Here is a 132,920-nt window from a genome sequence, read left to right on the forward strand (position 1 = left end):
TTTTCAGTAGTGACAGAAACATCTAGATTCTTGTCCTAAGAGCAGTTTAATGTGATCAATATGAATTGAGGAGATTTTTTTTAGGTCTAGCTAAACTGATATTAAAAATTTAGCAACTAGCCAACTACTAAACAAAACAGTGGAGATGTCAGAACATACTTAAAATATTTACAAGATACTAGCACCATCATAACGTAAAATAAATAAATTAACAAAGGTAAGCATTGTTAGAGTGGGAATGTATTTAAGATATCTTTGTGTCCTAAGGACTTGCCTAACACAACTCCAATAAAATACTCTTTTAAGTGTGTACGTTGCCAAACCATAGGTGGTAACCTGAAACTTGCACACTACAGAGAAAAAAATGTATCACAAAGACCATATTAACAAACCAAATGCAAAATCACTTCATTATAAACTATTATTGCTATATTCATTTCAAATAATACAAAATTGTTAATTATATACAATAAAGCCTCCCCAGAATTTTTGTAATTAGCAGAACATTTCAGTTTCTTTAATTGCTTCCATTAGAGTAATTTGTTCATTTTATTAACACCAGATGCAATAACACAATGCTAAAAATAAACATGCATTATACAACAAATTTATATTTTTCAAAAAATGTTCATTACAATTAGTGAATGCACATGTAACTCTTCCTCCCCCCCTTGAGTGAATTACTGTTTGAAACCAAAAAAGGGAAGGAAGGAGAAACCAAACTTAATGCTATTCAGCACCAGTAGAAAGTCAATAGACCTTTAACATTCCTGTATATCAAAAACATTTTATCTGTATCACTAAACAGGTAAAGTTTACAATATTGTCCCATTTGAAGATGTATTGATTTATATTTACAATACTTTGTAGTCAATAAAACATTTTAACAATATTTAAAAATTGCTTAAATTCATAAAAGTATTGCAGAAATTTATAACATTTACTTATTTTACGTACATACAAGGAAGAAGTCCATGTAAAACTGTCCATGTTCATCTGAAGAACCGACAGAGCAAGGAGCCATTTTAATGCAGTTTGCAAAACCCCAATTATTTGAAGGCAGCTATCATGAAACATTCAAAAATCCTTAGTTGCCATTTGCTTCTGAAAACAGGTTCCAGTAATAAAACTCAGTATGTAAACTAACGTGTTTTTGAGATCAGCAGAAAACATATTCCCGGAGGCATCACATATTTAACAACAATGCTGATGGTTTTGTAGACAACTGTTCAGCTGTAGGGATCTGAACAGACAACTCGGTAACAGTCTTTGTGAGACCCCCACAGATATAGTCATTTTTCAAATACCCAATATTTTAGCAGCTCGCTGTGTTTCCAGTTCAACTTTCTACAGTGCTAAAATACGACAACTGAATGTGTAAGACCTTATTAGAATTTTTAAATCCAATTTATTTTGGCATCTAAAGCCTCTTGTAAAACATAACCAAGGAACATTGACTTTTGTAGTCTAAGAGCCAATAATAAACCAACCACAAAAATGCACTGTGCTTTAATCTCCAAATGATTAGGTACCCAAAATTAAGAAAAAGTGATAGAAAAGTAAAAAGAACAAAATAAAAAATATTGCACAGCCACATTACCTAGAAAGTAAAGTTGATGTTAAAAAGCCGTAAGTGTGGATGATATAAATTATCTTCCATATAAAAAGTATAAATATCTCTTAAAATACAGCTGCAGCTATACTTATACCACACATTATTTGATTCATCTGTTAATGAGGTAATAAAGAAGTCTCTTACAATGCTTTTCTCTACTGAAAATATTTTAGGGCAGCAACAAGAAAGAATTTTTCTAAAAATATTTCTGAATCAAGAACAGCAATGTGTGCAGCTCTCCCTATGAGAGAATCTGCTGTATTGGGTAATGCATTAATTACATTATAACGAACCAAATTACATTCCTTATTTTGAAGAACTGGCAGAAGCAGGTTCTGGATCATTTCAGCATAAATTGGTCCTATAAAGGGGAAAGAAAAGTACTGTGTGAATCACCAGAAACAAATACAGTTCTTTGACCTTGAACTCAAAATTAATACATTCCAGATTAAGAGAGGTAATGATATGTGTTATGCTGCTGTTCTGTTGAGATATAATGTACTGGAAGTTTAATTTCCCCTTAAGTCTTGGAAAAAGAATTTTAAGCAATTCATTTTAGTATTTTTTACATTTATAGTAAGAATGTGCTCATTAGTATTAATTTATCACTCTATGTATTTGTCAATATATAAGGCTAGAATGCAATTGTGCTAGGATGCCTCAACATTGAATATAACAACCAACCATCACTGAAATGGGAAACCACTGTGTCTTTCAGCGCTCGTGTTAAGGCTCAGCTACACACAGCCTACATGCTTGATGCTACAACATGATGCCCTCAAAAAATTAAAGCTATTTGTTCTCCCTGTTCATGGAGCAGCACAGCAGGGGCTGTCTTCATCCCACCTAGTTTTCTGCTAAAGTCTGTAAGCCAGAAATTGATGCAGTCTCATCTCCTTCTGCATGTAATAGAACAGGACAGATCCAGAAAGCAATTCAGCTCCCATATGGATTCTCTCTCTCCATTACTACAGAGTAAGGGGAGAGTGTCTAAACATGTAATAAGAGGTGCCTCAGTTAAGCACCCAAAAATGAAATGGCATGAATTTGAGACCTATGAGTTTTAACCTGAGTGGTCTGTTTGTTTTGCAGGATATTCATTACCTGATTGTTTATCCTTTAAAGCTGTTTTACACATCTCAATGCGAGCTGAGTGATAAGGAACATAACGATCCTGCAGAGAGCCTACTAACACAATGTTTTTGAAGTAATGAAGACCTACAGGGAAAGAGAAAAAGGTATCTATCATAACAAATCCCTTGACAATTAATACAGAGTAATGAAACACTTTACAACTTAAATTTGGCACAATTTTATTACAAGATCTTGAAAAAAGGCAGAAAAATAAATTACAGCAGGTAGAGCTACAGAATAACAAAACGTTGGATACTGACCTTTTAATACATACAGGTTTGACATCCAATTGTGAAGTTTCCCATTTAAACAGAGTATAGTTCAAAACTTTGTTGTGCTTCTTAGGAATGAAGTAATTTTCTGGCTGACGGAACGGAGTAAAGCCTCTGCATTGCTTAAAGAAACATGAAGATGGATGGTGCCTTCTCTGATGTTTTGGTGGGCAGCCTGGCTGCAGCAGGATTAATGCCTAGCACCAACAAGTACACAGTAGAGCCCACCTAGTGTATGTAGATGCCTCTATTAGGCACTGCCTCACTCAAGGCTTGGTCAGCTTCAGCACAGGTGCAGGGTCCATCCAACACAACACTCCAAATATAATTAAACCTTTATAATTAAACCCAGCTTGCTACTTCTTGGACAAGCACTCTAGCACTAAGATGATGGAAAGGTAGAAACCCCCAGTAATGATGGAGAATACAGTCTGTAAGACTTGTTATGTTTTCCCTAGAAAGCTTCAGCAGGTTTCTGGTGCAGCTCATCTACCTTAGACCAAATTCAACAAAGCATTTTAGGAAAATGGGTTGACTTTGCCTTAGACAGCCACTTCTGAGTATCATACCCATCTACAGTTAAATATCAAGGCAAATGTCAGGCAAACCCAGAAAACACTCAAACAGTTTAAGCATGTGAAGGTAAGCTATACTGAAAAGCTACCAACTCAGGCTGTCTGAGAATCCCCTAGGTATTAGTTGCTTACATCTTATCCATGGTAGTTTTAATCCAAACCTATTTGCACTAGTGCTTAGCAGTTTTGCCCTGCTTTTGCTTTCTGGAGAATAATAGTCAGATTCTGTAACGGTTAGTTTTTAATTTACAAAAATTGACATAGTCCATTCTGAGAATTATAGAAATACTACAAATAAAGTCGCTCTTCAAGGGTACTTCTTGGAATCTGCAGCAAACATTTTCTGTGTTTATGTCCAAAAATCAAACTCTTCTTTCATTAAAAGAAGATATTTGATTGTGTAGGAAAAGAAATTGTTATCTGCTTTTCAAAAGCTATACTGCTGGGACAAAGTTCTGGATTCTCATTTCCCTGTTGTGTTCAGACTGAATATATACTAAGTATTAACACACATATTGAAGCTGTCAAAGCCCAAAATCAAAAACCTTTCCTTTTTTCAGAGGTTATTTCTTAATTTTCAGTATTTTGTACACTCCATGGGATGAAGACTACATCTCCAAACCAAATTAGTTACAGAAATTATGCTGAACAACTCTAGCAGGTGAAAAAGTAAATGGATCCTCCCAGACTTCACAGAAAAATGAAAAATATAATGAACTCTGTAAGTCTATGAAAAGACACAGAAAAAGCATTTGGTTCCTGTCCTCTTCAAATAGGAAATATGTTTGGGATTTTTTTGCCTGTGCCCACTGAAAAACAAGTCTCAAAAGATCAGCTAAATCACTGGAGTCTTTTATTTGACATCTGATGAAAAATGACCGCAGCAAATCTTGCATGAAGATGCAGATGCCAGTTCCAAAAGTTTGTACTGAGTTGAAAGGAATGCATATGGATTAAATCAAGGACAGGAATTCTCTGGAGGCTCATCTGTAATAGTTTTGTAAATTCCTTGGGAATTTATCTATCTTGTGTTAAGTTTTTTTGATACCCAACTTTCTCTAGCATTCATGTAAAAGGTACAAAGAACAGGACTGCCTAGATCTTTTGATTGACCTGAAGAAGGAAGAGATGTCCTGCGGAATCTTTAGAGGAACACCAGTCTACATCAATCAATGTCTAAATAGGCTCTCTTCATCCTCACATGCGATTAAGTCTGGTTCATAAAAATAATGTCTTTGGCTTAATTTTAGGCATGATAAATGTCAGGAAACTTTCATTACAAAAAAGTGAGGAAAGTCTTCAGTGGGAGCGAATAAGGCATCTGCGGTATTTTATAAGCATTAGTTTTATTGACAATTCTTGGGTGTTTTTACTTTGGATGGCTCTTTGTGCCTATTTTGAAGAAAAAAGTCCAAGTCTTACATCTTTCTTTGTTCTGACATGGTTCATGTGATACATATAGACCACATATGACTATAAGGATGGGAAAAAGAGGAGTCAAAATGGTGTATATAAATGTGCAGAGCCTGGCAACCCCTTGGATTTCTACAGTGGGAGGTAACTCAAACCATTTGTCAATGAGCAGGAACTCCATGGTGTTCAACAGCACCCTGTCTGCTCTTCAGACAGCCTATGGGCTGGTCTATTAGTCAGGACACAGGCACAGAATCCTCTCTAATATGGAAGTGTGCAGTGTTAAACTGTGCCTAAATTAAATGTACTTGTGGACAAAGAAGCAACTTATCACTGTCTTTCATTTATGTAGCAGTAAAAATTGTCCCACTGGTCATCTTTACATTTTTTTCTTTCATCTACTTCTCAGACTTTACATACATTCTGCCTTTAATTAAATTACAAAATCAGGCATAAACTGTCAACAAGTATATAGCTGAGTTAATCCATGACCCACATCTTTATGATCCACACCACACTGTAATAAAACATCTGTCATGCATACTCTAAGTATTCAAAAAAATACCAAACTGAACATTATTCTAAATAATTAATGAACCGTTTTTTCTTGTGCAGCAAAATTTTCAGCTGCTGAATCAAGAAACCCCCAAATCTAATTAGCTCAACATCTCCAGATTGTTGTAGTTAGGCAAAAATGCTGAAAGATTAAAACTTATCTCTATCGGACCAAAATAGATTTGAACTGATCACATCATTTACTGAATAGATCGTGCATTTTTGCAGAGTACTCTAAAAAAAAAAAAATAGGCTGTCACTAACTAGAAAGTATTGTCTAAATTTTTCAACAGGATTTGAGAAGAGAACAATTCAAGTCAAAGATCACTGCTGAAATATCAAGCTTTGTCCCACATAACAGAATGTTCTTTTCTGTAGTAACAAACCTTTAATGGGCTTTCCAAATTTTTATCATGATTGTTACCAACTAATGGAACTTCAATCTCTAAGTGAATTTAAGCACACAGAGAGCACGATTTCTACCATTTAACCATTTTGCCATTCATGTCCACCAGTGAATAACAGCACTAATCATTACTGAATTAATTATGTCTATAAATTCATTGACGATTTTTCCAAATAATATGTCAAGTGGAAAAATCTGTCTGAAACAGTCGGTATAGACACTAACAGCAGGCACAGAGGAATAGTTTTTCACATACATTCAGACAACAGAATCAGAGGATAAGTCTGCCCTCTAGCTACCACCAACATCCAAGTAAGGAATGGGAGATGGAGCCCCAGGTACAACAGGCTGCTGATATTCTGGACTTGTATAATAAGAAGGATGATGCAAAATTTCATACCCCTGCCCTTTAACTAAATCTAAACAAGACTTCAATTATTTGCAATGGACAATATTCACTGCCACAAGATGCCACAAGAGTTCTTGAGCACGATCAAATAAAAATAACTTACAATAAGCTGTAGAAAAAAGTACAACAATCTGTTGCCATTAGTAAGCTGCCATTTTCCTTAGTAACATAGCAAACACAGAGTCCTAGAAGACAAAAATTTGGAAGGGATCTTTGGAGATCCTAACCACTAGCTCTAAGCAGGGCCAACTTTGATGTTAGATCACATAGCTCAGGGTCATACCTGGCTGCTTTGACTTTAAGGAAATGTCTCAGTTTTGTCAAGGTAAAATACTCCCAACATTTTCTACAAATCTGTCCAATTACATGCTTGTTTGGAAACAGCGATCAGAAAGCTCTGACAAAAATGCAGTCTGGAAACAGTGACTTCATAAATTACGCCCTGGAATGCAGCCATCTCCTGCAGCTGGCCTTCCACACTGCTTTGTGAAGTTAACACATCAGACACAGAACTCAAATCTTGCCCCAAAAATTCAAGCATTGACATTTTGAATCAGCTGAGGTCTCAGATTAAGATGCCACAGTACAGATGCGAGAAAGCTCAGACTTTCAGCTGCAGTCTGAGCAGTATGAGCTGCAGCTGCAGACTGATTAGGGAGCTAGATTTACATGAACTCAAGAGTTCCATGTCAGCTCAAACTCTGCCTTGAAGATTTTAATTTTAGGGAACTTGGCTCCAGATGCTAAAAAACCCCACCAGATTCTTCCAACATTGTTGGAACACAGCTACTGAGGGCTGGGAAGTTCTTCCTCTTAGCAGAACTGATTTGGTTAGTCTCCATGACATGCTTCCAATAGGGATGTTGTTTCAATTCTAGACTCATCCTCAATCATGAGTTATAAACAGGCACTCCTTCACGTGAACAGTTGACATGTTTTTTCCCCCTCCACAAAGTCAAAAAGCACAAGTAAGCTAGGCATACATCCTGTATATACAGACATCTCAAAGAAGAAAACATGCCAACCATGCTTATTCACCATCCGTGTTAACAGGGACATAAATGAAAACCAAAACAGATGTCATTTCCTCCTTTCAGAGATTAGGAAAATGCACACTTTTAAAGGGGGGAGATAAGGCAATAAGCAAGCATATCAGAATTCCACTGATCAAGACCTGTGGAAGTGCTAAGACACAGGAATGTGGAAGAGCCTAGGGCTGTACACTACCATTTGTGAACTCTGGGGCATAAGAGGAACGGAACTGCAGAGCAAACTCATTGGTATTAAGAATCCCTCATCCATTGTAATGCCCATTTCCAGTAGAGTTTACTTTGGACTAGCTCTTGTCTGGTCCTGTGGATGCAGTGTGCACTGGATGCCGAAGCTCATTCATTGTGTTCCGAAGTAAACAGGGATCATGAAGAGATTTGCTTCTGAATGCATTCCTGAGTGCTAATGTGGGCATATTCTAGGCTGATAAATGGGACTTAAACAGAAGTTCAGAAGTAGAAAAACTTGCAGGTCCAAAGTTTGTTACAGGAACCACTCCTGTCAGTGAGCGAACAATTAATAACTGGGATCAAAAAAACGCATTTTGAGGTTTGCTTTATGAAAGTCAGTCTCAGCAGGCCATGCTTCTGACACATTATTCATTGTAGAGAATGAATTATTTCTGAAGTTTTGGAGTCAGTCTACTCACCAAGTCCTTAATTGCAAATGATCAATCACAATTTATAACAAATTGCAATCTACCTCCAGGGTCTTCAGTTAATGTTGTTTCAGATGAATGACAAGCTCAAGTTTCTGCAGGCAAAGACCAACTGATGGAACTGGACTCAGTTTTTAATATTAGTACTGACCAGGGTACTGACATTCTGAACAAAGTACTTGCACATGAAAGTCCTGTCTGGAACCAAACTAAAGCCAAATGTTAATGTCACTGACATTTTTCTTAGATGATCAGAACATCAAAACCAGCCTTCGTATAAATGAAACTGTTATCTCACTGTTAATTTCTTAATATATAAGGCAGGGTCTCTGAACCCATAAAAAACCCATCTTAAGTACCATGAACAAGGAACTGCAGATTTGTTGGTTGGTAATGGCTACAAAACAAGAATTTACAGTTTATTTTCCTGGACTCCCTGGAATCTGTTAATTTTAATGAAAAATATAACTAGCCAAGTATAAAATGTAGGCAAGGTAAGAAACAAAATATTCTAATTGAAGAGGTGAAAAAAAGGAGAAAAAAAACAACTAAGAGCTTCTATTGTTTACCTTGCACAAAACAAGGTGAGTTAGAGAAGCTGGGAGAAGTGCTTGGGACAGTCCTCATGTTACACCTGAAAGCACCTTCAGTTTCACTGGAGCTACAGCCTTTTGCTTCCACAAAAATTACGTGTTCCAATTGGAATCAATTATGTATTTTAATATGTTGATTAAATACATATTCTTCCTTAATCCCTTAAAAGAAAAACCTTCTGATTATCATTAATTTGATGATGTGCCAAAAATCAGTTGGCATTTCATAATTTAGCTGATTTTTACATTTGATGCCAGAAAGGTGCAGTTATCACTTGTAGAAAATATTTCAGTGGAAAGAGAAGTCAAGAGATGTGCAAATTCCAGAACGTGTGTCACTAAATCCCTACACATAGATGTGAGGGATTTATTAATGATATATTTATAATTTTTAATTTTCAGTTGTGAAGGTTCTTTAAAAGGTCTGAACCTACTATTGTTAGGTGAGAAATTTGCATATGCTCAAAATACAATTCTTCTTGCAATGTCACTTACAAAACCTGCTTCTCCTGATGGAATTCTGCAAGCTGTCCCCATTAAAGCATTAAAACTCCACCCAGAACACATTCTTTTGAGAGAGATCTCTGGAAAGAAAAAGATACCAGAAATTTTGGCAGCAGCAGAGAAACTGACTGATGCTGCTTCTGACTATGAGATCCAAAGGACCGAGGTGATAGCCAGCCATAAAGCCCATCAGGGCCCCAAACACGGAGGAATAAGCAAGATTGGTAAAAATGTTTGTCATAGGTCCTTCTAGATGTATTGTTGTGATAGAAACAGCACTGAGAAGGAGTTGCCAGAAATGTGTTCATGATTGCAGAATTTCTGGAATTAACTGGTACCACTCCAGAATTTAAAAAGCCTGTCATATAGAGAGGTCTGTCATAAGAAAATATGACATTTCTAGAATTTACAACAATACTCAAATAACAGTGTCTTTAGTCATGCTGAGATAGATATACACAAAACGAAGCAATATAAAATTCTTTATAGCAAACACATTAATGTGATTGTGACATTTACAAGTCCTACAGTCTTACCCAGCATCACCTGTGTTACTTTTCAGAAGCTCATAACTTCTGCTTAGGATTAAACATTTATTTACAAAAGACTAAAAAGCTACACTAACAACACTTCAGTTTATGGTAGTCCAGTTGTTTCAATGATTTTTAACTTCACAGTTCACCTTTAGATACCAGTTCAGCCTTAAATATCACCTTATCAGCAATAAAATTGCTTTTTGATAGATTTTTAACAGAAGAGGAAAACCCCAAATTTTTCTAAAATCAATTTTTGATCAAGATTCTATCTTATCCATGATTTTTCTTCTTGCTCCTTATTCTTTTCTGCTTCTAAGTCCTGTAAGTTTTGTATTCAAACATCTCAAGAGCTAGATGTCAGTCTTTTCCTGCCCATATCTTTGGGCCAGTTTGGTCTCAACAAAATCTCAGCTGTGGCACCCCAGAAATATTTTTATAGAGAAATGTGCTCTGATTTTTCACAAAACAGCATGAGCCTCTCTGGCTCCACAAATGCCTGCCTGACACACATTTAAAAGTAGCTCTCAGATGAATCTTCAATAACAGTATAACGCCTAATAGAAACTACCCCCCAAATGGAACATTTGCTGCCAAAACTGGCTCTCAACTGACAGCTGAAATAAGAATATTCAAACCACAGAAACATGTATGAATGTCACAGTATGAACAATTAAAATTGTAATTCAGCTATTATGCTAAGTACAACTTCTCTTTATCAAAATGAATTTTTGTTTTCCCTGACCATCTTACTGAGGAAGTAGAGGTCAGCTTAGCTAAAACTTTAATGCAGAATTTTTACAGAAACAGGTAATCCTAAATGAGTGTATACATACCTGACTTACCACACTGAAATTACTTAGCTGCAGTGGCTGAAAAAGGAAGCTGAGATAGATAGATAGATAGATAGATAGATAGATAGATAGATAGATAGATAGATAGATAGATAGATAGATAGATAGATAACTCTTACATAAACTGAAACAGGAGCTTGTTGGAAATTTTTTCCCTAGCTTTCCTATTCACATTTATGTACAGTGGCTTTTAAAAGACAGTAAGTATTAACAAAGCTTACCTGCTTTTTTACTAAGTTTGTATAAGAATGTTTGTCGTGGATCTGAATGGTCTCGACATGTCAACTGCAGTAAAGAACCAGACTTCTTCCACTTCTGCATAAACCACAGACCTGTGTGATGAGGTACAATTTAAGTATAGATCCACAATAAAATATGAAAAGTAATTAAACATAAGTAAACGTACATAAAGTGCATATATTTAGCTCCTCAGGTGTTAGTTTCATTTTTCATATCTGCACTGTCAAGCTTAGAAACATTTAAAATCTTTTTTCATTATTATTTCCCTTCTATATATAATAAAGCATGAAGACCATTATTTCCACTAATGTACACACCTTTCTAGAGAAAATAACTATACTTACAAAAAAGTGAAAACACATTAGTAAGTTAGCCATAAGGCAACAGACAAACTCTTATTTCAATAATCTACAGAATATTAGAGCATTTTGACATTGAAATATATAACACAAAACAAGTATTACTTCTCAGATTTCTAAAAATAACTTTACAGAACCACTGAATTAATTAAATATGACTTGAACAAAGGAAAACATTTTCTGGGAGGCAATTCACAGTAGTGTATTTTCTATGATGATGTACACTCAGTGAGTCAGTCAATGAGCAAAGCCAGCTGGCTAACTTAGCCTTTCAGAAAATACTTTCTCTACCTTGCCAAGCAAAAGAAAAGCAAGCAAAAAAGCCCTGACAGCCTCAAGAACGTGTTGATTCAACACTGAAGGCAATAGTTACCTTTTACTGAAGGAATTTATTGTAGGTCATTAAAGTATACGTACAACATAGTAATTTATTTAGACTTCACTAACCATTACTTACTATTGTTTTGGTATTTTCCAAAATCTTACAGAGTTTGAAATGTGCAGACGAAGACTATTATATGAAAAGGACATCTATACATTCTTCAACTATACAAGAGATTATTTTTTTTTTTCAGTGAATATATTCTGGACTAAACTTTGATCAGTTTAACCCTAGTTAACTGAAAGCCATTTGTATATAAACAAGCCAACAGCCCTGCTTCTTTGTATCCTGGAAAACTTCAATTTCTAAAAGGAAAGTAAAGTAATGTAAACACTTCTGGGTGATTTGGATGAGATTCAGTTACAGATTAAAATGCATGAAAGAAACTGTCCACAGATATACATGCAGTAGGTCCCATACTGAATTATACTGTAGATGACTTAATCCTGAGGTGAACCTCACTGGTAGTGTATTAAAGGCTATATATGGTATAATTTCAACCAAATTCAAAGAGCTCTCATGTTCTCCTGGCTTCTGTAAGCTCCAACATTAACTCCAGCTAGCCAGTAATTCCTTTCCACTTTTCTTAAGTTTAACACATGTGAGTTAAAACTTTTTCTTCATTTTTGTATGACACCAAATAATAAAACAATCAATAAATAGATTGGCACTAAATAAAGTCAATAATGATTTTTAGCGTGTTTCTTTAAGGGTTTAATGAGCATGTTTGTATTTAGTAAAAGTAAATGTTAGTTATTTTTGGTTTGGGCTCTCTGAGATAGGTGGCAATCTTAGAAACAAGTTTTAATTTAAAATTTTTATACTACCTGAAAATATTTTCTAACATTTATTTCAAAACTCAGCAGATTCTACAAGTTCTCCTAGAGCTACATGTAATCTTTAGGAAAAGACATTTCCAAGGTACAAACATGTTTGCAGAAAAACACTGCAGGTTGTAAGGTTTACTGCAGGACATTTTTGAGAAAAAAGAGACTATTAGCAATGCAGAATTATTTTAATGCATCTTACCTACTTGTTTTGCAGATTAAAACTCAGTTTATAATAAATTGAGCTCAATGCATTAAAACTGGAGCTTCTTTATAGTGTAATAGAAAACCTGAATCAAAGCTACAGGAAACCTTCTTATGCCAATCATATCTTTCTATGGACACTTTGCTTTTATAACGCTGCTCTCTCCTTATGACAGGGAAACGTGTGCTTTTTCATAATCAAAGTAATGCAGAAATGTGCACCCACATGAAACTGCTAAGTGCACTTCAAAGACAAAAATATTCCCTGAACTTATACTACTGAAAAGAATACTCTACCTGTATTAACAAGAGCACTGCTGTTGTAGAGGGTACCAAGGTGTGGTCCAGACAGGGACAGGAAGGTATGAAGTTTGTTGAGGTAATACTTAAATCGAGGTCTTGTGAGCACTGAACGGATTATTAGATTACCCAGTGAGTGTCCAATAAAGCTGTTTAGAAAGAAAAACAGTATAATATAGAATTTTATGGCCATCTTTTTTTCTTTTAAACAGCAAGAAATAAAACTGGTGTAATAAAAAGCTGAAGTAAAAAGCACAGGAAAAAAAAATAATGAAAAGTTTACATTCAGAAGCCTGTACTTTAGGTCACACAGAAAATATAGCTTGTCTGTATCTCCCAAGGTGTACAAACTTGGTACAAACATGTCCTGAGCTCCTCCATAATTATTTTATATATAGTTTTTTAAAAGCTAGAGAAAACAAACTATCTTCCCACCAGCACCTCCCACCCAAAAGCAAGATTATTTCTGATTGTATTTTCCTTAGTACCAAGTATTCAGAAAATACTTTATGAGCTGTGCATCACTGAATAAATCACTCCTTTGGCATATTTTGGCATTCAGTATGACAAATGTGTGACAGTTACTGAAACAAACTAGTGGAGAAGAATTCCAAAAGTAGTCCTGTAAGAGGAAAAACCATTACCTAACTGAATCTGATTATTTTAAAATAAATGCAACATCTCAAATCTGCTTTGCAGATGGACCAAAATAAGTGATCATCAGCTTGAGGGAGGCAATTGAAGAATATCTGTCTGCCAGAAGAATATTACATTTAGCTGTTTCCCTGGTTAAGCAAGTACGGGAAAAGATGGATGGGACTCTCTAGCTTCAGGTATTTAAGAATAATTCTTACTTAATCTGAAGCGCCTGTTGTCGTAGGCGCTTAAAGAGGATACGGTAGAGCCAGGGTTCACAAAACTACATTTTACAAATGTAATCTCAGGACATGGAGAGAACAGGCTGCCATCCAAAAATATATGGTGGAACTACTATGCTTGGATCATATACATGCCACAACATTACACCCATAAGATCATCCTTCCCATTTGCTCTGTAACACTAGATTCAGCAACGAAAATAAATAAAACAAAGCTACCGGCAGTATCTGGGTAACATATAGTGCTAAAAAAGTACTTGACTGTTTAATTGCTTTGCAAGCAAGAAGTATTTACCCCAACAATTCCAATTTTAAAGCTAAATCAAAAAAAAAAAATCAGATTAATGAATGGCAGGGCCACCCCTGTGCTCCTAAACTCTTGACATTTTATACATTTCTATGACAGAACAGGCTATTTGTTCCTTACCAATACACTGTGTAAGCATATATATATATATATATATCCTTCCTGTTCACTTTTACTACCAGATTTTCAAAATGGCTGCAATCTCAGGAATTCTTTGCAGCAGCTTGCTGTTTGCCCAACTAATTTAGAAATTAAAGATATTCATCCTCTGTGCTGTCAGCACAACAGCAGTGCATTTGCAAAAACAAAATACTGAGCTGCTGCCTCTCTTGAATACTAAAATGTAAAACCATTCCCTCGGAGTACATCCGAAAGTTCACACAAGAAAAACAGAATTGTAGATTTCTTTAGGAACAAGTAGATGTCTACAGAAATTGATCGAGTTTTTCCTGAAGATGATCTGCATCACAGAATTGCCCTTGGGTAAAGAGATTATTTTCTAAAGAAGAGCTGAACGTTAGCAGAGATGTTCTCTTGACAGTTCATCCACTATTTACTAAATGTCATAAACGGATAAGAAACTCTTCTATTTTACCATAACAAAGGACAATTTTGTCACTGGAAAACAATAGTGATCCATCAATCAATCTTACAATCCTCAAGACTACGGTGATACCTGAACCAAAACTTCCAAACCATGAAAAAGTCATTTGAGGAAAAAATTGTGCTCACAGTTAAGTATGTGAATGTATCTCAAAGATTATACACTTGTTCTTAATTTGTAAAGACTTAGAAAAATAGCAAGGGTTACACTAATATATTGTATTCAAATTCAGATGTTTAGGTGAACACATAAGAAGCATTTAATATTATTTTATAATAGAGAAAGGTTTAAGCATTTGCTTAAATCAAAAAAAGGAAAAGCCTTCAAAGAGGGTTTTGAAAGTGTAAGACAAAACCAAACCATTGTACTCATTGTTTCAGACACCTGCAATGGTGGGATGCTCTGCAAAACCAATGCATTTCTGAACAGTAGGTGGCAATATTACCATCCTTTGCATACAAGAAATCATTAAAACACATAATAGAATTCTACTGCAGTTTTTATATGTGTTTTATGGCACAAGTCTACCAATTCAGATCATTCTGGAAAATTAGACACAGTAAAACCTCTCTATTCTGTGCTAACAAATGAAAAATCCTGTCAAACAGTAACTATGTAGGGAAGGAAAAAAAAAAATCTATCAGAACCCAAAATCAAAAAGGTGATGAAACAATAAACAGGTGTTTTTATACATGCATTGCATTAAATATTGCTTCCTTTTTTTGTGAAAATGTTACTTAGAGAAGAGGATGCCAAGCTGAATAATGTAACTGAGGTGAGCATGTGGTTTATTTCCTAGCTATGTGATGACCTGGAAAGGCTTCTATCCTCACAGATACTCAAAACTGGAACTTTGAATGCTAAGCAAGTTGCATTAACTTTGAAGGTGGCACCAGTACGAGTGGGTAAGTGATCCATATGATCTCCAGAGGTCCCCTCAACCTAAAGTATCAGCAGTTCTTTACCAAACAGTTGTTTCATAAGACAAATTGCTGTTGGTTTGAAACAAGATTCCAGTTCCTGCTTGCTACACACCTGTACGGAGCACAAAGACTTTATTCAAAGGACAGTAATGCATGTTGGGTGGTGCACTGGTGCAATAACTAACATCAGCTTTGGCAGTAACAAAAATGTTGATTCATAGAATCATAGAATCATTAAGGTTGGAAGGGACCTTAAAGATCAAGTTCCAACCCCCCTGCCATGAGCAGGGATCCCTACCACTAGACCAAGTTGCACAAAACCTCGTCCAACCTGGCCTTAAAAACCTCCAGGGATGGGGCATCAACAGCCTCACTTGGGCAACCCATTCCAGTTCCTCACCACCCTTACAGTGAAGAATTTCTTCCTAATATCTAACCTCAATCTCCCCTCTCTCAGTTTAAAACCATTACCCCTTGTCCTATCACTATCTTCTCTGATGAAAAGCCCCTCCCCAGCTTTCCTGTAGGCACCTTTCAAGTACTGGGAGGTGCCATAAGGTCTCCCCAGAGCCTTCTCTTCTCTAGGCTGAGCAGCCCCAACTCTCTCAGCCTGTCTTCATAGCAGAGGTGCTCCAGGCCTTTTATCATCTTGGTGGCCCTTCTCTGGACCCTCTCCAACAGGACTATATCTTTCTTGTGCTGAGGGCACCAGAACTGCACACAGTATCCCAGGTGGGGTCTCACCAGAGCAGAGTAGAGGGGCAGAATCACCTCCCTGGCCCTGCTGGCCACACTTCTTTTGATGCAGCCCAGGATGCAGTTGCTCTCTGGGCTCCAGCACACACTGGTGGCTCATGTCAAGCTTCTCATCTACTGCCACCCCCAAGTCCTTCTCCTCAGGACTGCTCTCCAGCCATTCTTCCCCCAGCCTGTATTTGTGCCTGGGGTTGTGCCAACCCGGGTGCAGGACCCTGCACTTGGGGTTGTTGAACTTCATGAATTTGGCACTGGCCCACTTCTCCAGCCTGTCAAGGTCCCTCTGGATGGCATCCCTTCCCTCTTCGGTGTCAGCCACACCACACAGCTTGGTATCATCAGCAAACTTGCTGAGGATACACTCACTCTCACTGTCCATGTCTCCAACAATGATGTTAAACAGCACTGGTCGTAATACTGACCCCTGAGGGACACCACTCATCACCTGCCTCCATTTGGACATTGATCCACAACTTTCTGTGTGTGGCCATCCAGCCAATCTTTTACCCACCAAGTGGTTCATCTCACCTCGTTGGTGAGGAAAAGATCCAGCACAGCACCTCTCCTTGTTGGTTCCTTGATTACTTGGAAAAGGAAGTTATCATCCTTGCACTCTAGGAACCTCCTGGATTGTTTGCATTTAGCAGAGTAGTTGATTCACTGAAGCTGACAATACAGTAGGGCTCTGGGTTGTGATGGTTCAGGGAATGCCTTTTCTCATCTCAGTAAAAGAATACACCACAATAAATACAGTTTTGCTATTAGTTGCAGGCACAAGGAACAGCATCTCATAACTTCTCTTGACTTCCATTGGCCTGAGCTGATTTTCATTTGTTTTGAATGTGACAATTTCCTGGCAGTGAAACAACAATCCAGGCCTAAAGTTGCTTTAGTTTCACTATAATTTCTATTAATAACAAGTAGTTATTCTGTGTGGCTTGAAATGTGTATCACTAGACTAAAGTGTGGTGTAGAAGAGTGCAGAAACAGGTATCTCATGCCAGAGGTTCAGCAATCATCTATTAATGATCACTGCAGAAGTGCAATCTTGCAAGTCAGTAGAGAAAGCCAGTACTAGGGGTGCCTTCCCTCTTGCCCATAACAAGACTTTGAGTGCAAAAGAGGGGCATAGGTATTTCTGACACACAATGGTGTCAGCTTTTTTGCCATACAAAATCATTGTAGGTCTGGAGACTGATTTCTAATAGCTCAGCTATTAAGCAGCATTTGTACAGAACACATTTCCTCTGGTAGACCAGAAGATTTTACAAGGAGAAATCAGCATAATTCAGGAAAGTAACAAAGCACAAAGTCTGCTTTCTTTACAGTGGGACAGCCAAAATGAGGTAGGAATGCACTGGCTACTTGAACAAACGATTCCTCAAAAGTATTTTCCTGGGCTTTCCGGGTCACTCCTTCAAGGACTTGCATGTAAACACATCTCTTACTGAAAGCTCTCTCATGTAGCTACCAGAAAACAGCTGCAGGATTTGCTGATAGGCTTAAGTGTCTCATGACAAAAGCTAAAATTGAGAGATGCAGACTTCTGCTTCAGCAGGGTGAAAGATAAGCATACACCTTGGAAAGGAAACTGAAGTAGAAACCGGTAATTTTTTTTTTCTTTCAAGTGTTAAGTAATAAATAAAACTGAAAAAAAATACACAGATGAAAAATCTTATGAGAGAGGCAAAAGAGAATTCAGTTCTCAGGTATGAACAACAAGAAGGTAACTGGGTGGGTTTGCTCATTACAGCCTTCAGACCACAGCATGGCAGAGAAGATACCAGTGTGTGCTGGTGGGCTACAGAACTCCCCTCTCCTGCACCAAGTGTGCTAACATGCTGTCTGTGTAGTATAAATATGATCCAACAGTGTGTTTTTTTTAAAAAAAAAGATCATAAATTTAGACAACATTAGCCATGTCAAATCTTACTTCTTTCAAAATAAAAACATTCGTTTAAAAAGTGAGATTGTATTCAAACATGTTAGATGTTTTCTCTAGGTGAGTAAGGCCTACCAAACACATGAGTATGCAGAAACTTGTAGGAAATGCATGTGACCAGAAAGTCATAAAACCTTCCAGATGTGTAATTTGAGGATACCTAAATAAATTAAGCCAGGCTTGAATTTGCTCCTTTACTCTATTGACCACCTAACTCCAGCAGCACAGCTGAGTAAGATAGTCTGCTCAAATGGTGTACCCTCCATTCAGAAAATAAATGGAACAGGTATTCCCTGGAAGCAACTGAAAAAGGAAACAGGAATGCATAGACTGGGGTGAACATTCTATTAAGATGTAAAACATGCTTTTTAACAGAAGAAACAATCAGAAAATGTCAAAATGATGAAATATTTTTTCCACGTTGCTGCCCTTCAACCTCACAGATAAGATGAAATTTCCCTGTAGGAATGACAAGATGGCCTGCTATGTCTTACTTGGCAAAAAGACTATAAAATCAGAAGAAAGCCAACTTTATCTTGACACAGCACTATTACAGTTTCCTTCTACTTTCTCAAAACATCTGTTCTTCTGCAGAAATCTACCATGCAGATTCTGAGGAAGCCCAGGACAGAAGTTCCTTAAATGCTTAACTCTGCCCTAAAACCAGCAACAGGACTAGGTGAGCTTAAAACACTGTTCAGTCCATCAACTGGGAATTCCCTCTCTCTCCTTTGTCTTCCTTTCCCCTACTCCTCCCCCTCCCTGCATTTCTCTTTCCCATCTCTCTTTTGGTCTGCTCCTGAGCATCACAGTTCAGAACAATACAGGACTCTACTTTTACATTTATTTCTTTAAATAGTATAGAACAGATATTACCTGATTTTTGAAAGGTTTAGATTATAAATTTGTATATACTGTATAATTTCATCTAAAAGGCGATCTGTCATGGAATCAAAATCAGCAAAGGTATCATTCTGTAAAATAAAAGAAATAAAAAATAATAACTCTATGTTCTAATGCAGTAATATATATATTCTACATTCAGTCTGAATTCTTATTCCCCAGTGTTTTCATCAACAGCACACAAATAAAATAATCCATATTAACTTTGAATACAAACACTACAGCTAGTTAATATAATTTTTCCAAGGTTTTTTTTCTTGTAACGTGGAATAAAGTGATATACATTTTACTGTAAGACTATTTTTTTTAATACACCAAAACAAAACTTAACATTACATAGCCAGCCTCACTTCTAAGCCTTCCCCATCACATAACTTATCTGTACTGAAAGAGAAGACCAAACTACACATTCAGAACTATATCACACTGCCCATGACACAGAAATGAGACAATTACTGCAACAGCAGAGTCTACATTAGCACTGCTTATTCAAAACAAAACAACTCTTTGAAGCCTTATTCTCAATTCATAGCTGATTCTCTACAATGATTAGCAATAAGAAATTAAAAAAGGAGTAGGCTGCCTAAAACTTTCAATACAAGTTCCAAAGGATCTGTGCTAAAATCTTCAGTGTTCAACAAACTGGTAAATTATATGGGAAAGTGAAGAAGGAGATGAGATGTCAGAGCTGGAAGATAAAACCAAATATCCAGGCTAGACAAATCTCGAACCAGCCAAAATTTCAGAAGAATCTTTTAGTACTGCTTGCCTGGGTAGTAAAATGGCAACAAATGCAAAAAATAGAGAAAACTAGCCCTAAACATATATGCAAACAATAATATATATGTGTGCATTCTATATAATCAGCTACATCGGCAAAGAAAGGAGAGAAAATATCAATATAGCATTTTGTAAGTCCATAGTGCACAAACATCTCCAATGGCCTGTCGAGTTCTGATCATCCCCTTTCAAGTGACAAAAGTTTGAAAGTGGGCAAGGCGGGATATCATGGATGACCAGAAACTATTAAAGTTAAAATATTCAAAAAGAATCAGCCATCATTAAGGAAAAAAGTACAGTAGCTATCTGGTGCAGTGGTCTCAATGGACTCCCCAAATCAGAAAGTTTCAGAACAGCTTTCTGCCAAAAACTACAGGGCTAGAGAAGAGAAAGCATGGCTTGGTGCCTGTCCAGCCTGTTTCACAAAGCATCCAAGCAGCTGCTGCCAGAAAAACACACTGCATTTGAGACACTGAAGAGTCTTTGTTCTAATTCACCTCTGAAGTATGTCTAATACAGAATGTTAGACAACACATAAAAATTGGTCTTCTGTGCTTTTTCAAGTTTACTTCATCTGAAAATAATGAAATTCTCAAAAGTTTAACACAAGAGGGAATTTTGTATTTGACCAATGTCGTTATGTGGATCTTACAGTATGCTGACAAAAGAACAAGAGACAGGTATCTTGTACTTCTCAGATCCTGTGAAATAAAACATCTCCCTTCTTGCCACACCAGTTTCCACTATCACCATTTTTGCCACTAATATCAAGGGTATTTTATCTAAAATCTTAAATGACTATGCTGAGAACTTCAGAGATATCAGTACATACAAAAAATGGCAACAAATGATACTTCTTATATATTTATCTTCAATATCATACTAGGTTTTGTAATTACTTTAACACAAGCCACATGTCAAATAATAGATTCCATAAGAATACAGTAATAATATACAGAATGTGGTAAACTGTAACTGGATAGTGCCATTTCATAAATACGTCTAAAGATCTATGCTGTTTATTGCTTTACAAAATAATTTTTTTTCTTGGCAAATACCTGATTCCTTTCAGACATGAGAAAATCTATTCTCCCTCCAGGCAGCCCTAGCTCAATGTAAGTCTTCACTAATCTTAGATCTGCGCTGTTACCTTAAAAGGAAAGACAATCAAGAGTTAGATACTGTGAAGTGAACTTGCAATAAAAGCACTCAGAATACTGAAATGAACCTACAGCACAACTTTCTATTTAAACACAGCTAATCATATTCTCAGCCCTAAATGAAATGCAGCAAGACTCGGGAAGATAAACTGCAATGCCAAATGTAGTGACAAAATGGTCTATAAAAATGACATTCAGTGCAGACACCGTTTTAAAAAAGCAAGGATTTAGGAAGTTATACTTGATTTTGTCTTAGCATCCCACAAATACACAGCATTATGAGCATCACATTCCTGAAAACCTAATTAACTTTTGATAAAAGTCAATTAAAATAATTCAGCATTAGTTTGAAGAATTCAGTGAAGGAGCAAGGAATAAGGGCAGGTCATAAACATTTTTACAGAGTAAGAAGGCAGTGTGGACTGTCAACAGATAAAGATATATTTAGACTGGTACCTAAAACAACAAATGCCAGTTTAACTAGCATCTTGAAGATTTGTCTACGTCAATGATCATGTATGCTTTTGAAGAAAGAGTACCCTTTCTGACTTCATTAGAGAACAGGATTTTTATTTAAATCTGCTATTAATAGAAAAGAACTTGAAGGAACTTGCCATTTCATAAGAAAAATTCTAACTATACAGATTTTTTTCTAAGGCTTCAAAGATTTTTTTTTAAACAACAGGTTTTTTTGGGCAAGTTAACTACTGTGTCAGTTCTAGGCACACAATAACACTTGAACATTTACACTAGTAAGGAATACTTCTGAGTTCCATTTTAAAAGTGCTTAACAAAGGCTTCTCTATGCCCACAGAAAGAAAAGCTACGTTATTTGAATTATTTTTAACTTAGGAATTTAAAAAATTAACAGGAAGGTTGTGCAATGTCAGTGACCAATATTCTATCCAGTGATGGTTTTTATTTCCTTACATTGCTAATTTAAGAAGCTTCTCAAAAAAAGAAAAATGTTGACAGCAGAAAGTTATGAGTATCTTAACTAGAAGCGATCTTATTTCTTAACATGCACATAGGCTTTGAACTAAAAGGTAGGTGGCTATATTCAAGCTATTTAAGCTTTCCAATCCTTCTTTCAGTTAGCAAGAGATTTTCTAATTTCTACTACAGTAGAGTCTCCATCCTTGGAAATATTTAAAAACCCAACCAAGTTGAGTCCCGGGCAACCTGCTGTAGGTGACTGCTTTGAGTAGGGGAGCTGGACTACACAATCTCCAGCCTGAACCATTCTGTGATTCAGTAATCTAGCCTTTTAAAACCTTATAAACATTTGACTGCATTTTACATATACTAATTTTTCTGAACAAGTTAAATATATTAGTTTTTCCTTGACAATGTAACATTACAAATTCTAAACAAAACTGTTTTATTACTAATTCAATTATATTACCACAATAGAGACAAATATCTGTAAGACATAAAAACCTGGAAGATGTACATAATCTGAACTATGGCATAATATGGGTTTATATGCAGGGAAGTTTTACTAAAGACAAATATTACATAAAATTCTTAATTGAAATGACTCTAAGGGAACACACTGCCAAATGTAGCAGTACAATGTCAGATTCCCTGTTCCATTCAGTGAACCTATTTCAGAAGTGTTCAGTTCAGAGTTCAAATCACAAAAGCTAAACCTGACCAGTAATCTGAACTGCTATCTCATTCAGTATGACATTTCCCAGCGTACCATCTAGGCCATGGACACAGACTATAAGATGTATTCCTTCTTCTGAGCAGTCTTCCTCTTCCATACTGAAGTAAGGTATTGAAGAAGCCAGTTTGAAAACATCACTATACATAAATCCAGGAAGTTTAAGTTGCTTCAGTTCTTCTTTAGCCTGTAGGAAACTGGAACAAAACCATATTTATGATAAAACAACATTTACAGTTGCCAGACAAATGTAGGGTCTCCTAATAATTACAGTTCTTTACTCTCTTTTTATTTGTCTTTTATGTTACTGATAGGAAGGTAAATACATGTATCAACTTACTGTTGTCACAAAACAAGCCAGTTTCTCAAAATACTCTTTACTGCAGCTTCCTACAGCCCCTTTTCCTCTGTAACAAAATCCATACCCCAAGTTCTACTCTCTTTTCTTGTTTTAACATCTGCAAACTGAAGTATTTCTGAAACCACTGAAGATTCTGGGTTGGTTCTGGTTTTGAGCAAGCAACAGCTTTGTTAAAATGCAGTAACAAAGTTACAGGAATTACAACCAATCAGAAGTCAAGGTAAAGATTTCCACGGACTTTTGATAATTCTTGCCAACCATAAAACCTGTTTACTAGGTCAGCAGAGAGCTGGAGCCAGTGCTGTAACTGCTCACCAGAAAACTCCTCTGGTAGGCTAAATAACCTGCACTCGCTTCAGAAGAAGCTAGATCCAGACCTCTGCTCTTCCAGATATTTTATGAAGGCATGGCTTCTAATAGTTGAGTATCCTACATGCTAGGAATTCCTTGCATTCTTCCCTTTCTTCCCCTTCCCTTAGTTTTTTTGTGTATGACCTTCCAACCTAATTAACTGTGTATCAGTTTCCCTGCAGCTCTTCAAGCTTTATGCTTCCTCATGCTTCTTTCCCTCCTTAATCTGGTGTTCTGGTTTGGTGTTTTTTTTGGTAGTGGGGGAAGGGCCCCAGGAGCAGCTCCGGTAAGAAGCTCAGAAGCTCCCCCTGTTCCAAAATCAGCCAAGGAGCCATTAGAGGGACAATAGATGCGCCTCAGCAATTAAAATATGGAAGAACTGAGATAACACCTGAGCAGAGTGAGCACTGGGGGAGAAGAGCTGTGCTGGGGAAGGAGAGCGGTGCTGGTGGTCGGTGAGGAAGAAGGGGAAGAAGCAGAAGTTTCCCTGCAACCCATGGCGAGATGGCAGCTGTCCCCCTGCACTCGTAGAGGAATGTGGTGGAACATTCCCTGGGGGCGCCAGGAGGGGTGAACTTGGCCAGTGGAAATTGGATTTTGTGGCCAGTGGATTTGCTGCCAGTGGACTCTGACTGCACAGCTTTGGAAGACCCCGGCACCAGGGGAGTTTGTTCCCAAAGCAGCCTGTGACTCTGCGGGAAGCCCAGGCTGGAGCAGCTCCGGACCTTGTGGGAAGGACTCGTGAAGGAGAGGTTCGCGAAGGACTCTGCCATGGGAGGGACCGCGTGGGGAAGCAGGGAAGGACTGTAAGGAATCCTTCTTCCTGAGGAGGAAGGAGCAGCAGGAACCACCAGCCTGAGAACTGACTCTAAACCCCATCCCCTGTCCCTCTGTGCCGCTGGGGGAAGGAGGCAGAGAAACCAGGAACAAAGTGATTTGGGCCCGGGAAGAAGGGAGGGGTGGGGTAACATATGCAAGCCCTGCTCTGTGTGTTGTCTGTGTCCTGTGTGTGTTTGATTAGTGTGAAATTAAATTATTATTTTTTCCCCCAAGTTGAGTCTTTTGCCTGGGACCTTAATTGGTGAAGAACCCTCCTTGTCCTTTGTCTCGACCCAGGAGCTTTGTCTTCCTCATCCCAGAGTGTGTGTGGGGGACCTGAGTGAGCAGCCAGGTGGCTGTTCCTTTTGTTGTCGTGTTGGGCCCAAACCACGACATCTGTGTTCCACATAATCCCTCACAAAACCAAGCTGTACCTTCTTCCCCCTGCTCACTGTTTTCCTCCCATTCTACTTTCTGTTCTCTGTTTTCCCAGCTTTATCTTAAGCTCACACCTCTTTAACTGACAGGAGCACTCCTCAGTGAAGCCACCCTGATTAGAAACCACTGCAGCCAGCTAGTCTTATCACTCCAAAGCAGAAGTTAGTTTTTACTCAAGGCGTGTTTTCTGACTTCACAAAGCTGGTTCTTTATGGAGCAGACCATGCCCTCTGGAATGCCAGATATCCCACGCTCCAGGAGCCTCTGCTTTCCCCAAGGCCAAGTCCTTGATTTTACTCTTGAGTTCCCTCTTTTGTTACTGTTACAGAGCACTCTTAACAGTCCCTGTTTTTCATCCCTCCCATTCCATTCCATTCCAGTACCCACTCTCCAGTATTTCAGATGCTACTTTTCTATCCACTTCTAACCTGTTTTCCCTCCTCCTGTTCTCAGCTGCTTACCATAAACTATATGGCCTTTTACCTCTTGTGCCTGCTTAGCCCTCTCATTGTTTCTACCACTCTTCTAAGCCCTATCACTCTCTACAACTCCCTGAAAGGAGGTGGGTGTTTCTTCTCCCACATTACAAGTGACAGAACAGGAGGAAATGGCATCAAGTTGTGCCAGGGGAGGTTTAGATCGGATATTAAGAAAAATTCCTTACTGAAAGGGTTGTCAAGCATTTTGACAAGCTGCCCAGGGAAGCAGTTGAGTCATCATCCCTGCAGGTATTTAAAAGACATGTAGATGTGGTCCTTAGGGACATGGTTTAGTGGTAGAAATGGCAGTGTGCCAGGTTAACAGTTGGACTTGATGAACTCAAGGGTCTTTTCCAACCAAAATTATTCTATTATTATTTCTTCTTTCTGATAGCAATGTTTTACTTCCAATACAACACATTAAGCTGCTTCTTCCCGTGTTCAGGTAGCAGCAAAGGGCTATCAGGGAAACACCTATGTTTACAGGAAGAGGAGGTACAATGTGGGATTCCTCAAGTTCCTCTACATTTGGAATTCCTGGTATCCAAAATGGAGTGCAATTTAGAGCGTGACATTCTGAGGTGTTACATTTTGGGTATTTCAAGTTAAGATTGAAAATTAAGGCCATCACCTTGACTAGCATTCACTTAATTAATTAGATGGACAACCAGTTACAGAATGTTTTTGTTTTATGTTTTTAAACTCAAAGTATATTTTCCTATGCTTGCTCTTTTAATACCTTCTATTTCATAAAACAGTATTTTTATGCTCAGTAGCCATTACATCATCATTTCCAGCAGAATTATTATTTTTTTTAAAATAAGGAAACTATTACAGAAACAAAAAAAAATCTTGCTTGAAGTTTGTCAAACCACATAAAGTTAAAAGATAACTGATAGAAGGAATTAATTGCTAACAAACTTTCTATATGAACATCTAACAGGTGATGTTACTTGAGCATGCAGAATACACTTGCCACAGTCCTAGGAGCACTGTGAAACCTAATCATGCTTCTTTTTCCCCTCTATACTATATTAACATAATTTATAAAAGTAAAATCTTTGTTTTAAAACAATCACTTACGCTAACATTTGAGGTTTTGGGGAGCTTTCATACCAGGAAACGGATGAGGCTGAGCTATAGGATGTGCTGCCTGGCTGTTGTGTAATTGCATCAGATTTACGCCTTGAAGAACAGATAACATTGCAAGGAGAGTCTCTCAGAGAAGAAGGAAAAGACAGACAGCCAGGAGTGCAGACAGGAGGCACCGTCATTACATCTCGCAGATGCCCACTATCAATCCTTTCAGATCTCAGGGTCTCTTCTGCTGAGCCACGATCCTGGTCAGCACTGGCAGCTCCATCTAATATACTATAGTCCGTTTCTTCATAATACCCGTTTTCAATCATTTCTTGATCCTCTTCTTCCTCCTCATCTTGTTGGGAAGAACAAAATATTTGTTTTTCATACGTTTCCTTTTGCGGACTAACAGGATTGCTGTTGTCCATAGGCCAAATATCTGAAATATCTGTGCTGCTTCGAGAGCCAAAATAGTTTTCGACAAGCCCTTGCTTTACCATGTCAGTACTACTGGTTGGAGAAGGATTATCTGTACCAGTTTCAGTTTTAGCTACTGACAGTTCTTCCATTGTCTCCTTTAGTCCTAAATGCTCATCATGTTTTCCTTCATATTTTTTTTCAACCTCATCCTCTGCATTTACAGATGAAGAACTTGAAACAATGGATGGCTCACCCGTACAAATTATTTCCAAATGCAACTTAACTGTTTCTTCTGTAGTGTTAAGATGCCTTTCGAGGTCCTGAGAGTCCTTGCAGGTTGTGCCAAAGTCTGCCTGTGGGCTGTGACTTTTCATATCAGTAGACATATCCGCATCTGAAACAACTAAGTGTAAAAGATCTTTTGTTCCTGAGAGCGAGGAATGTAAAGACGGAGCTTTGTTATCCAAGTGCCCTGAAAATGCAACACACTGTTGTTGCAAATTCGTGTTTGATTTTTTACTGTCATCACATTTTGGCAAGTCAATTGCTCCAAGATCCAATACTGTTTTACTGTCACTTAGCTGGCATTCAGGTACAATAGATATCTTCGAATTCTCATCAGGTGACAGCTCATCATCATCTGATGGCAGCGAATTTATGGATGTCAGAGATGACTGTATTTCACTTACAGCACTGGTACTCTCAGTGCAATGACTTTCTATTGCATTTTTTATAGCACAGTCTGGTTTTAGTAAAAGCTGAGGAAGTGCTTTCTCACCGTTGTATGTGCTTTGCCCTTGAACATTTTCAAAAACCTGATCAGGATTGGGGTGAGTTGCAAAAGAACTTGGTTCACTTTCTACACCTGAATCTGAAAACCTAGAAGAGGCATATGTCACGCTAACATCTGGTACTTTAGCCACATCTCCACTTGCAGAAAGCTGACTTTCTTTTGTAGAAAGAGTAGGCTGATTATTTTTAATTTTTGTCAAGCTGTCAATGGTATGTTGGAAGTTTCTCTGATTTTCCTTTTCAAGTGCTGGTTCCTGTTCTTCTGGATTCAATTTATTTCCAGATTCTGAAGACTGAATATTGGGGGTCTGGAAATTCTCTCCTTGCATTCCACCTTGCGGAAACTCAGCCCATGATCCAATGTGAACAGTTACTTTCTCCCCTTCATAGAGATTCTTATTACTTGGTTTGACCTCAATTGTCCTAACTCCTGAGGAAGCTGGTTGACCTGCATGGCAACCTTCAAGTGTACCTCTGGATTGTAGAGCACTATCTGCTTGTATAGTTCCAGCACCTGTCTGGGAGATACTAAGTCTACCAAAAATAGCCACATTTTCACAGTGCATGGTGTTACCTGGACCTGACTGGCCACCTTCAATCTTGGCAGTCTTTTCCTCAGTTTCAGATGGCAAAAATGGAAGTTCTCTTTGACTTGCTTGCCTGCTGCAGGTCTTTGTATCACAAGGAAACCCTCCTAATTTAGGGTCCAGCCCTTCGTCAGCATTGTATGAAGGCCTGCCTTCTGAGCTTCTAGAGGCATCTTCCAGTGCTGCACTTTTCAAACACTTGTAGCCTACTAAGACCACAGAGTCCTTAGAGTTCTGTTTCACAACTTTTTTTGTGTTTTCAGGTTTCATTGTTTTCATGAGCTTAGTAACTTTAACTTTGGATTTATTTGCATCTTCACTTTTCCCTTTCAAAGTTTTTGTTAGCATCTTTTCACTTTCTGGATGCCAAAGGCTGGAGGCACCTGCAGGTCTTATTTTCAGTTCTGGGCTGGTAACACCAGCTACAAAACCTTCTTCAGCTTCAAATTTATCCATTTTATTGGACTCTGACCTTGGAAGACTCTGAACTACCAACCAGGGTACATCCAGATCTTTCACCAAAAAAAAAATAAAAGGGAAAAAAATAAGGATTGTTTACAACAATATTATGCAGGTTAACTGAAGCTATAAAACACTAGTAATTATAGAACTTTACAAATCCTCAAAATTCAAGCTGAAGAAACATTTCCTAGCAAATCAACGTACTGTAAAGCTAGCAAGAAATGTTAAGACAAAAACTCAGGTTTACGTATTCTTTGTTAATTTCTTCAAAAAAAAACCCTGCACTGTGAGGTGTGTTTACCTTCAGTAATTGAATCTAAATATCGATCTTCAAAGATGATAGGCAAGGAGTTCATATCTCCATCTAGTTCACTGCATTCAATAGGGAGAGGTGGAAGAGAACTGCAGAAGGAAGTATTTTTGATAGCTGCACACATCTGTAGATGACTTTGAGCACTGAAAAAAAGGAAGTAGTCCTACATTAAAAAAATAGAACCATTTATTTTTACATTAACAGAAATTATCAGTAGTCTAATTCACTTTAGTAGAAGCTTTTCTGCTAATTAGTCATTTAATAGCTTTAATAGTTATTTAGTAACTTCTTACATAACTTTCATTAAAAAACTTCAAATCTATATTTAAAACATTATTTTCTTCAACTTGTTATCTAAGTATTTTTGCAAGACAGTACTTCTACATAACATTAGCTATAGAATAACAGTACTACATGCTACATACTGTGCACTCCAAAAGGCTACTCACTGCAGTTCTTGATAGGCAAGGGCAGCTTGCCTAGGATGCTCAAGACAAAAAAATGCTTCTGCAAACCTGCGCACCTGCAAGATCCAATAAAGGTAGAGCTTATTTTCTATTACATACCATTTTTGAAAATCCATGAGCATTCCTAGACAACATTATTAATTTTATGTATTATATAGACAGCCAATAAAAACAAAACCGGAATTGTTCTATGGTGCTTAAGAAAAAAATCACAATTCCAAACCACAAACATTAAATCCCTAATCTCTAACCTGCACTAGAAGCTTAAAGTCCTGTTCCATTTTCCCAGAACTAAATTTGCGACATTAAATGAAATTAATCTCAGTGACAACATCATCTGTGAACAGTCATGGAAAATGTTTTGAAGTAAAATGAAAATACTACATTTGGTGCTTCCTTGGAAATGCAACTCCCATTCTCAGCAATAACCAGACACACACACAAGATAATTTTTTAAGAAAAGCAGATGTATGTTAGGCGTTTATGCATACACACGTGGGATTATAAAGTACTCCTCTGGTGTTTTCCCAGGTGGCTTTTATAAACAGACACCACCTTCCGATAACATGCTTTTGTCAGAGCTAATCCCAAACCTTTCCCCCAGAAAGGGAGAAGATTGTTATACAACAGACTTAGAGATAATTTTACAGCTTAAAAACTAGATTTTATAACTGATCACGAAGACTGGACTGGTTATCATTCTAAACTAAGCAATTAAAAATTAAAGATTTTAATCAATCAGATAATAGGAAATAAAACAGTAACAGCAATATTGCCCAACTAGTAGATGTCTGTGGTTTAAGCCAAGAAAAGAGCTGTTTCCCAGGAGGCAAGCATGCTGGTTTTGACTTTAGATGTGAGCAATCACTTTACCACATAAAGTGGAGATATACAGAGACCAGATCTTTAGAATTCTGCCATGTTCTTGAACAGAAAAGGAAGTGTTTTTTTGTTTGCAATAAATCCCATTTGCAATTGTTAAAGTACCTCCTGTGCTTTTGAAGAAAATCTGACCACCAGCTCTTAGCATAACAGTTAATAGTATAAAACTAACTGAAAACTCCAAAAGTCCACATGAATCAGTATTAAGAAAAAAATGCAAACCAACAATAGTTTACTATGTTTAATCAGTGCTTAATAGGCTCTGCAGAACCAGAACTACCACCAGCTGGTGCTAGTGACTCAGGAGCTACTGACCTGGGCAGACTTCACAATGACTTTGCAGGAGGAAGTTCTATTAGCTACTTCCAGTCCCTACAGACTTCCCAAAATTACGGGTTTTACAGTCCTCCAAGTGTAAACAGACAAGGGGGGGAAATCAGATAGAAAAACTGCCATGGAAGCTAAACAATCACTGAACATTTATGAGTAGCAGTCCGAGATCTCAGTTCTCAGTTCTTATATTTAGGAGTAATCAAACTAAACAAAATAATTCTGGAAGAGCATGTTCAGACCTACCAGAAGATGTCACTATGGAACACAAAAGGTGAACTAGTTTAGTGTGCAAACTTTCTGTAATATCAAGTAACATACTCCAAGCAGTTTTTTCAGTAAGACATTGTTTTCAACCTTATCGGTGTGATAATGTAGTTGATGGATGCTCTAGCACACCTAAAGTGTTCCTGATCCCTTTATGTAGTGATTAATATTTAAAATATTTGAAAATATTTAAACAGTTAAGTAAAACAAGTACAATAATAATTTTAAATACTTAAAATATATTATTTCATTAGAACCTTATTTTCTAGCAACAATCAGAATTACTTGTTTTATAGACATCTATGCAAAGAGGGTGAAAGTCATTTGACCAAATACAGATGACATGCCTTTCTAAGGGGTATTTTAACAAAAGTATCTAAATCAGTCAGATAAGTGACTCCCTAAAAGGGTACATTGATCTTCGATCAATACTGAACTTTCCCAGGGAAAAATTTCCTGTGGAGGGTGTAATCTATAAATATTGAAAAATGAAAAGGTAAAATTAAAAGAGATTTAGCATCAAGTAGAGTATCAATTTCCAAAATAAAACGCTAACTTAGATAGACAGAATTTTGTATCATACAAAACCTTTATTCCAGAAAGGACATTCTCTCAAGAGGAAAATTAGCAGGTCATCTCACAAATCTCTAGTACATTCACTAACTAGATAGTCTGCATCATTTGGTATGTGCCAGTAACACCTGATTGCACGATTGTTGCAGGTTTTCCAGAATAAGTTTGTATGAAACTTCACAATATAAATTACATACAAATTACATATCATTCTACTAAGTACTGCAAAACAGGATCCCAAATCAACAGCCAAATGTGCTCTTAAAAACATCTGGGCTCAAATAATTTAAAGTTTTACGGAATTTACAGATGCTGGTTCCTGCTCTACTGCCATGTGGGAAGCCCAGTGTAGCTGTATCTTTTTACATCTACTTTAATTACATGTATTTGTAAAGTATTTGTACAAGCTCTTCACATCTTGGAGTTAAGAAAACAAGTGTCACATTTGCAAATTAGTGCCTATAAAACTAAGTAAAACACATTGCTGTTCTTTCTAAGTTGGCTCAGGTAGTATTTCCTTCTTGATACCATATTATTTTAGAGTCAGCCTGCTTGCTCTTTGCTATCAGGCTCTAAATAAAAAGGTTAAGTTTATGATTACTCACATCTTGCAACTTTTTCAGACTTTGATGTTTGGGCAGGTAATGTAGTATCCAGTAATTGTAGAACTCAGTAAGAAACAGCAATTAGCCACTTATTTAAAAAATAAATAAGCTCAACTTATTTAGATTCATACCTCCAGAAAGTAGTATTTCTACAGCTTTTATTGAATAATACATATTAAATATTTTAAAAAGCAAAAATTATATATAATGTGGTGCTTGAAACAAGATTGTTTACACATAGTAACAAAAAACAGAAGGACTGAGCTTGACAACAACTGGAAAGGGAAAAAATGCAGGCATGAAAGAAAAGAAGGGAGGAACGGAACTCCTATTTTAATTTTGTGAAAACTGGAAATCAATACTTTTAATGTGCACAAAATCTCAATTCATGCAGTGTAATTCACTACTTTGATTTATATTTCCTAGAATAGCCACAGTTGAGAATTAGAGAGAATCAGAGACTTTTAAAAGAATGACATTTAAGAAGCCAAGTACCTCTAATTACCAGTACTTTAACACTGCAACAGTAAAAATATTAATACTTGTTTTCTTTTTATTAAATGTATACTTGTACAAATACTAACATACCAGCAGCTGAATGCAAGTGCAGATTAAGTAAAAGAGTATTCTTGTTTCATACCTTCCACCAGTTAACCTGAAGGATTTCAGAATTTACACAAAAAGCACAGAAAGGTAAGATTCTTAGATAGCCAGTAAAATGATCACACTTTCTTACATCTGCCTTATCTAACAAATAAGCCTTGAGCTCCTCCTGAAAGGTTTCATTTAGTCTCCAGAATAGGCCACTTCCACAGCCATGATTCCTTCACTAAACAATGTGCTTTATCGACTCTGTACATAAGACCACAGTCTGTATCCTTCATAACCAGTTTCCCCTCCAGGACCAAAACAGAAAGGGTTTTGATGCAAGTGACAGAAATGCTGCTGAGACAAATGAAATATCTGAGAATTGAAACCTTTAAACAGACTTTGCTTTGGATTGTGACTATTACAAAGCACTTTTAACTTGTATTATCATTAACCAGACCTTCTGACAAGCTCTCTGCAAATGGTTTTACAAGAAGTACACCCAAATAATCTCTTAAAATTATCTATTTTATCACATGTGTGAGAGATAAATGCTTAGATGTCAGACAGTAGAGATGCCAGGCCAGCTGAAAATCAATCTGTGTGTTTGCTGAGTAAGGGTGGTGGGCATCATTGTTGATTTGGTTTTGCATTAATGAATCTTACTCAGGTACTCACTATATGTATTTTTATACATATGAACACACATCCCAAATAATTTCCAATACATCTCTATTTTTAAAAAATCCCACTTAAGAGCCTTTACAAAGCTTATGAATGTTATAAATTCTTTATTCAGAGGAAAGCACATTTTGGTTTATGACGCAAACAGGCAGCCTCAATGCAGTAGGGAAGTAAATGCAGGGTGGGCACTAGGCATGGCTCCTGCAGAAAATACATCATTGCACACAAATACATCTTATTCCATAGACTTTAATTTGCCTTCTCAACTGCATTTCTTATTAAAAAAATCAATTAATTAGTTGGTTTCTAAACATAAAGAGAATATTTTATGTATCATATTCAAAGAGTAAGTTCTAACACGATACACAAGCTAACAATTGCAATACAACAGGTGCCTTCATGATTCCAACTAGTTTTCCCAAATAACACTAGAAAAATAGAACTGGAGAATCATTTTGTTACACATTTCCATAGCAATGGGTCCTGGTAGAACACGCTAGAACATGAACATTGTAGACTTCCTACCACCAGAGTCAATACTTACCCTTAATGTGTGATGCTCTTGTGCAAGCAGTGCTGTGACCTCCTCTTGTAAGGTAATGACCTCCAGAAATTGCCCCCAGAGTGCCATCAGAAGTGAGCAAAGCTGAGCAAGATTCATATTTATAAGTTCTGCCAGTTCATCAGGATTTTCCATTTTCTGAAGTTAGGAAAAAATATTTACACAATTAACAAATGAGACAATAAAAGTATAGGAAAAAAAAAATATTAGTATTTTAATTTAAAAAGTAACTTGCAAATTAGAACTTTTTTGCCTAAGTATAAGAATTAATCAATGTTACAACAATAAGAGATTATTTCATGTGGTGTTAAAGTTGTCTTTTAGCATTAGGACTTCTCATCTCAAATTAAAGCAACAATTTTCTTTATGGCAATCACAACTATGAATCATAACTGCTGTATTTTCTAATATTCAAAAATATAGTGTGCCTGAAAGGAACAGGAATTGGGAATTAGAAAACAGAAAATCAGTATTTGGCATGTTAGTCCAAACTAGACACAATGGTAAAAACTTACTAAAGACATCTCCATTTTAGGACAGTCACAGCACACAGTAACATTTATATGATGCTATGTATCTAGATACACCTTAAACATAAGTGTTACAGTATAGGCTTCCTAGAACCAGGTCACACAAAGAGAAATTGAATGTAAAATAAGTTTTTCTTTCTTAACAACGTACTATAATCCTGTGATACAGTTCCTTGCAAGTCAACTGTAGACTGCTAGGCTTACATTCCCTGCCATCTTACAAAAATTTAATTTTTCAGAAACAAACTGCAGGCCCGCAAGGTACTGAAGCAAAGGGCTTAAGTAGCAAAGATAGTAAAGACCCAACTCCAGCAATATTAGAGAGCAAGTAGGAAAGAGGATGGCAAATACTTGAAACACCAACTTAGCAGATCAAAGTGCATATAAGATGAGAAGATTTTTAAGAGAACAGCACAAAAGATCAAAACCAAGGAAACTGAAAAAATAAAAACATACTTTAGTAAGTAAAGGGAGAAGCTAAAGAATTCACAGAAGTAAATGTAAAAAACATAATTTTTTATATATATATATATAAAGATTATTAGTTGCCCCTGGAGAGGTAACTGTGCTAGCTGTCTCCAGTTAACACAAACGACATCCTTTTGTAGCTACTACTGTATTGCCTTGCAGTAACACTACTACTACAGTAATGAAAGGAAAGCCTCCTGTACTGCAAATGCTGAGCAGATGACTCAACTCTGCAGCAAAGCATGGACAATCTTTCAAAAAAGTTTTAAAACCTGTGCTTGAAACTTCGCTGTGACAACGAAACTAGCTATTGAGCTGGGGCTAGTTCTGACTATGGAGGGAGACAAATCTAAGTAATCTGAAGTAGACAGCATTTCCTTGAGAATGCACAGAAAACAGGAGGACACAGCAACAGGAAAAGTCCTTCCAGACGAGGGAATGACTTGGAGTACCTGCTTTTGTACAACTTACTACTGCTGCTTGCTCTCCTGTTACTTGATATTATAATAAAGGAAGAATTCAAATTATAAATGCAGAAAATTAAAAATGTGCTCCACCTTTCTATAATCTTCAGTTTCATGATGTACAAAAGTTACCATGGCCAATACTGGCGTGCTGAGCCACGAGATCAACAGTTAGGTTTTGGAATAATTTGGAGTCTCTTTGAATGAGGAAGAGGAGAAATAAGTGTTGGCAAAAACCACAAAGGCTGTTATCACTGAAACAAAACATTTATTCCCAAGTCACATACAAAATCAGAATACTCTACTTTTATAGTTTTTTTCACTTACTTAATACATGAAAAAAAAGTACCTTTACTTCTTCACACAATTCTTTAAGACGAATGTCTACATCTACGTTTTCTGGAAAAATGAGAGAACATATCCATGAAAAACGTACTTTACACGTTGCAGAATAAAACCAATTATCTCATAAAACATTTTTAAAACATTGAATGGAAAGAACCCATCAAACCCATTAAAAGTGCCACAATCAACTTTAAATCAAGTACATGATAAATTCCCATTAAAATACTTTCCTAGTAATTTCTGAAATTGTGGACAGAACATGATCAATAATAAAAAAATTACCAGTGGAGTATCATGATCACTTATCATGATATCTTGTCAAGGATACCAATTTTCCATTCAAAATTATACTTAAAAATACTGAACTTAGTTGATACAGTTTGAAGATTATCCATTGAAGGCTGCTGAGCCATTCAGGAGCAATTTCATTGTTCACAACCAAGGTAATATGATTCATTTTCTACCTGACCTTTCTAGAGATATCTTATTTCAATACCATTTTTCTACAGGTGTGATTTGCAAGCTACATGGATATAAATGCAGTTCTTTCAATGTCTGAGGAATATATAATTCAAACAAAACTCTTCTTTAATTGGTATTTCAATAGATCAATATTAAGAACAAATCAATCTTCCATGGTTTTGCAGCTTAAAGTGAATCTGAACCTTCAATGACTTTCTTATAAAGAAAACAGATTTATTCCTTCTGACAAAGATGTTCTTCCAAATTAATAATTCCTATTCTACTCAAGAAAATCTGATTAATTAAATAATAATTAATTATGATGTCTTGATTTCCTTCTACATCTGTAATAGAAGAAACAGCAGGCCAATGTGTAAACCCAAGGATTGTCTGTAACAAATATTTATATTTAAATTCATTTTTTAAACACAAGAATTAGGAAAAAGCCGACAATGTTTCTTGAAAGGATACAACAACAACACAGGCCTTGAAACCCACAATAATAAATTTAGGATACGGATAATTAATGTAGGTTTACAGAATGGCAACAGTGTGTTTACTGAACTTGTCTTTGAATGATACCACCTAGCTTTGTTAAGGGTATATAGATTCTCAACTAATTGCACGCATTATACTTAGGTTTAAACTTAATGCCAAAAAAATTAGCTCAAACATCTCAAAGTTCTGAGAAAATATTCAAGTGGCAGACACCCATTAGGTTCTCAGAAACAAGTCTAGAAAATGCTTTTGAAAGCAACAACATAATCCTGTATTAGCTAAACAGTACTTGATGATAATTATTCAGAAAGTATATGAAAACAGTTTAAGACATGATACTACTTTTGGGACACATGATTATTCATCTTGTTTGTTACACTGCAACTAAGAATAGGCTTTGAACAAGATCTAAACTCTGAAGTCTAAAATCATTATGGGAAATACACTACAGCTACAAGGTTTTAGATAAAAAGCTGCAATCAAAACCAGAGTAGAAACAAAACAAGACAAAAGGAACTTATATATTAACATTCTTCAGCAGTAACATTCATTCAGTAAATATTGATAGAATTTTTCTGGCTAAAAATAGTTTTTTGTTTATCTCTTTAAAACAAAACCAAAATGCAGTTAGAGGTCATTAAAATGGTGATCTACTATGAGACTGAACTACCATTTTATTATTTTCCCTTCACAAACTTCCTTGTGCTGAAACACTGTTGTCTTTTGTCCAGCATCAGACCAACACTGACACTCTCCAAAGGGAGAATTGGCCATTTAGATATGGACAAATGCACCTCAAGCTTTGAGAATGTCTTGTGCAGAGTTTGGAAGAATCAAGCCTTGAGATACCAGAAGCAATCTGAAAGATTTCTCATTAAGAAAATATACTTGTCTTCAATTAGCTAAAAATGGAGTCTGTGACGAATTAAAAGAAAGCATCATTTTTAGCTATTTTATTTAGATAGTGACAAGTGACTGAACTCTTCAGTCATTTTTATTTAGTAAAATAGAACAACAGTAAATAAAAGCCACTAATAATTTCTTATTATTTTCAACCTAGAAATAAGTAGCTCAATTCTGTAGACTTCATCTGTTCAACATACGTTCACTAAGGCTGAATGGTGAAATAATGTTCCTGTTTACAAAAATAATATAATCCTTTATATTATTAATAATAATGAGTATAAAATGGTGTATTATTAATACAATTGTGAGGGATTGTATCACCTGCTTTGGAAACATACCTAGGTAGGCGTCTCTCTGGGTGCGTGGATATTTTCTTCTGAGAAGGCGTTCATAAAGGACCTGCATGCTGGCCTTGGCTAGTTACAGGGATTGCACACATATGACTAGTTACTACACTCCTTTTTTCATCTGTGATTTATTATTTGCCTTAAAGTTAGTAAAAAAAGCTTACTGCTAGCCTAGCAATTAGTGCAGTTAGATCAGTACATGAAAGCATATAATTTTAGTGTAGTTCCTAGATATCACCCATAATGTACATTAAGCTAGGATTACTCTCCTGAAACCAGTAATACTTAAATGCTCAATTACAGCTACTGAGACTGACAGTTGCCTGCACATGCTTCAGCAAAATCACTGTCTTGTGTTAAAATTATATGACAGAGCAATAGCAAAGCAAATAAAAGAAACACAATTAAAGAGATAATAATTAAACATGAAACAAAAAAGTGATGATTCTGGGATTTAAACAGGACTTGAGATTCTCTTCTGCAAGGCCCATTTAAATTTCACACGTAAAATCTTCACTATAAAACAGTTCACTTAATTTAAAAATTAAAAAAAAAAACACAAATGACAATTGTGCACTTTGTGAAGTCTAGAGAGCTTTCATTGTTTTATAGACATCACAAAACCAGCATTTTGCAGTGTTGATGGATTTTAGAGAAGTCAGTGTTACCGGCAGGCATTAGTTATTTTTCATGAGCAAAAGGTAACAGTAGCATAATTAATATTTACACTGTTAGACCTTTCTGTTACATGAATTGTCTCAATCAATGTATATACAAAGCAACTAAAATAAATAAATAAATAAAAATATTTCCAAATAAGAAAACAAAGTAATTCTAGCAGAGACTTAAAAAAGAATTTTAAAAAGCCCCACAGGAAACAAGCAGTCAGCAGAATATGCACAATGAACGTAAAGTTAAATGTAAGCAGTAATTTTTTCTTCATATATTTATTCTGAGCATTTCTGTTCGAGCTTGCATTCCTAAAGGTAAGCTAAATTACCCTCAGAAATGACAAAAGGTCTGACTCAAGTTCCACTGAAGCTTATGAAAATGTTCACTGAGGTCTAAAAGATAGAAGCCAACTATGCAACTCAATGGCTGGCTTTTTTCTACTACATATATGTTTTGTAGGAATGTTTCAGGGGAATAAAAGGTCCTAACTGAAACATTTAAGTATCAGGTTTAGTCTAAGCCTATCCTTACAACAACAGTAGTGCCAACAGATTGTATTTGGGAAGAAGCCCATTTTGGCCTTAAAAGGAAGAGTAAGGCTTGAGTTCTTCCTTTCATAGGGTGTTTCCTTTCATATCAAGATTAAGATAACTGGCAAAGAAATATTACTTGCACCATAACTGTAGCAGCATCTTTGCTTCTATGAAGAAAAAGCTTCAGTTTCTGGTATTTTCCTATGCACAGATTGGTAATGCACTCCCTCCCTTCCTCAAAAATAAAATAAAAAACCCAAAAGCTTTGTATTTTAGAATCATAGACTCATAGAATGGTTTGGGTTGAATGGCACCCTGAAAGGTCATCTAGTCCAACCCCCTGCAGGGAGCAGGGACATCTTCAGCTACATCATGTTGCTCAGCCCCATCCAACCTGACGTTGAACGTTTCCAGGGATGGGGTATCTACTACCTCTCTGGGCAAACAGTTCCACTCCACTGTCTCACCGCTCTCATCCTAAATAAGTTTTTCCTTATATCTAGTCTATGATATAGAAGTGAAACATTCTTCGTCTGAATCACTAATTGACCATATCACATTTTAAAAATAGTATTCATAACTCAAATTACAAACTTATTGTTTCATAATGTTTAGTTTTGACATTGATAAAATTAAACAATACACAAATCATAAATGCTGTCTACAATAAATGTAAATTGCAAAATACCTAGTTTTCAGATTTAAATAGAACTTTACATGACTAAAAAGGTATACGCTTGATGAAGAAAAAGTCTGAATCATATTTTACAATCCCAATGTATTCTCCTTTTTTACTTTCGCCACTCTCCCAGTTCACAGGCTGAGGCTGGGCTCTCTAAGGACCTCATGCTGAAATCTAAAGTACATTTCCATAAATTACATTTCATGTAGTATTTCTGCAGCTACTTTTATCAAATGTAGTTACTAGAAGTCTTCTTTGCCACAGAACTTAAATTTCTTTCTATGAAACTGTCCTGTAAGAGTTTAACTTTTCTAAATAAATAGCTTCTCTGAAAGCATAATTTGTCTACTCAGCTTTACACAGAGTTCTTGTCTATTCAGATCTTTTCCTAATTTCTTGTCTAGTCAGATTTTTTTCTCAATTCTCAAGTGACGACGACTATTTATAAAGTTGCACTACAAACTGAGTCAGTAGCAATTTCTTCTTGTAGGTCTTTTTTCAGGTAAGTTTCCATTCTAATAGTCTTCTCAAATCAAAATATACAGAGTTCTAATTTATAAAATACATAATATCTCCTTACAACAAACAAACAAGAGCAGCATGCTACTTGGATTAAGAGCTTCTGGAACTTTCACACTACTAGACACAGTGATTTGAAATAGCAGGGCAAATCAAGACCAACAAGAAAAAATATATTTGCATAAATGCAGGCTGTTATCTCCTCACTTTATTAGTAATGTGACAGTACTTGTTTCCTTTTTTCCCTTGAGTTATTAAATTCCAGCAAGAAGATTTTAGATATACAAGACGTAGGAAATTAATGCCAGTTTAGTCTAGCAGAGGGGTATTCTTAATAAAGAGCGACAGGAAAGTGATGCATTTTACTCAAATCAACATACCCAGTTCAATTCGGTGAGAAGAGGGGAGTTCCTTTGTTATCATAATGAAATAGCTATGTAACCCTTTGAAAGCAAGCAGCAAACTGGCACAAAGCGTATAGTGAAAATTATAGGCATGGCTGAGGAAAGACTCTGAAACAACAAAACTGCAACCCTAAAAAAAAATAAAAAAAAGATGCGGCACATTAATCCTGTACAGTAAATGAAGTGTTAACAGAATAACAAAAAAGACAGACGGACAAATTTTCTCTTCACAAACCGCATCCATGTTTCTGTGATTTTCAATGGATTGCAGTATCTTAAAAACATGACTAAACACTAAATATTGTCAGCTTTCTATCTGTTTGTTCCTTAGGCATGTAACATAGCCTTTTGGAACAATTTTTCCTCATTTTTAATATCATGTGGTACAGCACAGTAAGTCGCAAAAGTTCATAATTTATCAAGTAGTATTTCTGCAGAAAATATAACACTCACACCATCCGACAAAATAAAAACATAATGTTATACTGATATAATCTTACATCTGCTGATAACTGTTTTGTGTAGTTATTGCCAAAGACCACACTTTCAAGAGAAGGAACCACAGAGTCCTTGTTTTGTGCTGGTGCATTCCTGTTCAACCATGTATTCTTCACCGGGCGAGGAAAACTGCAAAAAGCACAAATGAACTGATAGTTTTAACATACTCTGTGTCACAAATCTATCATAGTTAAAGTCTTGATTTTTCTTGAAAAGTATAGAAGCAACGATTCTCAGTAGTATCATGGGAGTTCCTAGCATGGTGGGCTGCCCTTTTAAACCCTCAGGATTGCCCAGATACCTCAGTTAGTCTCTGGTGCTGCTTTAGGGGAGCAGTGCTAGTAAGCATTTCTCTTTAAAGCATATCTCCAGCTAGTTGGAGGAATTTAAAGAATTATTACACTCCACTCTTCTGCTGCCATCTTTCACCATGAAGGTCAGCAGACTGTGCCATTAGACTGTGGAGGCTCTTCCTCTTTATTTCCAATGCAAACCTCAACAAATTAAAGAATATTCCTGAAAGTTTAAGCCATACAGAGAAATTTTGAACTGTAACAGGTAAGAGCCATTCACTGTCCACCAACTTTGCTGTGGGGACTTTACCTCCCAGAAGTGAAGCAGTAGCAAGCAGTTGGAAAGTAGTTTGTGGAAAACAAACTACTGTGCTGTTTTCCTAGGCAATACCTGACCTCTGCCTACTGAGGAGGAAAGCCCATCCTGAAGCTCTGGGAGAACAGAGCAGCCTACAACAGCAGCCATGTGAAGATACAGAGCTAGGAAAAATCAATGAAAGATGAATGAACACAGAAAATAGGGCCTTTGAGATAATGGGTAGAAATAAGCAATGCAGGTTAATAAAAACAGTAGATTGAACAGGACTTCAGGGCTGTAACCAACTATCTACTCTCTTTTAAGGGAAGTGTTAATACTGGTTGCTCCTGAGAGAAGGAGAACCTGGATGCTACTCTGAAAATGAAAACACTCTGCAAGTGACCCTCCTAGAAAGGAAGGGATGCCAATAATGTGAGAGTGACCCAAACAGAAGAGCAAACTGTCACCCAGGAAAGCCCAAAGGATGAAGGGGAGTGAAGTCTGCAATGTTCAGGTTTTCCAAGAAAGCAAGTGGAATGTGGATATGGCAACAATAAAGTATTTGTCAAGTATTACAATATGGGACAGCCCAGCTGAGAGAAAACACTGTAAATTTGAAAGCTGCTTCCTCTCCCCACCCCAAACAGATTTAAAGGACAATTTGGATCCTTAAAGTAATTTTACAGACACTAGTAACATCCTACTCTAAAGCTAACAGAAGCAGTATGGAAGCTGCTGGTTTGTTTCAGTTTCTCCTTACATAAGCTATATTAAGTTGAGGTTTAAAATTAAATAGCATTATTATATCATCACTTGAAAGCCAAAAAATGAGAAAAAATTGTGAGAGAAACCCCAGATCTTCTGCAACCTTTTAAAAAGTCAGCAGGGGCAAACACATTCTGGCTGAAAATCAGTAGCAAAACCTGTTGGTTTGGGTTTTTTCTTCTCACAATGAAGTGAAATTCGACCCTACAGGTAAGGGATGAATACAGGGGAAAAGCCTGAATTTTAGTTGTGGTATGGTGTGACAACTTATACTTTACATATATGCTGCTATTTTATCAGATAAAGTTTTCAGCAACATTTCCAGCTTAAGGTAACTCCCACCTCCTCACTATTTGCTTCTCTCCCAAATAAGGCTGCTCCATACCTTCAGATGTGATAGTTCAGTTACTATATAACCACACTTAAAACACATCACTAAGAGAATCCAACTTGGAAGGGGAAAAAAGACAAAAAAGAAAAAAAGCCAGCTGAATCCTTCAAATCAGCACAGTCCTACAGCACAGAACAGCCACCTAACATACATAGAGACATAGCATTCCATGATGTGAAGACGAGGACAAGCAGTGGGAATACCTTAGGCTACAGGTTTGGACATCTGAATACGAAGAAACTTGAGGGAAGTAGCATGAAATATTTGAAGACCATGAAGGAAGGCAAAGATAGATGTGCTGAAGAAAAAGATGTGTAATGAACACTTCAGGTGTGTGACTGACCGTATGGCCCTTTTTCACAGTATTGCGACAGATGAGCGAGGTAAACTGGGATTGCAAACAGTGACACAAGTCAACGAGATAAAATGGCTACAGAAAAAATTAGGAAAAGCTTTTTAAAAGAGGAAAATTAAATTCTCCAATTCCATTTACTTTAGAAAGTGGTAAATGCATAATCTGCAGACATAATTGCTGACACAGTAGGAACAGAACACTCTGGAGGTAGCTAACAGAAGATGCCCTATTTGTATTAATGGCACCTATTTCAGTCACTAACTAGAGTGAGCAGCAGATCTTACTGATTAAGAAAATGTATAAATAGTTATGCATCTAAAGATACATTTCTAGATACAGTTATTTATACATTCCTCCACTTCTCTGCTCTTGGGCATTATCCCTCTTCTACACTACACACTCTTATTTCTAACAAAAACAAAGTCATAATTTGCCCCAGGGAACTTAAAAAACTAGAAGTTTTTAATTCCTCTGGACCCTGAATTCCAAAATTATCCTAAAGAAAACTGTTTTAGCCATAGATTTAGCTCCTTCCTAAGTGTTGTACTTTTATAACATTTCCAATTTGACACTCAATAATTTAATTGCATTTTATTAACAAGAGATCACCTTATCAGTGGCTGATGCAGAGCAACCAAAGAAGCATGGACTACAACCGATATGACAGAAAGGTGGAAGTAATCAAACATGACATTGACGTAATGGTGAAGGCCCCGGTGTAAGTTAAAGTGCAGCTTTAAAGTTCGGCTACTAATTGGCTGTAGTGTGCTCAGGTCATCTGGTCTAAAAAGAAACAAAGATAAACAATATACAATTAGAACAACAATACTGAAAGTGCAAGTTATTAACGACTGATGTGGATAGAAAATTATCATACGATTATACCTTGGAATGCAATGACACTTCCCCAGGAAAAAAAATACAAAAGAAATTATCAGAATGAGACAAACCAGTTATGAAACCTCAGCAGACTTCAGCATTGGGTTTCTTTTTTACCCTCATACATGTCTAATATGAACATACTACATCTATAAATAATACAGATTTAATCAGATTAAAAACTTAACATATACTGTTGCTTTAATAAAATCATCTATATTTAAACTTACGAATAGTCTGTATCCGTGAAGTGTAGATCTAACGTTAGCAGAAAATTCATTTCATTAAGAGATTCCTCAATCTAAAAAGAAATTGTAGAAGCATGAATTCTTTTCATGTCCCTTATTTATACTAATCCAAATTGTACGTAATGAAGACTTAGCTATCTGAACATAGTAAAGCTGAATGGCAGATTACCTTCCTCTCATCTAAAAGCATTTTTATTTTGAAAATCATCACATCGTTCACAGAAACTTCCTCATTTTTGTAAAGAATCTGAAATGTTTTACTGCACACTATATTGTCTTGGATTGAAGCAGGAAAGGCAAGATCTGCACCTGAAAAGACAAATAAGAGTTAATATAATCGCCCTAGAATCTGAAAACCCTGAGGCAGCAAATAAGCAGAACTATGTGTCCTATCAGTTTCACGAGCACCATTAAAACTGTAACACCAACAAAATCAGCAGTTACCATTTCAAGTCAGCAACTGCTGGGCTTTGAAGGAGTGCATTTTGTTTCAAAGAAACATTGTACCAATATTTTTATGTAATTTCTTTGTTTCAAATTGGACCAAGACATTCTAGTCATCAAAAATTGTAATAAAAATCCTGAAATCTGTCTCATTTCATCCAGCATTCATGCTGATTTGCAAGTTTAAGCACACTGAGAACTCTTAATTACCTACAGATGAGACAGAGGTTAAATGACATTTACTGTGTCACTGCATTAATCAGGAACTGAGGTGGTTCTTTTTTTCATTCCATATCTTTGCATATTACTCTGGCCAGACCAGTTCCAAGTGTATTACCTGAACCTTGCATTTTTCATTCAATATGACACTTCTGCTTTTAGTCCAGAGGCTGCTCACCAAAAAGAGTTCAGAAAAGTGTCATAAATGGTTGGGGAATCCTTTGCCAAAAAAAGTTTGAAAGATGTATAGAATAAATGAAAAAAGGAATGGTTTAAAACAGCTGTTGAGGAAGTACTTAATATAACAGCAAGCAAATATCATGAAGGGGCATTATCCTGTGAAACAACACATAAAAGAAGATGAAACCTGGAAGAACAAACATAATAAATACAGACACCTTCTTATCACTCCTCTACAAGCAGGCTCAGCAACATTAACCTCTTCCAGAACACAAAGTCTTAGAAATGGTGTAAATGGGGTGGCAAAACATGATTTTAAATTGTTTTTATTCTTCTTAATAAATCACTTCAAAAAAATCCACTAAAGAAAAAAAATATCTGCAATGTTTGTGCTTTACAGATTTGGGGTATACAGGCCTCTCATAGAAAATCACTACACCTGGCAAATACTCCCACTCTATAATACTCACATATCTTAGTTCAGCTTCCCTTTAAAAACTAGAAACAAGTAAAAATACCAGGTTTTGTTGAAGTGCTTCCCTCCACATCATTAATTTAGGTGTCCTGGACAAAATGCCTACAAAGGCTGAATCATTAAAGAATAATTCCCCTATATATAATGCCACTTTCAGCTTATATCCATCTGTGTCATCTGTTACAGGTGAAGGGCACAGCAGGTATGGTTTCACATGACAGGTAATCTGATATAACCACAGAGTATCAGCACAAAGGATCTCCCACTCCAGTCTGTTACAAAAGAAGTAATGGAGACACGTGGCTGAGGTCCCACTTCTTATGCAAGCGTCCAGCTCCGAGTTACAGCCCTCAGTCCTGCTGACTTCAGTGTAACATTAAATGGCACTCTCAGCAGTGAGAGAGAGGCATCAAAGAGGAAGATCTGACACCAGAAATAGGCTGAGCCACATCTGCAAGGATGTGGGAGGAAGGTCTCACAAATGTAAAGTCAATAGCCAGAACTACTAGTTTTTAAGTCAACTATGCACTGACTGGCCAAGACTATTTCTAGGCTTCTATCCTCACCTAAAGGCCATCTCAGCGATGGAGGGGAAAAAACAGAGGGGGATTAATTTATTCTTGCATCCTAAAAACTGACAACTCATTCCAAACCTGCTGTTTAGGGCTGTTTTTTTAATTTTTTTTTAATTATTATTTTTTTCCAGAAAACCAGCCTAAGTTTCTGATAGAAAGAGGAACAGCCTCAAATCTGAAACAACCTCACATAAGCTAGAATTACAAAAGTTATTCTTTTAAGTTTCTAGACCATGACTACATCTCTCTTTAAATTACAAAAATGCTACAAGACTACAGCTAAAGCAAATGGCTTTCCCTATCTCATATGTAATGACACTCGCTCTGTCTGGGTCCTGAGCAATTCTACTGAACTACTAAAGGATGTGGGAAACAGAAAAAGAAGAAAACTGGATTTAAATTACCACACAACCTCATTAAAAGCTGGCAAGGACTAGGCAAGAGGTGGAAGGAGATACAAAAGAACAGGAAGAAGGGAAAAACGAAGAGTGTACATTTGACTTCCTGTATATTGAGTTCCTCAGTTGAGTTCCCAGACCAAATCAAACACTTGTGTCAAGAGAGCACAGAGCAATATGAAGCTAAGAAGGGAGTGGCCAGGAGGAATCACAGCTGATTATTTTTTTTGACAGCATTGCTGATCTAAATTCACATCAAACTGCAGCCTTAATGTTTAAATCTTTTATGCCTAGTAAAGAGAAATAAAGGAGCTAACACATGCCACAACTTACTAACAAGATTGCAGCTTTCTGAAAAAATAACTGAAGACCATTCTAAAATACACCATGAAATGGAAACACTTTTTTTTTCAGCAATAATAAACATATAATTAAAGAATTACTGTTTACTAAAGTATAAGTTTAGCTGAGCTCAATTCTCTAAATTACACTAAGCTTTGTCTTTGAAGTGGAATAATCTCAGCTTATAAGAACTATTTATTTCTTTCACACAAATGCAAGAAATATTCATGAAGCGTGACTAAAATTCAGTACCTACACTGCTGCTCTATTCAGAGTTACTTTAAAATTCCCTCAAAAATTCAGGTTTCAATAATCTCATATCACAGTATTCTCTGACTGTAGGAGACTTTTCCTCCTTGTAATGCCAGGAACTCCACCTGGTATTTGAAAACTTCATCATTTTTTGCTTTTCATATTTTTACAGCATGCTGAGGTGTGGGCTTCACAGAATTAGAAGTGTGCTAACAGGTTTCTACAGGTTCAGTTTGCCTGGACAAAGAAACCAAAAGTGAGTGCCAGGCTCAAAAAAAAAACCACCAAAAAACAAAACAGGCTGAAAGAGTGGGCAATTCTGTTCATGAGGATAAACCAATTTTCAACTTTGCCAAGTTTGAAAACAGCAAGACTGGATCCTTTCAGAATCTTCTTTTAACAAAAAAATGGGGGTAACAATCCAAGAGTCTGTATCTGAAGTTGTTCACTACCTTGAGGATACCTACTTAAACGAGATCTGTCCTTAGTCTGAAACATGCAGAAGACTGAGTAGATCAGCAGTAAAAACAGAAGACACTAAACTAAAGGAGTCACCATGTTTTGCTACCATCAAAGGGAATTAACAGAGGAAAAATAGTAACAAGATTATGTAATCAACTTTTCAGTCTCATTGCTAAGAACAAGCTAGTTTTTCAGCAGGTCATCATGAAACAACTTATGTTTTTATTGTGTTAATAAGAGAATTTTAAACACTTTTGTATTAGTTATAACATGAGACAAAAAGCATGATCCCTTAATTAGCAAGGCAAAATATGACCTCATTTACTACACGTTTTTGCACTTACCAGTTGCTTGTAACAAGCTAGCTTCTAATTTGTGTGGAATTCTTGGAGGAATTTTCATAGATGCACGAATCTGGTAAAAGCTAAAGCAGAAGACGGTGATTTGCAACACATGCACAGTACATCTCATTTACCATATACAGATTTATAGAATCACAAAGGTAGGAATGAAAAGTGGAAAGAACAGGGCAGGGAAGTCTATGAAGCTGAAAACTGTCTTTCTTTGACTCTTTTTCCTTTTGGGTTTTTTTCTTAATCATCAACCATAGCAGCAGCCAAACATGCTAATAAAAGAAGAAAGCCTCAACACAGACCTAATCTTTTCATGCCCCACAGTGTTGAGGCAAATATTTATGGAGATACATGGTAAACTACACATGGAGAACTGTTACGAATGAAAAATCAGGATTGTCAGCAATACTACAACCATCTCAGAAGAATCTACCATGTAGCACATCTGCAGGACTGCTATGGACAGTTCTGCTGCTGAAGGAAGTATTTGTGAAACTGTATCTCCCCCCCTACATCCTCCCCCACGATCCCCAGAAAACACACCAGACACCCTCTACATTACTTGTGGCCACCAGATTTTAAGAAGTGCAAATAAAGGGTCACACTATGCAAAATATGACAGTACTTGCAGGGCTAAAACATAGTACTATTGCCTTTATGCTATTAAAGGCAGGAACTGCCTTTGGGCTTAAAGCCTAAAATGAAAAAAACCCTGAACAACACAGAAGTCTTTGTTTTCTTTGTCTCTGTCCCCAACTTTAAACAGTTTTAAATTCTAGCCAGATCCATACTGTTTCCTGCTTTGATTTTCATCCATTAAATCCCTGTCACCCATACTGATTTTATGGAACACCTTTCATGACACAAGTACCCATAAATACACTTAGATGACATGTTCTCTTCTTCTCATCCCATCTCAGATTTATTATTTTTTTTGCTAGAAGGGGTTAGCTCCAGCTCCTCAGTGAGCTGATGTGACCTACCACACAGCCCCACAAACACACCAACAAAAGGAAGGGAGCAAGAACATTTCACAAGTCGAGAGCAGGAAGCTAAAACTGCCTTTTTAGACATAAGCATGGTCTTAAATGCCCTTAGGAGTATGCATTTCACCCTTTGTGTTCCACTCACAGTATATACCTGCACACAGTCTTCCGGCTCATCTTCTTCATCCCCACCATCCAAATCAAAACTGCACTGATCTAGTGTGTTCTGATTTTAGCTCCTAACACTTCAACTAAAGCTGACCAGCCAGGACTTTGCTAGCAACTGATGCAACTTTTAGTAGACTAACAATAAATCAATCAATCAAGATATAAATTTTTAAAAAAAATCTTAATTTAATCCTTGAACAAAATGAAAAAGCTTTAGTCTGGTCTAAATTATATATCAAAGAATGCTTTATGAGAGAAAATACTCAATGAACAGGCAATACAGCTAATGGTAAGAGATGACAGCAAAATGATTCCTACCTTTAAAAATTTGAATAAAACCTAACTATTTAGAAATGATAATTATATGGGTTTTTTTATAAACCCACAGGTCTAACATGATTACACTTCTTAATGATTCATAAACAGTAAATTAATTAATTTTGTATTGGATTAAAAAAATAAATTAATGTAGCACTCAGCTTTAACTTCCAAGAACATAGGGAATTGAAGAGATTAAGAGAGACGTCTCAACATTAATCCAGGAGGATGCCATCTAGTACAGTGATGCACTAATTTTCTCTGGGTCAGATGTGACTTCCACCATACCATCAGTTACTTATTTCATCTATATTGAGGACACATGATACATTACAATGTATAACAGCCTCAGCAAAGAGTTACTTTCCACCAGTTTTTATGGATCCACAGGAAACATTTATCAAGAGCATGACCTCCTGGCACTACAAGGCTGCATTTTCCCATGACCCAAATAACTCACCTGTGATTGCAGAGCATAGTGATCGTTTCAGGTATTAACACAAGAATGCAAAATTGTTGGTATGGTTTATATTAAATATTATGCCTCAGTAGTTCAGAGACATGCCAGATATTTTGCTTCATCTCACCCTAACCTTGCCTTAAACTGAGTCCCTTTTTTAGAATATAAAAGGTCCAAAATCTGCATAATTCTCAGTTCATGTTTAGAAACATGTCACAGCTCTACAGAGCGTAAGTTTAACTAAGGCTTAACAACTTTACTAAATGTAGGTAGGTTAATGAATTAGGACCATAATAAGGCAAAATGAAAGACAAAGGCAAAATAAAAACTCTGCACTGAAGAGAAAAAGTTGCCATCTGATACTATTTAATGCACTAAGACTCATTTGCCCTAAAGATGCTATTAAGTGATTGTTTACAATCTGAGCCTCAAAGAAAGCAATCAGTATAACTCTTTGTGCTTAGGAATGCAATTTGAGAAACAAAAAGGCTGTTAGCACATCCTTCCTTTTCTTCTTATTATTTGCTAGCAATTAATCAAAAGCAGAATATTCTACCCTTTGTCCCATAAACACTTCACCTGTCTGATGTATTTTAATTCGGGTTAATGTGAAGATAAAGGCATACCGTTTGAGCTAGGTAGCTTTGATTCTCAGCATATTTATACTTGAAGTACCTTATAACATAAAATGTTCACCAGTTAATCTGAATAATAAAATTATGTAGGAGTTCAGCTCAGGGCAAATATCTAAACATTAGTTTAAAATCCTGTGCCCAGATCTCTGAAACCATTATTTAACTGCATCAAGATATTTAAATTAAAAAACCTAACCTCCTACACAGGATTTACCCAAATTACTCATTGCCACTAATCTTAAATGCCATATATATTAAGGATCTATCTACAAATGAAGTGCTATGATACTGAAACAGAGCACCTTATTTACAAAAGAATTACATTTGTAATACATAAAATAAAGAAGTGCTTTCTAAAGTTAAGATACAAATTTCTCATTTGACAGTAAATTTTAAAAGAAATTTAAAAAAATAAATACATCAAGCTTCACTATTCTCTTCCCATCAAGCCCCGCCCTCCTCCTCTGGTTCAACTCACTGATTAGTTTGTGTTGCGATGCTTTGTTTCTATTAAAAAACCCCTCAAAACACAAAAAACCTCAAAGTAAAAAACTAAAGCAAACAAAACCAAGTCACTTTCAACTATTTCCCAGGTGCACCACAGAAGTTCAGCTCTGGTATATACAACAACTGATCCATAAACCTGATCTACTCTGTTGTATCTGCTGGGGCCTATACATTACAATTCAGTATCAAGGGCCTGTTACTCACCTATCACATTCAATTAGCCTAAATATCCTTAAAATATTCTGTAAGTAAGATCTGAATACAATCAATTTTCCATTATCTTATGTAATGAGACAGTGAAGGTATCCTGGGTAGTGAAAAATCCCAGACAATAACAATGCTGCAGAACGTGCCACTGATGGTACAGCAAATATGCCCAAGGAGATGAAGTAGCTTTGGTAGACCAAACTCCAGTCCAGCATCTTCCAAGGGGGCATGAGAAGACAATTGCAAGCTTAGTACGACAACTTTTCAGAGGGCATAATAGTTCCCATTTCATCAGTGTGTCTATACCAAAGTGACTTCCTGGAGTCCAGATGAATGGAGAGCACGGTACAAACACTTCAGTGGCATAGCTGGTGCTCACGCAGTAAGATTCATATATCCAACCTTGGTATAGCACATTTTCTCTGACACACACCTGTAGTCCCAGAAACACGACAGAGGAATACTCGAACTGACCCTGCACCAGTTTAGCTCCTTCTCAAGACCTGACTCTGATGGCAACCTGGAAAAATGCATTTACTGATAACAGAAGCAGAGGCTCTACACTATATGCCATGCCACACTGAATCAGTCTCTGAGGTCCCAGAGGTTAAAGGAAACCTGCAAAACAGGGTTCAGCAATTTACAACATGGTGACTGAAAGGCAACAAAGAAGCGCAACTGGTTGGGAGCTGGTACAAAACAAGTTGGAGAGACATCTGTGAATAAAGCACATTCCAGCTCGTGGCTCTTCCAAGTCTAAACTCAGGAAGACATTCCTGTAGGCACCTCAGACAAGATATTTCTCAACAGCCAATTTGCTTTTTTTCTCTGAAAGGCAGCTCCTATTACATTTCCAATGTCATAGATTTCAGGGTCTCTGAAAATCTGCCAACCTCGCCATCTCTAACTGCTTGCAGCATTTCTCTTTACTTATTTCGGCCACAGATAGGAGGCTGAAGATGAAAACCAGATCTCTTGCTCTGGTTCCACTGCTTAGAAGCTTTGTCCTGAAACAGTTCCATATCCATTCCCCAAGAGATACCTTTGAATTTGCTTCACAATGTGTGAGTGAGCCTAAATATTTGAGTTGTTTATTAAGACAGCGTACATAAAGTCATCAATAGTGATCTTATAAAAACATCCATGAGATTTCTGCTAATTGCAGATTATACAGTCTTTCTTCATTAAATAAATGTGTGTACTTCCTGATGTTCATTCATCTCATTTGATCTCAACACAATCACATGCAAATCCATAACCACGCTATTAAAAGGTCCAAGGATATCTGGAGCTTAGTGTCCATCACAGAATGGTTTGGGATGGAACAGACCTTAAAGATAATCTAATTCCAGCCCCCCTGCCTGGGCAGGGACACCTCTGTGGAGAAGTGGCCTTCAAAAAAAAAAATACATCTCTCACTGAAATTGATTGTAATAGAGAGACCTAACAGAAAAAATAATAATAAAAAAAAAAAAAAAAAAAGGAGAAACAGTGGCAATGCTGCAGGGTAGGGGCCCTGGCTGGGACTTCATTAGGAGCTGCATGTAGGCACTGGGAGTGGTGGCCAAAGACTGTCAGCAATGAATGCAAGACTGATAGAGATGATCGTGGATCGGTACCGTGCTTATTGCCCGCTGCTGCTGGTACAAAGGAGAGAGCAGAAAAGAAGACAGAAGAAAGAGGGGAAAGGAAACCAAACAAAAGGAGCCGAGTTGAAAACAGTGCTCCCTGAGACCACCACAGGCCTTTGCCACCAGACCCAGGTCCAGTGAGGAAAACAGCTCATCAGACTCCTCGTCTCTCCAGCGCTCCTGAGATCCTCGGCAGAAAGCTCTTCAGGGAGATAGTGGTGAGTGGCCCAGCCACCCGTGCCGTGCCCAGACTCCAGAAAGAGCCGTTTCCTGTGCCCAGGCACACAGAAGCACCAGAAGAACGAAGGCAGCAGCTGCTGCAGCCACCCCTGCTGTCCCTGCCACTGGTGCCACCTACACTGGATCTGCCACCGCTGCCACAACTCGCCTCACCCCCCGGCTCCAGGAGGATGTGAGCACAACAGCACCATCCAACCTTTCAGCTCTAACGCCTTCTCCCCTCGGGTGTGTAACTGGCCTCTCACTTGCACTCACTTTTGTCAACCCACAAGGGAAAGGCTTGGGCTCGTAACCACCCTCTATTACTGCTTTCTTTCATAAACACATATTCCCTGGTGCATCTATGACATTTCTTTCCACTCTCCACTGTTCTATTGGATATTTTAGTAGAAGTTAAAACTTGCCTATGTGTGTGTGTGCTTCCAAGAGGAGCTTATCAATTGGTTACATATGCAGTGGAAGCAAGCCGGTCCCAAGCCAGGGACAGACCCACTGAAATAATTAAAAGGCTATCTTGAACATATAATTGGTGTCAGAAAATCCTGACAAACAGGGCAATTGTGCCCTGAGATACAGCAGCTTTGACCCAAACCAGGTTCGGACCGTGACAACCTCCCACTAGACCAGGTTGCTCAAAGCCCCATCCAACCTGGCCTTGAACACTTCTAAGGAGGGGTCCTTACTACAGACCTTGTAGGAAAAGGTATTCTGAAAATGTTTGTTAGCACTACTGCTCTCCTGTATGCAGAGGAGACCTCTACTATATATCCTTTATGAAGGATTAAATCTTTTTGATTGAGGTTCATTAAAATCCTCAAGTTTCAAAATCTAACATGTGTCAGAAAATGTGCTTTTACATGCAGAAAAATTGACAGGTTTCTTTTTTCACTGGGAACATCACTTAGATGGGCATAAGAAAGTTCTTTTTAATTACATTTGTTGAAAAATGTAATTTATAATCTGAGCAAGAAGTAGGTTTAGCAATAGCCAAAATGTATCTTACAACCAATAAAAAGCAAATATTGCAAGTAATGGTTATTTGACTTTTTAATGCTCTTACATGGCACCACATTCAGTAATGTGTGCAAATGCAGGCATAAGGACAACCATTATGAAAAAAAAAATCCCATGCATAAAAAAGTGAATGTGCTCTCACAGAGATTGCTACATGAGCTTTTACTTGAAAAACCACTTACTTTGCCAGCTAAAGTACCTTCCAAGGGAAACACATGTCCTTAAAAAGCTTCATAATACAATTCATCGAGATGAAATTTTCTGCACTTCCTCTCACAAGGCAGAGGAAAGACAGACGTGCACACACAGAACCCTATCTTTCCTCTTCTGTGAATCCCAGTGCACTCACTGCATTTAAATGCATTCAGTCACATTAACAAGAGCAAGCACTGAATATCCTGGACTGCAAAATGGTTGGGTTACCTGCAAGGCAGCTTCTTCACTTATCAGTTGATCAATCAAAGGAACAGCTGTGACCCTACACATGCAAACCTCAGGAGGTTTGGGATCTACTAAATGCAAGGCCCTGTTGAAAACACACTGTCCACTGCAGTGGCCTAGAGCAGTGGCTCAGGCAAGCTGCCTTCATTTGGTGCACAGGGAAAGGAAGCTGTGGACGTAGCACCACTTTGTAAACAAAGAATGTGGCACTGAAATGAAGAACTGCGAGAAAAATGCAGAGAGTCTCCTGAGGAACAGGCAGCTCTGGAGGCAGCGGTGCCATTGTAGTGGCTATGTCAGGCTGACTCTGGAAGAGCCATCTTCTACAGATCTCCTACAGCTCACACATCTCACAGAAGCAAACCTGCCCCAGCAGAAACTCTTGCTGTGGTGAGGTTGAGTCAGCAAAATATTGACAGAATCCAACAACAAGAGAAACCGTTCTTTTCCTTCTGGTCACCATCCCTCAGTCCTAAAAGCTAAGCCCCTTGCTACTACAGAGACCTTGCATTACTAATTTTTTCATGGATTTATGAAAATTCATCTTAAAGGCATAGAACACACAAAAGGATAATTATCTTGCAATCACTTTGTAGCAAGTACTTATAATATGGACTAATATGAGATTACACTCTGCTATAAATGTAGGGTTTATCTCATTTAACAAATTCTATTTCAGATACTTGAGCAGCAGAAAAATCTCTGCACCCAAAAGACAGTTTAAAATCTTTTATCAATCCCTTCTATGAGAAATCCAGAGATTTCACAGCTGGCGAACATATTTTTATTAAGAGAAAGGACAAGCTTACAGAAAATAAATAAAAGACTACCACTTATTTGAAAGCAAGTTTCCTTGAAAGTGAATTAATTTTTGAGAGTACCTTAGATGTCTACAGCACACATTATATCTGCCAATTAAAAAAATATATAAACAAAATAGTTATTAGACCAAAACTTTGATGAGAATTATTAGGGAGACTAAATACCTCAAGTCAGTCACAGCAGCTTGTTATGAAACAGGATTTAAGTACATAAAACAGGAGAGAGAGGGAAGTAAATGCAGTTAGGGATTTTGCCTTATTATTACAAATGCCTTATCTCCATGTTATTGCCACAGGCACACTCAGGCAGAATTCCTGCAGTGGTTAAGAACATTTATGTAAAAACCTGAAAGGGGAATACTCTTAAATAAGTACTGCTTTTTTAAAGAACGATATAAAACCACTAGATTACCTCTTATTTAATCTCATATATTTGTATTAGTTTATGTTTATAATTTTATTTCCTGTTGTTACTGAAGGGAATAAGGAATAAATCATACTAAATTACCTTGCATCTTTAAATTGTAATATCTCTGTGAAGCTCATCTTCCAGGCTAATGGTTTCCTGTATTCCATCACAAGACAACTTTCTAAATCTATTTATTCAGCTTGAATGCATTTTTTCATTTGACTTTTTGATTCAGCGTACTAGCCTCACAAATGTTAAACCACTTGAAGGTTTTGGTTTTCTAAGGACAAATGGCATGAGATGTTGGGTTTTCCTCTATGGTAAATCAAATAAACATGCTTGTCACCTCGAGAGGGAAAAAAATAATCCAGTAGGAGCTATGACAGAAGGCAGGACCACACAGCCAGGGGAGAAAGTGGGACCATTCCCTCCAGTGATGTAACACAGGCTTAGGTCAGGTTAAGCTACTTGTGAGACTGCACACTCCAAAATAATGTGAAATGGTACTGCCACTTCCTGTAAGTGACTTTTTTTCCTCAACTTCAAGAGTTTCAACTCTATAAAGATTGAGAGAAGCAGATCTGCTCACTGTGTACTGCATTTATGCATTCATTATTAACATAATTCTTAAAGGAATTCTCTCCAAGGATATTACCAGAAAATTATTAGAAGCATGCCATGAAAAGTTAGCAGCAGAAGTCAAGATCTGTTTCTCTAACTTCCAAAATTCACATTCTTTTTAAGGTGATCCTAAAAGCTCATGAATGCCAGAGTAAGGGGAGCATTCAAGACTTGAAAGCAAGAGATACCCAAACATACCATTTCTTACCCTTTCATGAAAATGAAAAAGTTTCTGTTCTTCAACAGACTTAACTTTTCCCATGGTAGAGACACTTCCTACAGTAACAATATCTTTGTTCTCCTAACACCTACGCCCATCTAGTATACAGCAGCAAATACACCCTTAGAAAAACAAAGTTAAAAATCCAAACTCACATGAGTGAGTCTCACCTTGAGGATAACCTTCTGATATCGGTTTAAATAAACTAAACAAATTATACAGGCACAGCCTAAGTAGCCAAAACCCTTCTTCTTCTGCCAGGTTCCACAAGATGCATACCCCTAAGACATGCAATGCCCACTGAACCTGTTCAAAAGTATTAAACAAGCAAAACAAAAATTTAAAATTTGTTTTTTTTTAAAGTCTAGATTTTGTCAAAGGGTTTTATTTTTGAACACTGTAATGTGTGCATTGCAGAAAATTTCAGACAGTATCCAAAATAATTTGTAATAAATTCTATGTAGGAACATATCCAGGAAAGGCAGGAAACCAAGACTACTGAAGGGAATGCACGAAAAAAGACTACAAAAAAATTGAGAAGGGCAGAACCATATGATGAGGAAAAGGGAAAAAGTGCATAGAAGAAGCACTAATCACACTAACAGGATTGAAGTGCAGAGATTATCAAGATGATACTATGATCTACTGCACACGTCCACTGAGGAGTCTCAGTCTCTCCATGGGCATAATAGGTATATGAATCCTTGTGTTCCCCTTATGAGACTGATCTCTTGCCACTGCTCTCTGTAAGCAGGAACTGAAGAACTCAAGTCCTCCTTGGGGAGCTGGAAACTGGGGGGTCTCTGCTGCTTCGGGTGTCTACAATCTTGCCTTTTTATCACCTCCTCCCTCCTCCTTTCAGAGAGGACCTTTGGAAAGGGACCCGGCATTCTGGGAATGGTTCATGCCCTTTCCCCAGCCAACATCAGCAGTAGGTCCCTCCCTCTGTTCTCTGCAGTTTCTCCAAGTCCTTCTCTTTGTTGCTGATACAAGCTGGCACCAGGGAAATCCTGCCCCTTCTCATAATAAGGAAATACCAAGAATAATGTCTTGAAAATGAGACTATACTTTCACAATATAAGGATTTTTGCAAGAAATCAAGGTTAAGAAGTTCTTTTTTCTACTTTTTCTCTGCCATGTCTTTCCAGTCACTCACACTGCTGCAATACATTGTCCCCCCAATTACACTGACACACTGCTTGCAGAGCAATGCTGCAAATTTGACCAATTCAGCAGCTCAACTTAGCACAGCAGCTCAGCCAGCACAACCAAGAGGGCAGTGCACTGTGGTGGCACAAAGCAGCCAGCAGCAAGGGAGGCGGAAACGCTGCAAACTGGCATTGCCAGACACGCTCTGTATCTACCTGAGAGCTTAGGGAAATTAGAACTGACATACCTGATGTCTGTCTTAACTCTGTATCCTACAGGCAGGCTTGCCAATTGAGATGAATGCAGAAGTTCAAACATAGGTTTTGTTTCAAAACATTCTAATCCCTGGGCTGCTCACACTCAGCAGATCATACTGACATAATAGACTCTCCTGTTCAAGAGATGTCTTCCTTCCTAACACAGAGGCTGGAACTTTTACAGACAATTATCTCAGGATGCAGTCCAGCACCACAGTTAAATCAACCCAAATGCTAATTGATGACAGAAGTAGGAAACCCATTCCTCCTGTGTATTTTATACTCCTGCAACAGTACTAACAGAGTATCTGATTCTGGTGTGGGCCAAGGAGATAAACTGGCAAAACCAGAATCATATTCTGTGCTTTTTTATTTTGTCTGCTGGCTTACCATTTTGAGCTGACTAGTCTTGAGGTAAAAGAGCACTACTGCAGGCACACAGGAAGCACCAAAGGCAGGACCACCATGTTCAAGCATCTGGCATACGACTGATCTCCCTACATAAAACATACCCACCCTTAGCCCAGTGTTCTTGCCAGCCTAACCCACTCTCCAACTACACTGTTGCCAAAAGCAAGTCCATCCAATTGACCACAGAACTGCATGACTGCACAAGCAAACAAAACAGATGTCCATCAATATAACACCTTTTGGCAGACACATGCAGTTGTACTGGCTCAAGCCAACTACAAATCCATAGATGATATCACTGCTTCCCAACAGATGCAAATTCATGGTGCTGCCAGGGGGCCATGCTGGGTGCATCTTCTCACCCTCTCCCTCCAACAAAACTGATGCTCAGGCAGTTAGTTATACAACCATCCATATCAAAGAAACTGCCACAGGTCAAATGACACCTTTTCCCCAACCAATCTGATCACCTCCAACAGCCTGAAAGTTACTTCTGGCACTAAAAAAACACAAAAATACACAGTAAGTATCAGCAAAGGTCTTGCTCATTTAGTGTATGGTATTCACCATCTTTTAGGAGAAACAATAAATATTAAAAAAAATATTTTAAAACTTTGTGGAGAAACAACAAAGTAATTTATAGACAAGAATGAACACGAAGCTCCACTCCTGAGTGCCTCTAACAACCTTTAGAGGCATCTTTAGCTTCTTTCTCAACTGCCAACATGAGTCAGAATCTGGGAAAGGGAGAACAAGCAGAAGGTGATGAAACAACATAAAAAATAATAGAAAAATCAGAGAAGCTATTTTATATGGAGTACAGTAATTGGCAGGAGGTTTAAGGAGTGAAAGAGGAAGATATTTTGGAGAGAGCACCAAACTGAAATGGAGGCAGCAAGTCTGAGTTTGTTGGTGAGAATGAGCCTGGTTCCATACTCAGATGAAACTCTCTGAAATATGTGAAGATCCAGCAAACTGCTATTTGTGATTACAGTGACAGGTATAGGTACAAGAGGTATGCATTGCAGAAGAGAGAAAAAGATACCATGCCTGGACCTTCTGCTGTATCAAGAGGCAGTCAAGACTGGAACACAGAACTAACACCTTTCTCCCTTCCTTCAGGTAGCTCCAGATGGTAAACTAACTTAAAGAACGAACATAATCACCTTTCTGTATGGTGACTACTATGTGTAACTACTATGTGTATTCACCAAGCACATACAAATAGGGCACATCACTTGGGAACCACAGATTTTCTCTAGTTTTTGCTACCATCACACAGAGACAGGTCGGAACTGTACACCTATGTAGAAGCTATATGCTTCTGCACGAATGCTAACCCATGAAAAAGTCTTAAAGTTAGCAATTTTCATGACTAAAGATGGATTGAGTGCAAAGTTAAAACTGCTACTGCTGTCATGTGCCATTAAAGAACACTCAACTCACTAAAACTCAGATTTAGAAAGGTGCATACTCAATAAACCATTATTCTGATGTCTTTAGCTAACACCTACTCCCATTCTACTTCTGTACTACACAGAGAAGCCAGCTATATTGTCCTACAGATTAAAACAATGGACCTGCTCCAGAGAAAAACTTTTTGTAACCAATACTGTCTTACACTGTCATTTACTCCGTCACTAAAGTTACTGATCGTGTTTCTGCTGACAGTCTTCATGGTAAGGCATGCTGATGTACAATCTTTACTTTGCAACGTGAAATTGTACCTGATCTTACAAATACATTTTTCTTTGACTGCATAAATAAAGAAGAAATTACATAGATCCCCCCCAAATACAGTCCTCAAAGGAGGACAAATGACATTAACTCATATCAAAATTACATACAACTTTGCTGTTACACAAAACACCTGCATGTACCACAGTGCTGTCAGGCTCCAGCAAGACATTAAGATGGTATAAGTACATTGCTGAGCTCTTTAATTTTTTGTTCTTAAAAACCAGAATTTTGCCAAATTCAATGCCTGGAGGGTATGGGATGCCATTTGACAGCTTTATTTCCAAGTTGACAAAATACTTTCAATTGCAAAATAGTAATTTCAATTGCAAAAGTTAAGATGCTTAAAATTTCCAAAAGCACTACATGGTTCTAAGAGCTAAAACTTGACAAAAAATCAGGTGATTTGAAATCTGTACCCACTATGTGAGAAGTCTAGACTATGCAATGAAAACCCATTCAGAGATGACAACATTTAAGGTACGTTTTTGAACCAATATGATTGAAGAAATAAACACCTGTACTGTCATTTTTACACCCAAAACAGGTAGCTTCAGGCATGTAATTTAGTTTATGAAGTTGGAGGGAGGCTAGTTGTCTAGGAATTAAGATGTGGAGGATTCTCTAGGCTTCAGAGTAGAAGCCAAATTTACAGTGGCTCTAGGTAACCCCTAGATAAGCTTCCCTGGGTAGCTAGAAGTCTCATAACATAGGCATTGTACACAGAATCACGGAATGTTAGGGGCTGGAAGGGACCTCCAAAGATCATTGAGTCCAACCCCCCTGCTGGAGCAGAACCAAAAAACTAGGCCATATCACTCAAAGGCATCCAGAAAGGTACTGAAAGTCTCCAGAGAAGGTGACTCCACAACCTCTCTAGGGAGCCTGTTCCAGTGCTCTGTAACCCTCACAGTAAAGTTCTTCCTCATGTTGAGGTGAAACTTCCTCTGCTCTGAAGACAAGCAATAAAACCTCTCCATGTCTTCAGTTTCACTCATGTAGCTAAGGCAGAGTATATTTCAAAAGCCTTAAATTCTCAGCTAACTCAAAGGAAGCCGTGCACAATTTTCCAGTTACTTTTATAACTCCTATTCTCAACAAATACAAAGCTTTTTATTTTAAAAGACAAGATTCTGAAGTATCATATACGGTACTTTGAATTGTTATTTCTTTTTGGGACCTAACCATGTCATTAGTCTCTCAGACATCCTGCATCAAAAGGGCTAATGGGGACAGTTATTTGGTTATAGTAACTTCCATGAAGTGAAGCCATAGCAACTTCCCCAATGCTCATTCCCATTCTTACCCATTCTGACCTCAGAGCAAACAGGACCTGTGTGTGAACATTCACTGTTGACCTAGAATGAGAAACTGATCCACTTTTAAAAAATAAAACCAAAATAAGAGTATTTGCAGTATTTTTCCTAGACAGACTATTCCCTTGAGTTTACAGCCCAGTCCTCCAAATCTTAAACCCGTACTACTGCTATTTGTATTACTGTACAACTGTAAGCTGAAAAACAGAGCTCATCTTGCAACTGTTAGACAAATTTGACAGCTTTCTTCTCCCTTTGTAAAGACTATAATACATTAAGATCATACTGCAACACTTCAGCAGATAAACTGCATGTCAGAAGAAAATTCACAACACTTACTTCCAGAAAGCTACATCATACAGAAATGTAGTTTGAAAGGAAAAGTAGGACACACATATATGTATTAAAAAGAAAACCAGACAGGTGAGCCTGCATATTCCTTGTCCATTAAGAGCTTGTTAATTGATCACATGCTAAAACCACAAAACATTAGTAGTCCTTATTTAAGGACAAAATTTTTTCATTCCTCATGTAACCAGGAGAAAGAAAAGTGGTCCTACTAAAAATGTACTCTTCAAATTTTAACTTCCTCATAATAAATTACAAAACTAATATAGACAGCTCACTGGATCAAAAAAATATACAACTTTTCATTTATTGCATTATTTGTCATTAAACTACTATGTTATCATAGCAGGATTCATTAAAATTCATACTTGGATTCAATGTATTTTCTTTTGTGCTACGTTACACAACCACACACGGAAACATAAAATGTCAATGGCGTTCAGACACATCAGTATCTGCATAAAGATAAAACAGAAATCTATGGAACAGAAGAATACTGTAAGGCTAAATTTCCAGTAGTCTGTGAAGCTTAAGTTCCTTTGGCTTTCAAAGGGACTTAGGTTCACAAGCAACTCAGGGCTACTGGAACACTACCCATAACTTCACTTCAGATACGCTACACCTCCAAAAATGTGTTTTCTATGAGAATCTACTCAAGTCTCTTGTGTGGAAGGTATTTAATATTCTTCTTGCATCTGTTAACCAGTATTTATAAAGCAGTATTTAGAAAGCATGGTAGACTTACATTACTAATATAAACACTTCATGTGATTTTACAAGAATCTTTTAACCAAAAATAAAGTCCAACAATACATAACTAGATACACTGAGGACAAATTTAAACCTGAAGCTATAATAAAGAGCTACCATCAATACTTTATATTCCTTGCATCATTCATAGTCTACTCGAGCTAACAACAAATTTACACTTAGCTGAAATAACCATTACCATATTCTGTTTCTGAAACTCACAATGAAACAAGACATTATACATCAAAGAAATCTGCCATGAAAAAAATAAAGACAAAGCACAGATATAAAAACATTAGTATGGAAAACTGCCTAAATTCAGCTTTGGCCAGTTGTATGTGCATCTGTATTACTGATAAAATAACAAATTATTAGTGACAGAATAAGAATTTAACATTGTGATTGTAAAAACACACAGAGCTAGGGAAAACCTCATATCATATATATTATCATAGAATGGTTTGGGTTGGAAGGGACTGTATAGACCATCCAGATCCAACCCCCTGCATGGGCAGGGGCACCTTCCTCTAAACTAAGGCAAAGCAGACCTTGCAGCAATGTGTGCACTATGCTAAACTAGAAACCATTGGACTAGGTTTCTGCAATTTATTATATTCGCAATTCACAGGTGAAATAGCAATACACAGCTCCAGAGAAACTTCTCACAGTTGAGGATTATCAGGAAACTTGCTCTCACTACCCACAAGAAGGACATAACTACTGGAAGTTAGACATCAAGATTTATCATCTAGTGGCAGAACACTTTAACTTATACTGAGCACTACCAAGTACTGTGGCACTATCAATAACCAGTTGTGTGAATTCAGAAATGCTCAATATGTTTATATCTGAGCTCAAAATGCAAACACATACAAAACACATATGTAAATATGAAGGGTAAGCATCCACAGTCCACAGGAAAAAAACTGAGCAAGAGACAACTTGCTCTTAGAATAACAAAGTCTTTGAAAAGCAGCATTGTAAATCACACTCATAATCATCAGGAGGTAATGGCAGGAGATAGAGAAGAAACTGTTAAAAGTAAACATCCCAACTTTCTGTTACAAACAGAAATGTGCTAAGATTGTCACTGATGTCCTCTTACCTATGCCAACTTTTAAACACTGGGAAAACATAAGTCAAAAATCACATTATGAGGACATCATACATTCTAACTATCCATCTAGACCTGATGACTTCAGCATTAAGAAAAACAAGAATGTGATGCTCTAATATGAAAATGTTTCAAGAGGACATCGTAATCTGTTCTATGTCCAAAACTGATCTTCATTTCAGCTACCTGGAACAAGCTTGTTTACAAAGTATTAAAAGGTTATTCTTATCAATATTTATTTTAATTAGGCAGAATCAGCCTTTCAGTAATAAACCTAATAAATTAAGCAGCTATCTGTTGGGCAGAGGAGTACTTATGCTAAAGGACTTGTAGAAATAAGAGACAACATGTGAATGGAAATATAAATAGGGAAGCACAGTGACACAGAGAAAGTATTTATCTGTGTGGCAAAAAATCATTTCAGGAAATGGCGATTAGCCAAACAGGAAAAAAAAAAAACAACCCAACCACTTTTCCCCATTTCCAGTAGAGAAAGTAATATTAAACTGATCATATATGTCCAGAAATCCCAAATGCTGGTCAGTAACTCTCATCAAAGAGAAACCCCATATATTAATAGCTCTCAAGTGTATGAGACTTTTTTTTTTTTTTTTTCCAAGAAATAGAAATGTATTAAGCATCTATTCCTGGATTTTTCAATGAGAAAAATCATAATGGAAAGACAAGTGTCCTGCTTTGGAAACTGAGTAAGTGGGAAATACAGCCTGACAGCAGTGCTGAACTACTGGTTGAAGACAGGAAGCATAACAGAAGAAGGATGGAGACCTTGCTTTCCATAACGATGCCTGCTGCTACACTGGCTATTACAGCTTCATATACATTTGGCTGCCTTCTAACATCCTGCTGGCTCACGTTTAACCCACTGTGCACCAGAACCCCCAGATGGTTTTCTAGCCAGCCAGCCCTCAGCCTGCACAGACACATGGGGTTATTCAACCCCATCTGGAAGACTTTGCATTTGCCTTTAACTTGATGAGATTCCAGCAGCCCATTTCTTCAGCTTGGCTAGTTCCCTCCAAAGAGCAGCTCTGTTTTCCAGGGGATCTAACCATTCCCTGCAATCTGTTATCATTCAAAAACTTGCTGAGAAGGCACTATACTAACCCAGAATTAATCCATGAGGGATACCATTAGCTATCAGCTGCAAGCTGGACTTTGCAACACGGACAACAACTCTTTGAGCCAAATCATCCAACCAGTTTTCCACTCAACTCATTCTCAACTTCTGCATTCCAGATCTCACTTAAGCTAAGTTATGTTTCCCTTTGTTTTTTAACTTCAGGACTACAGAGCCCAAATCTAACTGGAGCTTTTATAAGCTAAGATGACAAAATAGACTGAAGCCTCACTATCTCAGATCATTAGTCTCACAGGTCACAAACAATTACATTTCTTTTATTAACTTTGTCACATAATACCCATATCAATCACTGTTCGGGCAAAAGTTTCCATCATCACATCCCACTAGTACAAAAAGGAAAATTATGCTACCTGCAGCAAGTTGAGTTTCAAACAAGTGGCACAGAGTTACAAGGAAGTATAATGAAAAAATTGTACCAGATAAGAACACTGGTTAACTGTAATTACACTGCACACCTCGGTGACTTACAGCTACAGTGCAATTTTCAGAAGAAGCTAACCACCAGACTCACCACAGACACAGGAACAACCTTTCTTGAACTAGGTGAGAAGCAGGGAGTCAGACATACAGACATGTCATGTATTAGAATGAAATGCCTGCTCTGTGTATTTCTCCTCTGCTTTGAATAGTAAGTTACCTAAAAATAAAGAAAATTGACCAACCTGACAGCCGTCTATGAGGATGTAACTAGGTGGATAGATGATGAAAGTGCAGCAGATGTGGTTTATCTTGATTTCAGTAAAGTATTTGACATTAAGGCTGGAAATTATGACATCTCTAATAATCAAGAGAGTGAGAATCTGGACTCACTCTCCAGCCAAGTAGTTTGGATAAAAATCCACTAAGTTTTAAGAAGGAACTTAATCAGCTTGATGTGATTAGTTGCAATAGCTGACATTTTATTTTGCACAGTTCAGAAGGTCATTATGCTTCTAACACCCTGAAACAGGCATGCTAAACTGCGTAGGCTTGAATGCACACAAACCCAAACAAACCCAGAATACAATCAACTCTGTATTTGACTTCTGGTGAGAGCTATCATGCTAAATACAGTGGTAGCTCAAAAATAAAGAGGCTAAAAACAAAACGAAATATTTCCTTTTCTGCTGATTCAATCCACCATCCAAAAGCTGCTCTGGCAATGTAAATGTTACATCCATTCTCAAATAAATACAAAGATAGCTCTCTAGAAAAAGACTAGAACTTACCAAAATTTAAATAAATTATTCCAAGAGTCATATTACTCAGTCTTCAGAATTATTCTAGAAGCTCCCTCTCCTTCCCAACAATGTGTTTAAAGGGAACATCCCAGAGTTAAAGGTCCAGCTTGAAACCAGAGAGGTAGTATGTACCTGTGTCCCTTTTCTTCTTATGTCAGCATTCCACCCCTCTGAACTTGCCCTGTGAATTTACTGTTTTTTAAAGATCAAGCTAAAAAGAAACATGCCAAGTAGAGCACTGGTAACTATATTGCTGTGCTTTGCTTCTCAAATACCTTCCTGAGGAATCGTTCTAATTGTAAGGTTAAGACAACCAAAAGACTTCCTTCTCTTCAGGCTGACATATTCCACCCTCTCCTTCCCCAACAATTTCAGAGATTAAAAAAGGTCACAGTTCAACAGACTGTGCTTTTTTGCTGAAGTAATTAGAATATTCTCAGTGTTCTCCTAGACCTCTTAAGCCTTCCTTAATCCTCCTCTTCCAGTGAAGAGAGAGATTACAATTTTCACTAAAAAGGGGACATAGACAGTTTGCTGCATATACTTTGACTGCAAATAGTAGCAGGCATAATGGGTAATAATTTCTGTCAGTACCAGCTTCAGATCAAATTTAGAGAAAAGCTAGCTTTAATAAAATATTGATAAAAAGTAACAGGGACATAGCAAAGATACAGGGTAACCAGTCAAGATACGTTTTATAACAGTATTTTAAGCCTCTTTCTCCTGAGCTATTTCCCAATCCTACCTTTTTTTTTTTTATCACTCCTCCCCAAAATATCCACCTCAGAGGGTTAATATAAGGTGGAGGAACGACATGCATCCCAAAGCAATGAAATTTTCCTATTACTTCACCTTCATCAACTCACCCTGTCAAAAACAAAAAACAAACAAATCCAACCCTACCAAAAACAATACTCACCTCCACCTGCCTTGAATTATGACAAGATTAAAAGCATTAATATATTTTCTTATTACCAAAATTTTTCTATGGGAAATCATTCAACACTGTTTTGGAAAAAGGAGCTATTATAAATCAACACTGATATATATTGTTTCCTCTCTGCAAACACTAACAAAGGCTTAACCAGATTTATCTAAAACAAATATAGTAGCTACAGCACTGATATGTTTTTTACCATAGTCTGTCAGAGTGAGAGAAAGGCAGCATACCACAATGCTAGACGACCAATAGTCATTAATAACTTGAAAATAAGATACAAAGTATTATTTCCTACATAGCCATGGGAAAGGAGGACCTTAGAAAGTAATCTAGGGACAATCAGGTATTATCAAATTAAAGGAATGTGAAAAAGTCTTCTAGAAAGACCAGGTGGAATAAGAGAAGGCAAGAGAGTCTAATGCAGAAGTATGGAGTCTGTTGTAACTCTGGAAGCACAGCCCAGTGTGAAGAGAGAAGCTGGTGAAGTTCTCCACTGCCAAACTGATAAATTAATAAATTAATTGAGGCAGCAACATTTTTAAAAGATTGAAGAGAAACACGTATTTCAAACAAAGGGGATTACAGAAATTAAGATACGAAAGAGTTACAGCCTGGATAAGAATATAATCTACCCTCCAAATCTACAGAGCACCCCTCTTCTCCGATTAGACAAAAAATATTTTTATTACAACTTAAGTTTTTCAGCCCAATTATATGAGGATTTAATTTTAATTCCTAGAAAGTATATGCCTTTCCAATAAGGAATAATTTTTTTCAAAAAATCAATATATGAAGCAATGCTATATGACAATACCAAGATTAAGGTCTTTTCAACAGCAGTCATGCACCACAGTAAAGTTTAAAAGAACGCACTACCTACCCTCTTTGAAACAAATCCACATTGAAGAATTTGTGGAGCTCCACGGAGAATTCTACCATAGCCTGAACTTCACTCATGTTTAAGAGGATGAAGAAGTCAAAATCTGTCAGCACCTTAGTTACTGAAAACAAACAGAAAACACTTTTTAGAACACAAGCTGGAGACAACACCTATCTGGTCCTTAAAAAGGACAATGCTATACACCATTTTGCACAGCTTCCTTAAATACACATGCCCTGAGGTAAACAAGAATATAGGATGTACCAAATCCTGCCCACAATAACTTCTGTCTCTGCCATGAAGGAATCAACTGTTATCAGAGAAGTATCACAACACACCATCAGCATAATACAATCCTGGCACTTACTGATAACTACATACTGCAGCTCTGCTCTGGTACGTGGCTGAAGAGGGGGGAAAAATACTGCCAACTAGGAGAAAGAGAGCATGGTTTGCTTCCAGTCCTTGCTGCAGCAGAATGACCGTGCATACAGGCAGCAGTGCCCCAACTCTGACATAAGGACAGGGACAGTTGAATTATAGTGTGACCAAGTAGTGCAGAGAAAGTGGTTGATCAGGCCATGTAGGGCTATAGATGGAGAGATTCTAGACAGAAGACAGGAGTTAAGGAGGGCAACATACGCATTTTTAGTCAATCTTTCTTAGAAGTGAAGTGTTAATTCTCGCTGTCTTCTCTGCAGCCACAGACTGGCACCTTCCTGCTAATTTACACCTGCCTGCTGATATTTAAACTAAAATCTTACAGACTTTTATTGAGTTCTGCTGCTTTTCCTTCAACAGTATCAACTGGATTAATAAAATAGGTTACATTTTCTGCAAACACTTGTCTTCAACACTTCCCAGTTCCTCCAAGTGCTGTCCGGTTTGAGGAATAAACAAACCAAAAAACCTAAAACACTGTCCTTTATGCTCATCAGTCCATCTTCTGGGTCTAATGCAGAATCAGTAAATATAAAAAAGCTAGTCCAGCTGAAGACTGAATGGATTATGGGGTTGTTTTTTTTTTCTAAAATTTTGAACATGCACTTGGGTGTCTGCGAAGCAGCACACAGTGTTACTGAGACTGAAACAGAGTAGCTGGCAAAAAAAGAGTTGTTTCCACACAGGTACCAGTCGCCTGAAAGCAAAGTTACCTTTAGGGGTTACCTTTAGGGGTTACCTTTAGCCTATCAACTAAATTATCTTGGCATATGACTCAAGATAAGATTTACCTTTCTGTACTCACCCTAGAGGAGCTGGAAGGCTTCAAGCACTACAGCACAGGTCTAGATCTTTAACTATAAACAAGAACTTAACTCTGACCTTGGTTTAACAGCCAATGCAAGGACTCCACATGCACTTTACAAAAACACAGAAACAGCATGTTACTGAAGTAACAGGACACAGAAAGAGGAATTTTGCTTCTGAAGCTGAGTTACAACAATATGAATAACTCAGACAAAGGGCCTTTGCCACAAGATCAAAACTACAGCATCTAGATGATGTAATTAAGCCAGTTTGTCTAAAAATCCTCCTTTTGCTCCAATTTCAATCAACTGACTTCAACAGATTAATTGAATGATGACACAAGTTTTGCTACAGTATGCAGCATCAATAACCGACAGGGCTTTGCAACAATTCCCTCTTCCACTCCTACGTCTATAGGATTATGTAAGGATACCCTCAGTGGTCTTTACAACTAGAAACAAGATCTGCACTCTAATTTTCTGGGATTACCATACGCCACATATGCACCACCTACCACAATCCAAGTGAATCTTCTGCAGATGCAACCTGATCTGCCACTGAGCAGAGATCACAGAATCATCTGAAACTGTCCAATGGCTTAGAAAGGAGACCACTTTAAAACACTCAAGAAAAAGCAAAAGAACACATGAAGGATGCCATGGGGTACACTCATGCAGCTTGCATTTTGATGAAACTACGTTTTCAAGGGAGGAAGACACCATATGTCTCTGACTACCCAGCACAATGATTGGCACTGCCTATGTCCCTGAACAGTTTGCCTCCACTAAGAGAAGGGAAAACTGCTCCTGAAGGAGTTGCTGGGCCAAGCAGTCACTCCCAAATGCTTCAGGATCTCTCAAGTCCCCAGCAGGGAAACTCAGAACAATCCAGAACTAGGCCAATTAGACAAGTTTGAATGTCTAAATTATAAATGAGTAAATTCAACAAAAAATGCTCCGAGAGCCACGTATTGCACTGCTGCCAAAGGACTGTCCAGTGAACTTGTGGTATTTCTATTGTCTAACATGGCTCTAGCTGAGGCCACTCCCTGCCTCCTCTGTCAAACTGACTTAGCATCTGCAGCCAGCCCACTAAAAACTGCCTAACCCCTGCAGACCAAACACAGGGTCCAGCAAGAAATACTGAGTCACACTTCACAAAACAGTGCATCCAGAAAGCAACATCGCATGTCACCACAGGTACCCGGGACTGCAGTCTACCAGCCGACCTTTGGCTTTTTCTTTGCCAGGCATCAGCTTGTTCCAACAACACCTTAACCTGAGTGAAGGGAAGCTTTCACTGCTCTGGGCTGACAAAAACAAATCACTATTTTTTGGTCAGTATTCCATCCCATTACAAAGGAAAAGTGTTATTTGAACTATGTAATAGAAAGTGTTAAGTAGTGATTAAAATTTTTAAAGGAGAAATTCAAAGATGGACAATGACAATGTCTTGAACTTTTGTACACTAATCACAACAAAAAAAGTTAAACTCACATAGAAGCATCTATTTGTAAAGATTACATTCAAATTTATAGCTAAACTTACTGACTAAACTCAATAATATTAAATGTAAACAACTCATTTTAATACTTAATGAGTTTTGTGTTTTATTTTAAAGCATATAATTAGCATTCAGAAACTGTGCTATTGAATGGCATGTTTGTTCTGTCTGCCTGTAAGGAGCAGAAGAATCTTTCAGTAGGAACTCTCTGTACATCAGCAACAAAGGTTAATACAGTGTATAAACACGTATCAGAAGATCTGATCATAGATGAGAAGAATACCCTAATACACATGGTTAGAACAAACAAAGGATTTAGTAACTTTGGAAGTTACTTAGCACTTGCAATCAAAGCAACATTTCAATCTTCAAAAATATTTAAGCACTGAGACAGAACATTAATTCTTAAAATGTCAGATAAAGCTTCTTGATCCTAAACTGAGGCCCAGAACTTTACTTTCCTTCACACCTCTGCGGCTTTATTAAATTTCTTAGGTTGGAAAACCTCATACCCCAGACTAGCTCACCACTTTGTTAGTTATTCAAAGCAATCTTTTCGGAGGCCACAATACAAAATGGATTACAGGATATCAGATTTTAAAAGACCATCAGAGGGAAAAAATGTTTCTTGATTCTGCTTTTTTCTAAATTGATCATTTTAGTGGTACTTTGCAGCAGCTGCATCAGAGCCTCTGCGAGTGCAATGAAAAGACAGATGGAGGTGTACAGAAATCCCCTAAACCAGATTTGTTCTCAGATAAATGCTTGTGTAACAGCACCATTAATCTAGCTACTTGTATTGGGAACTGCAAGACACTACAAAGAAACAAAACTGTTGTACATTCAAAGAATATCTTACCTCCACTGGTAAATACTCCATTTTAGTACGTTAAGTAACCAGTCTTCAAGTTCTTCACTATTGCTGTCAAAAACATACTGCTTGAACTAAAAAACAAACAAACAAAAAATGGTTTTACTAAGAGCAGTATCTCTATAACTTTTCAGTACTTATGTTTATTCTCTTCTCCTGCATCCTAACAACAGCCCCTATCATGTCCTCTCCAACAATCACACTTGTACTGTCTACCAGCATTCTCCAATCTGCCCTCAGTTTCCGCAATGCAGCTTTCAGCTTTCTGCTAGTGTAGCAATCTGACACCTATTTTTCCAAAATAAAGTGAGAAAATAAAACTTCCTGTGAAGCCCATGCTCTGCCAAAGCTGACATTGCTATGTTCAGCCAAACTATCCTTTGTCTTCACCAAGTAATTCCAAAATCCAAATCTCAAAATCCAGCATGTGCCCAGCCACACCACAACCCCCCGCCTCAATCTCCAGAGACTCTCAGCTCACCAGCAGCAATGTAGCAATGAGGAGGTAGGAGGATTTCTGGCCTGAGTCATCAAATACAGCTCATGTCCCCACACAGTCCTACAGAGCTACCAGAGAGGAGACAACTTACAAGAACAGGTCAGAAGGAATTCTCCTTGCAGTCCCTTCTCCTCAGGAGACAAATTCAGGGGACAAGGGGGAGAACCCAAAGACCAAGAACCATTTCTTACAGCAAAAATTACAGGTAGATCAATGCCCCCTAATATTCTTAAAACTGTTTGTTAAGAATCAGTCAATCTTCCCTGTATTCCTAAACAACTAGGACATTTAAAAAAATAACCCTAAAAAAAAGCAAAGTCTCTGTTTTATTTGATTACCTTCAGACACAGAGAAGAGAAGGCTTAGTTATCCCTTCTCAAAGGAACCCTGTGTCCTTTCTATACATATATTTAAGCAACATACAAACACAAAACCTATCACAGCTCGTGCAGGCAAATTGTGAAACTAAACTAGTTTTTCCTTAGCTTCAGAGGGAAGAAAACAGAGAAAGTGGAGCATAAAAAAAATACATTATTTGTAATTTTTAAAATTATAAATCACTTGTGCATGTCATATGTGATATTACATCTTTGATACCACAAATTACCAATAAAGTTCCTGTAAAATCCTGATACCACAATGCCGCATCAAAATGGCACTGACATTTGTTCAGTTTGTTTAACAATACATCTGGTGCTATACTAGTTCTTTTTTACAAAGGACTAAGCTTTTGAAATGGGAGAAAAAACACACAAAATCCTGAATAGCCAAAATTGTTCTAGCCTTAGAATCCTACAAACGAAAATAAAACAAGATGCTGTTTTCCCCATTTTCTTCCAGCTGCTAATTTAACAGCCTTCAGGTAATCCTATTCTTCTAAGTTGCTGTAGTTGTTGTTTGTACATCTCCATCCCTAACCTTTCCCCCTTCCATTCTCCTTTATGCTCAGAGATCCAGCACCTGCCAACACAAATTCAGCCACCATCTATCTGTCTCTGTGCTGATGACTCACAGGTTTGTACCCCACCTGAGAACTGTCTTCAGTTCCAATTTTAGCTGTTTCTTGGACACAGCCTTCAGCTGAAACTCAATGCAGTGAAAAGAGAGTTCTTGACCTGACCTGCACAGCTATTCCAAACACCTACTTTCTGAGCTTGCACAATAGCACAACCTGACTGTAAATCTAGACATTACTTTTAATTTCGATTTCTCTGAGTTCTCACAGACTTTGGCAAGACTATGCACAAAACCTGCCATCTTTTTAATGCATGTGATTAGAAATACGTCTGACCTATCCATACAGCCAAAACCCATCCAAATCAATATCATATTTTGTTTTAATTACTATGAGGCTGAAAAAGCATAATTCATTGCATGTATTAGTTCAGCATGGTACTGTAAAGAACCAGCTTGTTATTTTGATCATATCACCTCTCTCTCTGCATCTCCTGCAGTGAAAGCCTGGACTACTGCATCAAACATAACCTTCTTGTTCTCCTTTGAAATACTTTCACAGCAGTGCACCACCCAGTATCACAGTGTTCTGGTTGAAGACTAGAGTTTCCCAGCAGTACCAATAAACTCTGGCTCTCAGTAATTAATAAGGTGAGGGGGTAGAAAACAAATGCTAATTGACTTTTGGATTGCATAATAATCATGTTGTAAAACAAGAAAAAAAAAATCCTTAAGTGGAGATATCTAGGATATCTTAATCAATTCATTATCCCAATTTTGGAAAGGCAACACGACCACAACTCAGAAAACGGCAACAGAACAGACCGCTTTACATGAGGATTTATTAATTACATTCTTTTTAAAGCTTCACAGTTATAAATAATTACATAAATGTAAATAATGACAATTACTTAAATATAGTTAAATAATGATTGAATTTTGTGGGCCCGGGGCAAAACCCAACTATTACACTTCTCTCCTTGTCTGGCTCTTTAAGCCTGTATTACTTCCCCAACAGCCATTACAAGGTCTGATTCACCATTTCCAACAAAGCTATCTATGACATTTTAATGGGCTAGATAAACAACCAGTTTAATAAAATATTAACATTCAAATTTTTGTACTTTTTTGCTTTAAATTTAGTACCAATATCTGGTCTTTCATGCAGCATACTGATAAAAACAAAATACTCACTACTTTGAGCTGTCAACTTGATTACTCCCACTGAGCATGGAAGTCATTAATATGTTGCATTTATTTCTTTTCTTCTTTCTATTAATAGATCATATATGTGATACAATAATTCATCTTGAATATTTTTCAGGCTCATTCCTGTCCATCCCAGCATTTGATCTTTGTCTAATGACACATTAGTTCTGTTTCCTCATTAAAAAGTTTAATGTTAGAAGTTCTGTGAGCAGCACAGTTTAAAACTTGCATTCCTAATGATATGTCCTTCTCCCTCCAAAACAATAATCACTTACCTTTTATGGCCCCTTGACTAGGTAAAAGATTGCATATCCCATATGCAGGATGAAGCTGTATATCCACAGCAACTGGCCAGCAGCTGCAAAACAGACCCCATGCTAGCAAACATCTTTATTTTTCCTCCCAGTAAGAGCACTAACTTCAGTGTCTTCTCTCTTCAGCTACCAATTTACACTAAACAAAACAGTACATCATCTCTAAGATCCCTTCTCCTCTTCCACATTAGGCTAAATTAATCAACAGTTTCAACAGTAATTTGCAAAGAAAGAGGAAACAGAACATGAGCGAACTAAACCAAATGTTTTATTTGCCTTTTACAAAGACCTCCCCTAAAAAGATATGCCACATTTTAAAAGTTATTATTAAAAGGGTATGAAATAACTGGCACAAATGAACCAGCAAAATTCAGCATTTTGATGAAAAGCAGTAGCAGTTCAGGATATGTGCTACCACATTAAGCCGGCCTTTTGTCCCTCTTTGATTTCATGTACTGGCTGAGTGCGAAAAACTAAGCAAGTACTTCTACAGTCTCCTGCTAAGAACCCAGAAGAGTGGACACTGTAAATCAGCAGTTAAGCTGGCCATTAAACATCAAGCTATCTTAACAATCATGAGAAAAATAAATATCTCTAACTAAAGCAGAAATAATATATCTATAAATACATTTGTAAATCAATTAACTACTTATATTCTTGTAAATTCTAATTAATGCAATCAATCTATCTTTTCAGAAGAGCAATACCAAGGAAAAAGAAAAATTAAGTGCTTACTCTAAAATATTTAATTATAAGTCTTCTGGAACTTTACATAAAAAACATATAAAACTAAAAGCAAACTGCAAGCTGTAGTATTTTGACTTAGAGAACAAACTTCACAGCTTAATACATTCACCTCGTAATGTCAAGAATACATGAAGGATGCACTAGGTAAGAATGAATTAAAGCAGGAGAGGGAAGCTTACTATAATAATGTGATTCTCCCCAACTGAGCAGGCTCTTCATCAAATATTAAGGGTTTATTTTAGTGTACTTAAAAAATAGTTCATTTTCCTACTTACACAAAGGAAGAAAGTGGTATCTCTTAATTCCATGTCACAAGCAATGCCATTAAATGAAAAATAATTCTCACAAGGATGGATGATTCTGGCATTACAATGTCTGCAATAACTGTTGATGTCATTACTCTGCCATACTTTATGAATTAGAATAATGACCAAAAAAGTTGTTGCAACTCCTCTACCACCACAAGCAAATTTACTGTAAAAAAAGCTTTTATTTCAAGAGAAATGAAAAATAAATCTATCTGTATACTCTGAGTAAATTATTTTAAATAGGTAATAATTCCGTATTGTCCTCTGCAAATAAAACAGCACAATTTACAGAGTTGAGTTACTCTTCCAGTATCTGCTCTGAGGTCATGGTTTGACAAGACAGTACATAGAGTTTAGATTTGACATGCTGCTTTTGTTTTGCAAGACTTCATGTCAAATAGTTAGTCTTTCCTCCCACAGTAGACACTAAGGAGGCGCAAATGATATATAGTGTATTCTTGTTAACTTAAGAAATGTGATAGTTTGCCTGCCTGATCCAAGTCACATTAGGAGATGATCTGAAAGTAAATCTGATCCAGGATCAATGGTCACAAAACCATTTCCTTGGTAGTTCCTATGCTAATATAATCTATGGTGATAGGCTGGATGGGCCAACATGGGAAAACAGTGACTGCACTAGGAATTTTACACAGAATTGTTATTTTAGGTACTTCCAAAATATTATTTTAGAAACGTATGGGAGTACAGTATCAAATATATTTTTAAATGTTAATAGCCTAATATCAAGTGAGCTGATTTGAGGCTGGCTTTACAGTTATAAATCTTTAAAAACATAATGCTTGATTTCACTTTTTTTCCCTCGTGGTTTGGCTACCAGTTTCCTACCATTTTAACAAAACAAATCAAGATAACCCTTATAGCACATTAATTTAGGTTAAAAGTTTGATTCTTTGATTTGCAAAAAAACTACTAATCTAAAAGCTCTGAAAATATAAACCATTGTTTTCATCTTCTCATAATTTCTGTCTACTGCTTTTATTCAAGACCCACCACAGAAATGTCATAGATTCTTATTTTGTTCGGCTTTTTCTGACCATAGGTCTTCTGACACCCTCCCTGCAACTCTCAGGTCACACAAAACATGCACTGATTTTGCAGTCAAATCTATATTATTCTGGTACAAAGTACAAAGCAATTCAGTTATGGTTGTATGATAGAAGTGTAAGGTTGACGGACAATTAAGCAGACTGCCATTGCAACCAATGGCCTAACGTGGCCTTGGCAAAGTACTTCAGAATGTACATTGAAGCTTTTCAAAAACATATTGTAGCAAACAAACACCTACAAGTCAGTCTTGTGTAAGACTTTAAGCTCTCATTGTTTATCTTCATACTGTCCAGGTGAGGAAGAGCCACACTTTTCTCTGCAACCTCACATGGCACCTCCAGCAGCTTCTTTACCACTTGCTTTTAAATCTAAGAGCACCAAGTTGAAACATATCTAACCTTGTAAGTTTACTTGGCTACTGCCAAGCACCACATTTTAATACTCTATCCTTTTCTACCATGAAAACCTACAGCAAATCAGACCTACCAGTTAATAGCAGCAAAAAAAATCAACCATAACAAACAAAAAACCACAAAAACACCAAAACCCCAAATCCCCCAAACACAAAAAACCAACCCCAAAATAAAATTAAATCACTACCTGATTTCCTTTATCTGCTTAAGAAAAGGGACTAAAAACAGTACTGTGTGTGCTTTCTGATCAACAAATGCTGAGAAAAAGAAGTTTCTGAAGAAAAGTGTCAAGAAAAGAAGACACTGATTTGCCGTGATGGACAACTGTGATGGCAGCTTGAACAAATTGAGCAGAGCTCAGCATATATGCTATAGAAAGAAAGGATGTCAGCAAGCACCATGAGCAAACAGCACACTATATATTATCAGCAGCAAAATCTTTAAAGTATTTCCCTCTGCTACCCTTGGAGACTTGCTTCCACTCACCCCACAAACAGCCATCTCTGCAATTGTACTGGCAGCTGTGGGAGGCGAAAAACCTACCATCACCAAAACCAAACCTTTACAGGTAGCTTGGAGGTTACTTTGTAAGCTTTTTTCCTTTCTATTTAAACCAGAACATTTCACTTATTTAAATACAGCACAGCTCCACAAACAGCTGCACTGATACATCTGGAAGAGTAGGCCAGTATTAACACCTAACACTGAAGAGAGCAAGGGCATGGCAAGAATTTAAGCCACGTTTGCCCATAAAACTACACAGTCTTCCACACCAGCATCAGCTTCAGAAGTTTCTGCCCCAGGTGTTCATTCCCATCTTCACAGCACCAGTACATCACCCCCGCAACACTGCCAACACAGTGCTCGTGGGACAGCATTTTAAAATGAATTAGTTGCCATTTTAGAATAATCTATTTTTGCAGGGCTTGATCAGATCACTTCCTTATCCTGTTTCAAAGCACAGCTCCACAAATAGCAGTGCCATCACAGCGATGGGGAAGGGAAGGTGAGCAGCCGCACAACTCTTATGTTCCTCTGGCTAGTTGTCCCTCCAGCTCACCCATCTCCTTAAGCCACAGCCTCGGCACAGCAAAGCAACAAGGTTTAAGAGGCAGGGAAAGAGCAACTGCCCCTTCCCACAGCCATTCCTGAGGTAAAATACCTGCCATTCCTACCTTATAGTCACTTCAAAAGCTGAAAGAAGAAGGAGATAGTATGCTTTTGCCCACTCCCCTCCAGGAAAGGACACAGCCCCAGGGCCAGCCCAGCCCAACCTCTCCCCTGCCTAGCTCCCCACAGAGGCAACTGCTCATCTGGGAACTCTCCCTGGCATCCTAGAACAGGGATATTCCTTTCCCGAAGGAGGCATGGGGGGCTGGAAAGCTAAGCAGCTTCCAGCAGCTTTGTCCCAACAGGCCCAGAAACACACTGTTCACTAACAGATCTGGTGTCAGGAACAGGTACAATTTCTGCTGCAGAAGGGCTCTTCCACTCCCTGTCACAGAGGAAGAGAGAGACAAGGCCACCCTGGTCACCACAGCCTGCCCCCCCAAGCTCCACAGGCTGCAACCCTCTATGTACCAGTATTGCTTCCCCCCTCACTATAGTGCCAAAATAAGTTACTTTAAAGTCCCTACTGAAGAGACAAATATAGCAGCCTTATCCAATTCAATCTTTGCTTTTGTTTATTTTGCAGCTTGAAGGCTTTATGCCCCTCTTGCCTCCCCCCCCCATGTGGCATTTAACTGACAGAACAACGCCAATGCGTGAGAAGCTGCTAAAAAATCTGACACCAACGTAAAATGGCACAGCTCCCTTTCCAAAACAACACATTCAAAATAAAACAAGTCTAATGATCACCTTTGGTAGCTTCCACAGGCAGACCTGAAGGGTTACATCAAAACAAAGCAATAAACTGATTTCTGAATCAGCTTAAAGTGTTATCAATTATATTTAAACAATGTTAGACAATGTTTTATATGGAACAGTTTTTCTTCACTCATTTTCTCCTACAATTTACTTGTCATATTTAGTCAGAAGATCTTGTACTAGTGTTTTGTAATCTTCAAATATCTTACATGCTGCTTTCAAATTTGCTACAACTAGAACAACCAAAATAACCCATTAAATACAATGTAACACATCGAGGGGAGAAAGGCCCAACAACCAGTAACCAAGTCATCAGGAGCTTTCCTTCCTTAACCTGTTGGTAGCATAGCTGGTTTGTTTGCAAACATGACCTTGCTCCCTCCTGCCCTATCTGAGAAGGACAAAATCAACAGCTGAACATACTGACTAGCCATGAAAGTTCATCTTTCCATCTAAACTCTGTCAGCTTTTACACCTTTCATGAGTCAAAAGGCACATTTACATCTGTTAGATCTTCTAGTCGGTAAGCCAAATTCAGAACAAACGTTTGTAGCATTAGCAGACATCCAAATTAATATCAGAGCCATACAATGTACCTTCCACAGAAAAGGCCATAACTTAAGAATATGCAAAGTGAAATTACCAGCAGGTAAAACCCGAAGGCTTGGAGCTTCTGCCCCATCTGCAAGGGCTTTCATTAGAAAAAGAAGTCCAGCCTGACAGAATGACCACAAACTTGGAGATCTAACTTCCGACTTCCACGTTTAGGTCTAGTGTTGACCTCAATCATTATAAGGTTTTTCCCTCCACGCTGTTTTACATGTAAAGTAGTAAAATGTATGTTTTTTACTATCTATGCCTCATTGATTTGGCACATTTTGATCTGAAATATTTCACTGAGGTGAGGGGTTTAAGTTCAGATGTCCATGAAACCATAGCCCCCAGAATTATCTGATAGCTGGTATAATCTCAAAGTTTTCCCAGAAAATTACTGGAAATCTTTATCTATCTATCTATCTATCTATCTATCTATCTATCTATCTATCTATCTATCTATCGAAAGCTAGATGGGCAACATAAATAGGCATGCAAGCAATATATACTGTAGTTTAGAAGTACTAGATATGCAAACAACTCTTCTACTAAAAAGACAGCAGCATTAACAACACTAACTGGCTGTATTTTTTTTACAGGGAAACATACAATCATTATGTAGAAAATCATCAATTGACAACTGAACTGATAGCCTTAAAAAAGGAGTTTCTCTGAATAATTATTCTTAAACCTGCAGAAGAGGAAATACTATAACATTTATCTCGTAAGTTTAAACAGAAATAAGATAAAACAAACACTGCAAGCAATTGTGATACCAAAATTTGAAGAGAAAACTTAATTATTAACTTCAGAAAATATTCTAAAGCACCAAGATATTCCAGTTTATTTTACAGCTAGAAAGTGTGGCAAGTTTATCTAGCCTGACATCTTGTATAGAACAGGGAATGAATGATGTATATCATGATGAGTAACAGTGATAGATCCATGAGGTTACAACATGTGAACAAGGTTGTGATTCCAGCAAACAGAGCTAGATCTGAAAAAACAGCCAGTTTATTATTTCAAAATGTCAGAAGTAAAATGTAAGGCTTCCTGCACAACTGATGAATGCTGCATATTTTTTTACTCTTAATTCTAAGAATTTGGGGGTGTGGTGTGCACAGGTTTGTGATTTATTTTATAAGAGATTCAGCAAATTACATACATACATATATATGCATATATATATGTAACTATATAGTGTTAGAGGCAGGAAATTTGTAACATTTTACTTGAAAATTTAAAGCAGTAAAAAGTTTGGGTTTAATTTTCCTGATACAAGCCATGCAATTCAGAAATGAGGCAATTTTAAACTTATTTTTAGTAAGAAATACTGCTAAGGGGGACTTTTAATAAAATTGCTTGCAAAATATAAATATATATATTATATATAAATAAATAATTAAAGATTCTTAGCTCTGAAAATATTTCCAAATCTAAAACCTGTAAAAAAAATCCACTCCAGATAGCACTTAAACCATCTAATGAAAATATAACTGATATAATTTCAATCTGCTCTAGCATTTTCAACTTGTTTTGCTTGTAAGTTCTCTGCCTGTTCTTTCCAAGAATAGTACTGTCACTGATTTCCTGCTTGAAGTAAACACAATTTGCTCACCCGACTTCTCTTTGACCCTAAACTATGGCAAACTTCCTCTTGTTCAGACTTTTTAAATTGTATACTCTTTGTTGTATACTCTTGTTACCACGAGTGTTCCATGTATTGTTCTTTGAGGAAGACAATTTGTATGACAGACGTCTACAAATACCAGCAACACCGCATTACCAACATACCAACTGCTTCTGCTAGAAATGAATGCAGAAATATTTACCTGCTACATTCATACTTCTGTAGTAACAAGTTTTCCATACGATACTTCATGAGATCTATCCCATGAATGAACGTGATCAAAACATGCTTAGTAAAGTGCTAGAGTAGGCCAAAAAAATACGGTGCATGAACATCAACAGAATGTAAGGACATACTTTACTGCTTTGCCTAGCTGTGTCAGAAAAACACAGAAGTAGCATTTATTCAGAAATATAGTTTAACTGTGGCCAGCTCTCAAGGACATGAAAAAGGGGCTTTTGAGTGGGTTTAACAAATCAAACTCAGTCTCTCGCTCCTGATTTAAAAGAGCATGATGCAAAGCCTTCAAGGTTCCTATATACAATCCTTTATCCTACATACCAAGCATTTGAAGGTTGCTACATAAACCAACTTTCAATTAAGATAAATAAATAAAAAAATAAAATCACATTTCCCATGCTTTTCAAGGAGGATGGAAAACTGAATGCAAGATTAAATAATTGATAATTCAATAAACTATACAGTATGCTCATAGTTTGACTGAAAAAGGAACTGAATTGTAGTCCTTCACATTATATCTCTTTTGGCTACACATTTTCTGAGTGAATGACCTCTCAGAGGAGCCTGACATAAAACAGCAGGCTGGCAAAACAAATATCCATCACAATCAACTGCTGGTCAATACACAGATGCTACTTGCCTATCCTGCCATGAAAATAATTAAAGCACTAGTGAGTCTGTATTTTTCCATATGGAGAAAAAGGGGAGGGAAGAACCCCCCACAAAAAAAATGCAACTCTTCCACCTCCGTTAACCAGAAGGTATATTCTGCCAAACCTACCCTGTAGTCTGTAGGGATTGGGGACTGCAAAGGAAAAAGAGTTTGAAGACAGAAGGCACAAAGTGGAATCGTTCACCAAGCAATGGTGAGAAGCACCAGTCTGTATCAATAATAACTTCAAACACTGAAACAAGATCAACAGTAAGAAGAATCCACAACAATTTCTTGCAGTTTTCACACTGATACCTGTCTTTGATACCAGTTTAGTTTTCATGTTTGTTTGGGACAGCACCCAGGTCAAATGAGAGACACAGGCACAAGTACTCTCAGCATTAAATTAATTAACATTTATGTGCCCATCTTCTAGACTGGTGTAGACATCTAGGTTCTCCTCAAAGAAATAAAATAACAACAGTACAAGAGCCAGTGTTCAGACAGGACTCCCATATCTTTACCTGCAATAGTTCAAAACCTTGCCACTCCCAGTAAACTGCTTCACCCCTCTGCCAGAATTTGCCTTCCCATCCAGCTACACAGCCCGCCAGATTGCTCCGGCACACATATCCCATCCTAGTCTCTCTCAGCACCCTCAAAGAGAAGCTCACACTGAAACACCAGAATGTAACCTGATAAGAATGCTGGAAACATCCTGTCTCAGGGTATTGACAACATCTTAAGACCACAACAATCAAGTCCACCAGAACCTGAAGACTCTTCCACAGTGGAGAGCTGACTAGCAAAGTCAGCAGAAAGGGCAATGGATCTTGATTTTCACATCACTCCCTGCTTGGGAATTGTATTCGCTAATTCTTCTATGTGGGATAAAATGCAAATACAGTCCTAGACTTGAGCTGTGGAACCCAGATACTTCCAAGGGAAATGTTACAACAACAGAACTAGAGTGTCAGATAACAGTTTCACAGTCATCACTGAGGGTCAGTGGTTTCCAAAGAGATACTGGGGCTTGCTTCTTCTGGTGCCTGAACAGAATTCAAGGTGCCATTTTTTGAGGTTTTGCTAAACTCAAAACAGAACTAAAATCTTCAGTAATGGAATTAAAACAAGTCAACAAATGTGTTATCAGGCACATTTTGAAAATCACAGTTTTAAAGACAGATTTTGGTTGTTGTGTGCGCTTACTATTACTGGTTACTATTCATGCTGAACCTTACACAGGTCACTCATAATTTAAAGTGAAGATAGCAAACCAATTTTATTTATAAAGCAGGTGTTAATTTAAGAACAAAACTAATACTTTCACATATTGTATCAGCCAACTCTTACCAGCTTTATAGGGTTGTATTTCACATAAAGGAAATGTAAACTACCCCAAAGAACAAGCTCAAATTCATGTTTGCTAATTTTATTGATTACTGAAGGAAAGCTTAAGAACTGACTTATGCTACATACAGGGGAAAATAAGTTTTCCAAGGCAAGTGTAGATAAGATTTATAACCATGCTCTGATACTCTAAATGCAGGTACTCAGACTGCAACTACCAAACAGAGCAAGATGACAATTCTGTGCTTCACTCATTTAAAATTATTTGCAAAGATACAGCCAGAGCCTGTATCATTGTTCACTTCCTACCAAACAGTATTTTCAGTTCTAAGGGGAAAGAACTGTTGAATGGAATAATAGAAACTTTGATAAAGTATTTAATCTGCTCTGCCATAAGTTCAGAATTCATTCATCCTGAAAAAGATGTAAAGTTCCAGGAAAACACAGTCCAGGTTTTACTGTAGCAGTTATCCTTTAGCAAGGACCAAGTAGCTTTTCCTTCCCCAAGTGCCAAGTAAGAGATATTTTATGGATGGATACGTAAAACCTTCCCTTCCTTAGTAATAAGGTCACACTAGGAGCATTCCCTACTTCTTACCGGTCCACCAAACTAACAAGCAGTGTGTGTGGCTTTTAGCTCAGGCTCTGCCCACGTGTAAGACAACCTTAAGCTAGCTGACTGAATCCCTTTGAAAACAAAGCAAAACCTAGTAAAACAAAATCGACACTCATGTCTGCTTACTTGATAAAAACTAAGATTTAAACCAGAAGCTTGTTCACCTTTCAATCAGAGAAACCCACTGCAACCAGGAGAAAGGGAAAATGGACTTAAATACTTCAGCACAAATACCTCTTCAGTTATCATAGCAGTATGACCACAAATCTTTCCAACTAGAATTTTTTCAAATCCATTAGGCTATGCCGTTTCTCTTCAAAGCGGTACGTCTGCAACACATAATAACGAAATAAAGTTTTTTTTTAAAAAAGTTCTATTGAAAATTCTGCATAAAGACGACAGAAAGATTATTTCCGCAAGTGTCCTTACGGACCACGCGAATCCTGCCGTGAGCATCCTCAGGTGAATTCACCCCCAAGGATACCCCGCGGGTGGCAAGAGGAGCTGCAAGCACCTGCTGGGAGCTCTCACGGCGTAGCTGCGCGGCCGCGCCGCACACCCCGCACACCCCGCAGCCCCGCACACCCCGCAGCCCCGCACACCCCGCAGCCCCGCACACCCCGCAGCCCCGCTTTCCGAGGAGAACGGGGCTGCTGCCGGCTCGGAGCGGGCGAGCGGAGCCGGGCGGGCGGGAGCCGCCAGTGCCGCCCTCCGCGCACCAGGAAATAGCTGGGAGCGATTCCTATCGGTCGGCCAGCAACTTTCCGCGCCGCACGAAAACCGATATTTAACAAATAAATAAATAAATGAATTACAAACCCCAAACCCCGTTTCAAACCCGGGGAGAACCCCGGTTATTTCTCAGGAAGGGAAGGGAAGAGAAGGCAGCAACACCTCCGACTACCCCAGCTCCGCGGGGCCGGTACTCGGCACTTCACCGAGGGGACGAGGTGGACGTGATTTCTGACCTATTTTCGGCGCCGCCTTCAGAGCGATAAACAATCAACAAAGGCGGCGAAACGCTGCCTGGGCAAAAAACTTCCGGGCCCCACGGCTCGGGGCGGGAGGAGGCCCGCGACCCCCTGCCCCGCGGTGGGGCCGCCAAGCCCCCCGGCAGCCGCCAGCCCCCGGGCCGGGCTGCGGAGAGGCTCAGCGAGTGCTCCTGCCGGGGCGCGGGGAGGCAGGGGGGTCACCCCGACACAAACAAGTCCCCCGCCCGCCATGCCCACGGCAGGCACGGGCAGGGCACGGAGGGGCGCGTTCGGGGCCAGCCGGCCCCGGCTCCAGCCCCAGCCCTGCGGAAGGGGCCGGGCCCCCCGGCGGGACCGCGTCCCGGCTCGCCCCGCCGCTCTCCCCCCCCGCCCCGCGCCCCCCTGCCGATCCCCCGCACCCACCTGGGACACAAAGGAGCGGTGGCCGCTGCCCTCCGATCGCCCTCCGCCTCCTCCCCGGCGCTCCCCGCGGAGTCCAGGCCGCGGCAGCAGCGGGATGGCGTAGCGCAGGCATCCGACGCCAGCGCCTGCTGCTCCCGCGGCGGCCCGAGCCGCCGGCGCCCGCGCTGCGCCGGGCGGGGGAGGGGGCGCTGGGAGCCGGCCGAGCGCCGCTTCCTGGTCCCCGGCGCCGGGAGGCGGCCGGTGCCGGAGTCTCGCCGCTGCCGCCGGGGGGGCTGCGCCCGCGGGCTAAGCACAGGCCGGCGGCGGCGAAACCCGCGGCCGCCGCATCCTCGGCTCCAGCGCCGGGCTCTTCTGGCCGCCCCCGGCTCTGAGGAGTCGCCTGCGCGGCTCCCGCGGCGGCCGCTGGCAGCCGAGCCCCGGCTCACCCCGCTGCGGCGCCCGGCGCGGCCTCGCGCTCCCCCTGCTGCCCCGCCGGGCCGGGCTCGCTCCGCTCCGCGGGGCCGGGCTGGGGCGGCCCCCGGGGCAGAGGCCGGCAGCCCCGGCGGGAAGCGGTCAGGCCAGGCCGGGCCGTGCCCCAGGCGGGATGGGACCCGCTCCGCGCCTGCCCCTTGGCTGGCATCCACCTGCGGCCCCTTCCCGGCAGAGACCCCTTCGTGGCGCCCGCTGGAAGGTGGAGAAGGCCTCGGGTGCCCCGCGGCAGCTCTGCGCGCCGGGCATCCACCGCCCCGGGCTGGGCGCGGAGCCCCCGGGCTGGGCGCGGAGCCCCCGGGCAGCCCCTGCCGGGCTCGGGCGCCGCGAGGCGGTGCGGGGAGCAGGGACCCCGCGGGTCCCGCAGAGGCGGTGGGGGGCGAGCCTGGGCGCACCTTTCCGGGGGCAGGACTGGAGATAAGGAGCATCTTTTAATCTCTTTTTAGGGAAAAAAAGTTCTCTTTCCTCGAGTAAAATGTTCTAGCAATACGTGATAGCAAAATACAAGTAAACGGGCTGTAAGAGGCGAGAATAAAATGGATTGTTTTAAGACAAAAGTGGAGTGATGCTGGGTGTTGCCGTCTGATTAACGAGGGTGATGTGTGGCTCAAAAGTTAGGTGGTTCAGAGAACTACTGAAAACAAAATGATCGGCTATGTGGGAGAAAACCCTTCCCCATCTATCTGCTTGCCTGCATCTGAAAAAATAAAATATTGGATGTGAAGAATGCTTGCATAAAGATAGTTCTTCAGACTCTGGTGTGGGCTTCTTGTCTGAAAGCCAAACCAAAGTTTGTACCTGTTTTGAAGAAAGAACAGTTAAAAAGCAGTGGATTTGCTTTAGTTTAGTTTAGGAAGCCTTTCAGGCCAGCAGTGTTAAGTTTGATCTGTTAGTCTTTGGATCAGAGTCTTTCAGCAATTTTGTCACCGATTGATTTAGCCTCCAAAAATGCAGACACCACAGTGTGGTAGCAGAAAGCCTGACTGATGCTGGGTTGAGCTGAATGACAGAGGGATGAGAAGCTGATCTCCACAGAGCACCAGGACCAGCTTTGTGAGACATCTTTGTTTGTTTCCCTAAAATCTGATTGAGGTTGTGTTGATCACTGCCAGCAGAAACTTACTGCAGGCTGACCTCATGGCTGTCTGGGAATTTAGTTTTCGTAAAAGAAATCTCAGTTCATATGAGAGTAATGATTGAGATGAAACTTGCATCTGATTTATCCGAGTGTCTCAAGGCTTTTTAAAAAGGCAGTCTTGAAAGCATTAGTATTGATCCTCGAACCTGAGACCACATGGCTGCCATTTCCCTTTTTTAGCCTCTGTTATTTCAGGATGGGCTTGAGTAACTGCTTCATGGTCCTGCAGAGTCATTTCTGACATACTTTTTGGCTTCAGCACTACCAAAGCAGTTTGTGCATGGCTGACAAAAGGACCTACCCGGCCTAAAAGAAATGCACCTCAAACTTACCTGGCTCAGAAGGACAACAATTTTGTGCTAAAAATGTTCAGCACTGGATAGTGCCTGTTGCTCTCAAGAGCTAGATTTTGTTGAAGGTATTCTGGTTCCTGAATAATCCAAGGCTAGGCTGGCAGTTTGAATGGGCTTTATATATTTGCACAGATACACACTTGTCTGGTTCATTATTTTTGTTATTTTATCTCTCTTGATAAAATAGTCCTTGCCTGGACTTCTGCTATTAGGAAAATATATCTCACAGGCTTTTCTTGGCAACTGTCTTTTCTCCTGATATGAGCAGAAAACTGGCAGCTTGTTCCTATAAATGGCGTAGCTCCCATTAGAGAAATCTAATTTGCTCCCTCACCAAAATCCTCTTGTGAAGATCTGTCATCAATCAGCCCGACTGCCGACCATGCCCTTCTTCTGCATGTGTCAGTGAGAACTGTCTTACGGGATGGGCTCCACTGACCTCCCTGCTTGTCTTTCTGGTGCCTCCCTGCTTGTTCATGTAAAGAAGGATGATTTGACAGCCCTTCTGAATTAAGACAGCCTTCTGGAATAGCAGTTCTCTCAGTCTCTATGCAAAGCTGCCCTCATTTCCAGGAGATTTTTTATGTTTTGATGCTGTACATAAAAACTGCTACAGAGTGGGTACTCCATTGAAGACTGGATGCACTGATAAGCATTCCAGTTTAGAGATGCCTGTTGGGAAGTTATGCATTGTCCTTACTAATAACTAGCATAGAGAGGCCTAGAAGTTCTTAATTGCTTAGGTATGATGCGGAAGACTCTAGAAGCCCACTTCTGCAATTTGAGTCCTGCTGATGCTGTCTTTCCCATGGGTAATTAAACTAAATCAAGAGCTCATATTGCTGATCATTTTTACTAGTCCAGGATTTTGTTAAAAGAATAGTTCACTGGTTTATGGGTATGGCTTCATGGCTCACTATAACACTAGTATTGGTCTGTATCCTCCAGCTAGCACCAAACCTATGCAGATGAGGCAACAAAAGTCATGTAGGCACCAGCAGCTGAACTGAGAAGCAGGACTGGGAACCCAGACATGATACCACACCAAAGCAACTACACTGCTTCCAGTTTCAGATGGGCTCTGACCACCGGTTACCTGAAGATCTCTCTACACTGGTCCGGTATGTAGTATAGCATGAACACTGTGGGAGAAGAATAATGTGGTAAGTGGCCAGTGGGGCAAAGTGGAGCTGCAAAAGTCTTGGAAAATTTGGTGAAGCTTAATCTTGACTCCTGGGAGAAGGAAAACAATGGATATTCTGGCAAGGAAGCTTGGTAACAGTGTGTACAAGTGGTTGGTATGTCAGGAGGCCATTCAAGAAGTCTAGAGTAAATAAACAGAAAGAAAACAGTTTTTTCTGAGAAATCTATATAGGTGGACAAAGAGAAAGGTTCAATCTCAGAAAAATAACCAAAGAAGAAAAAAATTGGACATAGAATTGCCAGATTTTAAGTCAAAATGGCATTGTGGGGATGGTTCATGTAGTAGTGTGTCTAGGATTTCAAAGTGAGTAAACATGAGTGGAGGAATGACTCCTGTCAGAGAAGCAGCTGCTGATTGTGCTTCTTTGCTGTCAAAATGTGAAAAAATGCTGAATGAACGTTCAACTGATTGCTCAATGAAAATAAAATTCTAGACAACTGCCAGATTTGGCTGTGTGCCCAAAATGAATATCCTGATATAGGATACACAGCAGCAAGCATGTTCATTTTCGGCTAACAGATTTGTGTGAAACATTCTCTGCAATGGCTTTAATAATAAAAAAACATAGAAACTAATTACATCTTGAGAACGTTTTGATAACTGTGTGTTGCAAACAGTGAATGAAAAGCTACTTTAATGCACTGCAAGGAATTGCAAAGTTCTCATTAGAACATATAATTACAAAATCATAATTAAACTAGTACGCTACTAAAAAATAGAAAACATTACAATTGAGATGTTGTTTTTTACTTCACATAACTTGATTTCCACAGTCTAAAGTTAGCTGTTAAACTTTATGACATAGTAAATGGTTGTAATCTATATTTCTAGGATTTCCAGAAGATTGGTTAAAAGCTACTTTTTAACAATTGTGATTTTTTTCACATACAACAAATAATGGGAGGGGTTTGGTCATTTGGGGATTGCAAAGCAAACAGGGTGAAGGATCACAAATCACATACAGAGGACAAACCAGTGATATAAAAATATGGCTACAGAATTTAAAGTGTCAGCCTCCACTTGTCAGCAGAGGCTCTCTAGGGGCTGCTCAAAAGAGGGAACCCAGTGGTGTCGCTACCTTCAGCTCATGCTGTTAATTTGGTACAAAAATGAGGAACTTGCTCTTTTAACTCACAGTGTGGTAACAGTGATATAGGGAACCCTTCAAACTGCTGCTATAGCCAGTGGTTTCAGAGAAGGCTAAAGGAATTTAGGTTTAGATGCACTAAGTTTAAATAAGGGACCTTCAGGATCTGTTAGGCTAAAATTAATGGACACAGGTTAGGTGTTGGAAATGTGCAAGTAAAGATGGGAACAGAATTAATGCAAGATTGGTTAATAGTAAGTTGGAGTTGTAGACGGAGAGGGTGAGGAAATGATCCAAAGGTGGAAGTACAGTCAAAAGGGAAAGGGGAAGGGGAGAAACCACTATGAGCAGCAATGTGAGGCTTGCAGAAAATAAGATTTTAAATGTAGCATGTTATCCTTCAAAAACAGGAGAAACAAGAATATGGAAAAAAAAATATTTTGTAGGATGTTGGAACCAAGTACCTATAAGTCACTGCAAAATGCTGGGGAAGAGAGATTCTACAGAAAAAACTGCATGTGGTTTTGCTTTTTTTTACAAGTATACTAACTGCAAGAATAAAGTGCACAGTATATGTTATATTAGTGTTTATCCAGTGAAAGCCAATGATGGAAGGAGGTATAAAAAAGAATTCTGACTCTTTTAGCGAGGACTTATGAAAGAGATCTTGAAGATTTGCTTTAAAAACTCTAGTGGCAAGAGAAGCTATAGAAAATACATTTACATTAACTGTCATTGCTATTTAGCAAATTATGATGTATCAAACCTAAAAAATCTCAATGCAGTACCTGAGGCTCAAAGACCCTGAGCCCTGTACTGGTTCGTTACAGGACTGGAACAAGAGATCCCCAAAGTTGCAATTGTAATCACAAAAAAAAACCAACCCCCCCAAAAAAACAAATCAACCCCCCCCCAATTTTATTGTGATTTGAAAGTAAAATAAAACACAGACCTCAGTTAATTTCCTGAAAATGCAGCTCTGTTGGTAGAGAGGTGTTAAGAGCTTTCTGTACCTTTTTTATGTCTAGCTTCTTTCAGTCAACAATAAAGTTTTCTGAAGCATGGGAGTAAAAAGATAGTTTTCAGATAATGTGAAATAGCCAATACTGATTTTGAAACATGTCAATATGAGGTTATCTATACAAACAGCTGTGCGTTTTTTAAACTTTTATTTAAATTGTCGTATTTTATATCTAGCTAGAATATGAAATTCTGTCAAGTTCACAACCTCAGCTCTTAAAAAAAGTGCATCCTGGCAGAATGTAAGCAATGTTGCACAAGTTCGGGACTGTCAGATCACTTATCATTTACATTTCTACCACTGCTGTACCTATATTTTGGGTTAAAAAATCATGTATTTAGAGACAAACTACTGCTTAAATAAGAACATCTGAAATGCTGGGATTTTAAGATCCTAATGATCACAACTATTTGAAAGGTATGAAAATGGAAATTCATAGGTAAATTGCCATCCTGAAACAATTATGTAAAAGAGACTTTTTTTTTTTTCTAATATCAGGCAGGGATTTCAACAGACTCAGTGTAAATAAAGGGCTTGTGCAATAAAATATTGTCTTTTTCAGGGTTACTGAATGGTGAAAACATTCTTAAGGTCTCTGATCTTTGCATAGCTTTGAATGTCATTACAAGATGACAGGGAAGTTGCATCCGAGGGCAAATAGTTTCATTATTACTACAGATGTCTACTTCCAAATTTTCCCTAAGTGTTGAAGTCTCGTCTCCTTTGTGACAAGTGGTTTATGTTACAATTGCCATGGAGAAAAGTGAGTCTTAAGTTTTGGGAAAAAAGATGATACTCTGTCAGGGTGGGCCACCTTGTGTCTCCAACATATGAGCTGATTCAGGTAGCTGCTGATGTGGAAAGCTGTAAGACTCATTTTGTAAAGAAGGATGAGCAAGAACATCACAAATTCTACTCATGACCAAAAGTCATACAAATGCTGCTGCTTATAAATATGGAAGAAAAAATGTTTTGTAGGTTCTTGTTTGAATTTATGATACCATATTGCTTCAGACAGTTCTGACATAAAATTAATTTTGCAACTACCTAATAAAATTGAGCTCCTTGTTCTTTACCATGTCTGATGAAAAATATTGGTTTTCTCATAATTTTATTATAAATCTCACATTGTTTAGAATTTTGCATGCCGCATTTCCCAGAAATATGAATATAAACACACAGTCTTATGTAGTGTTCTCAGTAAACCAAGTGTCTCTGCTCTTATGCCTGTAAAAATAGGCTGTACAACATGAACCTGTAAAGCTAGGAAACCTAAAAAAAAAAATTAAAATGAAGCTCATCCATTTATTCAGCTTTATATATTGCCAGATCTTTTGGATGACTGAAGTGGTACTATGGAAAAAATAAGATATTTTTACAAATAACCGAAAGAGTTCCAGGCATGATTATGGCTTTCAATATCAGCTAGGTAAGACCAGAGTAATTGGTTTTATGCCATTTTGAGGTTGCTCAGATGTTGGATCTAAGCATCTCTTTATGTTTTGATCTTAGTAGGTGGAGCTGAAATGGGCAGTACCTTGGCTCACCCCATCCTACTACCTATCAAGAACAGCAGGGCCAGCAGTAGGTGTTTGTCCTTACTGCTGATGGACACCCAAAGCAGGCTGCCTCTCCAAGAACAGGTTGAAGTAGGGAAATGAACCATATGGGTTTCTGCAAATTATACTGCCTCAAGGTAAGGTGCAGATCACACACACAGCCCATCACATCCAGGTGTTTCTAGATGTGTTATTTGCAGATATCATGCAGTTAGTCTTCTGCATACTATAGTCTGCATTCATAAATCTTTTTCTGAATGCTTCCAAAGCTACCCTACCATTGTATGCACAAGCCAGACACTAAAAAGGCTTATCCTGCCACTGCTAAGTAAAATTACTGTTGCTAAAATCAGGTCAAAATACTGTTTTTCACAAGTTGTTCTACGTCCATCCTGTGCACTGGTATAGGGTCAACTCAACTTCTTAGCTGAAAAACTACCCCAAGATACAACTTTGGACCAGAGGGAGAAGGAAAACATGGTTTAATTCTTCAAAGTGCAACACTGAATTGTTCAGTATTTGGTCTATACACTTATGGACTTATAACGGTGTAAAGGCAACTGGACATGAGGGCAAGAATTACATAGTGAGGATGATGCCAGGAGGATGAAACAGGCCACAGGCTCTACAGTGCTGGAAGCAATGAGCCTCACTTAATACAGGGTACATAGTAAAAACTGGGATGTCTGCAAGGATATGTCCCAGCCTCTCCTTAAGGAGACCTCCTTCTGGTCAGCCAAGACTGATCAGTTTGCTCTTGGTTCAAATGATCTCTTCCCCGCTTTGGACAAGGAGGAGCCTAAGTGAGCTGGAGAGAGGAGAAAACGAGCTTTACCATGGGATATGATAGGCTCACCTGTCTTTTTTCTTCTATAAAGAACAGGAAATTTGTGGGTGAGTTTTGCCCTACAGTCACCTGCTGCTTCTACAGCAATGGTCAGAAGATTTTTTTCCCAACTCTACAGGTCAGCTCTGCTCAGACTTTATTCCTTGCTCATGCTGTTATTCTGCCTACAGTGGGGATGGGAAGAGCAAACTGTCAGCAAACAGTGGTTGAATATAATAGTGTCTTGTAATGGAAAACATTAATGCAAAAATAAAAAGCTTCATGGGGCATACCCCCAGAAAGCATGATTTACTGTAACAATCCTGAAAGACATTTCCATACTTGAGGTATTAAGACATTATCTCCTAACTACTGCTCTTACTCATCCTGGTCCTGGAGATTAATAAAATATAGCTCTTGGATAATAAAAAATTCCAATGCATTCTTGGCTTCCTTTGATACAGAAAGTGTGACACTATCACTGCAACTCAGTATCCAGCTACATGGCAACATGGGAAGGTTTTGCCTGCACTGGTGGATGGCTTCCTTTCTTAAGTAGGAACCTTCTTCCACGCTGATATCCGAGCAGCACAGTATTTATGAAGTTGCAGTACATTGAAAAGGATTTTAAACTGTTACACTTTTTCATGCTGAAATCTAGACTTTTTCATTACACTAATTTATGTATGAGAAGGATAATTTACAGATAATTAACGATTAATTTTCCAGTTGCTTTCCTGGAGAAAACAGTTGTGTTACCAAGTTTCATGATATGCAAAAATGTACTGTCTTGGAGATTCAGCTGGCACAATGGATTTTTTTTTTTTTTTAGATAAAAGTTATTACTTCTCAGTTATGGCTCTATACTGCAAGTAAGGAGTTACATTATACCTGTCCCAACTTTATTTTCCTCTATCAAGATCACATCCAACAGGATTGATTCCTTCAATGGTAGTGACAGGCTTCAAAGAATGAGGTCAAAAGAATGGAAAACCAGGATGTGACAAAGTTATATGCAATGTTTTAATAATTTTTCATCACAGCTGGACAGCTATTTCACTCATGATAAACACCTGCAAAAATGCTGAATTTAAATACAAGCCAAATGCATCAGTGAACTAAAATCTCATTGACTGAGTTTCAACACCTTACTGATAAGCCTGAGAACTTCAATGCATACAGGTGTTCCTTAACATCTTTGCTGCAGCAGATAATGCACCTCTGACAGCCTTAAGTATTTTGTGACTGCAAAGCTGGTCCTTTGTTTGCAAAGATATTGTAAAGAGGAAAACATGCCCAGTATCCAAACAAGAAAGCAAACAGCCTGTTTTGTTGTCAGTCAGCCAGGACTGCGTTCCACCACAGTGCTCTGAGCATCACTATGCTGCCACTTGTCCTGCTGGCACATGTCAGGACAAGGCATCTGCAATCAAGGCAGCAGATGGTTCTTTGGGTCGCCTAAAACCAGGGTTGGCATGGACACAGAATTTGTGATGCTGCTAAAAGAGAACAAAATATTGGCATGCACATTAATAACAGACCTCTGGATAATGAAGGCATCCTGTATCCTTTTAATCCATTCACAGAACAGTAGCCCCCAAGTTTCTGAATAATGTTTTTTCTGTTAATGTGCTTGCTTGTTTCATATCTAGTGATACATATGCATTCAGTCCATAACCCATCCATCTAAACCCAATTAAAGACAAGTGTTTGGGGAATATTTCAGGTTTTGACTATGCTTGTGGCCAGCACAGCATGAGCTGCCTTGAAAACATCTGTGACTGCTAGGCCAATGGCAGAATTGCCAACACTCGGTTCATGGCCAATTCATTTATTTCTGTTTTTCCAGGCTCTACAGAGTGAAAGCTCATTTCTGAGCAGTGGTTGGCACAATGGTTAAACCCCCCAAAACTTTCAGCATTGCAGAAATTTTACTACCTCACTGCTGCTTGTATCCCATGTTCACTGTGCTGTTTCCAAAATAAAAGTGACAGAGAGAATACAGACCTTCAGTTTGCCTCCCCTGCAACATCACCTTCATTTGTTTCAGGATATGGTTCCATATTTTAGACAATTTTGTGTTTTAATGCTCACAATATGTTGGCTGAGATCACTCCACAAGTGATAACTTAAACCAAGGCAATGAATGATGATATTATGGGTTAGAGAACATGCACTCTCTTAGCTGAATTGCTTGTTGCAGCCAAACGCAGATACAGAGTGCTGGTATCGATCACTGCACTTACATTAATGATGTGGTCTTTCTGCAGTGGATCAGGCCACCATGCCTTAAATAATCTGCAATTAGTATTAAATGACTGTTAGTGTTCATTTTCAGTTAAACTCCAAGAGGAAGGCCAGTTGTCAAAACCTCACTCAATTACAGCACAAGAATGTCTTCTGAGGAAGGGAGGGTGGGAGGAAGGAAACAGGGGAAGGCAGGAGGAAGGGAAAGGGAGAAGGTTTTCAGTTAATTTCCTTTCATACCTGATGCTCCTTTTAGTCCTACTGTGTAATGTCATCTTCACTTTGGAGTGAGGCTGTCAAGAACACAAGGTTTACAAAAGAAAGGAGATCCAAATATATATGGCCAGCAATCATTCAGGGAACAGATTTTATTCTTCTGTGAGGTGCTTCTTTTTTTCTGCCTGTTTCCTGCTCAAATAATGTTTTGTTGTCTGCTCCTTATAAATGGACTGAGTACTATGACTTCTGTGAAAAATTTGTCTAATGGATCCTATGCCTGTTGGCCTCTTTACTGGCTGTTATATATGGAAATTGGTAGGAAGGGAAGCAGGAAAAGCTTGTTTGTCTCCTGAAATGCATTTTCCTTAAAATACCAATACTGAGCTTTTAAAAATGTTGAAGTTGTAACAAAATAAGCAATTGTCTGCCACATTAACCTTTTCCCCGGGTTTTGAACCTTTAGGAGTCATTGCTTTCAGTTTTCATCTGTAACAGAAAAAAAGCCATAAACATGATGTGCTCCAAGTAGAAGGTTAGATTGTCATGACTTCATGAGCAAAACCACCAGGTGAGACGGGACAGAAAGATCAGAAAAGGTATCACAAAAGCCCTGTGAGAATGAGCAACATCAGGAGTGCCAGCTATAGCACCTTGGCACTGAAATACATTCTCAAGAACCAGTTGCTTCGTTCTTCACCTCTGATGCCGTGTCACCATATGCACACGTGAATGCACACCTACAGCATGCACCAAGGATTTCAGTGGCCTTTTAGAAAAACATGGCCTTTCAACTGTAAAAGGCTCATGATTTAATGCTTAGTAGAAAAAGGAAAGAAGGCAGTGCTAGAGACAAAATGATGTAATCCAGATCTTCCCGAAACAAGTGCTATGAAAATACGAACAACCCATGAGTAATTTGAGTTAACAGGATATTTTACAAGCTCTAACAGCTTTGCTGTCCCACTTGTCGGGTTGCAGAGCTGTCTGAGCAACGCTGAGGCTCGCAGGGGTGTCTGCGGAGATCACGTCTCCCTGCGGGTCCCCAGCGCTGCTCCTGCTTGGGGGAGTTCATGGGCTGCGAGTGCCGGGTTAAAGGCTCGTCTTCACAAGCAAAGGCAGGCACAGAGCAACCACAGCGGGAGGGGATCCCATCATCTAGTCATGGAAATGGAGTTCCCACCCTGGCCTCCCCATGAGGGCTGTCCCTTGGGATCGGCAGGAGCTCCCAAGGGCTCCATCAGGGCAGGGCTTGGCAGCCAGGCCTGTCCCACCGCCCCAGCCTGGAGCAGGGCACTGAGGCAGCCCCAGCCCCAACCATCGGGCACCTCCTCGGGCTGACACTGCGTCCTGGCCTGTGGGTGGGTGGGGGGCACCCTGGGGGGCACAGCCAGGCTCCCCGGAGCCCTGAGACAAGCCCACTGGGACCAGGTGCTCAGCCTGGCTCCTGGCTGCCCCGGGGAGCCAGGGCTGAGGCAGCCTGGCGTCTGCTGCCCTGCTGGCTTTCACAGCTCCTAACAGCGAGCCCAAACTATGGAGAATAATCAGCTTTTCCATTGTAAATTGCATTTTTCTCAGCATGCCTAAGATCCAGCAGACGTATTTCCTTATATGGCATTTTCCAGATTTATGATTTGTTTTTAGTGCATGATAAAATCTTCTGAATGTTTTGTATTGTTTCTTACAGAAGGATATGTTAAATAGTTATATAAAACATACAGAAATTACTACTTCCACTAAATTTCTTGCTTTTTATGGGTTATTTTAATTACTGTATTCATTTTCTTATCCATCATAATCACAGTGTGTTTTAAATGACTACTTTTATGTGGATTGGTCTCCATTAACAGGAAAAGGGTTTATTTTATAAATTAAAAGAATGCATAGATTTTCAACAACTAGAATATATTTTAAAATCTGTAAAATTCACAGTATCAGGAGCAAATAAGTGCAGTTCGAGTTTTTTAAATATATCTTGGAAGTATGTTCAGTGATGTGTATTGTTGATGTATTCTAATATACTCTGTAAGCTCTAAGTAAACCTCTAAGTATGGGCCTGAGTCTCTGACCTGCATGGTCTGGAGAGAAGGTGAACAGCAGCAGGGAGGAAGTAGTCTAGAAATTACTGGATGACGTACAGCACCTTTGAGACAATGTCTAAGAAAGAAATTTGTCACTTGAGCTCAGTCATAGTAACTGAGGACATGACCATACCTATTCTAGTTTTTCCCTTTTTTATTTATTTATTTAATTAATTAATTAATTAATTGCTTTGTGTGGTTTTGATTTGAGGTGGTTTGGTTTTGTTGGTTTAGTTTCGTTGGGTTATTTTGTTTGGGTTTTGTTTTTTTCCTTTCCTTTTGAGAACAGATTCTGCTTTTTGACTTGCAAAGCAGCAACTGGAAACATGACTCTTCCCATTTTCTTATCTCATCTGGGCTCTGACTGCATTTAAATTATGGACAGTGTTCAAATAGGCTGTGGTAGTGCTGCACCAGCCTCTAGCTGAATGCAGGATCAGCACTTAGGAACAGGAGAATCAGCAAATCCATTGTCTGTTTGACACTCTGCACGTCCATGGTGTTCAGCATAACAATAGGAAATACTTCAGTTACAATCATTTGCTATGATGTATCTAAACATTACTGGAAAGCAACTCATTAGTTCTGTGCCCTGCAGACCGTGAGGCTCAGTGCTGCAGTGAGGAGCTCTGCAAGGCAGGAGGTGTTCTCTGCCTTGGACTTGGATGACATGCATCATGATGAGACTTGAAGATCCTTAATCGAGTGAGCTCTTGTGGAAGTGAGGCATGACTAAAATGGTTGGAAAACACTCAGTTTACTTGGTTGAGACAATTTATTAATGTTTATGATTTGCTACATAAAATGTTAGAATTAATATTTTTAAGGACACAAGTACAGTGTTTCCCTTCTATTATTTCCATCAATGCAGGAACAATGTACAGGCCCAACTGTGTGTTAAAATGACCTTTTCCCCTCTGATTGTCCAGGAAATAGAAGCAATTTGCTAATATTAACCAATAAACAGTGTAATTAATAGATACACTCTGTTTGTAACCTGATAGGGAATTATATCAGAAAATTGTTTATCCAGGCCTAATGATAACTACTAACAGTCTACTCTGTAGTGCCAAATAGAATTGTATTATCACGATAAAGATATTACAGCAAACAAAGTATGTGTAGCAACCAAATCCAGTGATGAAATTTTACATGTACCATCAGCAGGCCTTTGGCCCAGTTTCTGCTGGATTCAGCCTCCATTTGCTGAACAAGCCTAGGCAGGTCAAAGCATTAGAAACTAGCTTGGATTCAGCATGGTTAGGCACGCAGAGCATGTTAGGGTTTGTGCTCTGCTCTAAATGTTGGAAGCCAGCTCTGGCCTGGCTTTTACACAATGTTGTCAGGGTTTGTATGATCAAAGCATTTTATGTCTAGATGGGAACATCATCACTAAGAGATGCAACCTAGCCAGTGTATGACCTATCCACACCGAACCCTGAAGACTACGGAAATGCCTGACTGTGGGTATGTATCCTTTCCAAAAAGCCTCTGTGTGAGAAGATGCTGTGCTCAGCAGCAATAGCTCACGTGAGGACCTCTCAATCCGTTTGATTTGCAGTGATGGGTGCTAAGTGATATATTATTAGCATTACAGGTTTTTATTAGCTCACACAGTGCGGTGGCTTGGACTGCTGGCTTAAACTGTTCAAACAGTCATCGCTGAACTGGAACTTCTGAGTGAAACGTGAGGAGCTCTCTTGGCAGATCAGCAGGGATGGGAGCAAGCACAGACGACAGGCAGAGCAGAGGGAAGAGCACAGCAATCTCATACATTAGGGCAGATGAGCCCAAAATGTACATCATCCCCAGACACAGCCAGCAAGCATTTAAAAAGCCCAGCCGATCTGGTCTGAGGCAGTTTAATGTAAATGCAATTTTACACAGTAAATAATTAATTGCATATGCTTTGTACTTTGGATTCTTTTCTTTGCCTTAGCTAAATCATGCCTCACTTTAAAAAGCATACAGAGAAAAGCTAAATGTCAGAAGAGTTTATTTCCAGATGAGTGATACAATTATTAACAAGCAAGTAATCAAGCCCTTAGAAAAGATACAATTCAGAGCATACCTTTGACATTTTGACTGAACGTATAAAAAGTGCAATTAAATCAAGGCACTTCCCTAATAGAGTTCTTACATCAAAATTCTGGATGGCTAAGGTTAACTCATAATGACTTAATTCATATTTTTTCTAAATTACACTTGATCACTGCTATCTCTTTCTGTATAAAATCATTAATGCTCTTTAATGAACCTGGTTATCTATCACCAAGATTGCCCTCTCTTATTAATAAAATTTTTCATGGACGGTTGTGTGCATTATACATTTCAAAGGCATATTTACATAAAGGTCTCATAGAGATAATATGTAGAGTCAGTTTAAATAAGTCTAGATGTTGAATACTCTCAAATATATTGTTTTCTCAAGACAAACATACAAATTTTTGTTTCAGGTCTATAGGCACAAATTGTATCTCTTCTTAATACTGAGAAGTCACAAAAAATAAATCACTGAGAAATAAATACATTTGATAACATGCTTTGTTCTCACCAATCATAAACATTAAATTAAATTGCAAAGCTGCTGTAACATTAATGCAATTCAGATTTCACAGATATATGTTGTCTTAAAATGTCAGAAAGATAACTCAGACCAAAGGATTTAAATACTCATTCCTGTTTCTCCTCTACATATCCCCAATTTTATTTTCCTATCATCTGGCAGCTGAAGAAATTGCTATGCTGCAATACTACACCAGAAAAATAGGTCATTTATGTACAATTATCCTTACGCAGTACTGCCAGAAGCCACAGGTCCTGTTGGCCAGCTGAAATTCACTGAAATTACACATAAAACTCATAAATCTGTCATTTTAGAGTAAAATTGTTCAATAAGCCAGCTGCTTTGAAATTCTGAGCTGGTATCTTCCTTCAAAACTAAGGAGTCCTGCCACCTGTGGAGATGGCTTAATCTTACCCTCATGACTAGTCTTGGTCATTCAGTCTTCCTGACTATTCTCAAGTGAAGTTTCTCAAGGAAACATTTTATTGTAAATATGGGCAAACTGATGGAGAGTGGAAAACAATAATAGGCAAAACGATCATGAGACATGATAATTTGAGAAAATGAAGTTATTTCAAAGTTTTCCAAATACTTAAAATATTTTGGAAGGCCACAATTTCAAAATAGGTAGGCCTAGAAAAAGCAATTCAACAAAGCCAAAAAAATGATTAAACTTACAGCAGGGTTGTGTCTTTGCTGTCGTTGCTATTTAGAAAGGTTTGATTGTCAGCATTACAATGAGTGAAATTTGATTCTCCCCTAGGAGGAATACATTATCTGTAGGCAGGTAAATACTGTGCCTCTTTTTATCTGAACTATCTTTTTCAGCTCCCTTGTGCACTCTCTTCAGCTGTATCTCTGCCTTTCTAGAGTTTTGTTTGAAAGAAGAATCCTAAACTCAGCCTCACCACTCCTGTAGGACCAGGGCAGGAATATTTGTTGATACATGTTTAGGGTCTGCAATATGCAGCTGCAACGACAGTGCTTATAAGTGAGGCTGGTGATCAGAAGCTGTGGGTATGCACTTGAAAAGGGTCTAGGCAGAGGTACAGATCACTGATCAATGTGCTGTTCATCACACTTGGGTAGAGCTGCCATTGCTTATGCTGTGCTCAGACACTACAGGAATTACTGTGTCACAGATAAGTCATTTGGTAGAGTAAATAAAGTGCTGTGGACACATTAGGTCCTTTTTTTGATGAGTATAGTTAATGCTTGCTTGCTAAGGGAAAAGCTGAACATCCTCACAGAGAAAGAAAACATGGCAATATTTAGCTTATTGTCTTTAACCTTCCTCTAGTAGAAAGTTATTTTTTCTCCCTCCTCATGTTTTCCCTTATTTTCTCTGTTGCATTAGTATTTAGGACTGATGATAAGTCAAAAGATTAAAACACATAATATAGAATCCATTATTGTCTTTGTTCTTGATACTGTTAACCTAAAGTACAGGAAATTCACTAACAATAACATGCTGAAATGGTTATGGCTGTTCTTTACTGGATGTGACTGCTGGGTTCTAATGTCCCTCCATGTTTTTTAGACTTTTATCAGAAAATCTCGGAGCATTGCCTGTATGTTGACTCTGTGTTTGCTCTGTGTGTACTTTGTAGACTTTGTGATTGTGGGGAAAGAAGTCCATCTCATCAGGGATGCACAAGCCTTGAGACTGCTCATAGCAGGCGGCAGGAAGAGGCTGAGGACCCTACAGGAACGTATGATATCAGTAGGAGGTAGTATTGGTGTGGAGGACAGTAGTCTGAGGTAAAGGGTGGAAGTCTGTTTGCTCTACAGTGCAGACTTAGTGCTGCTGATGATACAACAGCCCAGAATGCAACTTGTAACTTAATGGCCTTCATGACCACTTCTAATGGTGTTAGGAATCACCTCCCTACCTTCACAGCCCAGGCTGAGAAGGATGCAAAGGCAGCCTGAAGCTCCTGATGTGTGCTTGATCATCAAGCTCTTTATTATGCCTGTAAGGTGTGCAATACAGATTATCTCCTGTTTGAGGGAAAAAGGGATCTACATTTAAAGCAGACTGGCTATATTTCAATGATGATAACATTTGCCCTGGAAAAGGCAGCTGAGGTTTGCTTAGAGACTCTTCTGACTAGTTCCCAAACTTAAACGCTGTGTGACCTGCACAGACTTCTTTTCAGCTGAGGCAAGTCACTCTTATTGACGTGTCGTCAGAGTCACAGACTACTGAACTTCAGGGCACAGTGTGAGAGATGGTTATTTTATTGAGCAGCTGATAGACGAGCTACAGATTTTTTCCCTGGCTTTGTTTTTGCCAACAACATATCTAGTTTGTGATTGAATTTTTTAATTCAAAGCATAGCTGCCTCAGCAGTCCACTTTAAGAACTGGCATATGAAATATGTATGTTTTATGTCTGTTTTTTTGCAATTAATCATCAGTGATTATGCTGTGTAATTATCTACCCCATTTAATTTAATATCAGGAATAGATGTATATTAAAGTTTCTTCTGCCATCTGCATATTTTTCCTGCCAACTGCTATTCAGAGACCAGCTTTTTGAGCATTTTGTGAGCAAAGAAAGATGGGCATCTGCAAAGCTTGACCATGCATGTATTTTAAGATTTGTTGACTTGATTGTATAATGGAATAGGAAATAGGAAGCATGATATAAGCAGCTGAAGACTTTGTTATCAGTTTGTTGACCAATAAATAATATCTTATCCTTTCTAAATTGCTGAGATTTCCTATTTCTCATTTAGACATTTTTGAAGCTTCTGGAAGTGTTTACTATTTGAGGCAAGATATTTTAGAAAGATTTTACTGTAGTATCATAAAGCACAGCAACTTGTCCTCATTTTATTAATCCACTCCCTATAGTGGTATCCTATTTTCAGTTTAAAAACCACTATGTGTAATTATGAGTAAAAATATATTTTCAGACTGTTTTCATTACCCATGTAAGTGGTGGGTTTGGATGTTAACCAGTCAGCATGTAAGAAGTTCAGTTTTAAGTGTATGTTAGACATTACTACTCATCTTTAGATTCCACCTTCCTCCCAAGCCTCAGAAGAGTCCACATGAGTAAGGATCTCTCTATGTACCATATAAAATAGGTGGTGGGAACAATCTGTAATATCCTCTGCCATTTCCATGCACTATCTGAACATGATAGAAGAAAGCAGGTCACTTCTGTCAGATGACACAAACTCCATAAACCCCTTTTTCTTCAAAACAAGACAAATCTGACCCTTTCCAATTTCTTCCTCTCACTGCAAATCCTTTTCAGGCTTTCCCTTAAATTCTCCAGCTGTTCAGGCAAGACCTAGAACTTTTATTTAGGGAAAGCTCTTTATAAATGGATTGGGTGCAGCCTATAATGAGACAAATGGTTTTCTCGGGATGCCTAATCTACTTTATTGTTTTTTAATTATTTTTTTTAGATGAAACTGGTTTATTCACCTGTTCACTTACTGAAAAATGAACTTCAGTTATGAAGCTGAATTTTCAGTGCACTAAATGCAGCAAGCCCTTCTTCTGGCTCTACATTCTGATTAAATATAGATTTTGGACAGAAATATGTGTCTATTTCCACCTACTAGAAAAAGCCAGAAGTTAATGCATAAAGAATTGCAGCCCATTTATAAATGTAATGAAAGATTTTTTTTTTAATGAATGGTTCATCCTTTGGAAAAGAAAAATGAAGACTTTTCTACTGCTTTTGTCAAGCACTAGAAGGATAAATATTCAATTAACAAAAATGTCTGTATTCAGTGGGTAAATAAAGTTTGTCTTTATTTTACTCTTAATTGCAACACTGCAAGCATAAAATGTAGATTTTAGATAATGTGTTTGCTGCTCCCCTAGATATGGTTTTCTTTTTGCATTCTTATGTTAGTTTATTATAATATTAATAAACATATGATTCAGCAGCATAGTTACCTTTATTCTGACATCCACTGCAAAGTGTCATTAATACCTTCTCCCATTATTTCCATCGTGTTTCACACATACCAGCTGCACTGCAACTTCTGTTTTGCTAGTGAATTAATATCTTTCCAAGAATTCCAAGATAAATGCACTAAGAATTTTATATTTTTCTTGCATCATTAATCCCTATGTTGGTAAACTGTGGGATCTTCCCTAATGTTTGAGGATTATTTTATAATTAAATCTACTTCATCAAGCAGCCAGAATTCTGCAAGATTCTGCCACGATCCCGCCCAATGCCCTGAGTGAACCTGAGTCTGGTACTTAATTATGGATTATTTCAGGATTCTTTCACCACCATTTCGCTCATCAGTTAGATCTGAAAAGTCTTGGCTAAGAAGGCCACTTACTTCTCCTGAGTGTTATAAACTACAACTGCTGTGAAAGATTAAGTGTATCTGTTTAACATAATTAAATGTCATGATGTTTTGGTCTTACTATACACATCTCTTTCATTAATAGAATCTGTGATTCAAATACAGGTTTTCATGGATATCCGTGTGCATACATTGTAGCCATTCATCCTTTCCACTGAAGCACTTTACTACCTTGATGTTTTCTTTTTATATATATATATAATTAAATGGTGTAATCTTGAAAACAAGTTGCTTTCCCTAAAGACATACCATAACTTTATTGATTAAGTGGGCAAAACACCAACAGAAAGACTTAAAATTGTGCTTGAGAGTAAAGCTTGGACTGTTAATGGCACACAGTTATTTTTCTCTTTTCTTTTCAGTGCATTAAATTTTATTATTTTCTTTTCTTTGGCTTTGCTTAAGCTTTCTATAGTTCAACATACATGGAGCTGATGCAATGTGCAAAAGCATGTGACAAGTATCAAAGAACCTATTTAATGTTAACCTTCTCTGCCTGCATGTGTGTTTTTTTGCTCTTGTAGAATTAGAATCAATAATCATCTGTAGCTGAGACCTAAACCAAGTGCTGCAGTCACAGAAATATATGGGAAACCATATTCAGTTTTGAAAGTTGAACTGGAACAGTTTGGATTTAGGGGCAAGGAAAGGCTTGTTAAAGCCTTTGGGAACATCTGTAGCATGGTTAGACAGCAGCTAGTCTCTTCCTCATTCCAAGAGCATTTAAATGAAGATGTGATTCCTGATTATCTTTCTGTTCCCAGTTCTCATATCCATATTTTTGTTGGTCTCTACTCTTCAACAGTAAAACTGTCTGCTTCATGGAAATACCTAAAATTGTAGGTACAATGCAGTGTGAAGAGAAGCAAGGGAACCCTGAGTCTTGGTAGTGTTGCCATATTTTAAGGAAGGTGCATTTAAAGGAAAACCATGGAGGGAAATAATGTACCTGAAGGATGTTGAAAGGAAATGATACAGTGAAGAAAGGACATAATTTAATGAGAAATATTTATACTGGAAACACTGAATTCTAGTTGCCAGTTGTTCTCTGGAAGTGAAATGCTAAAAGAAAACCAAGACTAAGAACATGACAAACCCACACTTTTTTAACATTAAAAAAAACAAACAAAAACCAAGCCAAGTGTGGATGTGAAAACTACTGATGTCTAAGAGATCAGAGACCAGAGACATGGCAGGATTTTTAATAATGCAGCTTTTAATAATGTTTAATATAAGACAGAGAAGTGATTCTAGCACATCTGCTCCTGCCCACTAGACTGGAACTTAGATGGAAAAAATGCTAATAGGTGAATCCAAAGCCTTCAGGTAATGAGAAGCACAGTTTATTCCACAAAAAGTAACAACTAGAGGTGCCTCAGGGACTGTTGTGGTTAAAACAGATATGACCAAAGGCTTTTGGACAAATAAAATGATTGGTGGTGTTTTCTTACTACTTGATTCTAGGTCTCAAAATTCTGCATTAACCCCACTTTCAGCCTTTAGGTGTTTATGTAGAACCTAAAAAACAGGACTGATGGAGCCAACAAGCTAAGGAAGAGATCATGTAGGGTAGGCAGCACAAATACTGAGACCAAGAAAAAAAATATTGACACTGCTTAGAGAATGATTTTCAGGTGAGTTGTGCATTGAGACTGAACACAGCTTGTTTTGTGAGTCTTACTGAGTTTTAAGTGCGGAAGAGTACACAGGGCTGTACCAAGGTCTTTAGGACAGAAATATAAGCACCGATGGATTCTAGTATAAGTAGTCTTTTGGGCAGAAAACACATTGAAACGAAGTGGGGGTTCAGTGAGTACTACTGGTTGAGTTTTGGTTTAAGGCATCTAAATGCCTTTGAGTTTCAGACCCAAACCCCTCATCTTTTACTGCTTTGTCCTCCATGAAGTCATTTCAAGTTTTGCTAAATGGCTCAATAATTTCTAGCAGTGCCTTGAAGCCAAAACAGCTGGTTCTTATAAATCAAAGTATAAAATTGAAAGAACACTGTTAGGTCAAGAAACTACTTTTCTTGTTTGCATGCTTTAAACACCAGAGATACATGATGACACATGTGCCCTGTTGGAACTGCTTATTTTAATATTGTCGTCTGCTTTGTAAAAACAACAAACCAAAACCCAAACCACTTCTGCACTATCACTATAACAGCCTGGAGCTTTTAAGAGGGGAGGGTTTTTCTTTTATTCATGAGCCTGTTAATGTTCCTGTCTGCATGTTTGCTTTCATTGTATTAACATCTCAGAATTATTTCTATAGATGGGGAAAAAGAAAGAAGCCAGCTGGTATTTCATAGAAACTGTCAGTATGAAAGTTGATCTATTTTAATAATAGTTGAAAGAAATTTCAGGTCATTTTTTTCCCTATTGAGTGTGGTACTACAGTGACTGAAACTGAATTCAGGGGCGACTTATATTTCTACTCTCCTCTCCCAAAGCCACAAATACCCCTTAGCCTGCTTTATTCACTGTGCTGATGCCTCCTTCTTCCATGGGAAGCTCATTCCAGGAAATAAATAATCAGAACAGCTTTTACTAAAAATATGAAGCAAATAGTTTTCTGCTGGTTCTTGATGCAAACTGCTCATGTCCAATGAGTGGTTTGCCAGTGCAGTGGAGGGTGTGTGGTCTGGGAGGAAAACTCTGAGCACCTGTGGCTGATGGTCACTTAAACCTTAAAATTAAGCAAGTGTCTATTCTAACTGGCCTCCCTAAGGAAAAGCAGTCAGCTAAATACTGTCAACTGCATGAGGTAAATGCAAAAAAACCCCAAAAGGATACTTCTGTCCCTGATCTTGTTCACTGTCAAAAATCTTCAAGAGTATTTCCAACAAGCATATGTAAAAACGTTTCAGATGCAATTTTCAAGATCACTTGGAACTTTTTTTTTTTTTTTAAATTAATCAGCTTGAAACATGCATTGTGATTACCAAAGATGATGTGTTCAATTTATTTTTCTTCTTGGAAAGAACGCATTAAGTTTCTTTTAAAAGAGTGCATGTAACACCCATCAAAAGAATATCTGCAATTGTCATGATTTTCATTGTACAGTGGAAGGAATACACAGAATTTCTGGGGAAACCCAGAGCTCTCTAAGGTATTCTCCTCAGGCACCAAGGTGTATTGAGGTATTTTTCTGAGGTTGCCACATGCTGTTTAGCATCATTAACCACATCTGACCAGTCAAGCCAAAACCCAGCAACCTCTGAAAGTGTGTAATAGATGGAGACCGACACCACAAGCATGAGGTGAACACAAGGAGCTATGGAAGTGAGTATAAGCATATGCACACTTTAAAGAGGGATTTGTGCAGTAGGACAGACCAAAAGCAATAAATGTTCTGGAAAATTATGGAACCATGTCAGCAACTTTTTATCTTCTCTGCTTCTACAATGAATGATTTTTATTTGCACAGGACTTATGCTTAAAACTAAGTTAGTATCTGAATTGAGAGAGATTAAAAATAGGTTTGGAAGCTCCAAGTGATTGGCACTCTGCAGCAAAAGAGAATTGGAGTAGGGAAAATGAGCCCTCAGGAGTAATGTGTACAGCAAATGTACAACATAAAGAAACTGCCACTACTAAGAATTGAGGCATCCTAACAAAGAAAATCTTTTAATAGACTTTGAGCAGGTTTTGATTCCATAACTTCCTTAAACAGCCTGAATTATAGAAACTACTGCTACTCGCACCCAGTATTGGGTTCAGACTGGTTCTTACCTCCTCTATACCTCAGACAGTATTAGCAAATGGCATTTATCAAAACTGCAGCAGAATTTTGAAAGCTTTATGCAGCACCGTAACACTCGATAGCCAAGGATTGTTCTTATTTCTTTTGTTTAACAACTGAGTTGTGTCCTGAAGAGTATAATTTTATGGGATTCTTTATGAAAGTATTAACTGATGAGTACTTGATGAGTATCAAGATTATGTCCTTGGGGGCGTTCAGCCACTGTACAAGTCAGTCTGCAAGGTAAACTTGGCCCTTGTTTCTACTGACACAGGGCACAGCACCACCCCAACCAAGATGCTTCACACCATCATCACTCTTGCAACTGGATGAGCTTATTGCACATATTATCAGTCTGGCACTTCCTGGGATCAGCAGCTTTACTGTTTGTGTGTGTTCTTGGACCTGCACTGGCACAGCAGGATCAGCCTTCCTTGGAAACATTAGGCTCTCTGAGCAGTGTAGAGTGCCACTGAGTACAGGATGGAAATCAGATGCCAATTCTAGGAAGCAAGCATTGTCCTGCTGAAGAGTAGAAGCAAGGTCAAATGCCCAGCATGTGCTCATGCAAATTGAGGCTCCAGGAATTTTGGCTCCATGTGCCACCCTGGCAGCTCCTCCCCAGCTCCTCCCCAGGTGACAGAGACAATGTGCCAGTGTCCCATTGCCAACCTGCAATGAACTACTCTACAGATCAAACCCTGTCAAGTTACTGCTAAGAGCCTCAAGAGTTTAGTAATTTTCTCTGCTGTAAACAATTTATCCTACTTCAATACTTGGAAGAAGAAATATAGTATTAAACCTGCGAGGAGAAGACTGGCTAGAAATCTGCCTCACTTCTACCTCATGCATCTTTAAGAAATCCAGCTTCCTGCTGGCATGTATATATATGCATATTCTCTCTGAGATTTCATAGCATGAATGCAAATCTACACTCTGCTTCTGGAAGGATCATATTTCTGGGAAATAATTTCAGTGTTGAACCTTCAGGTCCTTGACTCCTCCAGAAGAGTCCACAGCTTGGATTGATGTACTCCAGCTGTGTGCATAGATGGATCTCAGATGTCTCACTATGAGCCAGTAGAGAAAGGAGTGGGTGAACACAGCCTACACTTTTGGTGGTCTCAGTAATTTTGTCTGGGTTCTTATCAGTGCTTTTCCTAATATATATGATTTTCTGTTGTATGATCTGGAAAATGTGAATATACTTCAGAGTGATTCAGCTATAACCATAAATACAACCTGTAATTAACACTCCAGAAATAATTTCTTCATTCATTTCTTCCTAGTGCATGCTGAGTCCCAGGTAGCCACTGCATCTCACAAACACATACATTTTCTTTAGTAATCTTTTTAAAAATTTGATTTCAGCAAGGCAGCCATTAATAAATCTGATGATAATAAATTTCTGCCTCTGCATGTTTCATGTCTTTGATCTTTACCAAAGCACATCCAGGGCTGAAAGACTGGGTCTACTAATATTCTATTACTAAACCCTTTATATTATTGCCTCAAGACCTGCAACAGGAATCCAAATCAGGGATCTTTAGGCTGGTTGGCAATGACTCTCCCTGGATGTGAGCAGAGGGATTCAGAAGGCTGACTCTTTCATCTCTGTGACTTTTAGCTCACGCATTGAGTTGACTTGCAGCTACAAGCTCACCTTGTGAAAGTAGCTGGGTTTTGTAACATTTTGCAACCCACATATCGTAAATACCTTTTAAAGAAATTACATGTGTCACAGTCACTCTTGGGAAAAAGGTAGTTAGGCTAAATAGCTTCCTTTACTCCCCTGGGACTGTTGGGATTAGGGACCTATGAGACACAGCAGAACCAAAAGCAGAATGCAAGTCTGACCATAATTATGAAGCTATGAGCCATGGACATTCAGATGGGAGAGATGATTTATCAGTTGTTCTCTCATCTCAAAGGTGGGGTCCTTCCACCCAGAGGCACTGAGTCACCACACTTCAGGTATGAACACTTAATCCTCCCAGTTGCTGTCCTCACCTAAATACTACCTGGGCAGCTTGCACAATGACACATTCTCCTCCTGCTCACTCAGATGTGAGGAGATAATGGAAGGCAGAACACATGGTTAAAGAGCTTTACAGTTCACAGGGTAAATAACCTTCATGCCATAAATGCAGAGAACAAATAGAGCTGAAAGGTAATTGTGTTATCTCCTGATTTAGATAATTTGCTTTCTAAGGATTTTCCCAACACTTCTAAGTAAAGTCTTTGCAATTTCCTTCCCCCCCCCCATAACTTTTTTCAGGTTTTTTTTCATTTTACATGGCAGTTAAAGCAGTAAATTAAATGAGGTAATTTGTGTATGAGTTACAATACTTTTAATTAAGCATAAAAGTGTGCATTATTCTACCCATCTGTAATTAAATAGTTTTTATGAGTACAACTTTTGTGTCTTAACTAAGATGTATTAGAACATATTAGACATATTAAGATGCATTTGAATACAAGATGTACCAGAATAAAAGAAATATTAGAATAAAATTAAATAGATGACTGATAAAAATAAAACAATTAAGCAATTTGAATTTCTAATAGTCAATAAAATAGTTAAGATGATGACTGTACAGGAATGTTACTTATTGGATGACTTACCATGTTCTTTTAGTCAGATAATAAATACACAAGCTGATTACATTACTTTATCCATACATCTGCACAGAAGGGGAGCAGGAAAACCTCTTAGGGATCTAGTTTTAAGAAATAAGTTTCTGAAATCTAGGAAGAAGACAAATTTTATATAGATACTTTTATTTCCTAAAAATGTTTTTTTATTGATTAATCTAGTTGTCAAAGTATATATATTCTTGACTCATGCACAATAAAGCTATTCAAAATAGCTATTTATAATACCTACGCATTTTATCACCGAGATGCTTGGAGTATATAACAAGTTTATAATTTTTTTTCTGAAAATTCTAAATCTGTCTAAGGAGACAATCTATCAGGCATGACTAGGAGCCAGCTTGGTTGAAAGGAGTGTGTGTCACTGGGCCTAAATAGAACAAGGAAGTATTCAGAAGGCATAAGTGTGGCCAGGTTACCTGGAAGGAGAGCAGAGACATTGCCCAGGCATGCAGGCAAAAGCCAAAGCTCAGCTGGATTTGAAGATGGTGAGAAATGTAAAAGGTAAAAAGGTCTTCTATAGCTACCTCATCAGCAAAGTGAGGATCAGCAAAAATGTGGCCAGCTGCTGACTGGGGGGGTGTTGAAAAAGAAAGTAGAAAACATAAAGCTTTGCCTCATTCTGTACTTCCCTAGGCATCTTCAGGTCTCTGTGCTGATTGAAATTGAGGGAGAGAAGTACTCTCTGTAGTAGAACAGGATCAAGTTATAGACTACCTAAGCACATTGGACGTAAAGAAGTTAATAGGTCCAGACAGCATACTGAGGGAACTGGCCAACTGTATTGCAAAACCTGGGTCTGTCACCCTTAAAAGGCCATGATGGTCAGGGGAGGTCCCCAGTGAGCAGAAAACATCTTCAAAAGTGCATGAAAGAGTATCTATCTACAGGACAGTTGGCCCAAAGTCAGTTCCTGAGAAAGTTATGGAGCAAATTATCTTGGAAGCCATTTCCAAGTGTATGAAAGCCAAGAAAAGGATTGGGAATGGACAGCATGGATTTACCAACAACAAATCATGTTTCATCAACATGACAGTCTTCTGTGATTAAGTGGCTGGCCCTGGGGACAATGAGAGAGCAGCAGATGTCATTGACCTTGGCTTCAGCAAGATTTTTGGCACATTCTCCTATAGCATCTTACAAGCCAAACTGAGGAGTTTTGTTCCAGACAGGCAGACTGGAAGATAAGGAAAAAACTGCTCTCAGGAGGTTTATAGTACAAAATCACACCAATTTTCCATTCAAATGTATTCAAAAGATGCTGAAGTTTTTCTTACTGGGAACATTTTCTGCTGGGAGCATTTGGAATGCTTTCATCTCAAACAAGTCTTGACCATGCAGAACTTTCTATCAAGGTTGTTTGTATAATTTGTCTTCTCTTTCTTGGATGAAAACCTTGTTTATTTAATGTTTGAGGCAGCATCTCTCTTTTCAGATCACAGGTGCAAATGTATATCTTAAAAAAGCCAGATAATAATTTTGTATCCCTATTGTCTGAATACGTATTATGTACAGTATAGCAAGGTGCTACACTGGTTACTAAGAAAAGTAGCTATCTATGTTAGAATATTTATATTAATTGGGAAGTTAATTTGGCCAGCTGTCATACACAAGCCTTTGGCTTATGCAACTCTAAAAGAAATGACTAATATGACACCCACTCTTTTAAAAGAAAAAAAGATTATGAAAACAAGATAAAGCAGTCTTGAATAGCTACTTGAAAGTCATAAACCCTTCATTAATTTAGTGAGATGAAAGATTTGCATGAGTAATTTTATTTGGATTTATTTGAAACAGATTTCCAACTTTGAAAAGATAAAAACTTGCTCCTTTGAATGCAGTTTAAGTGAAGGACGTTTGCTGAAAAATTTACCCTCATTATTTCTCTCACTTATCAATAGAATAGATAACTTTTACAGTTAATAAGCAGTACACAGGTAATAAACTACACAGATTAACTGTAATGCGGCAAACAGGATCTATCTTTCCATGGAAGAATTAATCAATCCTTCTATTCATTGTTTCAGGCATTTGTGATACATTCAATAAGACTTTTCTTTTTATTAAGTGAACAAAAATATTAGAAGGGCCTTCTAGAGTAACCAATAATTGAATTTCTATCTCACCCCCCAGCTATATAAGTTTTATCCCTCTGTCTTCCTCTGAAACCAAGATTTGTTAGGCCCCTCCAGGAGACTGGTTCGAAAGTATCTGCATCAGCATAAACATTCTACAGAGTGGTACAGAAAAGCAGGAACTATCTGTTCCTTGTACTGCTGTTTCTCCTGAATTATCCTTTCCTTTTGTTAATAATAAAATAGCCATTATTAGTAGTGGTGATAATTTTGCTTGATTCCAGTCCTGGTAGTTCCTGATGTCCAACACGCAGACCAACATTACCTAACCAGTCCCCAGCTCAAGATAACAGCCTCCAAGGGCAACAGATACTCCAATTTGACCTATTGCTTTTGTTATTCTATACTATATATTTTTAGGTCTTTTTAGGTAATTTTTGCTCTTAGGAAACAACCTATTTTACCTCACATTCATCTCAGCAGGTGAATTTAGTTCCAGCCCAAGTGCAAAAAAGACATCTCTGCAATCTTTCCATCAATAGTCATTATACATCTATTTGTACATTTCAAAAAAGGCAGCATCCACATAATGACACACAGTGCAGGTATTAAGTTAATAATGTTATTTTGTATTTATATTTGTGTTACTTGAAGAAAAACTGATCATAAGCATTTCTCAATGCATGGTTTTGTAGTTTTGCATTTCCAGATGCTCTAAATGTCAAATCAATACCCTCTAAGCAACGACTGCAGAGTCATAGATACTTAGGAAATAACAATACCACCTTTATTTGAGCTAGTGACTGAGAAAATTCATTTTTCTTTCAAAGTAATAATACCAATCTATTACCTAAAGATACATTTTATCATTTAGATACTAGCAAGACAAAAATTCTACTAAACCTGAAGTATTCAAAATATGTTATATTTTTGGTGAGCATTAACATTTTTAAATTTAAAAAATTGTGTCCAGGTTTATGAATTTCTATAAATGTTTGTACATTTTATATAAGAAAATGAGGAGCTGCTAGGACAAACATATGTAGGAAGACCTGTGTGTCAGCCTATACTGGTTTAAACAGCCAACAGGACTGGCACTCTTCTGCCAGAGAAAAGAACTGAAGCTGAAGATCCACAAAACCCTGTTCTGCAGTGACAGAATCGATCCTGACTCACCACGGCATTACAAGGGAGGCAACAGGCCAAGGCAGAAATGCAGCTCTCTGCAACTTAGGAGTGAAACTTCTCTCCCCTGCAACTACCTCAGCATTGCACCTTTGCTGTGCAGGGGTTAGACACCTGGAAATACTTGATTCCTTAGGCAGTGCTTACAGAGCACTCTGGCACTTTGAGCTCCCCCCTCAGGGCTGCCACCTCCTCACAGCGCAGTTCGTTTGATCCCTCACTGTGCCAGGGCAGGTCTCCTGAAGACACGTGGCTGTGTTCTCCGCAGGCAGCTCAGTTAACTAAGTGCTTTATTTGTTTGTTGTGCAAAGCAGCAGAGGAATCTTCAACTGAGGCAGTGAATTCAAATGATAGGAAGTCTAGTGTGGAACACTTCACTGAATGAACTTGTGCAGCTTGACTGTGACTCATAGCCCTCTTGTACTTCGTGCATAAATCATCTTTTTATTGTTTCACAGGGTCACCATGTGAAGGGGAGCAATAAAATGTGAGTAGATAGTTTTTTTCCATGAAGACACTCACATGGCCCCTCTGGAGCCAAAGCAAGGGCAAGCTCTGCATACAACTGCATTGCCTGACCTGCTCCTCTCTTCTGCTCCTCCTTGCACCCACAGGACACGCTCCTCCTTTAGGTGGCAATAGGTTTCAGAGAGAGGCACAGCAGGACATTTTACTCCTGATTAAGCTAATATTTCAGGCTGTACACCAAGCAGTAGGTAGCCTGATGTATTTTTAAGGGTTTCTTCTTATCCGGACAGAATAAGAAATGTTTTCTTTTAAAATTAACAATGAGACTTTGATCTCATCTTGTGGCCTTGGACCCTGCCCAAAATTTGGAAGAGACACCTCCCTTCTCCCCACCCCAGGTGATTGCTGCTGTATCATGTCTTGGCAATGCCTACACCAGCTCAGTTCTTCTCTTCATCTGCATGACTCAACTGTAATTACTCTGAGGTTTGATATGGCACATGAATAAATTATGACTTAATAGATGAGTTGTCTGTTTCTTACATTTGGCTTTAATGAGCCATTGTTTCCTGTTGTGCTGGGTTTATAAGACACAGTATAGCTGCCTTCACCCACACAAACCTGCCATTAAAATCAACACAACCATCCTACTCATACTTGCTGCTTTCTGCACATCCATGCAGCCACACCTATTCATGCAGATACACTCATACACGATGTAGTGTGGCACGGTACTCTGGTAGAGACAGAGGAGGCATGGAGACCATGGAAAAACTGTAAATGCTGATAGGATAAGGATGAGGAGTTATGCTTATGTCCTTCATATACATATCTTTGCACACCAGCTTTTCCATGTTCCATTTTCTTGAACAGTCCCTTGCTGGGCACATAGTGTTTTAAAGAGATAACTAAAATGCTGATATAAAAAAAATTCCTGTACTTTCTTTGCAACAATGAAATGATTGAACGGGAACATCCACATTGAGGTAGTTCTAAAAGGAACGGCTTAGGCCAGAAAAGTCTATTCTCTTGATGAAACAAAGCTCATTTTCTGACCTTCACAGTGCATTGAAACAGTGTTCTGGTATATGAAATATGTCCTTAAATGCAATTTGTAGATTCCAAGTGAAAGAAGAGTTGTGCAAGAGTTTTCAGAAAATAAAATCTGAGTGCATGGACACAGAATAACAATTAAAAAAACAAGATAATCATTATGTTCTTATTATCTCTTAAGGAGAGCAATAATACCTGACACATACGATGCAGAAAGCCTTAGCTCAGCTGCATACATCTTCAGCCATCCCTTGCCATATACAATATGAAACCTTCCTAAGCAGAAGGGTCAATATGCCTACCCAGGTATCTACTGGCTACTTGATACTACTGTGCAGCACTCAGAAACAGGCAGTGAAGAATTTTTCCTGGCAGAGAGAGCAGTGGCCATGCCCATATGTCAGGAAAAAGAATCGTTGTGCTCTTTCCAAACTGGGCAAGCTGGGGCTCACTTCTCCCTTTCTCTGCTCCTGTTTTCTCAATGGCATCATCTTTAAGTTCAGCTGAAGGAGAAGGAAGTGAGGGCAGCCTTTACAAAGGCTTCAGTCAGCACTTCTCAGGCAGGTTTGATGTAGCCCATGAGCTCTGCCCAACACTTCCATGGAGACTTGTTCATTCTCCCTAACTAACTTTAATGATAAATGTCTAAAACATGGGAGATGTTTATGAAGGGGGCAAAAAAGTGCTTCCAGATTTTGTGGGGTTAAGGGTGACTGACATAGCAGAGTTAGGCAAGAGACTGAACTTGTTGTTAGTTTTTTTTTCCAGTTTCTGAGTTCCCACAAAGATGCTTTAAAGGAAGGAAAGTGGAAGAATCCCCACAGCCTGCAGTTGGCCAATATCCTGTCATTAACAGTCTACTTCATGTCTCTTCTTATTAATTTCCTTTCAAACTTAAATTTTTAATTCTTACTCATATGGAAGTCTTTCCTTGAGTCTAATTATTTTTGTCATTTACCTCTGACCTCTTTTCATTTCTGCTTGATTAAAATGCAGTCAGTCATTTTATGCAGAAAGAGAACACTCTGCTACTGACAGTGTGCAGTTTTTGCCATCAGGTTCACTAAAAAAAAAAAAAAAAGAAAGAAAAGAAGCAGGTCAGTAATTATTTAAATAGGAAGACAGGTTTCTCTATGTGGCAGATCAATTTCAATACATTTCAATACACTGCCAGGCAAAATGGTAATTTACTTCTGCAAAGGACATACTAAACATGCCAACTATGACTTCTGTAATAACTGGGGCAGCATTTTTAATACATCTAGCTGCAAGACACACTGTTTCAGCATTTGTATTCAAATTAACAAATTTCTGGTTATTATGATTAAATTATCATTAAATTAGCAATTATATACTAATGAAAGCCAACTTGGAAAAAAGTGCCTATTTTTGGAACGTAAGTGTAGGCTGTGATTTTTCTCATCTCAATTTACAGAAAACAATCTTAACCTCTTGGCTTAGGTAAAAGCAGTAATGCCAAAGTTCTTTACAATGCTAACAGGATCATCAGCTCTGTAATTACTTGTTTTCCAACATCTTTGTGCTATGTATGTTTTCTGGCTCAAGCAGGCAATGCCACTCTTTGAGTGAGAAGAATGGATTAGGCAAGTGGGAATCATCAGTCTAAAGCTTATTATGGAATATGAGCAAAGAGAATAACAGAACTTTCAAAACCCATAAAAGTCTGACATACTTGCCAACATCTAGATTATAAATGTCATCTTCAGAGAGAGCAAGATTGGTAATAGTGGAAAATCACCCCAAATGTCTTCCAATAAACCAGCCATTTTTCAGTTTTTGTCTGTGATTTTTAGTAAGGATCCCTTTCAGTATGGAAGCAAATACATCCTTTCACACTTTGCACACACTCTGAAGTTCAAGTCCCCATTCAACGGTGGCTCCTTTGTAGTGAATTCTCAGGATATACAATGAGCTGACAGATACAAAGATAAGTTTGTAAAAAATTCATAATGGATGGCAGTGTTTGGCAGGAGTTTTTCCTGACAAGTCACATAATTTCTTTAACATTTCTGAAAGTTATTATATGGGATCTGGCATGTCAACCAAATCTCAATTCTAATAATGGGAAAAAACATTCTTCCAAAGGTAAGGGGAACACAGCTCTGATGGATGATTGCTGTGGTATGTCCATGACATAGTGTGGTAGCCCACCTTAAAGGAAAGGAGAAAAATGTCAGTGCCATGAGTGGTGCATGTAAACTATCAGTAAGCTAAAGGAAGTTTCAGAGTGTAACTGAATTGCAAGATTCAAAGAGGATCTGGCAAGACTGGACTGCTTGGCAGTCTTCAGGACAGATCCTGTAAGTATGAATATTCTACTGTGCAAAAAGGAGACTTTGATCTAAAAAATTCCTCATTTATGCCCACCATGCCTTTAAAAAAAAATTGCACTTAATGCAAAAAATCAGTTTTTGTAGCAGTGGTTGTGGTAATGTAGAAAGAATGCAATGTAACAGCAATACCAATAGGGTCATCCTGAACTTTAATGGGTGGTATTCAGATATAAGTCAGAATATCTGGCATATTCTGAGTATCTTGTTTGTATATTGTCAATTTAAAACTTCATCTCCTTTATGCTTCCTGTAAACTAACAGAACAGGAGAACCACTGGGGGCATTCACTGCACAGGGTAAGTCTATGCTACTTTGTCACATTGGTTCACAGACTTTGTGAGTTAACTACAGTGCTGCTAACAAAAATTCTGAATACAATTCTAGACCATATAAACAAAGGTAAACCAGCATAAGGTCCTTAGTCTGCCTTCCCTGTACTTCTATATTTTGAGTATCACACATGTGTACATTTTGTGTATCTCAGTGTTCACAAAAACACTGCTGAACTCACCAATCTGGTGGCCTTCTACAACAAGGCTACAGAGATAGTAGATGGCGGCAGAGCAACTGATGTCATCTACCTGGATTTGTGTAAGGTGTTTGTTCCACATGGCACCCTGGTCAGGGATGCCATCCAGAGGAACCTTGACAGGCTGGAGAGGTGGGCCCGTGCCAACCTCATGAAGTTCAACAAGGCCAAGTGCAAGGTCCTGCATCTGGGGCAGCACAAATACAGGCAGAAATACAGGCTGGGGGAAGAACAGCTGGAGAGCAGTCCTGAGGAGAAGGACTTGGGGGTGGTAGTAGATGAGAAGCTCAACATGAGCCACCAGTGTGTGCTCGAGCCCAGAGAGCTTTTCATCAGAGAAGATAGTGATAGGACAAGGGGTAATGGTTTTAAACTGACAGAGGGGAGATTTAGGATAGACATCAGGAAGAAATTCTTCACTATAAGGGTGGTGAGGACCTGGAATGGGTTGCCCAGGTAGGTTGTTGATGCCCCATCCCTGGAGATTTTTAAGGCCTGGTTGGACGAGGTTTTGTGCAACCTGATCTAGTGGCTCATGGCAGGGGGTTTGGAACTTGATGATCTTTAATGTCCCTTCCAACCTTTATGGTTCTATGGTTCTATGATTCTAACTCTTCCCAACTCTTATAAAAACAAAAATGCGAAACACATCTAGTATGACTTTTTCTCAAAGTATTGCAGGCTGCACAGATGCCTAAGACTTCAGTAGTTTTGAAAACTAACTGTGATAATGGTTTCATTTTCAGACAGTGAGCATCATTATATATGTGCAGAGACCATAAGCATCTCTAGAAATGCCTGAAAGGCAAACTGGATTGAACAAATATGAAGCTCTACTTGAGCTAGCAAAGGCATTAAATGCAGTTGTCTGATAGCTTGCAGAGTAAGTCTAGCCACAAACATATTGTTTAATATCTTATCACTGATGGATGGATCAGATTTAATGTTTGGTTTTTTTTTTTTTCAGTAATAAGCAGACATATTCTGCATTCTAAATTTTATTATTTGCTCGCAGCTATTATCATGTTGATATTTGCTGGCATTAGAGTGCTATATACATGTATGCACAGCAATGCAAGCCCTGCAAATGCATGTGGCCTTCGGAGGAACACAGTATATGGAGTCTACAATATTGATACCCTGTTTGCTCATTAGGTAAATAAAAGGTTTGACTTTTTAATCCTTAACATTTTGTAAGACTTAAAATGAGTGGGAGTACTGGTTGGAAAGGAAGTCTTATTTTAAATTCTAGTGCATTTATGTCATATGATCTGAGACAAATGATATAATCTATTATTTTAAATTCTACATCTTGTGATTCATACATATTGTCTAATCAACAATATGAACACAGGATGTTAATATGTAAATTCCTCACATGACAAGTTTATTCTTTGAATTTGAAATGTATTCCCTTAGGTTACATGCTGAGCTTAGATTTTGTTACTAAGACAGATGACAGTATCTTTACTGTAAACATAAAGAATGAGAAACAAGTATTTTTGACTGTTGACATCTGTGAAAACAGTAACATATTCAAGTTCATATTCAGTTAAAGCAAAAAGGCTACTGAGAGAGATAGGAATAAAAGGAGGTTGAAAACCTAAGTGGCTACTTAGGAGTCTAGAACTAGACATTTATGATCAATAAATATCTACAGCATACAGATGGTGAGGCCTTTCTCTAGACACAATTATACATCCACTCATAGCACAAGATTGCTATGATAGTCATCACAGCAAGTGTAGCTTTCATATCTTACTCTGTTTGCTACTGTGACAGTTCTTCTCCCCAGCTGAGACATAAATATTGCCATTCAGAAACTTCTGACTGTAAATAACTCTAAATAAAAATTTTCTATTTGTCAAATATATATTTTGAATACTTACTACCAATTTATTATGAAAAAAACCCACATTGTAGTTCTTATTTGACAATCATAGTCTTTAGTTTAAATAAATATGAGTGTTTGGCCTCTGTTCTTGATTTGAGTAGAGGGAAGTAAGTCTATGAAATGTGTTCAGTGACTGGACATAGAACAGCAGCATCTCTGATTTCTTTCTTTTATACACATGTATATGCATTTAGGGGAAAAAAATGAAAAATAAAGACTAAAACTCTAGTCCTGCTGAGGACTGGTGGAGTTCAGCAGGTTTCAGCAGAGCCAGGAATTCATCCAAAGAACTGCTATGGCATTAACTGAGGAGAGAATCAGTCCAGCCTGGCTACAGCCCTGAGATAAAATGGAATTCTAACAACAGGTAGGGGTTATGTCTATCCTGGGGGACTCAGGAACTTCCAGGGTCGTAATTCCAGCAACATCCCCTGATTGCTCATGGGTCACTTCCATGTCAGAATGAGATCCCAGCATGTACCACATCTTCCCTCATCTCACCCAATCCTTATTTTGTCATGGAAAACCTCATTTTTCATGAGGAAACTCAGCTATAAGTGCTCAAAGCGAGTAATTGCATTCCCAGATGAGGTCCTTCATCTGGACAACCTGGGAACTAGCACCTTGAGGTGCACTACTTACCTCTCTTACCCCTAAAACTACCTTCACACCAAATGCTGCTTGAGCAAAGGGAGGGATGGGAGCTGACTGTGCTGGTCCTGTATGTATGAGGAACATCAACATGCTAGAATACACCAAGTCAGAGGGTTCAGCCTGTGTGCTATGTCAGCCAAGCAGTTAGTGTAGGCTAGTATTTCTGGCTCTATACCAGATCTGAGCATGAAATTATTTCATAAAACAACCAGTGAGCATTGTATGAACCACTTACTTGCCATGTATTCTTGATGTGATAGAAGTAGTGACTCATTTTTCCCGTGAGCTGAAGTGATGACATTACTAGAGTAAGAAAAACATGAAAACTAAAGCTAATGCTATTCTTTCACCATATGCACTTAACTAAATTTAAACAGAAATCAGTCTCTCTCTGTACAGTCATCTGAATACATGATTTCTTAATGGGACTGTTCTGTAATACTCCTTTAGCTACTAAAACTTACTTTCTAACCACAAAACCACAGGATGACAAAACAAACTGTGGTTCTTCATAACTTACTGAATGAAGACTTTCAAAGTTTGCCTTATCTTGTAAACAAATAATAATTTTTTTTCCATAATACTGAAGACATTTATCAGCTGGGCAATGCAAGCACATCTTCAAAGACATTAGTAATAATCTGAGAAGCTGGAGTAGAAAGAAAAGCTGTGGAGTATTCTGTGGCAGCTGCCACAAAGGCAACTTGAACTCTGACTTAGGCTTTGTCATCTGCACCATGCAGCAGCTGGTTTTTGAACCATGGTTTCCCTGAAAGTACCCATCTCTAGCTATCCTATATACCACACCATATGGTCACTGAGTTTTTTTCCTTTGCTTTTATGCAAATCTCTACTCATTGAGCAATTTGAAACCAAAGAGGAGCATGGCTGTTGCAGTGTGCAGGAGACAGAAGAGAAAAAGAAGCTATGTTGCAAAACTGAACTCAGCCCTGGAGCAAGTGGGCAGATTCGGAGTTCTTATTTTAGAACTCCTGTCACTAAACTCTCTGATTTTCATCTGTTCACATAAGGAAAACTCTTGTCTATTCTTATTGCTTTACTTTGTTTATTGGTATTGATGGATAATCCTTTCTCCCTGAGTTTCACAGAAGCTGTGATAAGAAGGAAACCAACCACCTAGTTTGGAGGAATGCTTCTAATGAAGCTGTTGGAAACTCTGCATTCACCAGTTAACACATCATGTGCAGATATTCGGTGTCAACACCACATTTTCTTGGTCCTTTTAACATCTACATTTTGAGCAGCATCTCTTAATCCAGTTTTCCACTACATGTATTTTTTCTCTACTCTTTCTACGTAGTCTCACTTCATGACCACACTCCCTTGCCTTCATAATTCTCTCCTTTCTGTCATGGAGTTTGTCCTTCCTCCAGCCTCAATGCTGAACTTGACCTGGCTGTGCCACGGGATCCACTGGGCAGAAGTGGGCAGTCCCAACCAGCTGGAACTTCCAGCTCTGGGGCACAAGGTGTGTGCCATGTAGGTTTCTACTGGAAAAAAAGGCAGAGCCCATGGGCTAGAGAAATTCAGCTGTGTATGAGTAAATACAAATAGCAGCCTCTCACGTGACAGACACTGGCAATGACACTGGATATTTTTTGTTTTCATTGTTTTCATTTTCCTTTATGCTGACTGTTCATTTTCCAGCCACTTTCTTCACATTTTCTTCAACTCAGTACAGCTGTCAGCATGTATTCCTTCCTTCTTGCCTTCCTCTACTCCGGCCTATTCTCCCATCTTTTTTTACTCTATACTGTTATTTCTGTCCACTAATTCTCTTTAAACAAAATTCAGCTCCAGGAACTAAAGCATCCTTCCATTTACTTCATGGAGAGGAAATTAAAAATAATGGAAGGTTTTATTACAAGATTACCGAACTTTTTAATGAAGAACATCAGTCTGTTTTAACTAAGTAGCCCAGTGCTGAAATCTATGCTGTAATTTGTTTTGGTAAAAGTTGTCCAAGATTTTGATTAATCTCTTTACTCCTTTATTTTTCAACTTGGAGTAACAAGTTATAAACTTTCAAGTTTTGCCACTTCTCCCCCCGCCCCCAATGTTACGTTTGCAAGTCACTAAGAAATGTACTCAGTGACAATATTTAGTTATTCTGTTACAAATGTACTTCTAATACCAGTTTTAGAGTGGTTTTGATCCTCCCAGTTAGGCTTGGAACACCCATGAGCAAGGGTGCCCAGGGACCTTAAGCCTTAAACAGACACGATGGAGAAAAGATGAGAATGTCTTATATAACATTCAGAGGAATCTGGCTATGAATAAAAAATATCATGCTGGTGCTTGGAGTTTTGGTTTTTTTTGTCCTCTTTGAAGAATGGTCATTTTAACATATTATAGAGACTTGAGCTGGCAGTAGAGGAATTAATAATGTGAAAATAAGAAACAGGTTTATTTTTACATGAAGAAGGGAGATAAAAAGAACAAAACATGAAGGACGGGACTAAGGAAGAATGAGAGAGGGTGAGGATGTTGGAGTGATCAATCACTTAGCAGAGAAAAAAACATCTCCAGTCTTGACTTCATGTAAAGTCAGGTGAGATGGCTCCTCACCACTGGGATGCAAAGCCTGTACAAGAGCTCCTGTGGCAAAAGTGGGAAGAAGGAGTTTTCCCTCCTGGTGGAGGGAAAGGTAGGTGAAAGCTGCTGCCTTTGGTGTGGGTGTGAGATGCTGCTCCCCTCCTCCAGCATGGTCAGACTGTGCAGCCTGTCCCTCCTTTGTAACTGGCTTGCCCTGTCACAGTCATCTCAACTTCCCCACCTTTGCTTGGGATGAGCTTCACAAGTGCTGCAGGCTGAAATGTTGAGATTGTTCAGATGACCCATGACAGGCATCCTGTGGTTGCATTTATTAAATACTGTCTGGCATGTGACTATTTCAGAACCAGAGAATTGCTCAGACGTTTGAGGGTTCAAAAGAATCTGCACAAAGTGAAAAAATACCTGAGTTTAAGTAGCTGAGCTTATTGCTAAAGACATTAAGTGCAAACCCATGCCCTGATGTTCAAATTGGTATTGGCAGCAGTGTAGCTGCTTGTCAAAAGGTAAAGAATATATCCTCCAAACGGATTAATTTTGGCCTCAGTTCAGCAAAAAAAGTGTCCAGTACAGCATCCACAGTCAATACAGCACAATAACATGATTTCCATTGACATCCTGCTTCCCTCCATCCCCAAATCTACCAAAGTTAATTTGCCACAAAAAAATCCCAAGAACAACAGACAAGAAATTGAGAAACCATTAAGAAAAAGACTAGGAAAGTTAGTAAAATAGCATTCAAAGAGGGAATACTGTATGCGCTTCCTCTTTCAACCTCATCCTGCTGGGTCCAACAAACATTTATGGGAGAAGAACGTTCCCCTTGCTCATTTGTCACCTTCCTTTTGCAACATGACTCCAGATCCTGTCTAATGCACAGGCACATGAGAAAAGAATAAAAACAAGGATCACACACCTTAAAAATAGTTTATGTCTGCAAGATAAAAAGATCTCTCCAGATGTTCTTCAGTGTATTTTTATGAATTTAACATTCTTTCAAACTCTTCAGGACGTTAACATCTTCAGCATAGAAGCTAGGACTCCTAACACCTAGTTTTAAGAAAATAGTGATTTGCATCTTCACAGCATTATTCAACACATCAACTTCTTCAGAACCTACATGGCTGTGCTATAAATCGGCAAATTATTGTTCTCGTCACTCAAGCTGTCAGGACTCTAGGCTTCTGTATTGGTTTTATTGCTGCTGTGTTTTACTTAGGTACAGTAATTTCCCTAAGTTTTTCCATCTGTAAAATCAAAATAAAATACATCTCCCTGACGCATTATTTTACTATTGTGGTTTTGTTATTTCTCTTAAAATCACTCCTGGATCCTAAATGCAATCTGCTGGGATAAAGCTCAACACCATTGCTTTTCTAGGCTCTTGGATTAGCAAAGGACTTACTGAGTCACCCTCTTCTGCTGGATGGTTATTAGCAAAGAAATTAAATGTAATCCTTATCAAGTCAGACCTGCACGTTAGCAATCTTTTTTTTTTAAAAATAATTTTATAAAGTTGATATCTTTGTTATACATTTCTTATATGCTGGGTCTTTTCAGCTGGATGATTCAATTTGTAGCATTAGAGTAAAAAGGGCACCTGACCTGAACGAGGAGTTTTAATCAAGTGTAACTTCTAAATGAACATATATTATGCTCAATATGTCATAACTCAGTCGTTACATCTCAGTTAGGAGTACAGAATGGAATGACCTTAATCATAAGAAAGATGCTGATAGTGTGTTCATATCATAAGAAAGATATTGATGGTGTGTCCTGGTTTTGTTGTATTTAATGTCATCATCAGACAAAGGACTGAAAAACAGCTGCATAAAGCCAGCTTCATATGAAGGATACCAAGTGCTTTCAAAATAGCAAAGCCTTTTCCACATCAGGCAGGATGTGGAAAAGGCTTAAAGCCTTTGAATTAATTTTCCATTTTTCACAACCTCTGTCTATTAACATAAAGGTGAGCAGAGCAGTTTCATATTCCACAGCAGACATTCCATTGCAGATGATTTGTTTTGCTACATTTTATTACCTATAGAGAAGGTGGAAGTGATGTTGTAATGCTATTAGTTAAAAGCTGGTAAGCATCCCCTCTGGAAAGACCCTGCGGAGTTTAATAGGCAAGAAATCAATAAAGACGTATTTTATCAGGAAGAGGAAATCTACTGAAATTGATAGAGACTTATCTCTTGTGTTCTTTCTTAATGGATCTTCACAAACAGATATTTCTTTCATTATTTAATATAAAAAATTGATAACCATTCTGATTAAAACTCATACATTAGCTTACAATGTAATGTAAGCTGGGATCAGAACTGTGCAAACTATAAACAATATGTGACTTCTTGATTTGATATCATTCTTTTTCTTAATTTTTCAATCTAGCCATATTTACATGCACATATAGCATATAAATCTAGCATATTGATATGCACAACAACAATGTTTAGTATAGACATTGTTTTATCTATTGGCAATGCTATACAATTAATTTAAACCAAAAGCACCCACTGGAAATAGATAATGCAACCTCCCATTATACACATGTGGAAACCAAAGAGAAAGGGGTTAAACGGACTGTCTGGAACAGTCAGAAAGTGTGAGTAGCAGAAACAAAAGTTGGGCGTGCTTCAATCCTAATTTAAATTTAAACTGCTACAAGAATGACAAAGTCCAGAGGGGTGGTAAAAGGCAATTTAAACAATATTAGCTGTAATCAGTGGAGTGGGAGCATATAGGATATCCTTTGTGACCTTTACATTGGTTAAACGATGTTTATTACTTATAATGTTTTAGAATATATTTTTAAAATTTTCTAGTATAACAGGAAGGTAAAAGCCCAAACCTAACAATTTGAAACAATCAATACAGAAAGAATAAATGTGCTCTAAAAGTGGATACTAATAATGCCCCATGATAAGCTACATCTGGAAGAGCATTTTAGTTGTCTCATGATCCTTCTCTCTTCCCCTTTCCTGGGGTATGTCTTGCTTGCTTATCACTAGCCTGCTCTTGCTAAAAAAAACATGCCAAAAATAGCATACATTTATGGCACTGAGTAATGCTTTAATATGGTTCTATGTGCATTGTTTATTTCAGCGGATGATTTTTGCTCAGATTAGTATTATAAAGTTTATCGAAGCGTTTGTTATTGAGGCTTCGTTTCAAAATTCCAGCTGCCAGTTGTCTGGGAGAAGTAACTTTTTATAAGGACATGTAAAAATGTCATTATTCTTTTTATATTTCATCCTCAGCATGATAAGGGTGGGCAGCATGCCTTCCATACAAGGGCAGGTATTCTTTTTCTGAAAATTTTGCAAAGTTCTTACTGTGTTGTCCAGGCTGAGAGTAGTAAAGCGTGCTTTTCCTTCTGTTATGTGGGACATTTACCCAACCCCATTCTGCTGTGGGTGAGACCATGTCATTTTCTGAAATACTTACAAACTGATGATTTAGCGTTATGTAATATTCATAAAGTCTGACTAGCCTTTAACCTGAAAACAGGCACTATTTCCCCTTATGCTTTTCTTTGCAAAAGTTTTATATGTGCATGCTGATGTGCAGGGGTTTCCATGGCAACAAGAGGCTTGCAGACTATTCCAGAAACTCAGCAAGTTAAAATTAGCCTAGGTGGTCATACATAGATGATAAGGGCCCTGAGGGTGTGCAAGTTTGTGCAAATTGTTTTTGTGAAATTCAGTGGAGGGTGTTACAACCTGAACCCGACACATTGTATGTATCACTGGATACAGCCAAGTGGGTCTGGAGTGAATACAGAGACCTGGCAGACTTTGGGCATCTAAGATACATGGAGTGGCATTTCAAATGCATTTTAAAATAAAACCTGACCTTTAAACACATTAGAGGATGAGGAAAAATTCATTCTGATTAATTAGAGTTAAGGAAGTAAAACGGCTCAGGAACCTTTTTGTTATTAAGTTAAATTATTCTTACAATCACTTCAGTTTATTTCTGAATTTCTTTTCCTTGCCTGGGCAGTATTCTCACCCCTGGTTGCAGGTTGCCTCACTCTGTCGCTACAAAGCTGTAAGTGCAAGAGATACCTTGAACAGGGCATAGATTTGTGTCCCCTACATCTCTATTTAGAGTACAAACACAGCAGTAAAATCAGAGGCTTGAGATAACATTCCTGTTTTGAAAAATCCCTCAGACAGTACTGGGGAATCTGTGGGAATTGGAGTAATGTTATAGCTAATTTATTCACTCTATGTCTGGGCTTGTCCAATTTCCTAGTAAAGTGGGTATTTAATGGTAGCACAACTGTGAAGCTATATTTATGGAACAGAATAATTTTTTGTGATATGCTTTTGTCTTATCTTGCATGACCAGCTGAGTTTCCTAACACAGACACAGCGCATCTCATGTTCTGTGGACTTCGTATCCTGAGGGAGTTAGAGATAGTATGTTTGGTTGTTTCTCTGCAGCAGTTCAGGAGACATGAAAATAGTTGTAAAGGCATAATCTACTGCAGTCAGAAAGAGATTTAAGCAATGGTGTTGTGTTTTGTCCGGTCACTGCTTTAGGAGATTAAACCTTACAGAATCAGATATGTGTGATTGCCTGCCTTTAATAGAATCATGGAATAATTTTCATTGGAGAAGACATTTAAGAACAACCACTAACCTGGCACACTGTCAAGTCCACCACTAAACCATGTCCTTAAGCACCATGTCTACATGTCTTTTAAATACCTCCAGGGATGGGGATGCCACCACTTGCCTGGGCAACCTGTGCCAGTGCCTGACAATCCTTTCAATGAAGAAATATTTCTAAGTTCCAATCTAAACCTCCCCTGGCAAACCTGACATGGTTTCCTCTCATTCTGCCACTTGTTACTTGGGAGAACAGACTGATCACTCACACCTCCTTCAGGCAGTTGTAGAAAGCAACAAGGTGTCCCCTCAGCCTCCTTTTCTTCAGACTACACAACACCAGTTCCCTCAGCTGCTCCTTGTAAGACTTGTTTTCTCGACCCTTCACCAGCTTTGTTGCCCTTCTTTGGACACACTCCAGCACCTCAATGTCCTCCTTGTAGCGGGGAGCTGAAAAATGAACTCAATACTTGAGGTGTGGCCTCACCAGTGCTGAGTACAGGGGAACAATTACATCCCTACTCCTGCTGGTCACACTGTTTCTGATACGAGCCAGGATACCGTTGGCCTTCTTGGCCGCCTGGGCACACTGCTGGCTCGTATTCAGCCTCTATCAATCAACACCCCCAAGTCCTTTTCCACTGGGCAACTTTCCAGCCACGCTTTCCCAAGCCTGTAGTTTTTCCTTTCTGCTCCCTGTCCCTGCCTTACAGCTCAGGGGGCTGAGTACCCAGAGGACAACTGGTCTTACTATTAAAGGCTGAGATGAAGGAGGCATTAAGTACCTCAGCCTTTTCCTCATCACTATGTTTCCCCCAACATTCAATAAAGGATGTAGATTCTCCTTAACCCTCCTTAACCTTATGAATTTACAGAAACATTTTTATTGTCTTTTTATGGCAGTAGCCAGATTAAGTTCTAGTTGGGGTTTTGCCCTTCTAATTTTCTCCCTGCATAACATCACAACATTTTTGTAGTCTCCCTGAGTTGCCTGCCTGTTCTTCCAAAGGCCATAAACACTCCTTTTTTCCATTTTTTTTTCCATTTAATCTGAACTGCACCAAAAAACATTTAAATTTTTATTACATTTTCATAAAGAGGATGGAATATGTCATCCTTCCTTTCTGTTAATGAAAATGCTCTCAATAAATCATCTAGTTGATTGAAGATGCTGACATTATTGCAGATAAGATCCAGGAAATGCTGGAAGGAGAAATATTTCTCATCCTGATCGTATTATTGTGATAATTTTGATAAAGAATAACTTTCAGAAAAGCGGAGTTCTCTCAAGATTTATTTTTTTTTCTGTGATGACTTGTGTGTTGTTTCAAAAATGAGACAACTGACAATAAAGCCATATAGAGTCAAGAGTGCCTTGTCAATATGGATGCCCTCTTCTGTGTCTGAATATTAAGAAGTTTCCTGCAACCCCAAGCTTGCCTTCTGTTTCCTATCAGCCCAACAAAAGAGACCAACATCCAAACAGGAAGAGAACAACTTGCAGCAAAAGTTGTATCGGGCTCACAAGCAGCTAGGCACTGAAAAGAAAAACCCTGTGAAGACACAGAAGGAAAAGCATGCAGGTAGGAAGAGAAAGCAGCCATTGGTCAGATCAGTGGTGCAGCTTCACCTGCATGTGCTGTACTGCACAGGTTGATCCACCCCAGGGACAATGTACCTCATATAAGCTCAGGAAAGAATGTGGTGCAGCAAATTATGCAAAGATAAAGGTGCAGCAATGTCTCTGTGCACTGAAAGGAGACTGAAAATACTGGCAATGCATATATTACAAAGTGGATAAAGGTATATGATAAAAAAGTAAAAATAAAAGCACATGTAAAAGGGAGATAGGTCAAGACTTCTCTTGTTGCAAGACAACATTTAATTCACTATTTAATCCACTATTTAATCCCTCCCTTTCCAGCCCACTGAAGGGAAAGCAGCATTGCTAGAGTGGCTGCCTAAGTTCTTATTCCCCACCTGTAGGTTTCTCATGTTCTGTTGTGGGTGATAAGGAGTTGTAACCATGCAGACACTTGACAATAGTGCATTGCCAAAAGCAGTAGGTAGAATTTTTAGTCTCTCTTGAACTTATAAAGGAGACAAAATAAATCCACCTGTATAAACAAGACAGAAAAGGGCATCAATCCTGACCAAACCTCTCTCTGCTCCTATTCCTCCTTAGGATCACACAGCTACACACTGGTACACTGTTTCTATGTCTTAAATATAAATGTATAGTGTTTTCTTCTATCTTACTAAATATTGTGTATAGGCATATGGAAACACAGAATATTATTGTTTAGAAAGAACTGGAAGAAGCTGCTATGTTACAGTGAGTTGTCTGAGAAACAGCTGTTATTGGATAAAACATGATTGTATTAGCTGTGCACTCACATGTTGTATTTCTTCCATTTTAGGTGTTCATTCTAAAAAAAGTTGTTTTATTTTCAGCAAGCTGTAACTTGGCCAGATCTAAACTGATTTTCATCAACACATGCATATACTTTTCATCTTTGAGAACTATTTTACTAAAACCCCCCCCCCCCCAAAAAATTTCTAGCCAAGCAATATTCAGAACTGCAGCTATTTCAAAGCACACCTATGTATATTCATATGTATGCACACATATATAAATATATATATATGTAAATGTTTCTTCACTCAGTCAAGATCCAGAATTGCTTTACCTCGGGCTACAGTGACCTGGGCACAACAGGTAAAAATTTCTGGAAGGAATATATAGAAAAAAAGATTATCATAATGGGAGCACTACAGCATCTGTCTGAAAACGTTTACAGCTAGAATGTTACTAGTAAAAATGAAGAAAAGCTCAGCTGGCCATTTTCCCCTAAATACAGGATTTTCACACTCTAATCAGCATATTGTCTTGTGGATACTGCCCTATCATAGGCCCTACTATTACAGCTACAATTAATAATCCTTCAGTAGTTGTATTAGGGTTTCAGAACATTCTAGGCATCAGATAAGAATATCCTATGCAAACCACATCAGATGCTATTTTAGAATGTTTTACACAAAACAGTCTGCTTGCTTTGGCAAAAAAAGCTCACGGGGATCTTTTCCTTGCCTTACCATATACAGGCAGTGAATGACAGACTAAATCCTAACATTTAGGACAATTAAATCTTTGTCTTAAAGGGGGGTCTTAGGAGTATGCAAGCTACAGAGCTGCAAGGCAGCCATAAAGCAGCTGCCATCTAGGTGAACAGTAATAGTGAATGGAGATGAAATGGGATGTGACCTGTAGCAAGGAAAACGTGCATGACATAGGGAAAGTTTCCATGGGAACACTGTAACAAATTCTAAAATGTCTCTGTGTTCAGTGAGAAAAAATTTGGGCAGGCATAAACTTGTCTCTTAGCAGAGAGCCTTGGGCAGCTAATGGTCTTGCAAAAGAGGTGCTGCCCAAGACCCATTAGCATCACCACTTACATTCAACCTAGTTTTCTACTGTCTCTGTCTGTCCTCTTGCAGCTCTTACAGTGTCTGCTGTGCAAGCAGCAAGGAGGAGACACACAGACCAAGCAGGCACACTGAAGGAGTCCATTACTTACTTGGGGGGCTTTCATATCCACTGTCAATCAGCTATTTTGAAATATATGCTCCTGGGCCAGATTTTAGCCTTGTCTACTTTATTGAGAATCAGTACTACTTCCATTGATTTCTGTGGACATCATGGGGACTAACTCAGGAAGAGAATAAAAGAGAGCAGTAGTGAAATGTCTAGCTGTATTCTTTGAAATGTATAAATCTGTTGTAATCTGAATTGGTTTTCCAGAAACAGATATTTATTCACAGAACAACTGTAGCAGAAACAGTGTAAACAGTCTGAAAATGTATTTTCCTGACTGGATTTCAAGTGTTTTATGCTGTCTTCCTCTCATATTTGTTGACTTTTATACTTTGGATGTTTTTCTACTCCTCGATATTCTGTCTTCCCATAGTTTCCAGGTTGTTCACCTGAGTCTCCTTCTACTCCCTAGCTACTCTTTCAGTCTTTTTTGGCATCCCCCAGAGCTTCATTTTTGTCCCATTGTCTTGTAGCCAGCTCATAGATGTTAGTGTACTGCCCAAGATGCTCCTTGAAGACAGTGACACTCAAATGTCCTTGCCCTCTCTACCAAGTAGAAGTCTCCATTACAAGCTGAATTGCACACAGACATCTTAAACTCAAGGTGTCCCACAAAGCCCTTTTTCTAGGGCTCTGTTCCCTACCATGAATCACATTCTAAGGATTGATTTATTTTCTCTCTCAGTTGTCTCATATTTTTGCTCTGATGAAAATATCAGCTTTTTTTTCTTTAGGGGGATAAAAAAAAAAGTTTCTTTTAAACCCACCATCTCATGATCTGATAATTCTTATGATTCTACTGTTTAAATTTCCTAGTATTTTTTGTATTAAAATTTACCTCTC

The 132,920-nt window shown here is 38.3% G+C and overlaps 1 protein-coding gene across 5 annotated transcripts; it reads right to left on the reverse strand.

Moving 5' to 3' along the window:
- Nucleotides 1-222: 222 nt before the first annotated feature.
- Nucleotides 223-85,949, reverse strand: FAM135A (family with sequence similarity 135 member A). Of its 5 annotated transcripts, none has more exons than XM_051613228.1 (23): nucleotides 85,564-85,947; nucleotides 84,404-84,498; nucleotides 71,695-71,780; nucleotides 68,085-68,205; nucleotides 48,114-48,193; nucleotides 44,592-44,731; nucleotides 44,405-44,475; nucleotides 43,905-44,078; nucleotides 41,196-41,322; nucleotides 40,672-40,825; nucleotides 37,877-37,954; nucleotides 35,677-35,726; nucleotides 33,848-34,003; nucleotides 29,357-29,430; nucleotides 28,896-29,050; nucleotides 26,337-28,644; nucleotides 22,842-23,002; nucleotides 21,035-21,126; nucleotides 19,170-19,267; nucleotides 12,881-13,032; nucleotides 10,793-10,903; nucleotides 2,720-2,833; nucleotides 223-1,976 (listed from the first exon to the last, which is right to left on the reverse strand). In XM_051613228.1, exons 4-23 carry the CDS (start codon nucleotides 68,159-68,161, stop codon nucleotides 1,771-1,773), a joined length of 4,578 nt encoding a protein of 1,525 aa, XP_051469188.1. In that variant the 5' UTR covers nucleotides 68,162-68,205; nucleotides 71,695-71,780; nucleotides 84,404-84,498; nucleotides 85,564-85,947; the 3' UTR covers nucleotides 223-1,770. The 5 variants fall into 5 exon arrangements, 4 of the variants coding, with proteins under 4 accessions (XP_051469188.1, XP_051469189.1, XP_051469190.1 ...); XR_007888867.1 differs by lacking the exon at nucleotides 223-1,976 and adding an exon at nucleotides 3,010-3,143 and having other exon boundaries at nucleotides 2,784-2,833; nucleotides 85,564-85,949; XM_051613229.1 differs by lacking the exon at nucleotides 71,695-71,780.
- Nucleotides 85,950-132,920: the final 46,971 nt, after the last annotated feature.

This window comes from Apus apus, chromosome 3 (genome assembly GCF_020740795.1).
Source record: "Apus apus isolate bApuApu2 chromosome 3, bApuApu2.pri.cur, whole genome shotgun sequence".
Taxonomy (NCBI): domain Eukaryota; kingdom Metazoa; phylum Chordata; class Aves; order Apodiformes; family Apodidae; genus Apus; species Apus apus.

Excerpts from the sequence above, each read along its gene's own strand:
- FAM135A (XM_051613229.1), bottom strand. The coding sequence starts at position 68,161 with ATGAGTGAAGTTCAGGCTATGGTAGAATTCTCCGTGGAGCTCCACAAA. Across the intron at positions 48,194-68,084 it reads GTGGATTTGTTTCAAAGAGG|CTTTTACCAGATTCGTGCAT; the intron begins GTAGGTAGTGCG and ends CTTCTGCTTTAG. Across the intron at positions 35,727-37,876 it reads CCAGAGAGACGCCTACCTAG|AAAACGTAGATGTAGACATT; the intron begins GTATGTTTCCAA and ends TCATTTTTCCAG.